This window comes from Rhinolophus sinicus, chromosome 18 (assembly GCF_057876585.1).
Source record: "Rhinolophus sinicus isolate RSI-liver-muscle chromosome 18, RSI-T2T, whole genome shotgun sequence".
Classification (NCBI taxonomy): domain Eukaryota; kingdom Metazoa; phylum Chordata; class Mammalia; order Chiroptera; family Rhinolophidae; genus Rhinolophus; species Rhinolophus sinicus.
The window spans coordinates 80,531,895-80,676,073 of record NC_142518.1 but is presented as its reverse complement, the minus strand read 5'-3'; the positions used below and the strand labels follow the sequence as shown (position 1 = coordinate 80,676,073).

The window sequence follows — 144,179 nt, the reverse complement described above, 5'->3', positions numbered from 1 at the left end:
TACCAGGTTTTGGCATCAGGGTAATGTTGGCCTCATAAAATGAGTTAGGTAGTATTGTTTCTTCTTCAATTTTTTGGAAGAGTGGGAGCAGGATTGATATTAGATCCTCTTTGAAAGTTTGGTAGAATTCACTAGTGAAGCCATCTGGTCCCGGACTTTTGCTTTTGGGAAGGTTTTGGATGACTGATTCAATATCCTTACTGGTGATCGGTCTGTTTAGATTTTCCAGTTCTTCATGGTTCAGACTTGGAAGGTTATATGTTTCTAAGAACTTGTCCATTTCTTCTAGGTTACTGAATTTGGTGGCATATAGTCCTTCATAGTATTCTTGGATGATCCTTGGTATTTCTGTGGCATCCCTGATAACTTCCCCCTTTTTCATTTCTGATTTTGTTTATTAGTGTCTTCTCTTTTTTTTTATCTTAGTGAGCCTAGCCAGTGGTTTGTCAATTTTGTTAATCTTTTCAAAGAACCAGCTCTTTCTCACATTAATTTTTTCTATTGTATTTTTGTTCTCTATTTCATTTAGTTCTGCTCTGATTTTTATTATTTCCTCTCTTCTGCTGACCTTGGGTTTCATTTGTTCTTCTTTTTCTAGTTCTTTAAGGTGTAACATGAAGTTATTTATTTGGAATTTTTCTTGAGATAGTCCTGTGATGATATAAATTTCCCTCTTAAAACTGCTTTTGCTGCATCCCAAAAATTTTGGTAAGATGTATTTTCATTGTCATTTGTTTCTACGTATCTTTTGATCTCTCCTCTAATTTCTTCTTTGACCCGATCGTTCTTTAAAAGTATGTTGTTTAATCTCCATATATTTGTGGTTTTTCCTGCTATCTTTTTGCAGTTGATATACAATTTCAAAGCCTTGTGATCAGAGAATATGCTTGGTATGATTTCAATCTTGTTAAATTCGCTGAGGTTAGTTTTATGTCCCAATATATGGTCTATCCTTGAGAATGTTTCATGTACACTAGGAAAAAATATGTAGTCTTATTTTAATTTCGGAGGAAGTGCTCTATAAATGTCAATTATGTCCATTTCATCTAATGTGTCATTTAGGGCTGCTATTTTGTTAGTTATTTTCTGTTTGGATGATCTAGGCATAGCTGTCAATGATGTATTTAGGTCCCCGAGTATAATTGTGTTTTGGTCAATTTCTCATTTTAGTTCTGTTAGTAGTTACTTGGTGTATTTCAGGGCTCCCCAATTGGGGGCTTACATATTGATGACTGTTATGTCTTCTTGTTGTATAGTCCCCTTTACCATTGTGAAATATCCCTCTTTGTCTCTTGTTACCTTTTTCACCCTGAAGTCTGTTTCTTCTGATATCAGTATAGCTACACTGGATTTTTCTGGATAGCATTTACTTGGAGTGTCAATTTCCACCCTTTCACTTTGAGTCTCTGCAGGTCCTTGTAGCTGAGATGCATCTCTTGGAGACAGCATGTGGTTGGATTTAGTTTTTTGTTTTGTTTTGTTTTCGGTTATTTTATTTTATTTTTTATTTATTTATTTATTTTTTTTGCAAAGCATATTTTAATGATTTATTGAGATATAATTCTAATACCATAAAATTCATCCATTTAGAGCATATTATTCAATTGTTTTCAATATGATAGAATTGTGCAACCATCATCACAATCTTTTTTTTTCTTTTAATGAGCATTTATTAACTGTCTTTTTATCTAAGTGAAAAGGATTTTTCCTCCTCTATTATCTCCCTCAGGATATAATTTCTTCTTTTTTTTTAATTAATTAATTTATTTTTATTATTAGTTTCAGGTGCACAAGACAAAGCAAAACTTAGACGTTTCTCATTTATATCTCTCACACTGTGTGGATTTAGTTTTTTGATCGAATCTGCTACTCTGTGCCTTTTAATTGCTGAGTTCAGTCCATTTACATTTAGGGTGATTATTGATATGTGAGGATTTCCTGTCATTCTATCTTTAGTTTTCTGGTAAGACTGTGTCTCCATGGTTTCTTTGCCTTTTTGTTGTTGTCTGTTATTTCCATGTGGTGGTATTCTATGATGTTTCCCTCTGTTTCTTCTTTTATTACAGTACATATTTCAGTTCTGGATATTTTTTGAGTGGTTACACTTAAGTTTATGTAAAAAAAGTTTCATATTGAGAGTATTCCCTTTTCTTCAGCACGCTTACTTTCTCCATTCCCATATTCAGGTTCAGGCCTTTAATCTCCCCCTTTTTATGTTTTGGTTGCCACAAATTGTCCCTGTTGATGGTGGTCGAATAGCCTCCTTCAGTATTTCTTGTAGTGTAGGTCATGCATTAGAAAATTCCCTCAGCTTCTGTATGTCTGGAAATGTCTTTATTCCTCCTTCAAATCTAAAGGATATCTTTGCTGGCTATATTATTCTTGGTTCATAATTTCTCTCTTTCAATAGTTTGAATATTTGGTGCCACTCCCTTCTGGCTTGTAGAGTTTTCTGCTGAAAAATCTGATGATAATCTAATGGGCTTTCCTTTGTAGGTTACTGTCTTCTTTTCCCTGGCTGCCTTGAGGATTCTTTCTTGGTCGTTGATTTTTGACAGCTTGAATACAATGTGCCTTGGAGAAGGCCTGTTGGGGTTGAGGTCATTAGGTGTTCTATTTGCTTCTTGGATTCGAGGGTCCAGTTCTTTCCACAGGTTTGGAAAGTTCTCGTTGACTATTTGTTGGAATATACTCTCTGTTCCCTTCTCTCTTTCTTCTCCTTCTGGTATGCCCATTATTCTTATATTACTCTTTCTGACAGAGTCAGAAAGGTCTTGTAGAGTTCTTTCATTTCTTTTAAGTCTCAAGTCTCTTCTTCCACCCATGTGATTTCCAAGTTTCTATCTTCGATGTCACTGATTCTTTCCTCCATCTGGTCCACTGTTCTTCCTAAGCTGGCTATTTCACTCTTAATTTCTTCTATTGAGTTCTTAATCTCCAGAAATTCTATTTGGTTCTTTTTAAAATTTCCATCTCTTTGGTAAAATTCTCATGTTCTTTGATTGGGTTTCTGAGTTCATTAAACTGCCTTTCTGTATTTTCTTGCATCTCGTTGAATTTTTTCAGAACTGCAATCTTGACTTCTCTGTCATTTAAATCACACATTTCCATATCTTTAACTTCATTTATTGGAGACTTTTCACTTTCTTTCTGAGCTGTCTTATTGCCTTGGTTATTCATGGCAATTACTGATTTATTATTTCTCTTCCTAGACATCTGCAGGAGTGGGTTCTGCAACAGGTTGATAGGAAGAGATCTCCCTTTTGTTTTCCAGTATGTGTTTGTAGAATGTTTTATTTTCTCTCCAACTGCAGCCCTTTTCTCTCTCTCACAGTGTAGTGCTATGGTTTTTCTGCACTATGCCTGATTCTCACACAATGGGTGTTTTCCCTGGGAGGCAGGCTTCTCCTCTGTTAACAGTTCACCTGTGTCATAGGGTGCCGCGTCCCTGTGGGGATGCAGAGAGCTTTTGAAGTTGCAAACTCTTCCAGCACCATATTCAGAGTCCGTGTGTTTCAGCAGTTCTGTTCACTCCTGCAGGGATCCGCCCATATAGGTGAGGACAGGGGCGGGCTTAGTTGTGAGAGGTGGCCCAGAGCAATGGCGGCGACCACCACCACAGCCTGTCCTGCTTCCACAGCTCCCTTCCCTTTGCCAGAACTAGTTGGGCTGCGAATCTGTGTCTGCTGACCACAGTTCTCAAAACTGCAAATATTCTGTTCTTGTGATCTGACACTGCTACCGTTCTGCTTCTAGCACCGGGCAGGTCGGGGAAGGGCGAGTTCTGGGACGGTAGGGAGGGGCGGCTAATCTCAGTGCCTAAGGCTTCCATTCTCTGCTCAGCAGTGAGGGCTTAAACTACCGTTTTCAGCCTTCTTCCCTCATTCTTTGCTCTGAGGTGCTCCGAGGTATTCCAATGTTTGGTTCAGCCATGTTATATGCTGTCCCCTCAGTCCTGTGGGCCATAAATGGAGCCCTAGCAGTACCAGTGCTTCTCTCTCCTGTAGCTGCGGTAGTTCCGGGAAGCAGCGAGCTCGGAGCACTGAACTAGGTCTGCGCCCTGCGACCGCTCGGCTCCGTCTCTGCACTTCTTCCTTCCCTCCTTCCCTGCTCACCCAATTTGCCCACCTTTAGGTGAATTCAGCAGTGAGACACTTTGTCTTGCCTGTCTGCTGTGCAGGGAGTCCTTCGTGGGGTTATAGTTGTTCGATTAGTTGTAAATTCCTGGGAAGATTTCCAGAGGCTCACCTCACACCACCATTTTGATGATGTCTCCTCAATAAACTTTAATTAAAAAAAAAATTCTGTACTTCCTCCAGTTCTATGACTTCAGATGGTTGTTGCTTCCTCTCATCTCCTGATTTGTGAATGTAAGAGAGCCCGAATCTCTCCACATTCAGAGTTTGCCATTGTATTGCTTTGCTGCTCATGGTTAAAGAGCAATTTTTCCCTCTTAGAGGATTTATTTTTAGTATCTTATACTTGATAACTATTGACTTTGGTTTCATTTTTCTTTTGAAATGGCTCAGAATGTGTACAGACTCAATGTGTTTTTGACTTCTTGTCTTCCTCGCAGTACTCCTTCTGAGATTTTCTTTTTCTGCTATCGTAACTAGTAGTCCATTTGAAACTTTATGTCTGGGAGCATCCTAAATGTTTTTTTTAACCCCCTCTTCCACCTCCACCCCAACTCCGGTTCAAGCTGTTGTTCCTCAGTCTAGTTGTGTAGGACACATCTCCCTGGCCCATGCTGGTATTATGAGCCGTGTACTCCGGCCGCTCACAGCAGTTCATAGCAGCTCACGGCAGCTCACGGCAGCTCTCGCACCGGCATCCTCGGTGTTAGGAGCGTGGCACTCCAACCACCTGAGCCACCGGGCTGGCCCATCATAAATGTTAAATTCTTTCTTCATACCTTCTTTGCACAAGCTAAAACTGTGAACAGATATATAATCTATACGTATAACTATGTATATAATATTTGTGCATTTATTTACATTTCTGTTCACTGTCACAGATTATGAATAATCTGTTAGTATTGTGAATGATTTAAATATATCCCATTATATATACATATTGCTATGGTTTGAATGTTTGTGTGCCCCAAAATTCATATGTTGAAACCTAACCCTCAATGTGAGGTATTAAAAAGTGGTACCTTTGAATGGTGATTAGGTCATGAGGGTAGAACCCTCATGAATGGGATTAGTGCTCTTATAATAAAAGAGACTCCACAGAGCTCCCTAGCCCCTTCTGCCATGTGTGGGTATAATGAGAATTCTGTGACCTGGAAGAGGTTCCCTCACCTAACCATGCTGGCACTCTGATCTCAGACTTGCAGCCTCCAGAACTGTAAGAAATAAATTTGTTGTTTATAAGTGACCCACGATGTGGTATCTTGTTATAGCAGCCTGAACAGACTAAGACACATACATACAGATATACATGTGAATATGTACGTATACACATACTTACATGTATAGACACACATAAAGTCTCTGTTATACTTTCCATGCAAATGTTTCTACTCTTGCTACAAATATATTTATCCTTAAACAATATATACTATCTCCGCCTCCCTGTCATTGCCCATCTTCTAAAATAAATGGACTACCACTGCTTCCCCTTCTTTTGTCACTCACTTGTTCCTTAGCTGCCTGCCACCTGGACTCTCATCACTGCATGACACAATCTTCTCACCTGAAAGTCATCACCTTATTTGATAACCTTTTCTCAGTCCTCATTGTTCCTCATCCCCTCCCTCTGGAATCCCTTTTGCATTAAACACTTTTATGACCTGGTCCCTGTGACATGAGGAAAGACAGGGGCTCAGGATAAATATCCTGCTTTACCACTCCCACTTGGCAGGCCTGTTTCCTCTCCTGACTTAATGGCTTCACACATCCTAATGTGCGTTTCTAGCTGGATGTTCTCCTCTTTCCTTATACTGAACATGTTAGAAATAAAGCTCCTTATCTTCCACAAAGCCAGCTTCCCCAGCTTCACTTTTCCTGTCAATGACATCGTCACCAAACATGAAACTTGAGTCATCTTTGACTCCTTTCTTTTTTTTTTTTTTTTTTTTTTTTTTTAATTAAATTTGTTGGGGTGACAATTGTTAGTAAAATTACATAGATTTCAGGTGTACAATTCTGTATTACATCATCTATAAATCCCATTGTATGTTCATCACCCAGAGTCAGTTCTTCCATCACCATATATTCGATCCCCCTTACCCTCACCTCCCCCCCAACCCCCTTACCCTCTGGCAACCACTAAACTATTGTCTGTGTCTATGAGTTTCTGTTTCTCATTTGTTTGTCTTGTTCTTTTGTTGTTTTTGGTTTATATACCACATATCAGTGAAATCACATGGTTCTCTGCTTTTTCTGTCTGACTTGTTTCGCTCAGCATTACTCTCTCAAGATCCATCCATGTTGTCACAAATGTTCCTATATCATCTTTTCTCACTGCCGAATAGTATTCCATTGTGTATATGTACCACAACTTCTTTATCCATTCATCTATCGAAGGACATTTTGGTTGTTTCCATGTCTTGGCCACCGTAAACAAAGCTGCAATGAACATTGGAGCACACGTGTCTTTATCTCTAAATGTTTTCAGATTTTTTGGGTAGATACCCAGCAGAGGGATTGCTGGGTCATACGGCAATTCTATTCGTAATTCTTTGAGGAACCTCCACACTGCCTTCCATAACGGCTGCACCAGTCTGCATTCCCACCAACAGTGTATGAGGGTTCCTTTTTCTCCACAACCTCTCCAACATTTGTTACTATTTGTCTTGTTGATGATGGCCATTCTGACTGGGGTGAGGTGATATCTCATGGTGGTTTTGACTTGCATTTCTCTGATGATTAGTGATGTTGAGCATTTTTTCATGTTTATTTGCCATTTGTATGTCCTCTTTGGAGAAATGTCTCTTCAAGTCCTCTGCCCATTTTTCAATTGGGTTGTTTGTTTTTTTGTTGTTGAGTTGCATGAGTTCCTTGTATATTCTGGATACTAGTCCCTTATCGGAGGCACTGTTAGCAAAAATCTTCTCCCATTCAGTTGGTGGCCTCTTTATTTTGTCAATGGTTTCTTTTGCTGTGCAGAAGCTTTTAAGTTTCATATAGTCCCATTCGTTTATTTTAGCTTTTCCTTCCATTGCCTTTGGAGTCAAGTTCATAAAATGCTCTTTGAACCCAAGGTCCATAAGTTTAGTACCTATGTTTTCTTCTATGCAGTTTATTGTGTCAGGTCTTATGCTTAAGTCTTTGATCCATTTTGAATTAACTTTGGTACATGGTGACAAATAGCAGTCCAGTTTCATTCTTTTGCACGTGGCTATCCAATTCTCCCAGCACCATTTATTGAAGAGGCTGTCTTTGCTCCATTGTATGTTTTTAGCTTCTTTGTCAAAAATTATCTGTCCATATTTATGTGGTTTTATTTCTGGGTTCTCAATTCTATTCCATTGGTCTATGTGTCTGTTTTTCTGCCAATACCATGCTGTTTTGATTATTGTGGCCCTGTAGTACAGGCCAAAGTCAGGAAGTGTGATACCTCCATTATAGTTCTTTTTTCTTAAGATTGCTTTGGCTATTCGGGGTCTTTTGTGGTTCCAAACAAATCTGATGATTTTTTGTTCTATTTCTTTAAAATATGCCATTGGGATTTTGATGGGGATTGCATTGAATCTGTATATTGCTTTGGGTAATATGGCCATTTTAACTATGTTGATTCTTCAAATCCATGAGCACGGAATGTCTTTCCATTTCTTTGTGTCTTCTTCAATTTCTTTCAAAAATGTCTTATAGTTTTCAGCATATAGGTCTTTCACATCCTTGGTTAAGTTTATTCCTAGGTATTTTATTCTTTTTGCTGCAATTGCAAAAGGAATTGTTTTTTGTATTTCTTTTTCTGAGATTTCATTGTTAGTATATAGGAAGGCAATGGACTTTTGTGCGTTGATTTTGTAGCCGGCAACTTTACTGTATTCGTTGATTGTTTCTAATAGCTTTTTGGTGGAGTCTTTAGGGTTTTCTATATATAGCATCATGTCATCTGCAAAGAGTGATAATTTAACTTCTTCATTCCCAATTTGGATGCCTTTTATTTCTTTCTCTTGCCTGATTGCTCTGGCAAGGACTTCCAACACTATGTTGAAAAGCAGAGGAGATAGGGGACATCCCTGTCGTGTTCCTGAACGTAGAACAAAGGGCTTCAGTTTTTCTCCATTAATTATGAGATTAGCCGAGGGCTTGTCATATATGGCCTTCATTATGTTAAGGTATTTTCCTTCTATACCCATTTTATTAAGTGTTTTAATCATAAATGGATGTTGTATCTTGTCAAATGCTTTTTCTGCATCAATTGATATAATCATATGATTTTTGTCCTTTATTTTGTTTATGTGATGTATCACATTGATGGATTTGCGGATGTTGAACCATCCTTGTGCCCCGGGGATGAACCCCACTTGGTCGTGATGAATAATCTTTTTAATGCATTGTTGTATTCGATTTGCTAGAATTTTATTTAGGATTTTTGCATCGGTATTCATTAGAGATATTGGTCTGTAGTTTTCTTTTTTTGTGCTGTCCTTACCAGGTTTTGGTATCAGGGTAATGTTGGCCTCATAAAATGAGTTAGGGAGTACTGTCTCTTCTTCAATTTTTTGGAAGAGTTTGTGCAGAATTGGTATTAGATCCTCTTTGAAGGTTTGGTAGAATTCACTAGTGAAGCCATCTGGTCCCGGACTTTTGCTTTTGGGAAGGTTTTGGATGACTGATTCAATTTCGTTACTGGTGATCGGTCTGTTTAGATTTTCCAGTTCTTCATGGTTCAGCCTTGGAAGGCTATATGTTTCTAAAAACTTGTCCATTTCTTCTAGGTTGTTGAATTTGGTGGCATATAGTCCTTCATAGTATTCTTGGATGATCCTTTGTATTTCTGTGGTGTCCGTGATAACTTCCCCGTTTACGTTTCTGATTTTGTTAATCAGTGTCTTCTCTCTTTTTATCTTAGTAAGTCTAGCCAAGGGTTTGTCAATTTTGTTAATCTTTTCAAAGAACCAGCTCTTTGTCACATTAATTTTTTCTATTGTCTTTTTGTTCTCTATTTCATTTATTTCTGCTTTAATTTTTATTATTTCCTTTCTTCTGCTGACCTTGGGTTTTACTTGTTCTTCTTTTTCTAGTTCTTTAAGGTGTAACATGAGGTTATTTATTTGGGAGTTTTCTTGTTTCTTGAGATAGGCCTGTAATGAGATAAATTTCCCTCTTAAAACTGCTTTCGCTGCATCCAGAAATTTTGGTAGGATGTATTTTCATTGTCATTTGTTTCTATGTATCTTTTGATCTCTCCTCTAATTTCTTCTTTGACCCAGTCCTTCTTTAAAAGTATGTTGTTTAATCTCCATGTATTTGTGTTTTTTCCCGCTTTCTTTTTACAGTTGATATCCAATTTCAAAGCCTTGTGATCAGAGAATATGCATGGTATGATTTCAATGTTCTTAAATTTGTTGAGACTGATTTTATGTTCCAATATATGGTCTATCCTTGAGAATGTTCCGTGTACACCAGAAAAGAATGTATAGTCTGATGTTTTAGGATGAAGTGCTCTATAAATGTCAATTATGTCCATTTCATCTAATGTGTCATTTAGGGCTACTATTTCGTTATTTATTTTCTGTTTGGATGATCTATCCATAGCTGTCAATGATGTATTTAAGTCCCCTAATATAATTGTGTTTTGGTCAATTTCTCCCTTTAGTTCTGTTAGTAGTTGCTTGGTGTATTTCGGTGCTCCCTGATTGGGGGCATAAATATTGATGTCTGTTATGTCTTCTTGTTGTACAGTCCCCTTCACCATTATGAAATGTCCATCTTTATCTCTTGTTATCTTTTTCACCTTGAAGTCTGTTTCATCTGATATCATTATGGCTACACCTGATTTTCTCTGGGTACCATTTGCTTGGAGTGTCAATTTCCACCCTTTCACTTTGAGTCTATGCTTGTCCTTGTAGCTGAGATGTGTCTCTTGGAGACAGCATATGGTTGGGTTTAGTTTTTTGATCCAATCTGCTACTCTGTGCCTTTTTATTGGTGAGTTCAGTCCATTTACATTTAGGGAGATTATTGATATGTGAGGATTTCCTGTCATTCTATCTTTAGTTTTCTGGTAAGGCTGTGTCTCCATTGTTTTTTTGCTTTTTTGTTGTTGTCTATTATTTCTGTGTGGTGGTATTCTATGATGTTTCCCTCTGTTTCTTCTTTTATTTCAGTATATATTTCAATTCTGGATTTATTTTGAGTGGTTACCCTTAAATTTATGTAAAAGAAAGTTTGATATTTAGAGTATTCCATTTTTTTCAGCTCGCTTACTTTCTCCATTCCCATATTCCGGTTCAGGCCTTTACTCTCCCCCTTTTTGAGTTTTGGTTGCCACAAATTGTCCCTGTTGATGGTGGTCGAATAGCCTCCTTTAGTATTTCTTGTAGTGCAGGTCGTGTATTAGAAAATTCCCTCAGCTTCTGTATGTCTGGAAAGGTCTTTATTCCTCCTTCATATCTAAAGGATATCTTTGCTGGATATATTATTCTTGGCTCATGATTTCTCTCTTTTAATAGTTTGAATATTTGGTTCCACTCCCTCCTGGCTTGTAGAGTTTCTGCTGAAAAATCTGATGAGAATCTAATGGGCTTTCCTTTGTATGTTACCGTCTTCTTTTCCCTGGCTGCCTTGAGGATTCTTTCTTTGTCGTTGATTTTAGACAGCTTCAATACAATGTGCCTTGGAGAAGGCCTGTTGGGATTGAGGTAACTAGGTGTTCTATTTGCTTCTTGGATTCGAGGGTCCAGTTCTGTCCACAAATTTGGGAAGTTCTCATCGACAATTTGTTTGAATATATTCTCTGTTCCCTTCTCTCTTTCTTCTCCTTCTGGTATGCCCATTATTCTTATATTGCTCTTTCTGATGGAGTCAGAAAGTTCTTGTAGAGTTCTTTCATTTCTTTTAAGTCTCAAGTCTCTTTCTTCTTCTCTCTGTGTCATTTCCAGGTTTCTATCTTCGATGTCACTGATTCTTTCCTCCATCTGGTCAACTCTACTACCTAAGCTGGTTATTTCATTCTTAATTTCTTCTATTGAGTTCTTAATCTCCAGAAATTCTATTTGGTTCTTTTTTAAGATTTCAATCTCTTTCGTAAAATGCTCATGCTGTTCTTTGATTGAGTTTCTGAGTTCCTTTAACTGCCTATCTGTGTTTTCTTGCTTCTCGTTGAGTTTTTTCAGAACTGCAATCTTGAATTCTCTGTCATTTAAGTCACATATTTCTGTATCTTTAAGTGCCTTCTCTGGAGATTTTTCACTTTCTTTCTGAGTTATCTTGTTGCCTTGGTTATCCATGGCGATTACTGGTTTACTATTTCTCTTCCTAGACATCTACAGGAGTGGCTTCTGCAACAGGTTGATAGAAAGCGGTCTTTCTTTTGTTTGCCAGTACTTGTTGGTAGAATGTTTTATTATTTCTCCAACTGCAACTTATTTTCCTTCTCCCACACAGTAGTGCTATGTTTTCTCTGCACTATTCCAACTTCTCACACAATGGGGGGATTCCCTGGGAGATGGGCTTCTCCTCTGTTAATAGTTCGTCTAGGTCACAGGGCGCAGTGTCCCGGTGGGTATGCGGAGAGCTTTTGATGTTCCAAAGCTCTTCCAGCTCCTGATTCAGAGCCCGTAGGTTTCAGCAGTTCTGTTTACTCCTGCAGGGATCCGCCCAGATAGGTGGGGTCAGAGGCGGGGTGAGTTGTGAGAGGTGGCCCAGAGCAATGGCGGCAACCACCACCACAGCCGGTCCTGCTTCCACAGCTCTCTCCCCTTTGCTGGAACTAGTTGGGCTGTGAAATTGTGTTTGCAGTCCACAGTTCTCAAAACAGCAAATTTTCTGTTGTTTTGATCTGACACTGCTACTGTTTCGCTTTTAGCACCGGGCAGGTGGGGGCGGGGCGAGCTCTGGGAGGGGAGGGAGGGGGCGGCTAGTCTCAGTGCCTAAGGCTCTGTTCTCTGCTCGGCAGTGCGGGCTTAAACCACCGTTTTCAGCCTTTTTCCCTCAGTCTTTTCTCCGAGGTCTCTGCCGTGAGCGTTGGGTTCAGCCGTGTTATATGCTGTCCCCTCAGCCCTGTGGGCCACAAGCGGAGCCCTAGCAGTCCGATCTCCCGCAGCTGCGGTAGTTCCGGGAAGCAGCAAGCTCGGCGCACTGAGCTAGGTCTGCGTCCTCCGCCCGCGCGTCTCCGTCTCCGCGCACTTCTCCTCCCTTTCCTCCTCCCTCCACTCGCGCGAATCTCCCACCTGTAGGTGATTTCAGTCGGTAGTGGACCTCTTCGTGTTGCCTGTGTGCTGTGCAGGGAGTCCTTTGTGGAGTTTTTGTTGTTCGATTCGTTGTAAATTCCAGGGGAGCTTTACAGAGGCTCACCTCACGCCGCCATTTTTCCGGAAGTACTCGACTGTTCCTGACTCCTTTCTTGACTTCACACCCAAACTCTATCAATCACCTAGAATTGTTGAGTCTTTAAAAAAATTTTTTTTCCAGTTTTATTGAGATGTAATTGACATACATCTCCATATAAGTTTAAGGTATACCGCATAATGACTTCACATACATATATTGTGAAATGATTACCACAATAAGTTTGGTTAATATCCATCTCCTTGTATAGTTACAAAATTTTTTTCAGTATTTTTCAAGATATAAAACATTATTAATACATTTGAAATCTGCTCTGTACCTTTCCTCAATCCTACTCTTTACTCCCTTAGAGATAATCAATATCTAAATTCTGTATATAGCTTCCCATGCAATGTTTTATACTTTTACTACATATGCATTTATCCATAAATAATATGTAGCATTGTTTTGTGTATTTTAAATTTTTACATAAATGGTATATTTTACATCTCATCCTATAACTTGCTCTTGTGATTCAACAAAATGATTTTGATTGTTGCCCATATTAATACATGTATATTTGGTTCATTCCTTTGAACTGCCATATACTATTCCATTGTATAATATACTACAATTTAACCATTCTCCAATAGACTTGTAGGTTATTTCCAGTTTTTCACCATCATGAATGGTACTGGAATGAACATTTTTGTACATGCTTCCTTGTGCACCTATGTAAGAGTTTGTCTGGAGTTTGAATAGGCAGGCCCATCTTCACCTTTCCCATAAACTAGCAAATTGTTCTTAAAAGTTGTGGGACAGTCCCACACAAGCAATTTATGAAAATTCCCCTTTTTCTTTTCCTCATGATTATTTGGTATTATCAAACTTTCTTCTAAAAGCATTAACATTATGTTTTCATAGTAAAGTATTTAATTAGCCTGAGACTTATTTTTGTGCATGGTGTGTGGTAGCAATCCAATATTATCAATCTCTTTCAATTTGGACAACCTATTTTCTAGCAAGACTTAATAAACAGTTCATCCCTTCTCCTCTGATTTTTAAAGTAATCTATCATATACTAGGTTTCCATAAAAGGGTGAGTCTGTTCTGGCTTCTCTGTTCCATTCCATTGAAGCTCTTATCCATCCCTGTGCTACAGTGTCTTCATTTCTATATCTTTATAATATGTTTTCATATTTGGTAAGGAAAATCCTCTCATATTGTTCTTCTTCAAAATGTGTTGGTTATTGGCACTTTTCTTTTCCATATGAATTGGAGGATCAACTTACCAAATTTTATGAAAAAGAAAAAAAACCATGTAGGGATTTTTATTGGGATTGTATTTAATTTATAGATCAATTGGGGGAGACTCAATCTCTTTGTGATATGAAGTCTTCCTATTGAACATGGTATACCTCTCTCTTTAGTAATGTCATCTTATAATTTTCACCAGAAAGGCTTTACATATCTTTTCTTAAATTTACTTAACAAAAAGCTAGTTATTTAATAGCTTTAGTCCTATTGTGACTATGATCTTTTTTTGATTAGTCATTCTTATTTTATAGAAACTTTTGAATTTTTACTGCTGGTCTTGTATTAGCAATCTTGCTGAATTCTCTGGTGGGTTCCAATAATTTATAGATTGTCTTGGGTTTTCTAAACAGACAGTCATGTCATCTGCAAGTAACATCAGCTTTGTTTCTTCCTTTTCGATTCTTACCCTCTTTTTGTTTCTTCTTATTGCATTGGCTAGACAGTCCACTACAATGTTGAATACTAGCAGACACAATTTTAATATTAATGAAAATGTTTCTAAAGTACTATTAACATTAAGGATGATATTTGCTTTAAGTTTTTTGGTAAATACTCTTTATCAACTTAAGGATGTTCCCTTCTATTCCAAGGTTGCCATAATTTTATTGTGAAGGAGTGATGAATTTTATAAAATACCTTTTTCCCTGGATATGAGGCTGGACAATTAAGTCCACGAACTCATCCTAGAAAAAGTGCTACATACCTCATTGCTGAATATCACGATGGTCATCGTCGAAGCTATGCATTCGAAGCTATCCCTTGGGAAGCTATGCATTGATGTCAGCACCTAGTGCACCCTTCGAAGCAATTTTGGAACTCTTTTTCTGGAATGGCCAACAGACCTGTTGTATTACCCTTGATGTCCTGATGTCATCAAAATGTCTTCCTTTCAATATTACCTTTATCCTCGGGTAAAGAAAGAAGTCACTGGGGGCCAGATCAGGTGAGTAGGGAGGATGTTCCAATACAGTTGTTTACTGGCTAAAAACTCCCTCACATACAGTGTCATGCGAGCTGATGCATTGTCGTGATGCAAGAGCCATGAATTGGTGAAAAGTTCAGGTTGTCTAACTTTTTAACGTAGCCTTTTCAGCACTTCCAAATAGTAAACTTGGTTAACTGATTGTCCAGTTGGTACAAATTCATAATGAATAATCCCTCTGATATCAAAAAGGATTAGCAACATTGTCTTGACTCTGGATTTGGACTGACAGAACTTTTTTGGTCATGGAGAATTGGCTGACTTCCTTGTGCACTCTGGAGTATGTGTGTGTGTGTGTGTGTGTGTGTGTGTGTGTGTAAGTGTGTGTGTGTGTGTGTGTGTATTCAATTATAGTTGACATTCAATATTACTCAGCTTCACCTTCAGGTGTACAGCTCAGTGGTCAGGCATCTACACAGTGGTCAGGCCATGAAGTATTCTCCCTAATAAGGCAAGTGCCCATCTGATACCCTACAAAATCTTGACATTATTGATTATATTCCCCAAATTCTTTCATATCCCTGTGGCAATATTGTGGCTACTGCCATGTTTCCATGATAATAAGACCTCGCCAGACAATCAGCTCTAATGTATTTTTGGAGCAAAAATTAGTATAAGACCTGGCATTATATTATATTAATTAAATTATATTACATTACATTACATTACATTACATTACATTATATTATATTATATTATATTATATTATATTATATTATATTATATTATATTATATTATATTATAAAGACCCAGTCTCATATTATAGTAAAATAAGACCCGGTTTTATATTAATTTTTGCTCCAAAAGATGTATTACAGCTGATTGTCCGGCTAGGTTTTATTTTCGGGGAAACATGGTAATTCGTACTTTCTAATCCCTTTACCTTCTCCCCCATCCTAACCCCCTTCCCATCTATCAACCATCAGTTTTTTCTCTATATCTCTTAGACTATTTGTTTAGTGTCCTCATTTATTCTGTTCTTTAGATTCCACACATAAGTGAGATCATATGGTATTTGTCTTTCTCCCTCCGACTTATTTCATTTAGCATAATATTCTCTAGGTCCATTCATGTTGTTGCAAATGGTAAGATTTCATTTTTCTTTATGGCCGAGTAATACTCCATTGTATAAATGTACCACAGTTTCTTAATCCAGTTGTCTACCGATGGGCATTTTATTTGTTTCCATGTCTTGGCTATTGTGAATAGTGCAGCAATAAACATAGGGGTGCATATATTTTTTTGAATTAGTATTTTGGATTTCTTTGGATAGATACCCAAGAGTGGAATTGCTGGGTCATAAAGTAGTTCCATTTTCAATTTTTTGAGGTACCTCCATACTGTTTTCCATAGTGGCTGCACCATATGCAATCCCACCAACAGTGCACGAGGGTTCCCTTTTCTCCACATCCTCGCCAGCACTTGTTGTTTGTTGATTTATTGATGATAGCCATTCTGACCATAGTGAGGTCGTATCCCATTGTGGTTTTTATTTGCATTTCTCTAATGATTAGTGAGGTTGAGCTTGAGCTTTTTCTCATGTCGGTTGGCTGTCTGTATGTCCTCTTTAGAAAAATGTCTCTTCATGTCCTCTGCCCATTTTTCAATTGGGTTGTTTGTTTTTTTGGTGATGAGTTGTATGAGGTTTTTATTTATTTATTTATTTATATAAATTTTGGATATTAACCCCTTATCAGATGTATCACCGACAAATATGTTCTCCCATTCAGTAGGATGTCTTTTTGTTTTATTGATGGTTTCCTTTGCTGTGAAAAAACTTTTCAGTTTAATGTAATCCCACGTTTAATTTTTCTTTTGCTTCCTTTGCCCAAGGGGATATATTAGTAAAAATATTACTAAGGATAATGTCTGCAAATTTACTTTCTATATTTTATTGTAGAAGTTTTATGGTTTTGGATCTTACATTTAAGTCTTTAATGCATGGTAAATTTATTCTCATATATAGCATAAGGAAGTGGTCCAGTTTCATTGTTTTGCAAGTCTTTCCAGTTTTCCTAGCACCACTTATTGAATGGATTGTCTTTACCCCAATGTAGATGCTTGCTTCCATTGTTATATATTAAATGGCCATACACACATGGATTTATTTCTGGGCTCTCTATTCTGTTCCATTGATGTGTGTCTGTTTTTATGCCAGTACCATGCTGTTTTGATTACTATAGCCTTGTACTATGATTTGATGTCAGGTAAAGGGATACCTTCCAATTTGTTCTTATTTCACAACACTGCCAAGGCTATTCAAGGTATTTTATGATTCCTTATAAATTTAGGATTATATGTTCCAGTTCCGTGAAAAATGTCATTGGTAATTTGATAGGGAGTGTTGACTCTATATATTGCATTAGGTAGTATAAGCATTTTATCTGTATTAATTCTTCCTAAATATGAGCATGCTATGTGTTTCCATTTACTTGTATCTTCTTTAATTTGTCTCTTATAATTGTCTTATAAGTCTTATAATTATCTTATAATTGTCTTATAAGTGTCTTATAATTATCTGAGTAGAGATCTTTTACCACTTTAGTTAATTTTTTTAAAATTCTATTTAAAATTTATTAGGGTGACAATTGTTAGTAAAATTAGATAGATTTCAGGTGTACAATTCTGTATACCATCATCTATATATCCCATTGTGTGTTCACCACCCAGAGTCAGTTCTCCTTCCATCACCATATATTTGATCCCCCTTACCCTCATCTCCCACCCCACACCGCCCTTACACTCTGGTAACCACTAAACTATTGTCTGTGCCTATGAGTTTCTGTTTCTCATTTGTTTGTCTTGTTATTTTTGGTTTATATACCACATATTGGTGAAATCACATGGTTCTCTGCTTTTTCTGTCTGACTTATTTCGCTCAGCATTACACTCTCAAGATCCATCCATGTTGTCACAAATGTTCCTATATCATCTTTTCTTACTGCCGAACAGTATTCCATTGTGTATATATACCACAACTTATTTATTCATTCATCTATCGAAGGATATTTTGGTAGTTTCCATGTCTTGGCCACCGTAAACAAAGCTGCAATGAACATTGGAGCACACGTGTCTTTATCTATAGATGTTTACAGATTTTTTGGGGTAGATACCCAGGAGAGGGATTGCTGGGTCATATGGCAAATTCTATTCGTAATTTTTTGAGGAACCTCCACACTGCCTTCCATAACGGCTGCACCAGTCTGCATTCCCACCAACAGTGTATGAGGGTTCCTTTTTCTCCACAGCCTCTCCAACACTGGTTACGATTTGTCTTGTTCACGATAGCCATTCTGACTGGGGTGAGGTGATATCTCACTGTGGTTTTGATTTGCATTTCTCTGATGATTAGTGATGTTGAGCATTTTTTCATATGTCTATTTGCCGTTTGTTTGTCCTCTTTGGAGAAATGTCTCTTCAAGTCCTCTGCCCATTTTTCAATTCTTTTGTTAGTTTTTTAGTTGTTGAGTTGCATGAGTTCCTTGTACATTCTGGATATTAGCCCCTTATCAGAGGCACTATTTGCAAAAACCTTCTCCCGTTAAGTTGGTGGCCTCTTTATTTTGTCGATGGTTTCTTTTGCTGTGCAGAAGCTTTTAAGTTTCATATAGTCCCATTCGTTTATTTTAGCTTTTACTTCCATTGCCTTTGGAGTCAAATTCATAAAATGCTCTTTGAACGCAAGGTCCATAAGTTTACTACCGATGTTTTCTTCTATGCAGTTTATAGTGTCAGGTCTTATGCTTAAGTCTTTGATCCATTTTGAATTAACTTTGGTACATGCTGACAAATAGCAGTCCAGTTTCATTCTTTTGCACATGGCTAGCCAATTGTCCCAGCACCATTTATTGAAGAGGCTCTTTCCTCCATTGTACGTTTTTAGCTTCTTTGTCAAAAATCATCTGTTCATATTTATGTGGTTTTATTTCTGGGTTCTCAATTCTATTCCATTGGTCTATGTGTCTATTTTTCTGCCAATACCATGCTGTTTTGATTATTGTGGCCCTGTAGTACAAGCCAAAGTCAGGAAGTGTGACACCTCCATTATTGTTCTTTTTTCTTAAGATTGCTTTGGCTATTCGGGGTCTTTTGTGGTTCCAAACAAATCTGATGATTTTTTGTTCTATTTCCTTAAAATATGCCATTGGGATTTGGATGGGGATTGCATTGAATCTGTATATTGCTTTTGGTAATATGGCCATTTTAACTATGTTGTTTCTTCCAATCCATGAGCATGGAATATCTTTCCCTTTCTTTGTGTCTTCTTCAATTTGTTTCAAAAATGTCTTATAGTTTTCAGCATATAGGTCTTTCACATCCTTGGTTAAGTTTATTCTTAGCTATTTTATTCTTTTCGCTGCAATTGCAAAAGGAATCTTTTTGTATTTCTTTTTCTGAGATTTCGTTGTTAGTATATAGGAAAGCAATGGACTTCTGTACGTTGATTTTGTAGCCAGCAACTTTACTGTATTCGTTGATTGTATCTAATAGCTTTTTGGTGGAGTCTTTAGGGTTTTCTATATATAGCATCATGTCATCTGCAAAGAGTGACAATTTAACTTCTTCATTCCCAATTTGGATGCCTTTTATTTCTTTCTCTTGCCTGATTGCTCTGGCAAGGACTTCCAACACTATGTTGAAAAGCAGAGGAGATAGGGGACATCCCTGTCGTGTTCCTGAACGTAGAGCAAAGGGCTTCAGTTTTTCTCCATTAATTATGAGATTAGCAGAGGGATTGTCATATATGGCCTTTATTATGTTAAGGTTTTTTCCTTCTATACCTATTTTATTAAGTGTTTTAATCATAAATGGATGTTGTATCTTGTCAAATGCTTTTTCTGCATCAATTGATATAATCATATGATTTTTGTCCTTTATTTTGTTTATGTGATGTATCACATTGATGGATTTGCAGATGTTGAACCATCCTTGTGCCCTGGGGATGAACCCCACTTGTTCGTGATGAATAATCTTTTTAATGCATTGTTGTATTCGATTTGCTAGAATTTGATTTAGGATTTTTGCATCGGTATTCATTAGAGATATTGGTCTGCAGTTTTCTTTTTTTGTGCTGTCCTTACCAAGTTTTGGTATCAGGGTAATGTTGGCCTCATAAAATGAGTTAGGGAGTACTGTCTCTTCTTGAATTTTTTGGAAGAGTTTGAGCAGGATTGGTATTAGATCCTCTTTGAAGGTTTGGTAGAATTCACTAGTGAAGCCACCTGGTCCTGGACTTTTGCTTTTGGGAAGGTTTTGGATGACTGATTCAATTTCGTTACTGGTGATCGGTCTGTTTAGATTTTCCATTTCTCCATGGATCAGCCTTGGAAGGCTATATGTTTCTAAAAACTTGTCCATTTCTTCTAGGTTATTGAATTTGGTGGCATATAGTCCTTCATAGTATTCTTGGATGATCCTTTGTATTTCTGTGGTATCCGTGATAACTTCCCTTTTTGGTTTCTGATTTTGTTAATTAGTGTCTTCTCTCTTTTTATCTTAGTGAGTCTAGCCAAGGGTTTCTCAATTTTGTTAATCTTTCCAAAGAACCAGCTCTTTGTCACATTAATTTTTTCTATTGTCTTTTTGTTGTCTATTTCATTTAGTTCTGCTCTGATTTTTGTTATTTCCTTTCTTCTGCTGACCTTTGGTTTCACTTGTTCTTCTTTTTCTAGTTCTTTAAGGTGTAACATTAGGTTATTTATTTGGGATTTTTCTGGTTTCTTGAGATAGGCCTGTAATTATATAAATTTCCCTCTTAAAACTGCTTTTGCTGCATCCCCAAAATTTTGGTAGGATGTATTTTCATTGTCATTTGTTTCTATGTATCTTGTGATCTCTCCTCTAACTTCTTCTTTGACCCAGTCGTTCTTTAAAATTATGTTGTTTAATCTCCATGTATTTGTGTTTTGTCCCGCTTTCTTTTTGCAGTTGATATCCAATTTCAAAGCCTTGTGATCAGAGAATATGCTTGGTATGATTTCAATCTTCTTCAATTTGCTGATACTGATTTTATGTCCCAATATATGGTCTATCCTTGAGAACTTTTCGTGTACACTAGAAAAGAATGTATAGTCTGTTTTAGGATGAAGTGCTCTATAAATGTCAATTATGTCCATTTCATCTAATGTGTCATTTAGGGCTGCTATTTCATTATATATTTTCTGTTTGGATGATCTATCCATAGCTGTCAATGATGTATTTAAGTCCCCTAGTATAATTGTGTTTTGGTCAATTTCTCCCTTTAGTTCTGTTAGTAGTTGCTTGGTATATTTCGGTGCTCCCTGATTGGGGGCGTAAATATTGATGACTGTTATGTCTTCTTGTTGTACAGTCCCCTTCACCATTATGAAATGTCCATCTTTGTCTCTTGTTATCTTTTTCACCTTGAAGTCTGTTTCATCTAATATCATTATGGCTACACCTGATTTTCTCTGGGTACCATTTGCTTGAAGTGTCATTTTCCACCCTTTCACTTTGAGTCTATGCTTGTCCTTGTAGCTGAGATGTGTCTCTTGGAGACAGCATATGGTTGGGTTTAGTTTTTTGATCCAATCTGCTACTCTGTGCCGTCTTATTGGTGAGTTCAGTCCATTTACATTTAGGGTGATTATTGATATGTGAGGATTTCCTGTCATTCTATCTTTAGTTTTCTGGTAAGGCTGTGTCTCCATTGTTTCTTTGCCTTTTTGTTGTTGTCTATTATTTCTGTGTGGTGGTATTCTATGATGTTTCCCTCTGTTTCTTCTTTTATTTCAGTATATATTTCAGTTCTGGATTTTTTTTGAGTGGTTACCCTTAAGTTTATGTAAAAGAAAGTTTGATATTTAGAGTATTCCATTTTCTTCAACACGCTTACTTTCTCCATTCCTATATTCCGGTTCAGGCCTTTACTCTCCCCCTTTTTGAGTTGTGGTTGCCACAAATTGTCCCTGTTGATGGTGGTCGAATAGCCTCCTTTTGTATTTCTTGTAGTGCAGGTCGTGTATTAGAAAATTCCCTCAGCTTCTGTATGTCTGGAAAGGTCTTTATTTCTCCTTCATATCTAAAGAATATCTTTGCTGGATATATTATTATTGGCTCATGATTTCTCTCTTTCAATAGTTTGAATATTTGGTTCCACTCCCTTCTGGCTTGTCGAGTTTTGTGCTGAAAAATCTGATGATAATCTAATGGGCTTTCCTTTATAGGTTACTGTCTTCTTTTCCCTGGCTACCTTGAGGATTCTTTCTTTGTTGTTGATTTTAGACAGCTTCAATACAATGTGCCTTGGAGAAGGCCTGTTAGGGTTGAGGTAAATAGGTGTTCTATTTGCTTCTTGGATTCGAGGGTCCAGTTCTGTCCACAAGTTTGGGAAGTTCTCATTGAGAATTTGTTCGAATATATTCTCTGTTCCCTTCTCTCTTTCTTCTCCTTCTGGTATGCCCATTATTCTTATATTGCTCTTTCTGATGGAGTCAGAAAGTCCTTGTCGAGTTCTTTCATTTCTTTGAAGTCTCAAGTCTCTTTCTTCTTCCATCTGTGTAATTTCCAGGTTTCTATCTTCGATGTCACTGATACTTTCCTCCATCTGGTCAACTCTACTACCTAAGCTGGTTATTTCATTCTTAATTTCTTCTATTGAGTTCTTAATCTCCAGAAATTGTATTTGGTTCTTTTTAAAATTTCCATATCTTTCGTAAAATGCTCATGCTGTTCTTTGATTGTGTTTCTGAGTTCATTTAATTACCTATCTGTGTGTTCTTCATCTCGTTGAGTTTTTTCAGAACTGCAATCTTGAATTCTCTGTCATTTAAGTCACATATTTCTGTATCTTTAAGTGCCTTTTCTGGAGATTTTTCACTTTCCTTCTGAGCTATCTTGTTGCCTTGGTTATTCATGGCAATTACTGGTTTACTATTTCTCTTCCTAGACATCTACAGGAGTGGCTTCTGCAACAGGTTGATAGGAAGTGGTCTTTCTTTTTTTTCCAGCACTTGTTGGTAGATGTTTTATTTTTTCTCCAAGTGCAGCTTATTTTTCTTCTCCCACACGGTAGTGCTATGTTTTCTCTGCAGTATTCCAGGTTTTCACACGATGGGGGGATTCCCTGGGAGACGGGCGTCTCCTGTGTTAATAGTTCGTCTAGGTCACAAGGCACAGTGTCCCGGTGGGTATGTGGAGAGCTTTTGATGTTACAAAGCTCTTCCAGCTCCAGATTCAGAGCCCTTATGTTTCAGCAGTTCTGTTTACTCCTGCAGGGATCTGCCTAGGTAGGTGGGGCCAGGGGCGGGGTGAGTTGTGAGAGTTGCCCCAGAGCAATTGCGGCAACCACCACCAGTTGGTCCTGCTTCCATAGTTCCCTCCCCTTTGCCGGAACTAGTTGGGCTGTGAATCTGTGTCTGCGGTCCACAGTTCTCAGAACAGCAAATATTCTGCTGTTTTGATCTGACACTGCTACTGTTCTGTTTCTAGCACCCGGCAGGTGGGGGCGGGGCAAGCTCTGGGAGGGTAGGGAGGGGGCGGCTAGTCTCAGTGCCTAAGGCTTCTGTTCTCTGCTCGGCAGTGAGGGCTTAAACCATCGTTTTCAGCCTTCTTCCCTCAGTCTTTTCTCTGAGGTCTCTGCCGTGAGCGTTCGGTTCAGCTATGTTATATGCTGCCCTCTCAGCCCTGTGGGCCACAAGTGGAGCCCTAGCAGTCCGAGTTCTTCCCTCTCCCGCAGCTGCGGTAGTTCCGGGAAGCAGCGAGCTCGGAACACTGAGCTAGGTCTGTGTCCTGCGCCCTTGAGGCTCTGTCTCTGCAGTTCTCCCTTTCCTCCTTCCCCCGCTCGTATGAATCTCCCACCTGTAGGTGATTTCGGTAGTGGGCCTCTTCGTCTTGCCTGTCTGCTGTGCAGGGAGTCCTTTGTGTAGTTTTTGTTGTTTGATTCATTGTAAATTCCAGGCATGTTTACAGAGGCTCACCTCCCGCCGCCATTTTTCCTCCCGTTCCACTTTGGTTAAATTTATTCCTATGTTTTTTGTTTTTTTTTAAGGCATTGTAAATGGGATTGTTTTCTTTTTTTTAATTAAAGTTTATTTGGATGACAATTAGTAAAGTTACATAGGAATTGTTTTCTTAATTTCTCCTTTTGATAGTTTGTTTATAGGATATAAAAATGCAACTGATTTCTGAATATTAATTTTGTGTCCTACTTCTTTACTAATTTATCAGTTCTAATAGTTTTTTTTTTTATGTTGTCTTTGGGGTTCTCTCTATATAGTATCATGTCATCTGCATAAAATGACAATTTTACTTCCTCCTTTCCAATTCGGATGCCTTTTATTTCTTTTTCTTGTCTGATTGTTGTAGCTAGAACTTCCAGAACTAGGTTGAATAAAAGTGATCAAAGTGGGCAACGTTGTCTTGTTCCTGATCTTAAGGGGAATGGTTTTAGCTTTTCCCCATTATGATATTAGCTGTGGGTTTATTCTATATGGTCTTTATTATTTTGAGATATGATCCCTCTATTCCCACTGTGCTAAGCGTTTTGTTTTTAATCATAAATGGCTGCTAGATTTTGTCAAATGCTTTTTCCTCATCTATTGCTTTGACCATATGATTTTTATTTTTCATTTTGTTAATATGGTGTGTCACATTGATTTGCAGATAATGAACCAACCTTGCATACCAGGAGTGAATCCCACTTGATCATGGTGTATGATCTTTTTAATGTGTTGCTGAATTCAGTTTGCTAATATTTTGTTGAGGATTTTTGTATCTATGTTTATTAGAGATATTGCTCTATAGTTTTCTTTCTTTGTAGTGTCTTTGTCTGATTTTGGGATCAGGGTGATAGTGGCCTCATAAAAATTATTTGAGAGCCTTACGTCCTGGATTTTTTGGAATAGTTTGAGAATAGTTCATCATTCTTTTTTGAATGTTTGGTAAAATTCACCTGTAAACCAAGGGCTTTTGTTTGTTGGGAGCTTGTTGATTAATGATTCCATTTCAGTGGTAGTAATCAGTCTATTCAGATTTCCCATTTCTTCTTGATTCAGCCTTGAAAGATGGTATGCTTTTAGAAAAGTATCCATTTCTTCCAGATTGTCTAATATGTTGGTGTATAGTTGCTCATAATATTTTTTTCAACTTTTTGTATTTCTGTGGTATCTGTTTTCACTTCTCTTTTATTTCTGATTTTATTAATTTGGGTTCTCTCTCTCTTTTTCTTGAGGAGTCTGGCTAAAGGTTTGTCGATTTTATCTATCTTCTCGGAAAACTAGCTGTTGGATTCATTGATCTTTTGTATTTGTGTGTGTGTGTGTGTGTGTGTGTGTGTGTGTATGTGTGATTCTGTTTTGATTATTTCCACTCTGACCTGCTGTAGCCCATAGATTTTGTGTCATTGTGTTTTCATTTTCGTTTGTCTCAAGATATCTTTTGATTTCTTCCTTGATCTCATTGCTGACCCATTCATTATTTAGAAACAAGTTATTCAGCCTCCATCTATTTGTGTGTTTTCCAGGTGTTTTTTTTTTCTCCATGTAATTGATTTCTAATTTCATAGCACTGAGGTCAGAGAAGACACTTGATATGATTTCAACCTTCTTGAATTTATTGAGAATTGTTTTGTGGCCTAGCACATGGTCTATCTTGGATAATGTTCCATGTGCACTTGAGAATATATATTCTGCTGCTTTGGGGTGAAATGCTCGAAAAATATCAATTAAATCCATCTGGTCTAATGTGTTATTTAAGGCCACTGTTTCCATATTGATATTCTTTCTGGAGGATCTGTCCATTAGTGTCAGTGCTGTGTTGAAGTTCCCTACTACGATAGTGTTACTATTGACTTCTGTCTTTATGTTGGTCAGTATCTGTTATATATTTAGGTGCTCCTATGTTGGGTGCATAGATGTTCACTATGGTTCTGTCCTCTTGTTGAATTGATCCCTTATTACGTGGTGCTCTTCTTTGTCTTATTATAGTCTTCATTTTAAAATCTATTTTGTCCAATATAAGTACTGCCACCCCAGCTTTTTTCTCATTTCCATTTGTGTGAAATATCTTATTCCTTCCCTTTACTTTTAGTCTCTGTGTGTCTTTTGATCTGAGGTGGGTCTCTTGAAAACAGCATATGCATGGGTCTTGTGTTCTTATCCACTCAGCTACCCTATGTCTTTTGATTGGAGCATTTAATCCATTTATATTTAAAGTGATTATTGATAGGTACATAGTTATTGCCATTTTAGTATTCGTATTCCTGGTCTTCATTAGTTAGTTTCCACCTTTCTTCTACTGAAAGGCCTTTTAACATTTTCTGCAGTACTGGCTGGTGGTAATGAATTCCTTTAGCTTATTCTTTTCTGGGAAGCTCTTTATCTCTCCTTCAATTTTAAATGATAGCCTTGCTGTGTAGAAGACTCAATATCCTTTAATAAACTCTTCTTTTCTGCTGAATTTTCCAGTCAGCTTCTATTGCTTGCAACTAAGAACACGGATTGATAGTATGTATCAAGAGCCTTAAAAATGTGCATATTCTTGAGCCCCCATCCTCAGACATTTCCCGAATAATGCACACACAATTCTGTGCACAAAGATATTCATCCAAGTGTTATTTAGAAAACTGAAAAATTGGAAACAATCTAAACCTCTAACACTCAGAGAATGGTTGAGTAAATTATGGCACACCTATAAACTGGGATAATGTAAAATCATTAAACAGAATCATTAAAGGAATATTTAAGGATATGGTAAAATGTTATAATATTAAAGTCATGAAATCTAAAAATGTACATATGAGGTATGATCTATATTGTTATAAAAAAAGGCAGGAAGAAAAGCTGGAAGAAAACATGCCAAAATGGGTCTGCTCTGCATCATTAATTTTTTTCTGGCATTTTTCCACTTTCTAATCTGTTACACAATGAATAAGAATTATTCTTGTAATGATAAAAACAAGCCTCTTCTCTCTTCCTGTCAGACAACCTATACACCACCAGGCAGGCACATTTTCACTGTGCAGACTGGGTGATTTCTGTGGGGTGGGCATTCCAGAGGCAAGGGATTTCAGAGGCTACAGGGGCAGAACAGCCAGAGAGCTCACAGCTTCTTTCAATACTATTCATAACAGAGCTCCTGGAGAAATACCCCCAAGCGCCTTGGAGTAATAGCTCCCTTTTGTTGATTCTGAATGTTTGGTTTTCACTTGCTTAGGAGCCCCTCAACTTCCTTCTGGTCTCCCTTTTGAGAGTTCCCTCCTGTGTGAGGTGGCAAAGTCTCCCCAGACAGATCTAAACATTACAATCAGGTTAACATCTTCAGCATAAGGATTAAAAGGCCTGTTTCTCTAACAAGATAAGTGAGCCTTGGGAAGAGTGGGTGTGATGGATGGAGGAGGAGTCATGTGTAAGGCAACAAGGTTCATCTTCCTGGAGTGTCCATTTTACTAGATGATGGGTAATTTTAAATGGTGTTTTCACATTACAGCAAATTTGGACATATGGAGTAAAAAGCAAAAGTTGCATAGATTTATAAAATAAAATCCAAGGCTTCAATGAAATTTTATGCTTATAGCATTCATACGTCTCTGCTTTGGGACATTTCTATGGAAAAACATGGGACATACAGAAGGGCATACCTTTGCTTCTCTGTGAGGTAGGCATTTGATTTCTTCCTGTATCAGAACAATTAGGTTCCTCACAGAATATCTGGGTCTAACTACACAAGGAGCCCCCAGGGGGTTCACTGAGAGTAAGCCACATTTTTTTTTAACAACTCAAGATTTATTCAACATGACTAAATAAATGGGAAGTAATGATTTCCTTTTTCCACTGAAAGCTTGTAAAAGGAGTTTTTCTCCTTTGCCTACTTGGTTTATGTCTTGGAGAATTTGTGCAAGACTGGATAACATGTTGTCTCTGTTCAGCTTTACGAGATAAGTGCCTGAAATCAAGTGTCATCTGAGACACCTTTCTTATCAAGGCTTTCCAGATACATTCTGTGATTGCAGTGAGACCAAAGTTCCAGCTTGTAGGTTCCTCTTCTAGAATCTCTTAAACAAAGCTTTGTCCTTTTGTAATATTTTCTTACAAATCCTAACAGTGACCTCTGGTCACTGAAGTGATTACAGGGCATTTCTGACTGAACTGTGAAATATTCCGAGATTCTAGAAAGAGAGGTGGGTCATGTAAAAACTCTAACGGAATACAGAGATGCATTTATTCATCCATTATTTCAAGGATATTTATTAAGACTCTACCATGTACTAAGCACTGTTCTTGATGCTGGGGATTCAATGATGACCCAAACCTGACACCATCCTGGCTCTCAAGGAGCTCTTATCCAGTGCAAGGGATAGGTCTTAATGAAATAAGCCACAAATGCATTAATAATTATAATCAGAATAACAAACAGGCTTTGACAGCCTCCTCAACTCTGCTCTGGTGTATGGACAAGAGTATCTGTAATGTTGGATTATCATTTCTACATTCTCCCTACAATAGAATTATACATCTGCACCCTTTGCCATGCAACTTTGCAGTACATCCCACCTGGTAGAGTAGGTAGAGTATATTTCCTCATTCCACTGGCTTTGGGCTTGGTCGTGTGACCTGTTTTGATGAATGATTCCATTTGACCAATATTCATGACCCTAAATGATAGTGTATCAGTTCTGAACACAGGCTTTAAGAGGCGTTTTATATTTTTGCTTCGTTCTTGTACTCTTGCCCATCCACTAGAAGATGAGTGTGCTACAGGTAGCTGCTCCTCTTTGGCGTGGGGCCTGGATCAAGATGCAGACCTGAATCCAAGCCTAAGAAGCCAGGCTAGCTGTGCCTAGTAGACCCATAGCCAGCCCACAGAACCACAAGCAAGAGAGAAAGATTTGTTGTTGTAGGTTACCTGAGATATGGGGGGTTTTTGCTGCAGCAAAAGCTGACAGTCCATCAATTTATGAATATTTACTGAGTACCTATTATATGCCAGGCACTGGGCTCTGGGCTGGGATTAAGTGATTAGCAAAATCAGACACTGTTCTCATGAAAATCACAGACTACTGCTTACTTTTGTTTGGCTGGCATATTTTTTTCTCATTCTTTTTATTTTCTCCTTAAAGTGGTGCCAGCACGATGTACTAAGAACATGCTTGAGATCTCAGTGTTGTTTGGTCTAGTCTTGAGTTTCCACCTCCCACCAACCCCCTAACATTTCTTAGCCTCTTTGGGGCTCCTAGAACAGAGATATTACTATCACATTTTAATTTCGAACGGCATGGAAAATCTGTCTCCCTTGGGGAAAGAAGTTTCCTTGCCAGTGTCAGGGGTTGAAAAAGATTGGAAACTACCCATATTTCAAAATTCTGTGTTGTTATGAAAAAGTTTCCTATAATTTAGTGCCTTTAAGATGTTGCATAGATGCAAGCAGAGTATGCCTTAAGGCTGTCTTCTATCTGAACGCAAGCACGCAAGGTAGAGGCCTCTCCACCTTTGTTCTCTGAGAAGGAGAGATTCTTCACTCCCAACGCTTTGAGAGAACTGATAGGGGCATTGCTCAAATGTTACAAACTCGTTCAACTGTCACAGCAAAGGGTACCAAAGTGTTACCTATATATCATTTTATTGAATCTTCCCAACATTCTTAAGGTGTCAGTCTTCATTAAAAACATTACTGAGCACCTACTAGGTGCCAGACATTATTCCAGATGTCTGGGAATCTATTATTAAACAAACTAGACAAAGACCTCTGCCCTTGTGGGCAGTAGGGGAAGACAGAAAATAAACTATTACAGTGTTAAATAAATTAGCTAAATAATATTTTAGAATATCATGATTACTTTATAAAAAGAAAAAAAAAGTATGACTAAGTACTATTATTTCCTTTGGAAATAGGGTATTAGTATCAGGCCTGGGTTCAAATTTCAACCCTGCTGCTTACTAACTAGATGATCTTGGGCAAGTTACTGACATTCTCTGAGCCTCAGTTCAAACCTCTCTTGAAATATTGTCTCGAGGACTGAGATAAGACAGGTAAAATGCTTACCACAGTGCCTGACCCATGGTAAGTACTCACTGCCTCTTCTGTGAAGTCATATATGGTCCCTGTGGTCACAGAGATCTAAGGGGCATGGTACAGGTTTGCAAACACATCTTTTAAGCTTTTAAATTTAGAAATAATTTTAAAAATTACAGAAAAGTTGTAAGAATAAGAATGGTAGAAACTGTTTCCATGTCTTGGCCACTGTAAACAAAGCTGCAATGAACATGGATGGATCTTGAGTGTATGATGCTAAGCGAAATAAGTCAGACAGAAAAAGCAGAGAACCATGTGATTTCACTGATATGTGGTATATAAACCAAAAACAACAAAAGAACAAGACAAACAAATGAGAAACAGAAACTCAGAGACACAGACAATAGTTTAGTGGTTGCCAGAGGGTAAGGGGGGTGGGGGGTGGGGGGTGGGAGATGAGGGTAAGGGGGATCGAATATATGGTGATGGAAGGAGAACTGACTCTGGGTGATGAACACACAATGGGATTTATAGATGATGTAATACAGAATTGTACACCTGAAATCTATGTAATTTTACTAACAATTGTCACCCCAATAAATTTAATAAAATTTAAAAAAAAGAATGGTAGAGACTACCTATTATTATTCTTATAGCTCATTTGTGCACATTTTCTCTCAGTATACATTTTCTGAACCATTTGAAAATTACTTCTAAATACTTCAGTGTATATTTTATAAGAATAGAGGTATTCTTTTACATGACCATAGTACAATTATTTACTTCAGTAAATTTAATAGACACAATTTTATGTAATCTACCACTGTATTCTAATTTTGTTAGTTGACCCAATGATGCCCTTCATAGCATTACCTCCCTTCCCGTACAAGATCCAGTCTAGGATCAGGACTGTATTTAATTGTCATGTCTCTTAACCTGCAAACATTTCCAGAGACTTTGTCTTTTTTGACATTGACATTTAAAAAAAATACAGTTCTCACCATCCTTTTTTCTTTTTTTGTTCAACAGAACGTTTCTTAGTTGGGGTTTGTTTGATGTTTTCTCATGATTAGATTCAGGTGATGCATTCTTAGTGATGCTGGGTCCTTTTCAGGGTCTCACATCTAGAGACACACATTGTCCATCTGCACCTCACTGGTTATCTTAATTCTGATCACTTGGTCAAGGTGTTGTCTAATTTCTTTACCATAGAGATATTTAAGACCATGCAAATATCCTACTCCTAATCAAAAGCCAATGATTCTTGTCTGACATTTAACAGGATAGTTGCAAAATTCTGATTTTCCAACTCAAGCACTTCCTTCACCTTCATCAGTTGCCCTCTACGGTAAACAAGATCCTTCCCTTCTTCTCCATTTGATCGACTGATTGATTGATCTGTTTATTATTGGTATGGACTCATGGCTTTCTAGTTTTTCAGTGTCTCATAATTCATTACTGTACTTTGGTTCTCAATTTGTCAGATTTGGCCTACAGCCTTTTCATGCTGGTTCCTGTCCTTGTGACATACCCCTGTCATTTATTTTCAGCACTTCCTTAATTTCTGGCATAACAATACATTCTAGGCTCATCTTGTGTCTACCTGGCCCAGCCCTGAAAGGAGCTCCTTACAATAAGAGCTTTTGATTTCAGCTTGCAGCTCTTTCTATCACACTACAGCTGGGGCAGCCTGCAAATGCCAAGGCTATGTTTGTGGGATTTTTATGGAAAGGTGCATCTCTGAGGTACAGGATAATTTCTGGGGAGTAATGGGAAACAAAGTTGATTAGAAAGTTGTCCAGAGAGCTGGAATTTTTTTGGTGTGGAATTTAAGTAAATGCAAATCAATGAAATTTCCTGATCAAAACTCTTGATTTGAAATCCTAGTAAAAAGAATAGAAAAGGAGTGAGCTTGAAGATTAAGTAAAGACTTTATTTCTTAGCTGGGGATAGATAGTCTGGACAAGGCAAGTATATGCTTGATTTCCTTAGAGGGAATAAAAAGAAAATCATGTAAAACACCTCTCGTAATTGCTTCGTGTAATATAGGAACACAATAGTTAAGACAGAGGAAACCAACAGAAATCCCAATTTCATTTTTGTCTCCACGTGTAACATCAATTTCTTTCGCCACCTTTTTTTTTTTGGTCAGGACTGGCTGCAAAGAATACAAGTAACTACTGTACAAGTAACTACTTTGAGCCTCATCTCCTTTCTCTGACTACCATCTAGTGGAGGTGAACTGAAATTATACAATGGCCTAAAAACAGATTGCTGAAGGGAAAATAAAAACCAACACGGTGAATTAGATGGTGAGATCACCAGTTAGAGCTGGAAGGATGTAAAATATCCTTATGTCCAATCCCTTATTTTGCATATAGGGAAACTTAGGCCCAGGGAGGGGAGAAATTACTTGCCCCAAATCAGAAAACTAATGGCAGAGCCAGAACTCACACTGCTCTCTGATATGCCCCATCATTTTAGAGAAATCCTTGAAAACTTTTCTATTACAAAAAACGTTTGTGCCTAGAGAGGGGTCCAAGATGGTGGATTAGGTAAATGCTATACCTACAGCATCCCAGGATCACACCAAAATTACAAATAAATTATAGAACAAACGAGGTGTCCTCGATTGAACAGTGAGGTGTCCTTCTAGTGTTCAACCACCTTCTGTAGGTTTGAGGTCAGGCCATTTCATGTTTTTGCCCCTCCTACCAGTCTCAATGTAGCCTCTCCTTTATATCCTTAGTTATAGGGGTTCTGTTTAGCTAGTCTTCAGGTTCCCACAGTGTTCTCAGGGCATTTCTGCAAAGTGGTCATGGGCCTGGAACTGGTGCAAGAACCAAAACTGCATTAACTTTGTAAAAACCACCACCCACAACCCAAAGCTCACTGGAACCCTGCCCCGCCTACCTAGAGCTGCATTGCCAGTGGCACTGTCAGCTCCTGGACAGCTGGTCCCACCCCACAAGCCACCGAGGACTTTTACAGCAGTAGCCTGGGGAAGTTTTGGTGGTGGGCAGTCAGCCACAACTTGTACTGCAGACTCTCCTGGGAAGCTCTGGGGGATCTGTGAGTCTGAGGCGAACAATGGCTGTCTGCAGTGTTCTCAAGACATTTTGTGAAGTGGTCACAGGCCAGGCACTGGCACAAGAACTGAACCTGTATTAACGTTGTAAAAACCACCAGTGAGGTCTCGTGACTCCCTGGGACCCAGCCCCGCACAGCTAGTGCTGCATCACTGAAGGCACTCTCAACAATGGGTTAACCAGCCTACACACTCAAGGAGGCTCTTTTAATGACTGAGCCTTACAAGCAGCCGGCAGGTGGCCACAGGCATAGAGGCCCTGAGCCTTTCGGTAAGCTGCCCCAGGCCCATTACTGGAGGCAGCTGGCCTTGGTTCACAGCGAGACCACCCCCACACACCTCCAGGTCTAGCATAGGCAGCAGCCAACCACATATAGCTTTGTAGCTCCTATCACGTAGTCCCGGGCCAGTCGCAGACAAGGCTGGAACTGGCCTGCACAGGAGCCTCTCCTGAGAGACAAGAAAGAACAAACCCAGTGGCCAGCTTCAGACTACAACAGAGGACCACCTGATTAGCCTCACAAGCAGCACACCCAAAGGGTGATCTCAACAGGTACAAGAGCCCACTTGAGTGAATGCCCCTCTGAGGGGTCAGACCCCACATACCGTGTTACCCCGAAAATAAGACCTAGCTGGACAATCAGCTCTAATGCGTCTTTTGGAGCAAAAGTTAATATAAATATTATGTAAGACCAGGTTATATTATAGTAAAATAAGACCGGGTCTTATATTAATTTTTGCTCCAAAAGACGCATTAGAGCTGATTGTCTGGCTGGGTCTTATTTTTAGGGAAACACGGTAGCAGCTGTGGGCATAGCCAATCCTCACAGTTAGTTAGCCTGGGAGTCAATCCCACCCACTGATGCACCAAAAGCAACCAAGGCTCAACAACAACAGGAGAACACACACAATACACTCAAGGGACAATCCTAGAACACACACACAGGAGATCAGGGAGACTGCACACTTGGACTACAAGGGACACATACCACATAAGGCCACCCAGCAAAAACTAAAAGACACAGCAGATCTACTTAACACATAGAAGTAAACACATAAAGGCAGCCAGAATGAGGAAACAAAGCAACATGTCCCAAATAAAAGAATAGGTGATACCTCCAGAAATAGAACTAAATGAAATGGAGAAAACCAACCTACCAGAGACTGAATTTAAAACACCGGCCATAAGAATGCTTAAGGAACTTAGTGAGAACTTCAACAAAGAGATAGTAAGAACTATTTTGACTTTGGGGAAGAGCCAGAAGTCACATGATGCCAGATTCGGTGAATAAGGAGGATGAGGACACATCGTCATGTTTTTATTTGACAGAAAAGTGCCGTATACCAGAGGTGATATGTGACACGGAGCGTTGTCATGATGGAGGATGATTTACGGCACACTTTAAAACACACTTTCTCTCAACTGTAGCTCACACCCGAATGACCGCGCTGAACAAGTTGAAACTTGTCACACACTGTTACTAAGGTTTGACGCGCCATTTCCCGTATTGAAACGCCCTGCCTTTCTGTTGGATGGCACTTGGCAGAAGCATTCACTGTAGTTTTTTATCACAACAGAAAGGCTCTGTATCACACATTGCTTCTGATATATAATTGAAAACTATACATCATTTTTTCTCCTTGAACATATAGTTCCATTCTTCTCTAAGATTTTCATCCTAATGTAATTATTTTTATTCTGGAAAGTGTTTATATTGAGCATCCTGTCATACTTTCTTGCAACAAACATGCAGATGCACGTCAACTTGTATTTTTCATTTCCTGTGACCACAATGCTCTAAATGTTAATACCTTTCTTCTGAATCGAGTTAGTTGTATCACTACACACACGGTCAACAAAAACTAACAATTTTAATTAATAATTAAACACGAGGAATAAATTTTGTATTGGAAATAGAACTCTAAATGAGGTGGATGGAGCAATCTTCAATTAGTTGATATTCCTGTGAATGATTACTTCTTACTGCCAAAAGGAGACAAGGTATAGCCTCAGTTTTACTTATATTTTCTTTTTCTTTATACATATACACGTTGAGGGACCTTATTCACAAATTTAACTAGATGAAAATTTTGTTATAAGCAGTGCCACTCGATTCTTTCAACCCTTTCTAAGTACATAAAAAAATAGCCCTGATCTATTATCAAAGTTACTTTTTAACAGTTAGCTGACAATTAGGTACTCCTTCAACTTTATTGAAAGCAAAGAATTGGAAATCACTTGACCAAGAAGATATGCTACCTTGTTATTACTCATTTTCTCAGCTCCAACACCAGTATTATGAATTGTCCCTCTGTCTCTATTTTTTTTTTTTGTTCCCTGGGGCCATGTCCCATAGTAAGTTTTGGGATGGATGAGAAGTATGATTTTCTTTTATCGGTCTAGTAGATATATGTGATCATGAAAGGGGATGCAGATTTTAGGAAATCTGAGAACATATGGAAGTAGAGGATATGGAAATTGATTCCTTTAAAATTATGTGCCTATATCAGGGGTGCCAAAAACATGTATACACACGACTCGTATTCATCTTTTGTTATTGGTATATATGACAATTTTAACATTTTTCCTTTCTTAAAATGTGTATACTGTACATTTTTTTTGCCTTGGAGAGTTTTCATGTACCCTCAGGGGTATGTGTATTTATCTTTAACTACAGCTGCGCCAGCCCACGGGACCTCAAATTCTAGTGCTTATCATAATTGCTTGGCGAGTTTGTAAATACGCAAATTCTGGGGCTGGCTCTCTGTGATTCTGATTGAGGTCTGGCGCAGGGCCCAGGACTCTTGTGTTATACGCACACCTCCTCCCCTCCCCCCACATGATGCCAGTTGCCTGCACTTGACACTCAAGGAATCCTGGGCTAGAGTGTAAGATGCAGACAGTGCCTGTGGGTTATTGGCACACGCACGTACCCAAACACCTGTGGCATTTTTATCTTTGCTCAGGTTCTAGGGCAGGCCCCTGAATGAGGCTAAAGTAGCTGCCTAGTGGTTTGTGTGTGGCTACAGACATTTCTCATATGCCCAGAGTAGCCCACAGGCCAAAGGAAGGTTGTCTTTCAAGAGTGGTTGTAGGCAAGGCATGCTCTGCCAGCTTATAATACCTGTGAGGGCCAATCATTAAATTAGCAAGCCATTTGTTATACAGTCATAATTAAACTTTAAAATACAAGATAAGTTATAATAAAGACAACAGTAATGCTCAAAACTTATCACTTTCTAATTTTCCTTTTTACTATTATTTATGATCTTGAGATTACTTACATATGTTATGGTAGAAATATTATATAAAAGTGTGCTACTACATGTCTCTTCTCAAGCTGACATTAGGTGATGTCACATGGGTAGCTTGAAATTGGCTATTATGAGAGTATTTACAAGATGGAAATGGCAAATGCTAGAAATTGGGGCTTTTAGAGAGCTGACTGTTTAACATTTACCAGCACACCCACCTCTGGTTGTTGGCTTTGGGCAAATCCATGGCCCTACTTGTCTGCCTTTTCCCAAAGGAGTTAGCTGCTTGAACTTCCATTCGTAGCTCAGGGATTTTAAAAACAATCTTCTAGAAAGTTGCTAAAAATACATTCCTGCCTCCTTCCCCCAGAGATTCTGATTCAGTGTGACCCAGGAGTCTGCATGTTTAACAAGCTCCCAGGTGCTTCTGAGGAAGGTAGACCAACCAGACAGACCACAGTTTGAGAAGTGCTGCCCTATCAGATTGGACGAAGAGGACAAAGGAGAAACAAAAGGAGAAACAAGATGTCCTGTTCTTGACATTAATGCATGACAGTGGAATGCTTTCATATAATTGTTTATATTTATAAGCTTAAAATAAATCATTTCCCTAGTGGAGATGCTTTACAGCTTAGCTGAGTGAAACCAGCCTCTGTTGGTTTATTCCTTTGATTTAGTGAATGCCCAGATCAAAGCAAAGTTCGAGCCAATGAAGCCACACATAATTTTCAACGTCTCTTCTATTACTCTAAGCTTTTCCACATTTTTCTGTGCACTGCAGCGGACTCAATTCAGATTGAATATTTGTTGAGTACCTCATACTTGCAAGGCCCTGTCGTCACCTTTCATATACACCCTATGGGTCAATCCATAATAATCAACAATGAAGTGAATTATCTTCTGCCTCTGTATCTATTTTAACTTGATTCCCAGGGGTTTGAAGGCTTTCCACCACCTTCCACTCCTGCCACCTGTGTCTATCCCAGCTGTTGCTGCCTCTGCAGTCTGTCTGCACTCCCCTTTCCTGATGCTTCAGGGTGTGCTCTTCCCATATAGAGCTTCATTAAAATCAAGTGTGCCTTTCTTTTTTGCCTCATCCCAAATCCACCTTTTAGAAGACTCTCCTGATTATGGACTGTGACTTACCAAAGCGAAATTCAATTTCAGTTTTCATTGGTCATTAATTTAAGTTTTACTCATATCCAACATTCTTAGAAAATAGTTCTGATTTGCACTGCTTTACTTAACACTTTGTTTCGCAAATAACTTAGGTTTCATGGTTCACTAAAATATGTGTAATTTGTGTGGGGAATCAGCAGATTCATACAGTTCATTCCTGCTCTTTGGTTCCCACTCTGTTTGGTCTGGTCCCAGGAGAAGCCATGTCCTGCCATCTGCCATCTGCTGCAATATTTCTCCCCACTCCTCCCAACTAGGGATGGTGAAAGTCTGAGGTCTTTGTTCTCCCAGCATTTATCCAGATAATGAATAGCATACACTGTAACATTTTAGATGTCAAGTACTAGAGGAGACAATATTTACTGATGCAGCTGATGAATGTATTTGGGTGAAAAAAAGCATTAGGGAAAATGCTTCTCAATATACTGATTTGGGGCATGGTCAGTTGTAATTAGGGGTAGAACTCAGTCACTGAGTGTGCCACTCTGATGCCACAGGTCAGAATTATAATGTCAGCAAGAACATAAAGCCTGACCATTCCTGGCAGTTGGGTGAGACAGGTAATGGGCCTGGCCTTACTGGGGTTCCTAGTTGCCACGGGCCTAACAGAGCCAGCCCTAGGAGCAGTTGAAGTTACTGCAATGCAGTTTAGGGATGCTCTGACTTGGCACTACTAGTGCCTGCCCTGGTAGTCTTAGTTATTGTTGGGGTTGGGCTGTGAACTATCAGTTTATTATCATCAAGCCGGTCTAACATTCCACATACCAGAGGTAAGTAACCTCAGTATGACCTCTAACAGTGACACAGCTAGGTATATCCCAGGCAAAAAAGTAGGTCTGTGGAGTTTATTTTGGGGGTCTTCCCATAACCCGTTTTCCTTTCTTCTCGGTTTCCAACATTTTTCCAGTACTCTAGTATTCTTTATACTCAACTATTAGTATATGCCAAATAATAAGGAAAATTAACTAATACCAGTTTAACTATTCCTTCCTAAGGTGAAAAACTTTCAAGACCCAAACAAATGAAGCTATGGAAGTATTAAAAAAGGCAGAGGAATGAATATACCTGGGTGTGGTGGCTGGCCTTATAGACATGTGGGGAACAGCGAGCCAACTCTGTTACTCCCCTTTCTCCTGCCAGACAATTCTATTGCCAGGAATCCCATCTCCGGAAGTGAGCTCCCAAGGTTGACTTCAACAGACTTCACATGGTTGTGACTTTGCAGGGGACATAAACTGTGAGTGCCTTGCACATCACAGGTCCTCTATAATATCTGTTGAGTGAATAAGTGAACATGAAACTAAGTAAATCCTTAGCTACAATGCCTCTGAAGGAATGCTGACAGGCACATGGTCCATGAGAATTAGAATGAATCTTAATCTAAATACCTCATTTTATTAGGTTTTCAGAGAATTACTTAACTTACCTTTAAGAGTTCATGCTTTAAACTTTCTTTTTAAGGATCTATCATTTTAAGTCAATAATTAGAAATTCTGACAAAGACACTTACCTTGGTATCTTCCATTGTTATTCATAGCAATAAAATACAGGTACAACCTGAAAGTTCAATGGATAGCTTAAATTGTGTCCATATGATGAAACAATTTATGCACCATGAAAAGCCATGGAAACTGCCACTATGTAGTGTATTATTCAAATTCTTGTATAATTATATAAGCTCTTATTATATATATGTTATATATATATATATAATATACATATGCATATATTATATATGTTATATATATATAATATATGCATATGTATATATATAAAATCAAATACACTAAAGTATTAATACTGGTTATCTCTGAATTATGTTATTATGGGTAATTATTTATTTATAATTTTTGGTCTATATCAAATTTTCTACAAGTATAAAGACAAAGAAATAAAATTTAAATATAAATGGGTTTCTTATGAATTTGTGTCAGCTTATAGATCAGCTATGCCAGCAAGTAAATCCACTCTACCATATAACCTTTGCTACTAGTCCCAGCCAGCAATCAGCATATATAACCCAACTCTCCTCCCATGAATGCTGTTCTGAGGGTAATATTCTACATGTAAATAATCCTTAAGTCACGTTGTCTCTACAGCTTTTTACCAAATTCTCCTACGATTTAGGTTTCCTACAAAACTGGAAGTTGAGTAAATGTGTAACAGATCCTCATGTTCTTTATGCCGTGACATTACTCTGAAGAGGCTTTATTAACAAATTCTAATACTGGAAAGAGCTTTTCATTAATGAAGGGTGTTCTGATTGTGACCGTTGAAGCAAAGGGCCATACCTTATTATCTTTCTCTTCTGTACAGTACCTAGTACAGTAGGAACTCTGAAAATATGCGATAAAATAATTGAAATCTTAATTGTAACTCCTTCATGAATTTCTAAGATCCAAAGCATATTATATATGGCTCAAGGCAACCTAGGTGATTATCTGAAAGTCATTTCCTTTGAAATTTTTTCTATGCTGTTTTAGCCTGTCAGCTGCTTCAAACTTGGTTTTCAGACTTTTCAAACTGGTGAGCTCTTTAGAAGTTCATCACAAATACATGTATTTTATCAATAAATTAGCGTTAATTTTCTTGTAAAATTCCAAAAGTTTCTGCAGAAATCAGCAAGATGATCCTAAAATTCATATGGAAATGTACATTACCCACAATGGCTAAAACAACCGTAAAAAGGAAGAACAAAGATGGAAGACTCATAGCTCCCAAGTTCAAGTTAATACACAGGTGCAGGAATCAAGACAGTTTGGTTCTGGCATATGGATAGGCATATAGATCAATGGAATAGAAATGAGAGTCCAGAAATACACCCTTAAATTATGGTCAAGTGATTTTCAACAAGAATGCCAAGTCAATTCAATGGGGAAAGAATAATCTTTTCAAGAAATGGTCCTGGAACAACTGGATATCCACATGCAAAAGAATAAAGTTAGACCCCTTTCTTATACTATATGTAAAAAATAACTCAAAATGGATCATAGACATAAAAGCAAAGAGCTAAAACTGTAAGACTTTTAGAAGAAATTTTAGGAGCAAATCTCTGTGATCTTGGATTAAGGCCATGGTCTGTTAGATATGACACCAATAAACAAAAACAAAAGAAAAAGATAGATATATCAAAATTTAAAAGATTTTGTGCTTCAAAAGACACATCAAGAAAGTGAACAATTTACAGAATTGCAGAAAATGTTTGCAAATCATATATCTGATAAGGGATTTGTATCCAGAATATTATAAAGTACTCTTGCAACACAATAACAAAAGTAACCCAATTAAAAAATGGGCAAAAGATTTGAATAGACATCTCTCCAAAGAAGACATACAAATGGCGAGCAAGTACATGAAAAGATGGTCAACATCATTAGTCATCATGAGATGCAAATGAAAACCACAATGACAATGGACTTCACACCCACTAGAATGGCTATAATTAAAAAAAAAAGATAATAACGTGTTGATGAGGATGTGGAGAAACTGGAACCGTCATACACTGCTGCTGGAAAGGCAAAAGGGCACAGCTGCTAGAAAACAGCTCAGCAGTTCCTCAAAACATTAAAAAGTTACCATTTGACCCAGAAATTCTATTCCTAGGTATATACCAACGAAAAATGAAGACATGTCCACACAAAAAAAAGTGTAGCAATATTGAGAGTACTGCTATTCATAATAGTCAAAGACAGGAAACAATACAAATGTCCATTAACTGATGAATAGATAAACAAAATGTACAATGGGGTATTATTTAGAAATGAAATGGAATGAAGTACTGACACATGCTACAACATGGATGAAACCTGAAAATATTAAGCTGAGTAAAAGAAGTCAGGAACAAAAGGGTACATATTGTGTGGTTTTATTTATATGAAATGTCCAGAATTAGCAAATTCAGAAATACAGAAAGTAGATTAGTGGGGCTGGGACTGGGTGAAAGGAAGTGGGACGTGATTGCTAATGGGTACAGGATCTCTTCTTGGGGTGATAAAAATGTTCTAAACTTGATGGTGATGGTTTCACACCTAAAATCATTGAATTGTATACTTTTAATTGGGTGGATTCTATTGTATGTGAATTATACATCAATAAAGATGTTTAAAAGGTTTTATACAGTACGTGTGAAGGAGGATTTTAGCCATTTATTTTAGTATCTGTGTATGTCTGAACATTATATATATTATCTCATAAGCTCTGAAATTCTATGCAGTTTGCTTCATCTCTGATCTTGTCTGGTTTAGATGTTATTTCATGCATGATCTTAAACATAGGGCCTGAAAAAACATAGCCACAAGCTGAATAATTAATTTTAGTATTTCCAATTTCCCTGTTTCCTGTTAATAGTTTTATCACTTTTTAGATTTTTTAAAAAATGACTGTTGGGAGCAGTGTTACAGACTGAATTGTGTTGCCCCCAAATTCCTATGTGGAAGCCATAACCCCTAGTAGCTCAGAATGTGACTGTATTTGGAGATGGGGGCTTTAAAGAGGTGATTAAGTAAAAATGAGGCCTTAAGGTGGCACTTAATCCAATCCGACTGGTGTCCTTATAAGAGCTGATTAGGATACACAGAGACACCGGGGTCCATGTGCAGAGAGGGACGACACTGTGAAGAGGCAGCAAGAGAGTGGCCATCTGTGAGCCAAGAAGAAAGGCCTCAGAAGAAACCAAACCTGCTAGCATCTTGATCTTGGAACTCCAGCCTCCAGAGCTGTTACAAAATAACTTTGTGTCGTTTAAGCTAACTTGTTTAAGGCTGCCATTTTGCTATGGCAGCCTTAACAAACTAATGCATGCAGACTCATCGCAACCAAGTTCCAGGGCTGTATGGCTAGCCTCTATAAAGATCCACAGCATGAACCCCAATGGCCAATATATTCAACTTTTAAAGGGTCCATTAATATGGCTACACCACCATATCTTTTTATCAGGAGAGGGAATTGAGTTATTTACAACTAAATTAGAAATGACTTTTGAGAGAATGAACTTCATATATTCTAATAAATTACTAATTCCTTAAAATGTCACATTTTGAGTATTCCTAAATAAATTTGTTTTTTGATAATTCAGAATACTTTTTATATATAAGCAAGGAGGAATCAATACCTGCTTGCATGGTGAATTAGAGAACTGGGTTTCTACTTAACCTGACATTCTACACATTTTTTTTCCAGAGGTAAGAAAATCAGAGAAGTCAAGCCCTTTATCATGTAAACATGGAGTCGGTATAGAACCACCATTCTTGTCTATTTCTCCTATTAAAACTCCCTCAAGGTCTTTAAATAGACTAAGCACTTGATGTCTGCTGAATGAGTGAAACCTTAGTGCAGATTCTGTAAAACTGCTTCAGGATAATGCTAAGCATCTGAAAGCAAGGCAGAAAACTGTCTACAGAAGAATGCCATTGCTTACTTACTAAATATGGCTATGTGCATCATCAAATCCCAGTAGATTTTATTAGAAGGACAGATAATTTAAATGAATTTAATATTAAAAAGGTAATGTGGGTAGTGAAATATGGTGCTGACCTAAGTAACTGTAGAAAGTGGTGTTTTGACTGCAAACTATGACACCAATAACAAAGAACTGTACATAAACACTCTAGTATTGTTGATAAAGTTGTTTCTCATGGAGGTATGGGTTAGCAATTCTGAAACTGCTGAATATGTTATGCTGGAGTTGAACAAATCCGTAAATGGATAGTAAATAGTGGGAGCCAGGTTTCTTACTGTTGGAGGCGGTTACTGATAAACAAGAGGAAGCTAGAATGATCCATGTGTTAAGGGATTAAAGTCAGTGACATTAGTGAGAACTCAAATTTCATATAGATACTTACACAAAATATTTATAAGTGTGCATACATACAGCGCTAGTATACACACATGGATTTCCTTGCTGTCAGCTGAGAGCACCAAAGAGAAATAATACCTCAGAAGCAACAAGCACACCTGCCACCCAGATCTTGGTTTCTAATACCATTCTCCAATAAAAGGAACCAAGGCTCCCTGGATAAATGACTCATTCTAGGGCTGGGGAAGGAAATACTCAAGATGAGTCTGAAGCATGTTAGAGTAACAGAAAAAAGTAAGGAAATGCTCAAAAAAGGAATAAAAAGATGAAGGCATGTCAAAAGGACACAGAAGAACTCCCAATAGCTAAGGCTGAACAAGTTGAACAACAAAAGTTTTGGATTTATAAGTCAAAGTATAAAATAAACACCCGTAAGTCCATACTGACATAAATGGTTGAATTAGTAAATTTAGGAGGGAGATCTGTCTCCTGCACAGACCAATCCCAAATAAGTTATATAGATACTTGCCCCTCAAGGGGGTGGGCCTTAACTCTTTTGTCCCCACCCCTTGAGTTTGGGGCTATGCTTAGTGATACCCTTTCAAAGAACAGCTTTATGAAAAAGGAAAAAAAATAGTAACTTTATAGTGGAGAAACCTGATAAACATTACCTTAGCCAGGTGGTAAGTTATGTTGATAATATGTATCCTTGATGTGATGTAATGAAAAGAGCAATTCCTGTGGTCTTCCTCGCCCAAAAGTCCATAATCCGAGTCGAATCATGAGAAAAACATCAGACAAACCCAAATTGAGGGACACTGAACAAACTGCTTGACCAGTACTCCTCAAAACTATCAAGATAATCAAAATGCATGGAAAGTTTGAGAAACTGTCATAGCTAAGAGGAAGGAGCCCAAGGAGACCTGACGAGCACATGTAATGTCATTATCCTGGATGGGACCTCAGAACGAAAAGATATTAGGTAAAAACTAGTGAAATCTGAATAAAGTGTTGTGTTTAGTTAATAGTAATGCACTAGTGTTGGTTCCTTGATGTGAAAAATGTACCACAGTAAGATGTTAATATTAGGGGGAAGTAGTGCTGGTGATACGTGAACTCTTTGCCAACTTTTGTGAAAATCTAAAACCTTAAAATAAAGAGTTTATTTAAAGTAAGAGCATAATGTGTTTAAGTGTAATTTGGTATCCTGGATTGGATCTTGGAACAGAAAAAGGACACTAGTGGAAAAATTGCTGCATGTGAATAAACGCTGGAGTTTACTTAATAGTAATATATCAGTGTTGCTTTCTTAGTTTTGATGAATATACCATGGTAATGTATTAACATTAGTAGAAACTGGCTAAGGAGAATGTGGTAAACTCTGTAGTTTCTTTGCAACTTTCTGTAAGTTTAATTATTCCACAGTGAAAATTTTATTAAAAAATATAACGCAGGGTAGCTGGATGTACAAGCAAAATCTATTTGCTTGGACCACCCTAGATAACCTACATGATGGCATTTGATTTGTTTGGGATTCTGCAGTGGATCTCCCCTCATCTTACCCTCCACCCCCCACCCCCGCTGGCCCTACTGTAGAGATCTCAATGTATTTCATGTGCAGGGCTCTACATCAGGAAAGTGGCTGTGGTTAAAAGGGGGAACATGGTTCCCCAGGAGACTAGATGACTCAAATCTAGAGAACAAAACAAAATGGGTCAAGCCTCAGAACTGAAGTGAACAGGACCGCAGTTGGGGGGAAGAGGTCTGTTAAACAAGAGTTAGCTCAAAACAGAAGACAGTTAAGATTTTTGGGGGAAATAAGAATGATTTTAGGCTGGGAGAAGGCAAGACACCAGGGAAAATGTTGACAGAGTGGGTGCTCCATTTTCTCTGTCTTACCTATGGCTTACTCAGAAACTTTTACCCATATTGCCCTTGTTACTTGTAATATTCACATGAACAAAGATTGGCCCGAGAATCAAGAGGCTGCCATGAGTTACTAGGAAGGGTAGAACAGATAGGGGTTTGGGAAAGAAGAGGCATTTCTAGGGTCACAGGCCTGACAGTTCAAGCCTCTTCCTTGTTTCTGTGGAAATCTTTTCCACCAGACTGTGAGCTCATCTGACACAGGGATGCTGCCTTAGTTTTCTCTCGTCCCAGCAGTGCTCTGTATATAGCTGGCGTTCAATAAACATCTGCTTAATAAGTAAGGCAGGAAGCTAAGAACCAGTGAAGCTGGGAATGATTTTTCTTTGGAAAACTTATGGGAAAACATTAAATCACAAAAGTGTTTTTACCTTGGATCCCCACAATAATTAAGGTACTTAAAAATATTCTGGTAGTTTGATTTTCCTATCAGTGAGGGAGATCTGGCCTCTGACTCTCAAAATTATACAACTGAAATTGGAATTTGGGGGATGGATTATTAGGTTGGTGCAAAAGTAATTGCAGTTTTTGCAATCATTAACCTTTTAGCCTCAATTACTTTTGCACCAACCTAATATTAATGTTAAACATATATTCCAAAGACTAAAAAGCCACTGCCCAGGTGTATAATTTGACCAGAGAAAAATGGCATGCTAAATTATGCCGAGTCATTCATATTTTAATTCCAACTGAGGTAACTAAGACAAGGCAAAAAGGTTCAATATGACTCTTTTTTTTTTCTTAATTTTATTTTATAAGAGCTTTTAATGAAATGCTGTTTTAAACTTGTTCATCTAGCACATCTCAGCCTGCCACACCAAGTCCATGATGAAATTTTCACCAAAGGAGAAACTGGAAAATAAGGTAATATGGTTACTTTTTTCAAAAGCTCATTTTATTTACTTTAATAAATTGTTCATTGCTCTAAAATGATAAGATGGGCTTCACTTTTTTCAGGGTGGGGGGTGTCTAGGAGGGCACTCAGGGATTTGGAACAGGCAGTGAAAAATGTATGTTTGTTGAGTACACCTACTGGCTAGATACCAAACTTTACATATACATCATTTCTCAGTAAATTTTTACAATTTCATTTAGGTATTCTCATATGACAAATAAGAAAATGGAAATTAATATAAGGTAAATAGGTTGCCCAAGGAACGTGCTAATGGAGGGAACCAAATCCAAGTTTATTCCATTCTAGAATCTGTGCTCTTTCCTATAATACCACACCACTTATTATAGTGAGTTTTGATACTCAATTTAAGGAGAAATATTGTGCAGCTTTTCTTTGTATACATCTTGATGCTACCCTTTCAAACTCATTTTCTGACTTGTAACTTGGCAGTGTATTTATATAGCAAGAGCAAACATTTTAAAAACTAAACTTAGAAGTATTATTCTCGTAAGCTTGCATCCCAATTATTTTTTGCCTTTTTGTTCAAGAAACCACATAAAACTTATCAGGAAATATCCATATGGCAACACCCTGGTTATTTGCAGCTGAAATGAGGGCACCACAGCAGACTACAAGGCCCCAGGCCGAAGTCAGTGAAAGCTGAGCTCTCTCAAAGAGCTGAAGACATCAAGTTGTTTGAAACACTAGACCAATCACACTGCCATCCAGACCTTGAGACTAAAGAAACGAACTGGTTAGAAAGCTAATAGCATAACAACTCTATTTGTCAGGTAGAGAATGGAAGAATGAGCAGAGAGATGGGGATGGGAAGAGAAGCAGAAGAAGAGAGTACAACACTGGCAAGAGAAGAAAACAGCACAGGGGTAAAACCAACACAAACAAAATACAATTAACTAAAAAAATCCAGAATACTCCAAGGTCATGCTGATTATCATGGATATGGTCATGGCTCCCCATATTCTCACTTACATACTGAAAACAAATGCAGTAAAGAACATATAAGCATATTGATGACCTCTTAGCAGTGTTCATTTTAGAACTAAAAAAAAAATTTTCCCTAAAGGTATGTAGCTAATGCATTATAATATAGAGGTCTCAAATTTGGTCTTCTGCTTGCTGAAAATCAAATTATAAAACAAGACTTTGTTTTTCTTACATTCCTCAAATTACTGAAGCCATCTGAAAATAAAGTTACATGTTTAACAAGTGTTGATGACCAACTTTTAATAATACATATTTAATTTTCAGAAACATATGCTAACCATCAACAACATGATAAGGGTTCCAATGCCCCAGATGTTATTTCATTGGTACATTGTATCAATATGTACAAAGGCTTTCAAATTCAACCACACAAAACAAAACAGCTTAGTTTTTAAAACTACAATGCTTTAAAAAAATGTAAACAGTTCATTTTTACATTATTGTAAAAAAGACTCACTCCTTAATACGGCTTAATTTTTTTTAAGTGAGCAAAGCCTGGTGCTCATGGTTAAAGAATGAAAAGAATTCTTAACATTGAAACATTGTGCTCCAGTGTGGCAAAACAAAACAAAAAACAAAACAAAATGAAACTCTATATATACACATACAAAGAAAAGAATCTTAAGTCCACAATTTAGACCACACACAAAAAAATCTTGTCCCCAAATTGAGAAATTTATAAAAACCATTTACATGGTTGTTGACCTATTGAAAACCTATATAACATTTTAAAAACAATAACTCAGTCAAAAGATACCACTTTTCTTAAAAATGAAATTTTGTGCAAAAGAAATTGTTTAAGCTAGAAACAAGACTCCTTCCCCAATAAGAGGCCAAAAGAGCCACTGAAATAATTTAACTTTGTTAAGATTTAGTGCATGTAACCAAAAGGCACACACACGTGATTAATATATTAATATTTTCATGCAGAAACCTGTGCATGTTCACAATTATATAAGAAAAACACAAACATAAGAAAATGTAAAGCCTAATGTTTGGCAATGTTATTCTCACCACATTCCTTTCTAGTCTTATCAGTCCAGGGTTTACTAGATCATTAACACTGCCTCTCAAAAAATATATTATATTTGAACAACTTCTAATAAAAATTAAAAAAAGGACATTAGCCTGAAACACTAATATTTTTTTCAGTTCTGATACATACAGAAACTTACTGATATATTTTAAATGGCATTTCAAATTAAGATATATTTTTTCTTTTGTTAATAAACACTTTGATTGCTCCAGTGAAGTCAGCAGAGAGAAGAACTTCTGTGTTATCTGTCTTCATAATACCTTAAAAGCATAAAAAAATACTTTTAGTTGATTTAAAAAAGAATATGAAGCCTGCTGCCACAATCATCATATGCCCGTGACCTTTGGGGCAGAAGATCCTCTCTCCGCCTTTTCCGTCTCTCTTTTCTGGCTCACTCCTGCAATCCTTTCATCCTCCTGTACCTCTCCTCCTCTCTGAGGCTCACTTCCACTAACCTTGTCTTAGGCTGGTCTTTCCTTGGCTTGGGGAGATTCCAGTCCCTTGGGGCCTGGAAGCCTGGATTTACTACCAGGCAGCCTTGGCCTCTAAGTTGTCTAATGCTTCATTTTGTGCCAAGAGGCTAGCATGTTCTTCAGCCCCAGGACTGGAGTGCTGGTAGAATGGGATCAGATGGGCAAGTCTATTGTTATCAGGTTCTCTAACGAGGTTGATGGTTAGGGTTTATTGTACAGCAGACATACTAAAGCTGCCATGAAATGAAGTACACATGATGGATCTATGAATGCTGCCAGCACTTGTCCCCTTTACAGTCCATATGAAGAGCTATGTAGCTGTGATGAATGGCAAAAACATTTACATTTGCCATTAAAAGCATTTAACAAACAAAATTGAGTGTTAAGTAACTCTATTACGCATAGGCAAAGGTTGTAGATTTAAGGACTGATTAGTAAGGAAGAAAATAATCCAAACTTTAACTGGAAAATTGTGCAAAGGATGAGTCAGACCAAAGGGTTTCACTTAGATTTGCTAGAAACATATCCTAAGCCTTTGAACATTCCTTACTACCCTTCAGACATATCTCAAAGTCGTGCTATATGCAGCAGAAGCAGCAGCAAAGGATTTGGGGATATGAGAAAGGCTGGAGAAGAAAATAAATCATCATATACATATAAATACTTTACAACATACAATAATAACGAAGATGATAATGATAACGTCTACTACATGCCAGGCATATTGCCAGGCGCTTTACATATGTTGTCTTTAATTCTTATCACAATGTTGTAAACTGGGTATTATCACCATTTTACACATGTGGAAAATTAAAGCTTACATTGTCAAATATGTCAAGAATAAAGAGAGAGAGCGCAATCGGATATATTTTACAATCTCATACCCTGGGTTTAAGAGTTTATTCTCAGATTATACCTAGACAGGCACAAAACAGCAAACACAAATCTGAGTATGATCCTTTAAAAGCTATACCTCTTTCAAAAGGACTCAGTGAATTAACTGAACCTTCTTAATAAGGTACAGTTTTGACAAGTTTAAAGAAAAGTACTCTTAATTTTTCCTCAAATTGTTTAAAAGCTAGAATTTTCTATAGAATGTATAGAGGAAATGTATAGACTGTAAAAAGGTATCACTGGGGTAAAAGAAAAGGAAAAAACCCAAATGACTTAAGTTAGATGAGTTAGAATTTGATTCTGAGGGCAAAAAAAGGAAAAAAAAAGGAAGTATTTCCAAACAGGCATTTAGTAAAGGTTTAATAATTCTAAGTCGGTTTATTTTTAAATCTTCTAACTGAAAGAAGTGCTAGACTGAAGTTCATCTTTGCTATCCAAATTTTTCTTCACAGATAGAAGTAGTATATTTAGTGCAGTGTACAGTGCCAATAATACCACAAGGGAAATTATCTGAGGTTAAATGAAATAAAAACTCTTGAGAACTTTTGAGCACTCAAATACTTTTAGAAGCACCTTTTATACACTGTATCTACTGTTGTGGCTTTGTAAGTCTCTAAAAGGCCTGGCTGTAGTGTCTAAAGTGAGAAAACACATTTAATGAACTATTCTGCGATTTATTTTAATACAAACTTGTTTTAACAACTGGATCAAATTTGCATGGCTTTACAATACTCTTAAGGACTAACAGGGACCATTTTTATATAATTAGCACTCAATACTACTTGGTTTCTTTTCACTTCCTAACCTAAGTATTTTACATAACTGGGGTTACTACTCATTCTCAAAGCATATGCTGCAAATGGCAAGAAATTACAGGCTTGTGAATAGCTGCCTATAAGAAACTATAAATTTGTGGCAAGTAGAAAAGAACACTGCTTTCATTTTGGTTTAATCTTTTTATTCAGTAAATGTTTATTAAACACCTACTGTATGTAGGCAAGCACCATCTAGACATTGGCACAACAAAGAAGACATCCAAAGTCTCTGTCCTCAAAGAAATTAGAGTCTAAAAGAGACATACAATAAATTTTATATTTTCATGCCTTGTTTATGTTTCTCCAAGGAGAGCAGCTGCCCATAGAAAGAAACCATGAACTTTCAATTTTTTCATTTTTAACTCTCAGGTGAATTTAAAAGAAGTAAAACTTGCAAGAACTATGTTACTGAAATGTTCAGAAACGGGTATCTGACAACCACTATACTGTCAACAAAAAATATTTTTCATACTCATGAAAACCTCCTAATACCCAATATTAGGTCAATAAGGCTACTAAATGCAGACTAGAAAAAATGTAGGACAAATAAAATATGAGTACCTACCAGAGGGCATGGTATCCAAAATTTCAGCATCTTCACCTTCTGGTTTTTCAGACTGCACATCCGAAGACAACATCAAACTTGGGTTTGGAGCAAAGATGGCCGATGTAACAACTGCATTATGTGCTGGGGGAAAATTTTACTTTAGAATAACCAAGAAATTTAATTCTAAACATCAAGACAAAGAGTGTAATATGCAAAAAATACAATAGTGTATATTACATGCAAATATATTTTTAAAAACTAGCAAATAAGTAACTAAGAAGTATTTAAAATCCCGAAATATTTTCTTTAAAAAATGCCACACACAAATTCTGAGATTTCATGACTTCTCAAATTTTAGACAAGTATAAGTTCTTCCTTGGTATAGAAAAATCCAACAAAGCCAAACACAAAGCAAAAAAAGTTATAATTGCCAAACTCTCTTTCAAATAATGCCTATACAAGTTTACTTCTAGTACATATCCACTTTAGCTTTATTCACTAATAAAAGACACACAAAAGTAGGCATTTACTTACCTTTAATACCTTCCCAAAAGTCATTACGATCTCTCCTGACTGAAGTAAACTTGCTTAGATCATGGTAAGTACTCCAGATATAAACATACTTATCTTCAGAGCCGCTAACGAGGTAACTAAAATCATGGCTAAATTTGGGGAAGAAAAAAAAAACTCATTTTTATTTTTTCTTTAGATTCCACTCTATCAGAACTTCCTACTTTAAAATACCTAAGAAAATACCCAGGAGAGCTTGTTGAAATATAGACTCCTAGTCTTACTCCAGAGGTTCTGACCATCTAGTTTTCACATGGGGGTCAGAGGCATTAGTATTTTTATCAAAGCCCTAGGTTACTGTGCTGCTAGTTAACCCACACAGGGAGGAACACCTCCTTAGGAAATGAAAGAGAGAAGCAGATAATTTTACCAATTAAATTACTGGGTAATTATAGTAGTTCCCTATTATTCATGGGGGATACCTTCCAAGACCCCCAGTGGATGCCTGAAACTGCAGATAGTGCTGAACCCTATATGTACTATGCTTTTTCCTATACACAGTCATGTGCCACGTAACTGTCTAAGATTGTGTAAGTATATTCTATGATGTTCCCACAATGAGAAAATCACCCAGCAACACATTTCTCAGAATGTATCAGACATGAGGCCTAGATGAATGGAAAATGGGAGAAAAGAAGGAATGTTCTGACCTCTTTGGGGAATTTCTCATTGCCGTTTACCTGAAACTTGCTTTGATCTGGCTGCTGCTGTTGACATAACCCTTATACTTCATGGACAGGGACAAATCTCTAAGATCATATAGTCTGATTCTGGAGTCATTTGAGGTTACCAGTATCTAAAAATAAATCAAGGGAAAAGTAAAAAGTATAATCTTTTAATATAAGCTATAATAAAAAAAGGGTGTATACACATACAGAATATACCTCAAAACTAGAAAAAGCAGTATTCCATAGGAAAGGGAAAATAATCTTAGCCAAGATATTAAGAGCTAACTTTCAGAAGTCTACAGAGTGCAGAGAATGATTATTTTCAATACTTAGTACCTTATTTTCTCCAGGTAAAGGCTCAATGCCAGTAATTTTTCTTCCAACTTTGTTGCGCCCTCTGGTAGATCGGACATGTATTTGTGTGTGGTATTTCAAATGCTAAAAAGAAATCACAAATTTAAAAGATCAGAATAAGAAGGAACCTCAGAGATTATGTGATCCAACTTGCAGCCAGACATGGTATTATTTACCCCAATTTACAGATAGGGCAGTTAACGTGCAGAGAGGATACACCAACTTACCCCAAACCACAAAAATGTTTTATTATGTATTCAACTATGTAATTTACACAAGATAGTCATTTACCTCTGTATCATAGAAAATACATCTGCCATCATATGTCCCAATCACTGCATATTTTCCATTCTGACAAAAATTTGCAGCTGTGATCAATTTTGTTTGACCATCTACTTCATTCCACAAAGCCACTTTTTTGTCAGGTATGTTCCAAAGGCGGAGCTTTCCATCCAATGATCCACTTAGAAAATACCTGTCATCCTAAAAATGTGACAAAAGAGAAAGCTTTCATTTTACCACATCAAGAGAAAACTTATTAGCAAATCAATATGTCTATTAGAAATGTTTAAAATATGTAGATCTCATTTAAAAAGTATTAAAGTATTCTTCATGTAGGTATTTTATTCACTAAAAATAACAAGTAGAAACTTCAGTATTCAATCTGAAGGAGTGACATACTGATTGCCTTAGCATATCCATAAACTGCTTTTCCCGAAGTATATGGATGTCAATAGATAATGTGTTAGAGTGTATATTGCGTAGAAGGGTTCTGTTATCAAATAAGTTTGAGAAATTCTGGGTTATGGAAAATTAAACAAGATTCTCAGTTAACATGCATTCTGTATCGTCAAAAAGGGGATAAAGTAGGTAGTGTTTTCCAGCTTATTTAACCATGGACTTCTTTTGCAGAGAGTTGGTAGGGGGTCAAGGTAGGAACATCTAGCATGGCTAGTACCTTCAAGGAACATACTTTGAGAAAAACCATCCTGTAATGATGCACTTGTCCTAGACTTCCCTAGGACACATGTAGGGATAAGACAGTAATGCCCACCCCAATAAACTTTAATTAAAAAAAAAGTCATGCCAGTTAGCCCACAGAACCAGTCAATTTTTGGAACTCTAACACCATGTCAGCAGAGAATCGCTTCACTAATCAAATTCTCAATCTCAAAGCAGAGTTCTCAACGGAGGGGGGGGGCAATTTGGCCCCACAGGGGACATGTAGCAATGTCTGAAGACTTTTATGATGGTCACAACTTGGGGGTGGGTGACATCTAGTGGGTAGAGGCCAGGAATGCTGCTAAACATCCTACAGTGCCCAGGACAGCCTTCTCTCCCTGGATGACAAAGAACTATACAGCTCAAAATTTCAATAGTGTCAAGGTTGAATAACTCTGCTCTAAACTAAACAAGGCCTACCACTAAGCTGGTCTAACTTCTGGTAACATAAGCATCAAATATAAAATAATAGGGATGCCAAAACAAGAAACAGTCTCTTCCCTGCTCAAGATTATTCTTCTTACCCACCTCTGAAGCCCATCAAGGATAACCTGGGCATTTTTACGGCTATGCAATAGTAGGCTTGACTCAATGTCTACCAGTAGAAAAGCTTAAAAAGTAAAAACACTTCATCTTGGTCTTACAATTCAGAATTTTATTTATGTACATACATACACATGTGTGTACTCATGTATGTGTGTGCATGCCTCTCCATTTTGCTATTTATTTTACAACTTTGGCATCTTCCTTCCAGATAACATTTAATAGAGTCTTATTTCCTAAGAAAATGTCAACATCACCCGATTCTTCCCTAGAGCCTCTGAAAAAACTCTTCAGGTCTGTAGAATTTTTAGAAACAGGGCTTTTCAGTTTCCAAAATAAAAGTATAGAAAAACTATTGACTAAACAGAAGCCTTAATAATACCTAATACCTCTCTGGTGGATAACTATTACCACCTAATACCTCTCTCTTTCCACTCTGATACATTATAGTTAAAATAGAGGTAGAAGGAAGGATTTTTCTCATAGTTGCTGACAGGAATAAATCCATCCTTTTACTGCAATCTTGGGTGACAGGTAGAGGTGTTATTCAGAAAGAAGCATCTAAAGGCCTGATGGTTACAAGTGATGAGGTATTAATATAAATTAAACATTTTTTTAATTTTAAAAAAGTTTTTGACCAAGTCTTCTAAGAGTTCAGAATTATTACTGCCTATGCTATAAGCTTGCCCAGGGAGGGAAATCATATTGAGGGGAACAAAAAGTCATTCTTCTCTCTTAATCTGGGGAAAAAGGAAAAAAATGTGATTATAATTAAAACATTTCATTAAAAAGACAACAGAGATGAGGACATAATTTGAAATGCAATCATAACATCAATGCAGGGGTGAGAAAATAATCCCACATCAACTAGGGTCAACTCAAGCCCTCGTTATTTCAGCCTAGCTAGTGGAGTAGAACTAACATGTGACTTCCCTATAAAGAACTAAAACAAATTTAGCCTTACGCATTTGGTGGCTCTATCCTATAAGGACATAAGATAGGCCTGCGATTCCATGACAGCAGACTTTTCTCCTTTGGTTGAAATCATATGACATACTTTCTTTCCAGAGGGAAGATATTAACGAATTTTCTACATTGAAAATTAATAAGAAGGGATCTCAAGATTAACAATGTTGCCAGATATTAAATAGGAATTCAGCATTATCCTGTAACAAATGTTGGACTTTGCCTCTTTCAACAACTTCCTCTTTGTCTCTTCCCCTTCCCAAACCTCCTCCCACAACTATTCCTGCCTATATGCTTCCCTTTCTCATTTATCCACCTGCTGCTGTCTTCTCTTCTCTCACCATTTCCAATATCTCACTTCTTTAATAGGATACTTCCTTCATTTATACCCTGCATGTCCTTTTAAAAATTTGGGATTACTTTTCACTGTCATATTTAGAATATAACATTTCCACTTCTTCTAATGCAGATTAGCAGAATATTTCCTTTTTCATTTTTAAAGTAAAATGAAACACTAAATTATACTGTTCTTAACTATGTGGCTGTTATAATTCTTTTCCTGTAGTCTAATTACCCTCCAGGGAAACCTGGTTCCCTCACCTTCCTTATAGTACAACAAAAAATGTATAAACAATTACTTACTCTTGGATGGAAAGCTATGGCAGTAACAAAATCTATATGCTGAAAACAGCAAAGGCATTCTCTTCTGGAAATATGCCATAACCTGACTGTTTTATCCATCGAAGAAGAAAGCAGAAAGTAGTTCTATGGAAAAATTGCCATTGATTATTTTATCATCATGTGGAAAAAAATTATTATACAATAAAAGTGAACTTTTGGTTTTATGTACCTCAATAGTTTTGCTATTAGTATTATTATATGCAGCATTAGGAAGAACAAAAGATTATCCAATTCACTCGGAAGATCCCATTTTTTCCAAAACAGTTAAACAGCATATTTCTTTGATTCTACAACTTTTTCACATTACCTATTCTGGAATTAGGATGCATCTTATGATCTATGTCAAAAGAAATCTGCCAGACAGACAACAACAGAGACTAAGGTGTACTTCAGTGGTTATAGCCTGCATATATTGGAACTTAGCTATGAATATAAGGCATCTTTTAATTTGATTGTTACTTCAGTTTAGTTATTTTCACATTGACAACACTGGCGAATTTTAACTCACATGGACTCCTTAATTGTCACTTAAAAATGCCTTCAAAAAGATTACCCTATAATGCAGCATGGAAATGAAAAGTTATTGTGCACCTGTCATACTGTAGGCAAGAAAATTAGAGATTAGAAATTGTCAAATCTCTCAGAATAGATCAGAGAATTTTCAAAGCTAGATGATCATAGTGAAACGGATTTGGCCATCACCCAGGAACTTAACATCCATCTGTCAAAAGCTTCTAACTGGAAGAAGATCTTTAATTTCTAAACACAATCTATTTAAGGGAAGAACTACGAGTTATACTGAAGTAGAAAACCCAAATGAGACCCTAGTATTCTTTGGTATGCATAAAGGTGCTAAACAAATTGAAGCAATGATTACATTGATTTAGGACTTACAATGTGCTAAACATTACTCTTAGCACTATACAGCAACCATATGAGGTAGGTATATTATTATCCCCTTTTACAAATGAGAACACTGAGGCGGAGAGGTTAATAATTTGTCTGTGACTACACAGCTTGTCAGTGGCAGAGTGGGTAGTTTGGCTCTAAGGTTCAGGCTCTAACCACTACACATTCTGCAGAGTGCTTACGTAGAACATGTTACAGAAACAATAAGATGCTCTGTCATTTACTCAAAGCAATAAAAGAATGTTATATCTTTAAATGTAAAAGACGACGAAGCATAAAAAATGATTTGGATATATAACTGTATGGTGCATATATGCTCTATGGGCTAGTTTAGAAAGTGTACATTTTATGTGGTCTACCTGGTTTTAAATAGATGGTGCACCTCACAAATAAAAAACCAGAATTTTGAAAGATTTACAATAACTTGTGAAACATCTTATAACAGTTATTTTTATTTTCAAGATCTACTCAGTTCCAGAAAAGTTTTAAAGAGCATACGCAGTTTACTTTATATTTCCTGTTGATTAAAAACAAACTATGTAAAAACTACCGTGTTTCCCTGAACATAAGCCCTAGCATGATTGTTCAGGATGACATCCCCTGAACATAAGCCCTAATGAGTCCTTTGGAGCAAAAATTAATATAAGACCTGGTCTTATTTTCGGGAAAACACAGTAAATCTATGGTCTGCTATTCATTAAAACTAACTTCATTCAGTTCTTGCAACAGTCCATTGCTTTTAAGCATATGAAAGAAATAAAAAGACATCCCTAAAAATAAAGATGCTGAAGACATGTTAAGACTTGTCCTAATATGCCAAGAGATTTCTGTTGAATAAATACTTATAAGTGAAATGAAACAGTTTTCTTAAACTGAACATGATCTTGGGAGTCAAGGAAATTATACTAAAATCTAAGTTCTAACCATAACTAGTTTTGTGATCTTGGACGAGTCAGAGTCCCAGTCTTCTAATCTACAAAATGAAGTATCGTCTACCTCAGAAGGTTAATGTTGGAAGAATTAACAAGGTAATTCTTGGTACCTGCTACAAAATAAGTTTTCAACAAACAGAAAACCCACTATAAACATCAATTGTGCTAGGTACTAAAGAGAAACGACAGTAAAATGAGATCTGGTCCCTACTCTTAGAGTAGGGACTTAGAATCCTGTTGCAAACAAGACCTAGAATTGTACATACTTGTAGGTAAACAGTTAAGTAAAAAAGAAAGTTTAAGAAAAAAGCATACAAATAGATGAAGGCCTTTAGAACAAAAACAGGTTTCCTGAAGAAGACATTGTGCCTTAAGTGTGACGCCTGCCCTACAGATTGCAAACTTTCCTGCCCCCACAATACTGTGAGCCAATTTCTTAAAATAAACCTCCTGAGTATGTATATCCTCTTGATTCTGTTGCTCTGGAGAACGCTGACTGATACAGTGGTCAATGGAAATCTAATTTCTTCCAGTTAGTGTGACATTTCAGAAAAAATATTGGTTTGCTTTAAGAAAGTAAAATGAGTGCAAGGTTCCCAATTATGTTTTGTACTTCTTGTTCCAGATGAATATAATTATCAGATTAAGGACACTTTAGATTTCCATCTTCTGACAACTCAGTCACATTTCACACAGGATGGGGAAGGAATACAAAGACAATACGAGGGATCCGTTTAAAACTAGCCTACCATGTGAGGCCCAAGCTTCTTCCAGGAGGTTAGAGAAAGACATTATGACAGATGGATTATGAAAAGCATTCAGAACATCTAAACAAGTATGACAGGAGCAGCAATTCATAAATGAAGTGATTCAAAGCTGGAGGTCAGAGAAAACCTGACTTGCCAACATACCAGCAATATTTTTGTGGTACATGAGGTTCTCCTGACATAGTAAAAATATATGGACATCACCGGTATCCCTGAGTCTTTTGTTAACTCAGGTGACTTCTCAGTTTAAAACTTTAAATATTACTTTTCCCCCAAATTCTTAACATCTTTTATATTATTATTACTGACCAATTTTAATACAAAGAGTGTAAGGCATCATGCAAAAATTCCAAAAACTGCTTCCTGCTTCAAAGACCTTAAATCAAATTTAAAATAGCTCTTTAAGTTTTCAGAAAACTGAAAATACTTGGTCAGTGGCAAAACACCCTCTCTACTTCTGAAATAATTTTGCTTTAAGGGAAAAAAATTTTAAAAATGAAGATTTATCATTGATTAGTAAAATATAATTGTTAAATCTAAATTAATAATGTAGCAGATCAGACCCAAAGCAGTCTTGATAAGATAAATCAAATTTCACCTTTGTAGTTGAAGTCATATCCATTTTGCTGAGTGAGGATACTTTGCAAAATTACTTTACAAAGAGGCAAAAGGTACAGTATACAGACAGATCCAGATAGAAGCTGATAAGCAATATAAAGTAAACATTACCTTATTAGCCTAACCTGAAATTTCTCTTTTTTTAACTTTAATTTGTGGATAACTCCCACAAAGTATATATGGGTATTCAAACACTAGACAGTGTGACAATCATACAAATAAAAGACTTATTTTTATCCTAAAGTCATAGTTACATAGAATTAATTCACAATTCAAATATGAATTTCTTACTTTAGACCATGAAAGATCAAGGAGATCAGCAGTATGTCCCTTATATTTACAAAATGGCCGTTGTCGAAATGGTGCGTTTTTATCATCGGGGTCTTCATCAGCTCCACTGCATACCTATTTAGACAAAGACAAACATTAGCAAAATAAAAACTTCATACTCTTCCCAACTCATCTGTTCTCTCATCGTGTACTGATGCTTGATTGAAATCTTGATGTACCAAAAGCAAACTCCCCTTTATGCTGAATCTACTAATCACCTCTTCACCTCCTTGACCTAAAAAATAACAACCTAGGATCTTCCCTGAAGACCTTGTACTACCAGTCTTTTCCTGCCAGAGCCCCCACCCTGTCTTTTTCGAGCACGTGTTCCTTCAGGAGAGGTAGGAGCCAGCACCAGGGGATGATCATGACCAGTCTAAGCTAATCAAAACGAGCTCACTCCCTTTCCCAGTGATGAGCAGTTTAGGCATGGGCACGTGTTACAATTTTCATGAATTAGTCAGGAGGTAAAGATTTTTTGAGGTGGGAGGGAATAGAGGGAGGCTTGAGAAAGATTTCCTCATTCTTAAACAGGGGAATACTAAAAGGGACCTTCCTCTTTCCTACCTCTGAACACTGCTGTCTGCATGTGACACCTAAGAGTGCAGCAACTATTGTAGGACCATGAAAGGAACCAACCCAAGAGAACAACAGATAAAGAATAATAAAGCAGGAAGATGGTAGGATTCTTTGTCCCTGATGACACTACTGAGTTGCTCAATTAGCCAGCCTTGGAACCACCTCACCTCCAGACTTGCTTCCTTATTGTTTAAGCCATTTTCAGTTAGATTTCTGTTATTTGAAGTCAAAAGCATCCTGACAAAGATAGGTAGAAAAAGCACCGCCATTCTTGTGTGCCGTGCACTTAGTTTACAACATGCTTTTGTATTCACTATCTGAATAGATCCTAACAACTGTGAGTTAGGTATTAACATTATGAAGATGAAGGAATTAAGAAAAAAAAATGAGGCTCAAAGAGATTAAAATAACATATTAAAGGTCACACAGCCACCTGTAAACAGCAGAACCAAAGTGGAAATACAAATCATCTAACTTCAAGTTCAGAGATTGTTCCTTGAATATTTCAGAGGATGTAGCATGAGCACAAATACAGAGTGCTGGCTAAGTCTTGTTCATTTAGGGAACGATGGGTAGGATGATGAGGATGGAGAAAAAGTAAAGGGAGATGTAGTAGGGGATTAGGGTGGAAAGGTACTTTGAGACCAGATCATAAAGAGCCACAAATTTGTGGCTTAAAAGTTCAGATATTCTAATACAATGGAGAGCCCACAGAAGTTTCTGAAAAGAAAAAATAACATGATCTAACTGGTGCTTTAGAAAGAGAATGCTGAGTAATAGTGTAAAAGACGATTTGGAGAGAGAAAGTGGAAGCAGAAAGAGCAATCAGTTAAGTTTAAGTAAGAATATGAAGGCTTGAACTAGGACAGTGGCCATGGCGATAGATTAAAAACTACCAGTATTATTTTTCTAGAACTTTACAGTTTATAAAACATCTTCACATCTACTGTAGAGATAGACTAGCAACACAAATGCCAAGCACTACTGATCCTAGATGACTAGAGCTACTTCCCCTAATTTTGCTGCCATCTTAGTGAGCACTGCTGGAAGACATAAAACTAAATAGGCTTGTCCCATTACATCAAATTCAGCTTTTCCTTTAATAATCATTTACATTTCATTAAATCCTCAGCATATTTCCTCCAGAAGTAATTCCAGATCTTTATTTCCTCCTTAAATATCCATTTTCTTCTCCCTATACGCTACCTTTTTTTCAAAATACTTAATGTCTTTCTGATTATAAAATAATACATGCTCAGCATAAACAACTCAGAAAACAAAGAAAGCAGAAAAATTAAAATTAAAACCACCTATAATCTGCTAACATTTTGACTACCTTCAATCTTTGTTTTTAAAAACAATTGAAATCATACTATACACGTGATTCAGTATTTTCCTTTTTATTACATCATGTGTTTTCTGTATTTCACTCTGAAAACATTTACTAACTGCATATGGACATACCATAATTTAATCATTCTCCAATATGCTGGTCACTTAGACATTTCCATTTTTTCCCTAAATAAATAGCAATTCAATGAACATCCTGGAACATGAAACTTTATCCCCATTTGACTATTTTTTATCCTAATATAAGGGGTATTACTACTCAAAAGTTTCAAGCCTGAAACTTTTATAGTATCTCTTGCTGTTTGTTTTAATAAAAGCAGATAAGTTTACTTAATTTTTTTTTTTAGAAATACAGGAGTATACAGAATCAAATAAAAATCACCCCAAATCCTACCATCTAGAGATAACTAACTGTATGCAATAATTTGGTGTATTCCCTTTAAGTTTTTATCTATAAATATTTATAGATATTTTTAGCCAAAATTTGGATAATATTGTGTGTAATTTCTCAATTCTGCTTTTTTTCACTTTACATTTTATTTTGGATATTTTTAACATCATTAAATAGTGTCTGAAAACAATTTAAGGACGAAATAACATTCTACTGTACAGATTATACCCTAGTTTTTATTTCCTAGTTGTTAAAAAATTAGCTTGTTCAAGTTTTAGCTATTGTGAGAACACTAAAATGAAAATCCTTTTACTTACATCTTTGGGTGTATCTGATTATTTCTTTATAATAGATTTTTAAAGGTAGAATTACTAAATACAATATTATATATTTCATCTAATTTACATATGTCTCTAAATAGGTATCTACATCTAGAGAGACATTTATATCTCTATATATAGTTACATACACAAATATAAATATAAATAAAACTTTATTATGGACATTTCAAACATACACAGAAGTAGACAGACTAATATAATAGTATAATGACCCCCATGCATCCACCACCTACTTTAATGATCATCAACATTTTACTCATCTTGTTTTATCAATCTTCCTCCCACTTTCACATATTTGCTCACTTTTGCTGGAGCATGTAAAGCAAGATCTGAACCCCACTGATTTTATCAGTAAATATATATGTATCTCCAACTAATATACTTTTTTAAATATACTACCTCTTTTAAATATACTACACCATGCCATTATCACACCTAAAAATACTATTTGTATCATCTAATATCTAATCCATATTCTAATATCCTGATGACCTAAAAATGTCATTTTAAAGTTGGACTGCTATGAAAACTTGTAAGCCTTCTTATATTATTAGCACTTACCAGATACTGTACTAGTTACTTGAGATACCAAAATAAATGACATTTCTTACCTTATAATCTATTCTCAGTATTTGAAAGCTATAATGTGCCTTTTAACAGACGTCATTAACAAATTACGCCATTCTGTTAAAAAACCCTCCATTAGCTTCCATCATTCTCAGAACAGCCAAAGTCTTTGCAATGGCCTACACGTTATGACTGCCCTGTCAACATCTCTGCGACTTCATTTTCTATTACACCCCGTTGCTCACTGACTCCAGCTACCCAGGCTGTTTCTTGAATACAAAGAACTCCTGCCTTATAGCAGTTTCACTTGTTGTTCACTCTACCTAGAATACTCTTTTCTTCCAGATAGCCAGATGATCACTCCCTCACCTCCTTCAGATTTTGCTCAAATGACAACCTCTTGGTGAAGCTTCGCTTGTCCACATTATTTACTCCCTGTGTCTCCACTTAATATGCTTTATTTTATCCATGAAATTTATCACTTTCTAACATATTACAAAATTTACTTATTTTGTTTCTCTGTCTCCAACCACTAGAATTTAAACTTCGTATCAACAGATATTTGTGTCTCTTTTGCTCACTACTATATCCCTAATTCCTAGAGCAATCATTAATACACAGTAGGCACTCAACAAATATTTGTGGACTAAATGAAGACATGGTGCCAGACCTTCAGATGCCAACTAGCAAAGCATAATGGTTAAGAGCATAAGCTCTAGAGACAGATCAGAGCTGGGTTCTAATATGAACTGAATGAAATTGGTGAGTTACTTAACATCTCTAAGCCTTCTCTTCTTCTTTGGTAAAACAGAGTTCTTAATAGTATCTCACAACAGTATCAGGACTATTGTGAGGTTAAATGAGATAAGACGTAAAATGCAGTTAGCAAAGTACATGGCACATAGTAAGGGCACATAAAATCTTACTATACTATAAATTGATATAGTATAGTAAGTGCTTTTACCGTGTTTCCCCGAAAATAAGACCTAGCCGGACAATCAGCTCTAATACAACTTTTGGAGCAAAAAATAATGTAAGACATGGTATATATTATGTGATGTGATATGATATGATGTGATATGATATATGATCTGATATGATATTATACCCGGTTGTATATTATAGTAAAATAAGACCGGATCTTACATTAATTTTTGCTCCAAAAGACGCATTACAGCTGATTGTCTGGCTCGGTCTTATTTTCGGGGAAACACGGTAACAGAAATATAGACAAAGTGCCATGACAACAATGAGGAAGGATATGAGTAAGAATGCATTAAACAAACTAAGGAATGCTTCAGTGAGGAGACTGAGTTTGAAAATAAATTTGTCAGGCAAAAGGAGTAGCATATGTAAATAGAATCCACAAAGGGTCTGACACTTTTGTTGGGACAATAATGAACAACTGAGTGGCTCAGAATATAAGGTTTGCAAGAGGGAAGGGTGGGAAATAACAATGAGAGCTGGGGTCAGGCTGATCTCTGAAAGGTTGAGTCAAGCTAAGGAATTTGGACTTGACTCAATAGGAAAAAAAAGAGAGCCACAAGGAGTGCTTAAATAGGAGGGTAACATGATCAGATGTGTTTCATACGAAAGTAATTCTACTGGCAGTGTGGATGAAAGACTGGAATCTGGGAAAAGAACTCTAATGGTCCAGGTAAGAGATCAAGCCTGGATTATAGCAGTGGAAATGAAAGGAATGGCCAGATTCCAAAGACATTTCTGAGATCAAGTGGGCAGGATGTGGTAAATGAGCAGACATTGAAGGGAGAGTAAAAAGTGATCACAGTTTCTTACTCAGGAGATGGTATGGGTGTTAAACAAGGAACTGACATCGAGTACTGTCAAAGGAGTGGTTTTCTCAGGAAAAGAATACATGCTTAATTCCGTTTTGGACATATATTAATTATGGTTGATCTCTGCCTTCTCCCATGCAGAGGTCCTTGGCATGCACTTTATATTTTCAGTGACTCACACATTGTAGACATTTAATAATTGTTGACTAAACCAAATCTTAACCAATGCATATTTTTAACAAAATGCTGCATATGTAGCATTTCACAAAAATTACCTCTTACTCTTTAGTTAACTGTCTTCATCCAAGCTTTTGATTCTAATGATCTTCAAGAGGATCAGGATGTCACCCCAAAACATGCCCTTTTGCATAAGGATTATTTTGAGCTGAAATCAACATTGGAGAAACAGACACAAGAAAGTCTCTACCCTTCCCCTTTCTACCTGAAAGCAGAGCATAAAATTCCTTTTGTGAAGGTGTCTTCCCCTCACAACTCCTTTATCAGGAAGGAGAGACTGAATCTTATCTCTGGAGATAGCATGAGTCTGCACAAACAGGGCTTTACTAAATAACCTTTATCTTCCATTAGCTTTCTCCAATATATTTACTGCCCCAAAATTTACCACCCCTAAAAGTCTAAACCCCCTTTTTCTTTGTGTTGTCACATCTCCACAAACTTATTGCTCTTTGTTAAAATGATATATAAGCCCCTACGTCTGATTGTTTCTTTGGATCTTCCCTATTTTGGGGTAAAGGCCTCCATACGCATATGTAATACACCCTTTCTCCTGTTACTGTCCTTTGTCAGGCTATTCTGTAGATCCCAGCTGTAGAACCTAAGAGTGTAGAGGAAATATTTTTCCTCCCCTACAATCTACTCTCAAAAATTCTAAGCAGCAGTTAAATGAGATCACACCTATATCGATGTTCCACTAAACAAGCATACCAAACACAGATTTACCCAAGAAAAGCATTCATTTTAAGAAACCGATACTTACGACTTCTAGTGTCAAGAAGAAATTTGGTAAGTCCCTAGCATAATGGAGCAAAATCAACCATGCCCCTCTTCCTTTCTGCCTTACATTTACTGAGCGCCTTTTGGAAATCAATAGAAACAGAGAGTGTAATTCTAGGCTTGACATGACCAATGAGTAGGTAAGTGATCTGCTGTGCATCACTCTGTATGCCTAACTATACAACATGTACTTTCAGATATTCTATTTTACACGGATGCTAAGAAGACAAGAGTGAGAATGTAGTTGAAATGTGCTATATTACCAGTATCATGCGAAAAAAGAACATGCACATCAGGAACACAAACTCCATTGTGCTTACTGCGCCTCACTGCAGTTAGCACTAGGTTCAAAGGTAATGCCAGATACTGAACTCCAAAGGCATATGAAATAGTGGCCCCTTTTTTAACTGTCCCCAAATAGAATGACAGAGTAACAGAACCCCAGATATAAATGAAACAACAGATATAAATGATATTCAAGACTCCAGAAAAAAATCTCAGTACTTCAGGGGGTCACTGCATTTTGTGTCAAAGAACTACTCTCATATTTCCCCGAAAATAAGACCTAGCTGGACCATCAGTTCTAATGCGTCTTTTTTTTTTTTTTTAATTAGTTTCAGGTGCACAAGACAAAGCAAAACTTAGACATTTATCATTTATATCCCTCACACTGTGTGAACCCCCCTCCCCCCATCCACTATCCCTCTGTACGTTCCCAAAACCTCTCACCTAATGCGTCTTTTGGAGCAAAAATTAATATAAGACCCGGTATTATATACGTATGTATATACATTATATATATACACACATATATAATATAATATAATATAATATAATATAATATAATATAATATAATATAATTAATATAATATAATATAATATAACATAATAACTATTATACTCCTGGTCTTATATTATAGTAAAATAAGACCGGGTCTTATATTAATTTTTGCTCCATGAGACACATTAGAGCTGATGGTCCAGCTAGGTCTCATTTTCGGGGAAACACGGTATGCTCCTCATTTAAAAGGTCTTGTATTTGGGGTGACCAGTTGGCTTAGTTGGTTAGAGCATGGTGCTAGTAACAGCAAGGTTGCTGGTTCGATCCCCACATGGGCCACTGTGAGTTATGCCATCCTTTAAAAAGGGAGGGAGGGAGGGAGGGAGGGAGGGAGGGAGGGAGGGAGGGAGGGAGGGAGGAAAGAAGGAAGGGTCTTGCATTTAAACAAGATTGGGAGTTACTTAGGGTTTTTGGGGGGCATGAATGGAAGTAGTTAAGAACCTGTAGGCAGGACTGCTGAAATCAGCATAATGAAAGATGGTGCAAATAGTCCCTGTTTTTAATAGTAACCAAAGCCTGGAAAATTTATGGTGAATTAAACTAATAAAAGCAAACCCTTTTCCCTAAAGCAAAGTGGTTAACATTTTCTATGCTACATTAGTGGGTGAAGGCTTTCTGGAGGAAGTGGGCTCTGAAGAATGGGCAAGCTTGGAATAAAGAGAAGGGAAATTGCAAGCATCCAGATAAGGGAAACGGGAATAATGCCATAGGAACTCAACACTGACTCAGGCCTGGGTTAGGTTCCAAGGATACTAAGATCTGTGAAGTACAGTTCTTTGCCTTAAACCAGCCTGAGACTAGCCAGTGAGACAAACTGCCAAGGAGGATGTGGTAAGTAATATCAATGTCAATATGACGTACTCTCAGAAAAAAAAGGAAGAACAACTTTGCCTGCTTGATTCAGGGAATATTATAAGAGATAAGATATTTAAAGAAGGAGAGGGCTTTGCCCTGTGAGGACAGGGGACAGGAAGGGAGTTCAAGGCAAAGCAAACGGCATGGACAGACATGAAAGTGAGTGTTTAGAGCACACACCCATATCCAGCATGGCAGGTAGGGTGTGCAGGTACTAGGGAATTAGAACTGAGTTAAAGCAGTGAGATGAGGCAATATCGGGAAGGACCTTGTTCCGTAGGTGACAAGGAGCCATCAGAAGATTGAAAAACACAGAACAGCCAGTCAGATATGTATTTTATTAAAAAAATAAAATAAAATAACTGGTGGCAGTATAGAAAATGAACTGGGTAAAGACCAGAGACAAAAAAAGCAGCAAACGTTCAAATGAGTGTTAAGGGCATAGATGATGTGAGCAACAATGGGGGAAGAGGGAACAGATTCCATGGGCATTTGTAGGTGGAGGTAGAGTAGATGGGAATTTGCAACTAATTTGATATGTGGATAAGGAAGGAAAAGCAATAGAGTGTTTCTGACTGAGTTAAAAAAGGAACTTATAGATGTTGATGCCATTAAAGAAGGTTCAAAAGAGAGGAGAAGCAGCATGTGGGTAGATAATAAAAATATTTCCATGAATGACCATTAACATCTATCCAGACACCTGGGACTTATCTTAGGCTAGTCACTTCCCACCCAGCTGGTCAGTCACCAAGTCCTATAGATCCCACTTCTTTGATGTATCTCAAATTCAGCTCATCTTTATGGTTCTTAGACCCACTGCTATCAGAGTCTATCATGATCGGGCCGGCCCGGTGGCTCAGGCGGTTAGAGCTCCGTGCTCCTAACTCCAAAGGCTGCCGGTTCGATTCCCACATGGGCCAGTGGGCTCTCAACCACAAGGTTGCCAGTTCAACTCCCCGAGTCCTGAAAGGGATGGTGGGCTCCGCCCCCTTCAACTAAGATTGAACATGGCACTTTGAACTGAGCTGCCTCCCGGATGGCTCAGTTGGTTGGAGCGTGTCCTCTCAACCATAAGGTTGCCGGTTCGACTCCCACAAGGCATGGTGGGCTGCCGCCCTCTGCAACTAGCAATGGCAACTGGACCTGGAGCTGAGCTGTGCCCTCCATAACTAAGACTGAAAGGACAACAACTTCAAGCTGAACGGCACCCTCCACAACTAAGACTGAAAGGACAACAACTTGACTTGGAAAAAAAGGCCTGGAAGTACACACTGTTCCCCAATAAAATCCTGTTCCCCTTCCCCAATAAAATCTTTATATATATATAAAGAATCTATCATGATCGAAGTACCCATTTCTCTTCTGGGTTAACAGCCTCTTAAGTGGTTTTCCTGTCCCTAGCCTGGCACCCCTATTCAATCTATCCTTTACAGTGCTATCAGGATGTTCTTTCTAAAACAAAACCCTGAACATTTTAATTGAGCTCCTGATAAAAACCCCCCTTTAAAGCCCTCTCTCCCTCAGTAGCTTGCAGGATAAAGTTCAAAATCTTGGTTTAACACAAACAAAAGGCCATGTAAAATTCCAGTGCTGCTTACCTCTCCCACATTTCTCACTTACCCTTTGGTCCACCCACATGGAATTTCTTGTAGCACCTTTAACATGCTGTGCTGTTTCAGTCTTCATGCCTTTGCACTGGCTACAGGGTCTGAGATGGCCTTTCCTGCCTTCTCTCGTGAACTCCTAGCTCAAACATCAAAGCCTCCAGGAAGGTTTTCCTGACACCCTGATTCACGACGTTAACTCCTATACTTGCGGAGTCCCTTCTGTAGAATATTATCATCTACTACTGTAATTGTGAATATATCTATTTCACTAGTCAGCCAGGTCCCTAAGGCCACAAAATATGTTTCATTTAACTTTGCAGAGTCTAGTGCCGTGTCTGGCCCATATAACAGGCACTCAAAAAACATTTACTCAGGGAGTTGTTTTCAGATCTTCAGATTAATTGATGTGCTTGAAGAACATGTAGGTGGAGAGATCCCATATATATTGTTATGTGAAAAGGGCAGCATGCACAGTAAGATCTCATTCTTGTTTAAAAAACATAAAGCTACTGAAAGGCTAGGAGAATTATGGAACTAAAGCCAGTTTAGGATGGGAGGCAGTGGGTAAATCCACTGAGAATGGCCAAGGAAAGAACCCTGAGAAACAGCAACATTAAAGAGGGTGGAGGAAGAAGAGACAACATGGATAGAGGAAGAGAACGAGGAAAAACAGATCCATGAAAAGCTGAGAGGAGTATGTTCAGAGTAGGTAAAAATTCATGTCAATTACTATAGAGCCAGTGAAATCCCAGGTGGATATTGTAGCTTCTCTTTACATTAACCTTGCCTAGATCAGTACACTAGAAGCACAGGGGACAGCTTAGAACAACATTTTATGTTGTACTTTTTAGGTTTAAAATTGGTTATAATATTCAACCTTCTAGCTCTGAGACCAAATGAAAATCATTAAGATATTTAAAACTACCTAAAACTGTGATAAAGCATTTATTAAACCAAGAAAATGGGGACACCCAGATGGCTCAGTTGGTTAGAGCACTAGCTCTGAACAATAGGGTTGCTGGTTCAGTTCCCACATGGGCCAGTGAGCTGCACCCTTCACAACTAGATTGAAGACAACAAGCTGCCACTGAGCTGCTGGAGGGGCGGCTGGATGGCTCAGTTGACTAGAGTGCGACAACAAGGTTGCCGGTTCAATTCCCCCATGGGATGGTGGGCTGCGTCCCCTGCAACTAAAGATTGAAAACGGCAAATGGTCTTGGAGCTGAGCTGCGCCCTCCACAGCTAGACTGAAGGACAATGACTTGGAGCTGATGGGCCCTGGAGAAACACACTGTTCCCCAATATTCCCCCATAAAATTAAAACAAACAAACAAAACCAAGGCAATGGAAAAATGAAAATATTTCAGCATCTTTTTTTCTTTCTTTAATTTCCTATAACTCAGGTATCCATTATTATTTTTTAAAAATATCTAACATGGATTTGAGGGGAGGGGATTTTGTTTTATTTAAGTTTTCATTAGTAGTTTTGTAGCTTGAGTAGTATTATTCACTGTCTAACAACCTTTAAAAATCACACTTTTTCATTTACCAATTCTAATAGAAGCTCTTGTTTCTAACACATCTAATTTTAATTAAGTGCTTTCATGCAACTGTAATTTCTGATAAACAATAAGGTACGCCATGGTAAACAAATCAAATCACGGTATTTAACAATAGTAACCATAAAAGAATGAACATACCCCTGTATCTGTATCAGATTTTGATGAATTTAGACTTTCCTGAGAAGGTGATGGGGACACACGTCCTAAAAACAACATAACAACTGTAAAAAGGCATGTACCTACATGTACACACACACACACAAAAATCAGAAATAAAGACACAGTAACACCTAATTAATAGTCATGAATGTAACAATCTGGAAAAATCCATGGGAAGCATTAACTCTTTAGGCACCAAAATATTTGTTTTTATCATTTTTATATAAGAACTTTATAAAATGGCTTAAGCATTTCCCCAGTTAAATAAAATATTGTTAAATTCTCATTATTCACAGTGAATACATTCTTGTCAATCATAACAAGTAGCAAGATGAACAATAAAGGGGCAGAAAGGGTCTAGGCTGAAGTAAGTCTCAAGGGCCACTGAAAGTAGTCTTTTTGCTCCAGGCGGGGCAATAAAAAGAAATGCATAATAAACATAGTTTACTCTATATTCCTGCCCAAAGCCACTTCTATGTATGTCCTTTCTCCCATCCCTTAACTTCTTGTTTTCCAGCCTTGGATGACTGGGGATGGGGGTAGGGTGGGGAGAGCGGGATTTGTGGAGAAAATTTATTGTAGTTAAGTAATTACAAGAAAAGAATCCCATAAACTTGAAACTCCTATTTACATCAATTCTACATGTTTTCCTGATAATTTACTATGACACAGAAATATTTCACATAGTTGTAATCACTGTGTACATATACCATCTTCTGAGGTTTCTCTTTTCCATTTAACCTTTTTTCGTATACCCTTTGATGTACTGACAAATCACATTTACTTTCCATGGCTATGTTTCTGTAATCATTCTTTACTTATTGGATGTATATATTATTCTCATGCTTTTTCTAGATGAATCAGATATTTATTTTAACCTAGGATAGAACTGAAGATTGCCAGGGGAAACCAAATAACTTCGTTCTCAATAGCTGATGAAATTAACTCTGCACTACACCTGAAAGAGGATAAAGTCAAAAGCTTTGTGGTAGCTTTTTTCACTGGGTTTAGATGTTGACCTCTGTCTTACTTAGGTTTGTGGCTATGACGGGAAATTAGTTGTTGTAAATGTTGCCTAATTAGAGGGCATTATTATACCTAAAATGTAAAAATGCCAGATGTCTCTAGATTTTTAAAGCCCACAAATAAATGAAAAAAATACCTTCAGTATTGTATTTCATTCGCATATTGTTGAAATAGTCAAAAGCATTTTTTAAAGCCCATATTCTCACTACATTGTCTTGTCCAGCTGAGGCAAGTAATCGACCACAGTGAGAAAATTTCATTGTCCAAACAGCTCCCTATGAAAACAAATGAAGGTTCAAAGTTATTATTTTAAATATTAAGACACTAAGCCAAAATAAAAAATTATGCCAAATTATGCATACTAAGATAATGCTCCCATTACTAACATCATTTAAACCAACAGTCCAATTGTGATACACTACCACAAAGAGGCACTTTTAGGAGAAAGGAGAGATACGATAACACAGTTTACCATACTCTAAACTAACAATTTCAATTCCAAACCTTGTGCACATATTACTCGAAATGGGAGTTGTGAGGTAGCTTGAAATCTTCATTGTAAAAGCATGAATACTAGATTGGGATTTCAGTTTCCTAGCTGAACATCAGGGGGAGTAGGATAGGAGGAGGCAGAGCCCTCAGCTTAGCACCAACAACTCCTGACCAGGACTGACAGAAGAGTACGATCCACCTTATCAGTAACCCTCATAGTATTAGATATTTAGAAATGTTGGAATGGTGTGGATTCCTCCAGTTTTTCTCCCCAGAAAGGTTTTGCAGTATATGGCTAGAATTCCCAGACATATACTGAAAACAGAGTGTGTGTGTGTGTGTGTGTGTGTGTGTGTGTGGTGGGGAAGGGGTTAAAGAATGTGAACTCAAACTGGAAAGGCCAAATCCTATTTCAACAAATCCTATTATAACTACTATTACAACACACATCTATGCAGATCACGAAGATTACCCAAGTTAGAGGCAACAGCTCATTTACTGGAATAATATTCATCTCTATAAAATTCAAGTATATTAAGACATTTGTCATTTGGAGCCTACTACAATGAGATTTTACTTACAACTGGAAAGAATGAAAGACAGTCAATACAGTACAAGGAAATTCATCAGATTCCTAAAGGAAGTTACTCTAATCAACTCAAACATTTTATGTGTAGATTATAAATACCAAAGTTTAAATGCCAATCTGGCTGCCATCTTATGTTTGTGGTTGCTTCCTTCCAGTTAGGCCAACTTTTAGATTTAAAATCTAAATAGATAAATAGATTCCCTGATTAAGGACACACAGCATCATACATCCAGTTCTGAGTTTATTACTTCATTCCCTATATTCCTAGCATTTTCAGGAGCAATATAATTTGTATACTTTATACCTACTTTGGTACATTTTAAGTCTGATAGAGAAGTTGTACCTTTACCTACCTCTGTCCTTGTTTTAGGTCACTTTACAAAATATATTGAGCTTCTGACATTTTCACCCCAATTTTATTGGGGAATATTGGGGAACAGTGTGTTTCTCCAGGGCCCATGAGCTCCAACTCATTGTCCTTCAATCTAGTTGTGGAGGGTGCAGCTCACTGGCCCATGTGGGAATCGAACTGGCAACCATGTCATTCAGAGTTCATGCTCTAACCAACTGAACCATCCGGCTGCCCCGAGCTTCTGACATACTTGTGTAAATTATTTAAAATATACTGGGGAACATTTCAATCATTTTTTAAAGTGATAGATCACCCTCTAATATAACTGTTTTAAAGTTTGGTACCTTTACATTGCTTTCTTAATGATACAGACTTAGAATTTACTTAATTCAATAACTTGAACAATAATTCAGATAGACTGCATTACTAATTCATTAAATCGTATTAATATCAATTCACTCTTCTTAAGTAAGGCTAGAAAAAAATACATACATAAGAAGAGATCTGCTTTATAGAAGTATTTCTCTCAATGAAAACAGAATCGATACTGAAAAATAAAAACCTCGCTTACCATATGTTCACCACTCAGATCTTGCACCACTTTGATCTGATCAAAATCATAAGGTCCTTTGAAACCATGCGCTGCTTTGAATTTAACAGGTCTTGTGTATGGCATCCCTTCATCATCACTGGACGAAGGATCATCTTGATCAGTATGAAACACTAAATAGAAAACCACCAAAAATCATCACTAACTAATATAGATATAGCTATCATATTTTCATATCCACTGCTAACCAAGAAAAATTCATTCAATGGAGAAACAAAATCTGTCTATTACTAAAGAGTATATTGATTCCAAATCCAGCTCTGTCCTTTATTATCTGTATGACCATAGGTGAGGTGCCCAACCTGTCTGTGCCTGAGTATTCTCATCTATAAAATGGGGAGAATAATGGTGCTTACCTCATTGGTTTTATGAGGACTAAATGACTTAATATAGCTGAAAGCGTTTAGAACAGTGTCTGGCACAGAATAAGTGCTATATAACTGTTTATTATAAAAATAAATGAATTACAACAAGGGCATAGGAAGTTAAGACGTGCACAAATTTAGAAAATTTACCTATTTTTCAAAATATTCATAAAAACTAAGTAGCTTTGCATAACTAATTTATAGCTGATTACTGAACACTCTTCTAGGTTCCCACAGTCACAAAGTATGTACAAATTCATGTTAAGATGCATAAATTCATTTTCCTTACCAAATTAAGTGACAGTGAAAGTTACATGATTTATTGAAATGCTAAGATATCAGCTATAAAGCTTTATTTCTTTCGATAGAATGCTTCTTAGAAACTGCAGGCTAAATTTAAATGATAACAAATGAAATATTCAGTTGAAATGTTCTGTCACTTACCTTCGTCTCTCACACTTTTAACTTTATTTACTGCACGTTCACCATATTCCTCAGCCAAATGCTTTGCTCTTTTTACTGATTTTCCTAGGAACTTCTTTAGTTGAGTCCTTACCGAAAACACAAAAACATCACAATTATTTATTAACTCAACTAACTGTAAAAGTTCAAGAATTCACTGATAACCTTATTAGCTGTGACTGGTAAAGCTATTATTTTGAAATAGCTCTTTTTTTTTTTTTTTTTTTAACATAAACAGTAGGTCTCTGAGATCTCAAATCCACTGTATGGAATAAGTATATTCAAGTCAACATGGCAACAAAGCAAATATAGGCACTTCCCCCAATGCACAATATCGTATGCTCTAAGAGCATTGGTAATCTATTGGCAAGGCTGGGATGAGAGGGGAGTGTTTAGAGCGAGATACCTTAGCCATCTCCCCGGATCATCTGATATAGAGAGTATGGGGAGGCCATCAATATGCAGTGAGAACTGCTTTGAGAAGACTGCTTTAGATGGCCATCCTTAAAAACTCATTTTAGGTTAAGTCATAAAAATTGCGGTGTGAGGTGAGCCTCTTGAAATATCCCCTGGAATTTACAACAATTTGAAAGCTGTAACTCCACAAACGACTCTGCGCAACATGCAGGCAAGACTAAGAGGTACACTACTGAAATCATCTAAAGGTGGGCAAATTGTGCTAGCAGGGGAGGAGGAAAGGGAGAAGTACGGACACGGGGCTGCGTGGGCGCAGGACGCAGACCTAGCTCAGTGCTCTGAGCTATCTGCATCCCAGAACTACGGTACCTGTGGGAGAGGGAAGAACTTGGACTGCTAGGGCTCTGCTTATGGCCCATAGGCCTGAGGGGACAGCATATAACACAGCTAAACCCAACGATCACGGCAGAGAAATCAGAGAAAAGACTGAGGGAAGAAGGCTGAAAACGGTGGTTTAAGCCCTCACTGCCAAGCAGAGAATGGAAGCCTTAGGCACTGAGACTAGCCACCCGCTCCCAACACTCCCAGAGCTCGCCCCGCCACCACCTGCCCAGTCCTAGAAACAGAACAGCAGCAGTGTCAGATCAAAAGAATAGAATATTTGCAGTTCTCAGAACTATGGTCCGCAAACACAGATTCGCAGCCCAACTAGTTCCGGCAAAGGTGAGGGAGCTGTGGAAGCAGGACCGGCTGTGGTTATGGTCACTGCCATTGCTCTGGGCCAATTCTCACAACTCACCCTGTCCGTGGCCCCACCTATCTGGGCGGATCCCTGCAGGAGTAAAGAGAACGGCTGGAACACACAGGCTCTGAATGTGGTGCAGGAAGAGCTTTGGAACTTCAAAATCTCTCCACATCCCCAGAGGGACACGATGCCCTATGACCCAGGCGAACTGTTAACAGAGGAGAAGCGCGCCTTCCAGGGAACGCCCCCCCCCAAATTGTGTGAGAAGCTGGAATAGGGCAGAGAAAACAAACACTACAGGGTGAGAGAGAATGAAAGGGTGCAGTTGGACAGAAAATAAAGCATTCTACCAACACCTACTGGAAAACAAAAAAAGACCTCTTTCTATCAACCTGTTGTAGAACCCACACCCGTAGATGTCTAGGAAGAGAATAAAGCATTAATTGCCATGAATAACCAAGGTAACATGACAGCTCAGAAAGAAAATGAAGTCTCCAGAAAATGAACTGAAAGACATGCAAATATACGCCTTAAATGACAGAAAATTCAAGAATGTAGTTCTTATAAGCTCAACAAAATGCAAGAAAACACAGACAGGCAGTTTAATAAACTCAGAAACACAATCAAAGAACAAAATGAACATTTTACCAAAGAGATTGAAATTTTTAAAAAGAACCAAATAGAATTTCTGGAGATTAAGAACTCAATACAGGAAATGAAGAATGAAATAGCCAGCTTAGGTAGTGACTTAACCAGATGAAGAAAACAATCAGTGACATTAAAGAGAGAAATCTGGAAATGACACAGATGGAAGAAGAAAGAGACTTGAGACTTAAAAGAAATGAAAGAACTCTACAAGAACTTTCTTACTGCATCAGAAAGAGCAATATAAGAATAATGGGCATACCAGGAGAAGAAAGACAGAAGGGAACAGAGAGTATATCCAAATAAATAGTAAAGGAGAATTTCCCAAATTTGCGGAAAGAACTGGAGCTTCGAATCCAAGATGCAAATACAACACCTAATTACCTCAACCCCAAAAGTCTTCTCGAAGGCACATTACACTGAAGCTGTCAAAAATTAACCACAAAGAAAGAATCCTCAAGGCAGCCAGGGAAAAGAAGACGGTAACCTACAAAGGAAAGCCCATTTGTTTATCATCAGGTTTTTCAGCAGAAACTTTACAAGCCAGGAGGGAATGGAAACAAATATTCAAACTATTGAAAGAGAGAAATTATGAGCCAAGAATAATATATCCAGCAAAGATATGCTTTAGATATGAAGGAGGAATAAAGACCGTTCCTGACATACGGAAGCTGAAGGAATTCTCTAACACAAGACCTGCACTATAAGAAATACTGAAGGAGGCTATTGGATCAGCATAAACAGGAATAATTTATGACAACTAAAACATGATAGGGGAGACAGTAAAGGCATGAACCGGAATATGGGAATGGAGAAAGTAAGCGTGCTGAAGAAAAGGGAATACTCTCAATATTAAACTTTCTTTTACATAAACTTCACGGTAACCACTCAAAAAAATTCCAGAACTGAAATATACAACGTAATAAAAGAAAAAGATGGAAAAATCATAGAATACCACCACACAGAAATAACAGTCAACAACAAAAAGGCAAAGAACCAATGGAGACACAGTGTTACCAGAAAACCAAAGATAGAATTATAGGAAATCCTCAGATATCAATAATCACCCTAAATGTAAACGGACTGAACTCACCAATAAAAAGGCAAAGAGTAGCTGAATGGATTAAAAAACTAAACCCAATGATATGCTGCCACCAAGAGCCACATCTCAGCTACAAGGACAAAAATAAACTCAAAGTGAAAGGGTGGAAATTGACACTCCAAGCAAATGGTATCCAGAGAAAATCAGGTGTAACTATACTGATACCAGATGAAACAGACTTCAGGGTGGAAAAGGTAACAAGAGAGAAAGATGGACATTTCATAATGATAAAGGGGACTATACAACAAGAAGACACAACAGTCATCAATATTTATGTCTCCAATCAGGGAGCGCAGAAATATACCAAGTAACTACTAACAGAACTAAAGGGAGAAATTGACCAAAACACAATTAGAGTAGGGGACCTAAATACATCATTGGACAGCTATGGATACCTCATCCAAACAGAAAATAAATAATGAAATATCATACCTAAATGATATATTAGATCAAATGGACATAATTGACACTTACAGAGCACTTCATCTAGGATATCAGACTACATATTTTGTTTCTACTGTACATGGAACAGTCTCAAGGATAGACCATACATTGGGATATAAAACTAGCCTCAGAAAATTTAAGAACGAAATCATACCAAGCGTATTCTCTGATCACAAGGCTTTGAAATTGGATATCAACTGCAAAAAGAAGGCAGGAAAACCACAAATACATGGAGATTAAACCACATGCTTTTAAATAACAACTGGGTCAAGAAGAAATAAGAGAAGAGATCAAAAGATACCTAGAAACAAATCAGAATGAAAATACATGCTACCAGAGTTTTGGGGATGCAGCGAAAGCAGTTTTAATAGGGAAATTTATATCACTATAGGCCTATCTCAAGAAACAAGAAAAATCCCAAATAAATAACCTCATGTTATACCTTAAAGAACTAGAAAAAGAAGAACAAATGAAACCCAAGGTCAGCAGAAGCCAATAATAAACATAGAGCAGAACTAAATGAAATACAGAAAAAGACAATAAAATAAATTCATGCTACAAAGAGCTTACTCTTTGAAAAGATGAATACAAATGAAAAACCCTTGGCTAGACTCACTGTGATAAAAAGAGAGAAGACACTAATAAACAAAATCAGAAATGAAAGAGGGGCAGTTCTCACGGACGCCACAGAAATACAAAAGATCATCCAAGAAAACTATGAAGGACTATATGCCACCAAATTGAGTAACATGGAAGAAATGGGTCAGTTCTTAGAAACATATAGCCTTCCTAGGCTGAATCACAAAGAATACGAAAATCTAAATAGACTGATCAAAAATAGGGAAATTGTACCAGTCATCTGAAACCTTCACAAAAGCAAAAGTCCAGGACCAGATGGCTTCCCTAGTGAATTCTACCAAACCTTCAAAGAGGATCTGATACTTCTCCTACTCAAAGTCTTCCAAAAAACTTAAGACGGGACAGTACTCCCTAACTCATTTGATGAGGCCAACCCTAACTCATTTGATGAGGCCAACATTACCCTGATACCAAAACCTGGTAAGGACAACACAAATAAAGAAAACTACAGAACAATATCTCAGATGAATACAGATGCAAAAATCCTAGACAAAATTCTAGCAAATCAAATGCAAAAAAACATTAAAAAGATTATTCAGGGGCCGGCCGGTGGCTCAGGCTGTTAGAGCTCCATGCTCCTAACTCCGAAGGCTGCCGGTTCGATTCCCACATGGGCCAGTGGGCTCTCAACCACAAGGTTGCCAGTTCAATTCCTCGACTCCGCAAGGGATGGTAGGCTCTGCCCCCTGCAACTAAGATTGAACGCGGCACCTTGAGCTAAGCTGCCTCCTGGATGGCTCAGTTGTTGGTTGGAGCGCGGGCTCTCAACCACAAGGTTGCCAGTTCAATTCCTCGACTCCCACAAGAGATGGTGGGCAGCGCCCCCTGTAACTAAAATTGAACACGGCACCTTGAACTGAGCTACCACTGAGCTCCCGGATGGCTCAGTTGGTTGGAGCATGTCCTCTGAACCACAAGGTTGCCGGTTCGACTCCCGCAAGGGAGGGTGGGCTGTGCCCCCTGCAACTAGCAACAGCAACTGGACCTGGAGCTGAGCTGCACCCTCCACAACTAAGACTGAAAGGACAACAACTTGACTTAAAAAAATAAATAAACAAATAATTAAAAAAAAAAAAAAGATTATTCATCACGACCAAGTGGGATTCATCCCGGGGCACAAGGATGGTTCAACATCCGCAAATCCATCAATGTGATACATCACATAAACAAAATAAAGGACAAAAATCATATCATTATATCAATTGATGCAGAAAAACCATTTGACAAGATGTAACATCCATTTATGATTAAAACGCTTAATAAAATGAGTATAGAAGGAAAATACCTTAACATCATAAAGGCCATATATGACAAGCCCTCAGCTAATCTCATAATTAATGGTGAAAAACTGAAGCCCTCTGCTCTACGTTCAGGAACACGACAGGGCTGTCCCCTATCACCTCTGCTTTTCAACATAGTGTTGGAAGTCCTCACCAGAGCAATCAGGCAAGAGAAAGAAATAAAAGGCATCCAAATTGGGAATGAAGATGTTAAATTATCACTCTTGCCAATGACATGATGCTATATATAGAAAACCCTAAAGACTCCACCAAAAAGCTATTAGAAACAATCAACAAATACAGTAAAGTTGCCGGCTACTAAATCAACGAACAAGTCTATTGCATTCCTATATACTAACAATGAAATCTCAGAAGAATAAAAAAGAACAATTACTTTTGCAATTGCAACAAAAGGAATAAAATACCTAGGAATAAACTTAACCAAGGATGTGAAAGACCTATATGCTGAAAACTGTAAGACATTTTTAAAAGAAATTGGAGACACAAAGAAATGCAAAGATATTCCATGCTCATGGAATGGAAGAATCAACATAGTTAAAATGGCCTTATTACCTAAAGCAATATACAGATTTAATGCAATTCCCATCAAAATCCCAATCCCATTTTTTTAAAGAAATAGAACAAAAAATCATCAGAGTTGTTTGGAACCACAAAAGACCCCGAGTAGCCAAAGCAATCCTAAGAAAAAAGAACAATGCTGGAGGTATCTCATTCCCTGACTTTAGCTTCTACTACAGGGCTACAATAATCAAAACAGCATGGTATTGGCAGAAAAACAGACACATAGACCAATGGAATACAATTGGGAACCAGAAACAAAACCACATAAATATGGACAGATTATTTTTGACAAAGAAGCTAAAAACATACAATGGAGGAATGACAGCCTCTTCAATAAATAGTGCTGGGAGAATTGGACAGCCTCGAGCAAAAGAATGAAACTGGACTGCTATTTGTCACCATGTACCAAAATTAATTCAAAATGGATCAAAGACTTAAGCATAAGACCTGACACAATAAACTGCATAGAAGAAAACATCGGTAGTAAACTTATGGACCTTGGGTTCAAAGAGCATTTTATGAATTTGACTCTAAAGGCAAGGGAAGTAAAAGCTAAAATAAATGAATGGGACTAGATCAAACTTAAAAGTTTCTGCAGAGCGAAAGAAACCATCGACAAAATAAAGAGGCAACCAACTGAATGGGAGATTTTGCAAACAGTGCCTCTGATAAGGGGATAATATCCAAAATAGACAAGGAACTCATGCAACTCAACAACAAAAGAACAAAGAACCCAATGGAAAAATGGGCAGAAGACCTGAAGAGACATTTCTCCAAAAAGGACATACAAATGGCAAATAGACATATGAAAAAATGCTCAACATCACTAATCATCAGAGAAATGCATATCAAAACCACAATGAGATATCACCTCACCCCATTCAGAATGGCTGTCATCAACAAGTCAAACAGTAACAAGTGTTGGAGAGGCAGTAGAGAAACGGGAGCCCTCCATACACTGTTGGTGGGAATGCAGACTGGTGCAGCCGCTATGGAAGGCAGTGTGGAGGTTCCTCAAAAATTACGAATACAATTACCATATGACCCAGCAATCCCTCTCCTGGGTATCTACCCAAAAAATCTGAAAACATTTATACATAAAGACACGTGTGCTCCAATGTTCATTGCAGCTTTGTTTACGGTGGCCCAGACATGGAAACAACCAAAATGTCCTTTGATAGATGAATGGATAAAGAAGTTGTGGTATATATACACAATGGAATACTGTTCGGCGGTAAGAAAAGATGATATAGGAACATTTGTGACAACATGGATGGATCTTGAGAGTGTAATGCTGAGCGAAATAAGTCAGACAGAAAAAGCAGAGAACCATGTGATTTCACTGATATGTGGTATATAAACCAAAAACAACAAAAGAACAAGACAAACAAATGAGAAACAGAAACTCATAGACACAGACAATAGTTTAGTGGTTACCAGAGGGTAAGGGGGATGGGGGGTGGGGGGGTGGGAGATGAAGGTAAGGGGGATCAAATATATGGTGATGGAAGGAGAACTGACTCTGGGTGGTGAACACACAATGTGATTTATAGAGCATGTAATAGAGAATTGTACACCTGAAATTTATGTAACTTTACTAACAATTGTCACCCCAATGTTCTTCTAGTAACACTTCTGGTATGTACTGTCAGACAAACAATACAGGCGTGATGAATAATTTATTAATTATCTACTATATGTCAGATGCTATAAAAATGACCAACACAACCTCCGGGAACTCATAATCCATTGGCTGGGAGCAGGGCGTGGTGGTGTGGATGGATATATAAGCTGGATAGAACACAGATTTAAAATACTATGGTAGTTCTCTTTTTAAATAAAAGCTTGAAATAAAGAAAAGGGATATAGTGTAACTCACGTTTTCTGTTTTAACCTTCCACCATCAGTATCTGTTGGTTGAGACTGTAACTTCTCTTCATCATCGGACTGTGCCGCGTCATTACTACAAGGGAAAGAGTAATTTTGAAAAATCCCTTTTCCTTACACTTCTCAAAAATCTCTACATATACTTATTACAGAATTACAAGGCTTTCTGCTGGGCAAAACATGCTGCACAGAAACGACAAATTGCATTGTAAATATCTTCCTCCTCACTGATCAGGCACATCATGTATTATACGTTAAAAAACTTTGCTTACACAGAAATTATTCCTTTGATCTACATATATCCCATAGCAAAATCAATCAACTCACTCTAAAGCTATTTCCTGACCCTGCAAATTACATGTAAAATTTCTGATCCTTAAAGCAAGGCTTCAGAAGACCAGATGTTTACAACATGGGTGTTTAGCCTTAATGTTTTAATACTGTTTCTAGTGTAATATAAATCATTTTCAAAGAGAAACGAAATACTACAAGATTGAAGATATATACTATTTTCCCCTAGTAATTGTATAGTCTTAAGAGAGAACAAAGTTTAAGAATACAAAAACTACTGTAATTCCAAATTTAAAAAAAGAAGGGTGAATGTAACCCAATTAGGGACTGTCATAGTTCATAAACAGAGAAATCTTCAACCATTCTGAACGGAATACAACAAATGATAAATAGTAACGTTAGGCCATACCTTACATATTCTTTAGTCCTTCTCATGATGTGTAGAGTGAGAGGATTAATACCTGTTGGCAGTTTCTCCTCCGCAAGACTCAAAGGTATTTCTTCTCCAGTATCTAGGTTCTTAATCATTACACTGGCTAAAATTTCCTGAGGCAAAAAGTAACACCAAGCGGACCTATAATTTAATTATTTTTCTGAATCTACAAAATCCCCAAAACTTTAAGCTGAGGACTTTCTATACACATTCAGTCCTGTGTACAATAATTTTTAACATTTTTAGTGAGATATAACTCACAAACCGCAAAATGTACTCATTTATAGCATATGTGTAATAGTTCAGTGGTTTTGCGTATGTTCAGAATTGTGCAACCATCACCATTATCTAAGTTTAGGATATTTCCACTACCCCAAAAAGAAACCCCATACCCAATAGCTGTCATACCTTATTCTTCTCTGCTCCCAGCCCCTGGCAACTTTTTGTCTCCATGGATTTGCTTATTCTGGACATTTCAAATACATTAAATCATACAGCATGTGGTCTTTTGTTATTGGCCTCTTTCATTTAGCACCATGTTTTCAAGGTTTATCCATACTGGAATATGTATCAGAACTCAATTGCTTTTAACTGTCAAAAACAGTCTACATGGATGCATATACCACATTTGATTTGCCCATTCAACAGTGATGGACGTTTGTGTTGTTTCCACATCTTGGCTATTATGAATACTTGTGTACATTTTTTGTGCAATCATTATGTTTTCATATCCCTTTCGTGTATAAACAGTAGTGGAATTGCTGTGTCATGGTAACTCAATGTTTAATATTTTGAAAAATTGCTAAACTGTTTTCCAAAGTACAATTTTTTTTAACGTTTTGTTTAAAAGAATCAAAAACTAAGATTTTGCTTTAGAACTCCATTTTGACTAAATTGGCTGATAGATGTATACTAAATTTTAATGGTAAGAAACACTGAGTCAGTATGCATTGTACATCATCTAACAAGTATAAAAACATACACATATCTACAATGCCAAGTTCTTTTTTAGGCCATTTTTTATAAAATATAGACCTTGCTTCAATATGTTTATTCCACCATATAAGTGTGCAAAAGGGCAAGGTTAAGTCTGAGTTGCAAACTCCAGCATATTAAAAAAATAGAAAACTAAGGCAATCTTCATTTTCATTTCTTTCTTCTATGCTATGATTTTTTTGGCTAACAACAATAAACAAATTTTAATCATGGTGAAATATACATAATATAAAGTTTACCATTTTAACCATTTTTAATTGTGTAATTCGGTGGCATTAAGTATATTCACACTGCTGTGCATGTACATTCATCTCCAGAACTTTTTCACCTTCCCATTATGGTTTCTATATTTTACGTTTTTAAGAACAAAAAAATATATAATTATACCTCATCAGTAAGCTCTCTCCCAGAGTTGGATCTAGGTCTCTGAGGGCCCATCACTTCACCTGCTATTGTCTGCCCATCAGGTGCTTTTCCATTTTCCTGAAATTATAATTTTATAAACAGAAAGTAGACTGAGTCAATTTCTATAAATATTCAATTATTTATTACCATACACAGTTCTAAAAAATTCTGTTAATTCAGATAATGGAGCCTACTTATAATTTAAATGGAACACTCCATTTCAGCCCTTTATTATTACCAGCATGCTGAAAAACATTAGGTACCAAAACTATTGCTGCCCATGAAACAATGTCTTAGTCGTCTTGGAAGCAAATAAATGTTCTATTGGAATCTGACCCAAAAGCAGTTCTGTACTAGTAGAATGCCAGCACAAAGACTGCCATTAAAGGGCTATGCATATGGATATTGCAAAAGCAGGGGTGCTCAAACTTTTTCTGTACAGAGCCAGGTAGTAAATATTTCAGGCTTTTTGCTTCATGTATAGTGTCTGTAGCATATTCTTTTTAAAACAACCCTTAAAAAAATGTAAAGACCATTCTTAGCTTGGGAGCCCTACAAAACCAGGCCACTGCCAACCTCTGCTCTAGGGATATGACAAGACTTATCATAGTCTTGTCACCTCTCCCAATTTGCTAACCTTCCCCAATCACAGCTACCCCATAAGTAATCAGAGTCCCAGAATTCGGTTGTGCTAAAAAAATTCATGATATCAAGTCCTTTTCTATTGTCTCATTTGTGGATGAGTTTTTTTCTGATAAGGAGAAGGGAATTATAAAAAATAAAAATTTTGTCCACCATAGGTCAGGTAAATTAAGACTGGAGTTGGTGTTTACTAATAATATTACAAATAGCACCATTTGTCATTTTTCCACTACATGGCCAGGCACTTGCCATATTTGAGCTCATTTCAACCTTGCAAGAAACCTTCCAGGAATGTTTTCCCCTCATTTTATCAATGTGGCATCTGAGACTCAGATGTTAAAGAACTTCTTGGAGTCACCCAGCTACTTAGTAGCAGAGCTGGACAAGGGATGTAAGAAGGTCAGGTTTTGGGGATAAGGAGATATTTGGCTTGGAGGAAAAAAAAGAAAGTTCAATAATCAAACAAACCAGCCAGTTGCAGAACGGTGATAAAGCCTATATCAAATATAACACAAATTCACCGACCTGTGCTGTAACGATTTTATCTCCACTGGTAGCACTTGCCAAATCAAGAGAAGGTTGAGAATCCTTGACTGTACTGTCTGAAGCCATGTGTGTAGTTAGGAGAGTATCAGATGTAACGTTTTCTTTGGGAACTGCAATAATAATAATAATAATAACAACGGTAATTATTATTTATATAGGACTTTATACATAGCTTGAAAAGTGCTTAACCTTTATTTGTCTGATTCCTATAACAACCCTAAGATGAAAATGGTTTTATTACTCTTGTTTTACATATGGGGAAACCAGGATTCACACAAGTTATTTAAATTCCTAAAGGCTATACAACTCAAACATTTATAGATCTAGGACCTGAATTCAAATCTTAAGTCTCCAAATCCCATGTTCTTTTCACCACACTACACTGGCTCTCCAATGGTAACAGATTTGAAAGTTTGAAGTCTGTTAAAATGTTCAATTGCAGTAAAGTAACTAATCACCAATGTAAACATTTTCACTTCTTACTACTAAAATAACTTTTATAACTCGGTCATCAACGTGGTTGTATCTAGCATAAACTGAAACAAATTCAGAAATTTAAACAGTTTCAACTCAAAAATCTCCCCAACAAAATATTTATTTCTCAATTAATACTTGCCATCTAAATCAGGTGTTTTAAGAGCCTCGAATTCCAATTCACTTTTCTTTTTTCTTGGTGGTGGAGCAGGTCGAGATGGAGGTGGTGGTCTAGGAGGTGGGAAATTAGTTGGAGGGGGTGGACGTGCTGGAACAGGCTTCTTTGTACTAGCCACTATATCAGGTTCTGGAGTAAGCTGTCTTGGGGGTTTGGCAGGAGCCAATTCTTCCATGGCAGTAAAATCTTTAGCAGATGAGGAGTTTGAGGACACAGGTTCTAGAACGTCACTTCCTTTGACTTCCACTGCTTCCTTGTTCAATACTTCTGTTTCAGTTTCAGGCACAAAAAGCTGCTCAGGTGAACTTATTTCAGTTAACTTAGTGGTTACATCTACTGGCTTCTCACAGGTGTCATCAGAAGGAAAAGATTTTTTTGACTCTAATTCAGTTTCTTCAAATGCATTCTGATTTTCTGCCCTTTTGGAACCTTCCTGTAGTACTTGATCTATGGCTAACAGTCCAGATATATTGCTAAGATCTGTTCCAGCCACAAGAGGACTAGCAGTAGCCTGATCAGAGTGTCCTTTTCCTCCAGAATCCAAAGAGTTACCTTCAATCCGTAGTACTTTCTGAGTCTCCTCAATAATACTTTCAATAATCTGATGAAAGGTTAAAAAGCATTTTTTTAAAAAATGAAGCTATTTATAAGAACATAGGAAATGTTCTTAATACTTTACATATTTTAATCTTTACAACAACCTTAAGAGATAGCACTCTTACTATCACCATTTTACAAATGAGGGAGCTAAGGCACAGAGGGATCAAGTGATTTGCCCAAAGGCACAAAGCTAGTAAGTGATGAAGCTGCTATAAACCCAGGCAGTTTGGTTCCAGAATCTGCACTCTTAGCCATGATAATAGGGAATCTGTGTTAGTACATGTAATCACAAATGTTCAATCAACTCTGTATAATAAAGTTCAAACCTAAATTTACCATTCGGACTCTTCATGTCATTGTTCATTTACATACTTATACCAAGTTAGTTGCAGTAACAGCCTGTTGATTTGAGTCTAGTTAACAAGACCATGAGAATCAAAACCACCTACCACAAGAAGTCAAATTGTTAAGTTCAAGCCTATGACAGGAAAAGGTAGCAGATGCAAGGAGATTAACTTTCTTAAACAGAATATACCTAATAACCCACTATTCAGAGGGATGGCAGGACCATGAAGAGTTCAAACACCCAGCTCACCTTGCTTCCCCCCCATTCATTTCTTTTCTATAGCTAAAAAATACAGATATGCTTTCTCTGTATTCTACCAACATTTAAAAGAAAATGTATTTTCTACCCAGTCCTGTCATTAACACATTAAATCTCCCAGCCTGCTTATCTTTCTGCCAGGCCGAACTACGGGTGACTTCTGCTTCTCAATTCCTTGGCTCCTGAAAGTTAACACAATGTGTCACAGAACTGCCCTAATCTGGCTTGCCACAAATTCATGCTAACTTGAACTGGAGGTTATTGCTGATCAATAATATTCATCCTTGATTTCCCAGTTAATTTTTCTCAACCTTCAAATTTTTAATCCTAGACGTACGTCACTTTTACCAGAGGAATATTAACTGGAGCCCACCTAATTTACCAATTAGGTGGTTATTGAATGTCTAAGTGATAGCAGAAGCCAGATTACAGTGGGTTTAAGAATGAATAAGAGTCTTTTTTCAGCTTTTGGCTTGGAGGAGGCCAAGGTGCAACTTTCTTGAGTTGCCCTGAATCAGGGTTCATCCGATACCAGCTGCCTCTACCAGGCCACCGAAGTTCAACCCCAACGAGATCAAAGTCATATACCTGAGGTGTACTGGAGGGGAAGTCGGTGCCACTTCTGCCCTGGCCCCCAAGATTGGTGCCCTGGGTCTGTCTCCAAAAAAGGTTGGTGATGACATCACCAAAGCAATGGGTGACTGACTGGAAGGGTCTGAGGGTTACAGTGAAACTGACCATTCAGCACACACAGGCCCAGATTGAGGTGGTACCTTTTGCCTCTACCCTGATCATCAAAGCCCTCAGAGAACCGCCAAGAGACGGGAAGAAGCAAAAAACATTAAGCACAATGGAAATATCACTTTTGATGAGATTGTCAACATTGTCCGCCAGATGCGGCACTGGTCTTTAGCTAGAGAACTCTCTGGAACCATTAAAGAGATCTTGGGGACTGCCCAGTCTGTGGGCTGCAATGTTGATGGCCACCACCCTCATGATATCGTAGATGACATCAACGGTGGTGCAGTGGAATGCCCAGCAAGTTAAGACTACAAAAGAAAATATTTCAATTAAAGATCATTTGACAACCAATGGAAAAAAAAAAGAGGTGAAGACAGAGAGAGAGCCGGCAGTCTATGATTTTCAAAAATTTGGTTATAAATACAAGAGGCTACAACAAAGTGACCCAGCATTTTTACAAGCTGAGGGAAAGGAGCCAAAGGAAAGGAAGGTAACAGAGTTCTGGAGAAGAAAGGAAAGAGGGTCTATTGTGTACTAGACCCAGTATATACATTCTCTATTTAATCATCATACAGACCTTATGAGATGGTTGGATTATCTCCTTTCTACAAAAGCAGGTATCTGAGGTAAAGGCATTAAGAATTTTGCCTAAGGTCCCACAGCTAATAAAGTACAAAGTCAAAACAGAAATCTAGGATTTTATCAAATATCCTCTGTTCTTTATATCATGCTACTTTGGACAGGAAAAAAGAAACAACGAATTTCTCAACAATAACATGAAAAAGAGGTAAAAGGTGAAAACAAGTCGGCAGGTAAGGGAAGTACGAGATGATGAAAAGGAGTGAATTCAGGCTTCTTGGCCACTAATGTCTACATGCAGTAAGAAATGAGGTCATCTGCTGATTTGGGTGGGATACAAGTGGGCACAGTGAGCATGAGGTGAACATAAAGGCTTGAAATAATTACTATACATAATGAAAAGGTCCATGCCACCAGACGGGTCAAAATGAGGATGAAAATCACAAGTCTTTCCTAACCCCTTATCTGAGAACAATCTCTCCTGTCTCTGAACTTCTAGCATTCTTACTGTTCACTATAGTATGAGCTATACTATAAATACGAGGTAGTATATGGGCTAGCTCTGTATAAATATTTTCTCCACACCAGATAATTATTTCCTAGGCAGCAAGACCCATATTTCCTAACTCCTGAGATGCCCATAAAACACCTACTTACAGTGCCTAGCCTTGTAGTCTCCCTGGATTTTAAGAGGTAGCATACAGGGAAATAGCAGAACAGTGAGAATCAAGACCAACATGTAAACAATCACGCTAAAGCAACTGTTTGCTTCACATCATCTTCCTGCCCCCCAAAACTCACTGCTTTCCCAGTGACTATAAAATAAATAACAGATGTTTTAGTATGATATAAGGCATTCCAATAATCTGACCTTAACTTTGATCTCTAGACTCATCCTCAACATTCTGCACATTCGTCATCTCTATGCCTTTCCTCTCCCATCTCTGCCTGCCTAAATTTATCCGCTCATCAAGTACCAGCTCAGATGCTACTTTTCCTCCATGAAGTCTTCCTCATTCCTACCCCCAAGTAGGAAGTAAAGTCTCCCTTCATGTTCTTGTAATAGTTTCTAAATTTACTTCAACCTTATTACATTACATTCAGTTTTGTTACCCAGTTTCCTCTTCTACTCTCTGCCCCATGGTGTTTATTTACTATTTTCTCAGCTTCTAAACTCGCCTTTAAAAAACCACCATTTTTCTGCTACTAACTGTAGATAGTTACCCATTTGTAATTTATCCTAAGAAAAAACTTAAAAATGGAAAGAAAAGCTCTAATGGAAAAAGTAGAAACATTTCAAGTTTTCAACAATAAAAATAGCTAGGTACGTGTGTAATACAATTGCTTGATGGAAACGGATATTATATCAAATGAAAACAGAGTATTGAAATAGTGTAGAAATATGATGAAAATGTAAAAATGGTAAGAGGAAAAGGGAGAATACAAAATTTTATCTACACTATAATTAGGGAAAAAATATGCAAATAGGTGAGAAACAGAAGGGAATACTGAAAAATCAAGAGAGCTATTTGTTACAGTGCATTAACTGCAGGCAATTTTTAATTTTAAAAAATGGTACCAGTCTTGTTATCTTATTTATACTGATACACAATACCATCATTTCTCCCAAAAAGAAAACTTTTCCTTTTAAAGGAAAAAGTATGATCAATATTAAAATATGTATTCCATTACATTTCTAAATTCCATAAGGGCAGGGCAATGGATCTCCATTGGGGGCGATTTTGCTCGGCATCCTTCCCCAGAAATGTCTGGAAACATTTTTGGTTGTCACGACGGGGTGGGGGGAATCTACTGGCATCTAGTGGGTAGAAGACAGGGATGCTGTTCAACATCCTGCAGTGCACAGAACAGTCTCCTCTTCCTTCACAACAAAGAATTACCCAGCCCCAAATGTCAATAGTATCACTATTGATACTATTGAGAAACTCTGGGGTAGAGAATGTGTCATCTTGTTGGTCTCTGGAAATCTACTAAGTAGAACTATGCCTGCGGTGTAGAAAACACTCAAAACATAGATGAATGAGCACACACCACCCTTTCTCCTTGGGTTTTATCCTGATACTGTGAACTACTCCATTGTCAAAATTTGTATCTTGTGCTCAGTCTCTTCTAGTAAACCAAACTCTTCATAGCATCAATTCTTTAAAAGGTATCAAAGGCACTATGAGAGTAATGACTTCTTATAACCTGCAACTCCTAAAGACTTCAGAATTTGCTGCACTGCGCTGTTCAATACCTTTAACTGTTGGTAGCAACCTCAAGCGTAGTTAAAACTTACTTTAATAAAAACACAAACACAAAAAATAAAAACACTTTACAAAACATTTTTTAAAATACTGTTTCAAACTACAGGAGATAGGGGGTAGAGGGGAGGCGGAATATGGTAAACGGGTTCAAATATATGACAGAAGGAGACTAAACTTTGAGTGATGAGCACACAAGGCAATATACAGATGATGTATTATAGGATTGCACACTTGAAACTTACATAATTTTATTAACCAATGTCACCCCAATAAATTTAATAAAAAAATACTGCTTCAAAGAATAAATTACCAATTACAAAATGACTTCTAAAAACCCTGATGCATTTTCAATCACAAATTCAACAGATTCAAGGAAATTTATGAAGTATCCACCACATACACAGTATTATACGGAAGGAATACACAAAACTTTCCACTTTGAATATACCATGTAAATGACAAATGCTACACAAATATTGATATTTTATCTTACCAACCTTTTTAGACACATCTTGTTTCAGTTCTTGTACAGGGGACTCATTTCCAACTTCGTGTGCGGTGTCCTCTGTTTCCTATTTTAAAAAGAAAACAATCAGAGATCAAATGATTGTTCTGTTTAAAATGCGGACAAATTAGAAAATATAGGAATAGTAAATTAAAGGCCCATAAAGGACTTAAATGTTTGTATGCTGATAGATTCCCAGAGATTTTATGCTAACTGGGACAATGTGATTTGCATAAGAAGATTATCAATCAGCAATTTTTAATTTTTCTACTGCAACAGGATATTTTCATTTAAAAGTGCCCAATTTTTTAAATTAAAAACCTGTATAGGAATATAAGAACTACTAAGTACCTTTATAGCTTAAAAAGATTGAGACAGTCATCAAAATGGTGGTGTGAGGTTAGCCTCTGTAAAGCTCCCCTGGAATTTAAAACTAATTGAACAACAATAACTCCACAAGATATTCCCTGCACAGCAGATAGGCAAAACGAAGAGGCCCACTACCGAATTCACCTAAAGGTGGGTGAATCTCGTGAGCAGGGGAGGAGGGAAGGGAGAAGTGCGGAGATGGAGCCACGCAGTTGCAGGACGCAGACCTAGCTCAGTGCTCCGAGCTCGGTGCATCCCGGAACTACCGCAGCTCCGGGAGAAGGAAGAACTCGGACTGCTAGGGCTCCACTTATGGCCCACAGGGCTGAGGGGACACCATATAACACGGCTTAACCCAACGCTCATGGAGAAAAGGCTGAGAGAAGAAGGCTGAATATGGTGGATGAAGCCCTCACTGCCGAGCAGAGAATGGAAGCCTTAGGCACTGAGACTAGCCACCCCCTCCCAACACTCCCAGAGCTCGCCCCGCCCCCACCTACCCAGTACTAGAAGCGGAACAGAGCAGTGTCAGATCAAACGAACAGAATATTTTCTGTTCTAAGAACTGTAGACCGCTGACACAGATTTGCAGCCCAACTAGTTCCGGCAAAGGGGAGGGAGCTGTGGAAGCAGGACCAGCTGTGCTGATGGTCGCCGCCATTGCTCTGGGCCACCTCTCACAACTCACCCTGCCCCTGGCCCCAACTATCTGGATGGATCCCTGCAGGAGTAAACAGAACTGCTGAAAAATACAGGCTCTGAATCTGGTGCAGGAAGAGGTTTGGAATTTCAAAACCTCTCCACATACCCACATGGACACTGCGCCCCGTGACCCAGGTGAACTATTAAAAGAGGAGAAGCCCGTCTGTTGAATCCCATTGTGTGAAAAGCTGGAATAGTGCAGAGAAAACATAGCACTACTGTGTGAGAGAGAGAAAAAAGCCTGCAGTCGGAAAGAAAATAAAACATTCTATCAACAAGTACGGGAAAACAAAAGAAAGACCTCTTCCTATCAACCTGTTGCAGAAGCCACTGCTGTAGGTGTCCAGGAAGAGAAATAATAAATCACTAATTGCCATGAATAACCAAGAGAACAAGACAACTCAGAAAGAAAGGGAAAAGTCTCCAGAAAAGGAACTTAAAGATACAGAAACATGTGACTTAAAAGACAGAGAATTCAAGATTGCAGTTCTTATAAGCTCAACAAAATGCAAGAAAACACAGACAGGCAGTTAAATGAACTCAGAAACACAATCAAAGAACATCATGAGCATTTTAAGAAAGAGATTGAAACTTTTAAAAAGAACCAAATAGAATTTCTGGAGATTAAGTACTCAATAGAAGAAATTAAGAATGAAATAACCAGCTTAGGTAGTAGAGTTCACCAGATGGAGGAAAGAATCAGTGACATCGAAGATAGAAACCTGGAAATTACACAGATGGAAGAAGAAAGAGACTTGAGACTTCAAAGAAATGAAAGACTCTACAAGAACTTTCTGACTCCATCAGAAAGAGCAATATAAGAATAATGGGCATACCAGAAGGAGAAGAAAGAGAGAAGGAAACAGAGAACACATTCAAACAAATTGTTGATGAGAACTTCCCAAACTTTTGGACAGAACTGCACCCTTGAATCCAAGAAGCAAATAGAACACCTAATTACCTCAATCCCAACAGGCCTTCTCCAAGGCACATTGTATTGAAGCTGTCTAAAATGAATGACAAAGAAGGAATCCTCAAGGCAGCCAGGGAAAAGAAGACGGTAACTTACAAAGGAAAGCCCATTAGATTATCATCAGATTTTTCAGCAGAAACTCTACAAGCCAGGAGGGAGTGGAACCAAATATTCAAACTTTTGAAAGAGAGAAATTATGAGCCAAGAATAACATATCCAGCAAAGATATCCTTTAGATAAGAAGCAGGAATAAAGACCTTTCCAGACATATGGAAGCTGAGGGAATTTTCTAATACACGACCTGCACTACAAGAAATACTAAAGGAGGCTATTCGACCACCATCAACACGGACAATTTGTGGCAACCAAAACATAAAAAAGGGGAGAGTAAAGGCCTGAACTGGAATATGGGAATGGAGAAAGTAAGCGTGCTGAACAAAATGGAATACTCTAAATATCAAACTTTCTTTTACATAAACTTAAGAGTAATCACTCAAAAAAAAATCAGAACTGAAATATATACATACTGTAATAAAAGAAGAAACGGAGGGAAACATCATAGAATACCACCACAAAGAAATAATACAGAACAACAAAAAGGCAAAGAAACAATGGAGACACAGCCTTACCAGAAAAATAAAGATAGAATGACAGGATATCCTCACATATCAATAATCACCCTAAATGTAAACGGACTGAACTCACCAATAAAAAGGAAGAGAGTAGCATTTGGATAAAAAAAATAAACCCAACCATATGCTGTCTCCAAGAGACACATCTCAGCTACAAGGACAAGAACAGACTCAAAGTGAAAGGGTGGAAATTGACATTCCAAACAAATGATACCCAGAGAAAATCAGGTGTAGCCATAATGATATCAGATGAAACAGACTTCAGGGTGAAAAAGGTAACAAGAGACAAAGATGGACATTTCATAATGGAAAAGGGGACTATACAACAAGAAGACATAACAGTCATCAATATTTATCCCCCAAACATGGAGCACGGAAATATACCAAGCAACTACTAACAGAACTAAAGGGAGAAATTGACCAAAGCACAATTATACGAGGGGACTTAGACACATCATTGACAGCTATGGATAGATCATCCAAGCAGAAAATAAATAATGATATAGCAGCCATAAATGACATTTGATGAAATGGACATAACTGACATTTATAAAGCACTTCATCCTAAAACATCAGACTATACATTCTTTTCTAGTGTACATGGAACATTCTCAAGGATAGACCATATATTGGGACATACAATCAGCCTCAGCAAATTTAAGAAGACTGAAATCATACCAAGCATATTCTGTGATCACAAGGCTTTGAAAGTGGTATCAACTGCAAAAAGAAACCAGGACAAAGCACAAATACATAGAGATTAAACAACACACTTTTAAAGAACGACTGGGTCAAAGAAATTAGAGGAGAGATCAAACGATACCTAGAAACAAATGACAATGAAAATACAACCTAACAAAATGTTTGGGATGCAGCGAAAGCAGTTTTAAGAGGGAAATTTATAGCATTACAGGCCTATCTCAAGAAACAAGAAAAATCCCAAATAAATCACCTCATATTACTCCTTAATGAACTAGAAAAAGAAGAACAAGTGAAACCCAAGGTCAGTAGAAGAAAGGAAATAACAAAAATCAGACCAGAACTAAATGAAATAGAGAACAAAAAGACCATAGAAAAAATTAATGTGATAAAGAGCTGGTCCTTTGAAAAGATTAACAAAATTGACAAACCCTTGGCTAGACTCAGTATGATCAAAAGAAAGAAGACACTAATTAACAAAATTAGAAATGAAAAAGGGGAAGTTATCACGGACACCACAGAAATACAAAGGATCATCCAAGAATACTATGAAGGACTATATGCCACCAAATTCAATAACCTAGAAGAAATGGACAAGTTCTTAGAAACATATAGCTTTCCAAGGCTGAACCATGAAGAACTGGAAAATCTAAACAGACCGATCACCAGTAACGAAATTGAATCAGTCATCCAAAACCTTCCCAAAAGCAAAAGTCCGGGACCAGATGGCTTCAGTAGTGAATTCTACCAAACTCTCATAGAGGATCTAATACCATTCCTGCTCACACTCTTCCAAAAAATTGAAGAAGCGACAGTACTCCCTAAATCACTTTATGAGGCCAAAATTACCCTGAGGCCAAAGCCTGGTAATGACAACACAAAAAAAGAAAATTACAGACCAATATCTCTGATGAATACAGATGCAAAAATCCTAAACAAAATTCTAGCAAATCGAATACAACAATGTATTCAAAAGATTATACATCACGACCAAGTCAGGTTCATCCCCGGGGCACAAGGATGGTTCAACATCCGCAAATCCATCAATGTGATACGTCACATAAACAAAACAAAGGACAAAAATCATACGATTATATCAATTGGTGCAGAAAAAGCATTTGAAAAGGTATAACATCCATTTATGATTAAAACACTTAATAAAATAGGTATAGAAGGAAAATACCTTAAAATAATAAAGGCCATATATGACAAGCCCTCAGCTAATCTCATAATTAACGGTGAGAAACAGAAGCACTTTGCTCTACGTTCAGGAACACGACAGGGCTGTCCCCTATCACCTCTGCTTTTCAACATAGTGTTGGAAGTCCTCGCCAGAGCAATCAGGGAAGAGAAAGAAATAAAAGGCATCCAAATTGGGAATGAAGAAGTTAAATTATCACTCTTTGCAGATGACATGATGCTATATATAGAAAACCCTAAAGACTCCACCAAAAAGCTATAAGAAACAATCAACGTATACAGTAAAGTTGCTGGCTACAAAATCAACGTACAAAAATTCATTGCATTCCTATATACTAACAATGAAAACTCAGAAAAATAAATAGAAAAAAAAATTCCTTTTGCAATTGCAGCAAAAAGAATAAAATACCTAGGAATAAACTTAACCAAGGATGTGAAAGACCTATATGCTGAAAACTATAAGACATTTTTGAAAGAAATTGAAGAAGACACAAAGAAATGGAAAGACATTCCGTGCTCATGGATTGGAGCAATCAACATAGTTAAAATGGCCATGTTACCCAAAGCAATACACAGATTCAATGCAATCCCCATCAAAATCTCAATGGCATATTTTAAAGAAATAGAACAAGAAATCATGAGATTTGTTTGGAATCACAAAAGACCCCAAACAACCAAAGCAATCTTAAGAAAAAAGAACAATACTGGAGGTATCATACTCCCTGACTTTAGTTTGTTCTACAGGGGTACAATAATCAAAACAGCATGGTATTGGCAGAAAAACAGATACGTAGACCAATGGAATAGAATTGAGAACCCATAAATAAAACCACATAAATATGGACAGATAATTTTTGACAAAGAAGGTACAAACATACAATGGAGGAAAGACAGCCTCTTCAATAAATGGTGCTGGGAGAATCGGATAGCCACGTGCAAAAGAATGAAACTGGACTGCTATCGGTCACCATGTACCAAAATTAATTCAAAATGGATCAAAGACTTAAGCATAAGACCTGGCACAATAAACTGCATAGAAGAACCAACATAGGTACTAAACTTATGGACCTTGGGTTCAAAGAGCATTTTATTAATTTGACTCCAAAGGCAATGGAAGTAAAAGCTAAAATAAACGAATGGCACTATATGAAACTTAAAAGCTTCTGCACAGCAAAAGAAACCATCGACAAAATAAAGAGGCAACCAACTGAATGGGAGAAAATTTTTGCAAACAGTGCCTCTGATAAGGGGATAATATCCAAAATAGACAAGGAACTCATGCAACTCAACAACAAAAGAACAAAGAACCCAATGGAAAAATGGGCAGAAGACCTGAAGAGACATTTCTCCAAAAAGGACATACAAATGGCAAATAGACATATGAAAAAATGCTCAACGTCACTAATCATCAGAGAAATGCAAATAAAAACTACAATGAGATATCACGTCAACCCAGTCAGAATGGCTATCATCAACAAGACAAATAGTAACAAGTGTTGGAGAGGCTGGAGAAAAAGGATCCCTCATACACTGTTGGTGGGAATGCAGACCTTTGAAGCCGTTATGGAAGGCAGTGTGGAGGTTCCTCAAAACATTACGAATAGAATTACCATATGACCCAGTAATCCCTCTCCTGGGTATCTACCCAAAAAATCTGAAAACATTTATACATAAAGACACGTGTGCTCCAATGTTCATTGCAGCTTTGTTTACTGTGGCCCAGACATGGAAACAACCAAAATGTTCTTCGATAGATGAATGGATAAAGATGTTGTGGTATATTTACACAGTGGAATACTATTCGGCGGTAAGAAAAGATGATATAGGAACATTTGTGACAACATGGATGGATCTTGAGAGTATGATGCTAAGTTAAATAAGTCAGACAGAAAAAGTAGAGAACCATATGATTTCACTGATATGTGGTATATGAACCAAAAACAACAAAAGAACAAGACAAACAAATGAGAAACAAAAACTCATAGACACAGACAATAGTTTAGTGATTACCAGAGTGTAACGGGGGTGGGGGGTGGGAGATGACGGTAAGGGGGATCAAATATATGGTGATGGAAGGAGAACTGACTCTGGGTGGTGAACACAGAATGGGATTTATAGATGATGTAATACAGAATTGTACACCTGAAATTTATGTAACTTTACTAACAATTGTCACCCCAATAAATAAATAAAAAAAGATTGAAAATTTAAAGTAAAGGGTTGAAATAGAACTTTTATTTTCCCCAAAGTATTGTTCCACAGATACGCTTAATACAAAAATATGTAATGCAGAAAATCGCATTAAGATAATTGTTTGCTTATAAACTCTACATGTTTTACATAAAAGGAATCAAGACTTAACCAGAAATTAAATGAAGTTCCCCAAACAGTAACAGATGAACAAAATTAAACCCACCAAAAATACATATATATCTACGTATACATTTATATACACATACGTACATATATATATATATTTGGGAAGTTAGAGAAGATAGAAATGGATACTGCATTTCTGCTGGAAAAAAAATTGTGTAAAATAAGATAATCATACACTTGTAAATCTTAATACCATATCCTTCTCTATCTTAAGTTGTCTTTACATTTATAGAAGTACAGCAATTTTAATGCTACTACTGGTACTGAGGGAAAAATAATTCTTGGTGCACACCACAGATCTTGTTAATAGAATGCCACTATAGCCACTTTTTGTCAGATAAGCAACCTAAGGCACAGAAGGTTGTATGTAAGTATTAAGGTAGCAATTCTACCAAGTATCAGGATATGATCATGATGGGCTTCATTGTATAATTGCTCCAGAGATGATTAAATGCTAAAGGTCTCATGTGCTGGTGAAATTTCTGTAGGACTTCCAATATCATTAAGCTGAAGTTGTTTCATTGAATTCCTTCCAGCATTTGGGGAATACTACCAATCTTATATAGATTCTACTATAGAGAAGCTGTTCCATGGAATTTTAAGTGTTACATAAAATCCAAACTCCACCACAGCCCATGAGGGCCTAACGTGATATGGCCCCGCCTACATCTTTGACATCTCATCTCCTACATTTCTCACCTCCCTCTCCCACCAAAACCCCACAATTACACTTTGGCCAACAGGATGGTTCCTTGCCATCTTTACAGTCATAGCTCAAGTGTTATTACATCAGAATAGCCCTCCCTGACCACCCTGAAATAAACTCATCCCCTAGACTTTCTATCACATTATCCTGTTTTACTTCATTGCACTCATTACCATCTGAAACGACCTTATTTACATGCTTTTTGGGGGCTCTTCCCTGCCTTACTAGAATGTCAGTTCCATGAAAGCAGGGACCTTGTTTGGTACACCACTACGTACTCAGTACATAAAACAGTGACTGGCAAAAGTAATCATTGGCTGAATGAATGCTGAATAATGCATGCTCTGGTTTTCCTTCACTAAAGACACATATCATAAGTTTATATATCGTTTAATCGAATCCTGGTTTTAAACTAAAACATACTTCTAATAAAAACCAATTTTGAGTTGCGGGAAGAGTGAATTGGAGGAAGGTGGTCAAAAGGTACAAGCTTCCAGTTGGAAGATATGTAAGTACTAGGGATGTAATATACAAAACAATGACTATAGCTAGCACTGCTGCTTGATATATGGGAAAGTTGTTAAGAGAGTACATTTTAAGTTCTCATCACAAGGAAAAATTTTTTCCACTTTTTTCCTTCTTTTCTTTTTATTGTATCTAAATGAGAAGATAGATGTTAGCTGAACCTATTGTGGTAATCATTTCACAATACATGTAAATTAAACCATCTTGCTATACACCTTAAACTTATACAGTGATGTGTGTCAGTTATTTCTCAATTAAACTGGAAGAAAAACAAATAAGAAAATAATCTTGACAAGATGAGGGACAGAAAATACCTGAAAGCTGACGGCCTTAAGAACATGCATATTAGAGAAACTCCTTCAACTGTCCTATAAATTAAGTATATGTATCCAATTATCCTCCAATAACTGTTCATTAGTAGGAAAATCAGAAGCATCGTACAACCTAATTCTGTGGATATTTTCCCTAAGCAAAAATATACACTAATCATTCCTGTACCTCAATTTAATTTGGTTGAATGAAGTACTTACAAAGATCACAGATTAACATTCTTACACTGATCAAAACTGCCAAACAGTGATTAGACTTCTATTTTATCTGGCTTTAAGAAAACGCTCTTGGACTTTGACTTTTTGAAAGCTATCAACTCCTGTAATTTAAACTGCTATTAAACCACACGTTTAAAGGAGTGATATGGCACCGATCAGAGGATCTGATCTGTACAGAAGTTAATCAAAAATTTCTTAGTAAAACCTGATTTAGTATATCTATATGTGCATATATATATATATATATATATATATATATATATATATATATATGTGTGTGTGTGTGTACACACACACACACACACACACACACACATATATTCACATATAATTCTCTCTGAGTGATGCAGGTTCAGGTCCTTCCCCTAGCACCTCGATCAGGCTTTGGGGAAAAAGCAATGCAAACCATGCATGTGCCTACAGACAGCCAACACTGACTTAGTTAGACTTGAGACAGTCCTCATTTATTACCCCTTCTGGATCTGGACTGTCTGATAAATAAAGAAGCACAGTACCTACTAAACTCCAGCTTCCCACCATCAAGCCATTTCCCTACCCTCTGCCTATCTCAACCTCAGAAATATGCTTCCTTTAAAAAGTATGTTAGATCATTCAAATTCTAGCAATTCACAACACCTTCGTCACCACCTTGGATATCAGAGAGCTGTTTGTATCCTCCTCACAGTATTCAATTTTAATATTTGACCTTTTTAAATTTTAATAAGCACATCCAACAAAAGACTGTTTCACAAATCATTTGCACAAACATGATCTACACTCAAATCTTCATTATCTACTAAAAAACCTTAAGCTAAAAATGTTAGTTATTAAAAAATTCATGTCACTTCTAGTTTATAGTAGTAAGGAAGGGGAAGCTATTAACAGTGATAAAATGAAATGGAAAAAAGATGTTTTATAGATGTGACCTCCACTGTTTTTGGCTAAGAGAAAAAAACAACTCTTAAATAGTTGTCATACTCATCCATCCATTCCTATCAACACTGTCCCTTTGTCAGTTTTATGTCTTAACATTCTAACAACTTCTTAACAACTCTCTGCACCTAGTCTCTTTACTCCAATTGTTCTCCAACCCTTCCTCCACTTATCTTTTGCTAATTCCCCAGAAAAAAAAAACCTTGGAGAGCACAGCTGTAAGACATATAAGAATGGACTTTTTAAATGTTTTTCTCCAAAAATTTAAAGCCGGGAGTTTTTAACCTGACGTTCAAGGCTCATCAAAATTTGGCCCCAATTTCCATGAAATGTATACATTGGTCACACTGGTCTCTCAATGCTCCCAGCAAATTCTACGCCTTTGCATATTAATTAGCTACGTAATACTACTGCCTAACATACAATGCTTTCCCAATTTTTCTCTATGTACCCTATGCAAATCTCTCCCAATTTTCAAAGCCCAGCAATTTCTAACTCTTCCCTGAAACTTTCCTCTGCTATTCCAGGTACCAGTACTCTCATGGTAACTCTCTCTCTTCCTTCCTCTTCCAAACTCCTTGTAGCTCTTAAGGTCTATTTCATTCTACAAACATCAATACCACACATCTCATCTCTTCATATACATGTCTCTACTGTAAGATAATAAAATCATCAAAAATTGGGACCATATCAAACTTTTATTTGGGTTACTTAAGATATCAGTAGTTATGTTGTTATATATAATATGCATTCAATATTCTGAGTACCTCCATACCACAGAAGACTAGCTTGTAGTAAAAAAGAACAAACCATTGATACATACAATAACTTGCATGGATGTCAATCTCCTTCAGTCAATTTCAAAAGGTCACACACTGTATGATTCTATTTATAGGAAACTATTACATGACAAAGTTACAGAGATGGAAAACAGATTAGTGGCTGTCTAGGGTTAGGGATGATGGGGGGAAAGTGTCAGGTTTGACTTTATAAAGGGATAGCACAAGGCAGAGCTTTGTGGTGATGAAACAGATCTGCATCTTGGCTGTGGTGGTGGTTACACAAATATGCACATGTAATAAATTGACATAGAACTATACACTCATAATGTACCAATGTCAAATTCCTGGTTCCAATATTATACTATAAATAAGATATAACCCCTGAGGAAATGGGTGAAGGAAACATAGGACTTCTCTGTACTATCTTTGCAGCTTCCTGTGACTATAATTATTTCAAAATAAAACATAAGAAAGAACAATATCCAACTTCATATTTATTTTCTAAATAAGTACATTTTCTATCTAATTTTATTCAACTTAAGGAAAATCTATAATTACTGAAATAAAGTAGATTCCCAAAACCTATTTGTTAGAACCTAAAAACATCTTAGAGCTAAGTGGCATAAACAGCAATTGTCTCTGGATATGGGGGTTGGGAACTAGATGAGGGATGAGATGGAAGTTACATTTTCAACTATGTACTTTTGCAATGAGCAAACTTTAACTATGTCTATATTCTACTTTGAAAATTGTTTTATTAAATAGACTATCAAATGGTTTATATAAAATACAAGGAATAAAGAATTATGATGAGAAACGTCATCAAAATGGCGGCATGAGGTGAGCCTCTGTAAAGCTCCCGTGGAATTCACAATGAATTGAACAACAAAAACTCCACAAAGGACGCCCTGCACAGCAGACAAGCAAGACGAAGAGGCCCACTACTGAATTTACCTACAGGTGGGCGAATTGCGCGAGCGGGAGAGGAGGAAAGGGAGATGCGGAGACCGAGCCGCGCGGACGCAGGACACAGACCTAGCTCAGTGCTCCGAGCTCGCTGCTTCCCGAAACTACCGCAGCTGCGGGAGAGGGAAGAACTCGGACTACTAGGGCTCGGCTTATGGCCCACAGGGCTGAGGGGGCAGCATATAACACAGCTGAACCCTATGCTCACGGTAGAGACCTCAGAGAAAAGACTGAGGGAAAAAGGCTGAAAACAGTGGTTTAAGGCCTCACTGCCGAGGAGAGAATGGAAGGCTTAGGCACCGAGACTACCCGGCCCCTCCCTACCCTCCCAGAGCTCGCCCCGCCCCCACATGCCCAGAACTACAAACAGAACAGTAGCACTGTCAGATCAAACGAATACAATATTTACTGTTCTGAGAACTGTGGACCTCAAACACAAATTCGCAGCCCAACTAGTTCGCGCAAAGGGGAGGGAGCTGTGGAAGCAGAACCTGCTGTGGAGGTGGTCGCCGCCATTCCTCTGGGCCACCTCTCACAACTCACCCTGCCCCTGACCCCACCTATCTGGGCAGATCCCTGAGGGAGTAAACAGAACTGTTGAAACATACGGGCTCTGAATCTGGAGCAGGAAGAGCTTTGGAACATCAAAAGCTCTCCGCATACCCACCGGGACACTGCGCCCTGTGACCTAGATGAACTCTTAACAGAGGAGAAGCCCGTCTCCCAGGGAATCCCCCCATTGTGTGAGAAGCTGGAATAGTGCAGAGAAAACATAGCACTACCGTGTGGGAGAAGAAAAATAAACTGCAGTCGGAGAAGAAATAAAACATTCTACCAAGAAGTACTGGAAAACAAAAGAAAGACCTCTTCCTATCAACCTGTTGCAGAAGCCACTCCTGTAGATGTCTAGGAAGAGAAATAGTAAACCAGTAATTGCCATGAATAACCAAGGTAACAAGAGCTCATAAAGAAAGTGAAAAATCTCCAGAAAAGGCACTTAAAGATACAGAAATATGTGACTTAAATGACAGAGAATTCGAGATTGCAGTTCTGAAAAAACTCAACGAGATGCAAGAAAACACAGATAGGCAGTTAAATGAACTCAAAAACACAATCAAAGAACAGCATGAGCATTTTAAGAAAGAGATTGAAATTTTAAAAGAACCAAATAGGATTTCTGGAGATAAAGAACTCAATAGAAGAAATTAAGAACGAAATAACCAGCTTAGGTAGTAGAGTTCACCAGATGGAGGAAAGAATCAGTGGCATCGAAGATAGAAACCTGGAAATTAAACAGAAGGAAGAAGAAAGACACTTGAGACTTAAAATAAATGAAAGAACTCTAAAATAACTTTCTGACTCCATCAGAAAGAGCAATATAAGAATAATGGGCATACCAGGAGAAGAAAGAGAGAAGGGAACAGAGAATATATTCAAACAAATTGTCGATGAGAACTTCCCAAACTTGTGGACAGAACTGGACCCTCGAATCCAAGAAGCAAACAGAACACCTAACTACCTCAATCCCAACAGGCCTTCTCCAAGGCACATGGTATTCAAGCTGTCTAAAATCAAGGACAAAGAAAGAATCCTCAAGGCAGCCAGAGAAAAACAGACGGTAACTTACAAAGGAAAGCCCATTAGATTATCATCAGATTTTTCAGCACAAAACTCGACAAGCCAGGAGGGAGTGGAACCAATATTCAAACTATTGGAAGAGAGAAAGCATGAGCCAAGAATAATATATAGAGCAAAGATATCCTTTAGATATGAAGGAGGAATAAAGACCTTTCCAGACATACAGATGCTGAGGGAATTTTCTAATACACGACCTGCACTACAAGAAATACTAAAGGAGCCTATTCGACCACCATCAACAGGGACAATTTGTGGCAACCAAAACATAAAAAGGGGGAGAGTAAAGGCCTGAACCGGAATATGGAAATGGAGAAAGTAAGCGTGCTGAAGAAAATGGAATACTCTAAATATCAAATATTCTTTTACATAAACTTAAGAGTAACCACTCAAAAAAAAACAGAACTGAAATATATACTGTAATAAAAGAAGAAACAGAGGGAAACATCATAGAATACCACAACACAGAAAAAATAGACAACAACAAAAAGACAGAGAAACAATGGAGACACAGCCTTACCAGAAAAATAAAGATAGAATGACAGGAAATACTCACATATCAATAATCACCATAAATGTAAATGGACTGAACTCACCAATAAAAAGGCACAGAGTAGCAGATTGGATCAAAAAACTAAACCCAACCATATGCTGTCTCCAAGAAACACATCTCAGCTACAAGGACAAGCATAGACTCAAAGTGAAAGGGTGGAAATTGACATTCCAAGCAAATGGTACCCAGAGAAAATCAGGTGTAGCCATAATGATATCAGATGAAACAGACTTCAAGGTGAAAAAGATAACAAGAGACAAAGATGGACATTTCATAATGGTGAAGGGGACCATACAACAAGAAAACATAACAGTCATCAATATTTATGCCCCCAATCAGGGAGCACCGAAATACACCAAGCAAGTACTAACAGAACTAAAGGGAGAAATTGACCAAAACACAATTATACTAGGGGACTTAAATACATCATTGACAGCTATAGATAGATCATCCAAACAGAAAATAAATAATGAAATAGCAGCCCTAAATGACACGTTAGATGAAATGGACATAAGTGACATTTATAGAGCACTTCATCCTAGAACATCAGACTACACATTTTTTTCCAGTGTACATGGAACATTCTCAAGGATAGACCACATATTGGGACATAAAATCAGCCTTAGCAAATTTAAGAAGACTGATATCATACCAAGCATATTCTCTGATCACAAGGATTTCAAATCGGATATCAACTGCAAAAGGAAAGCAGGAAAAAAGCACAAATACATGGAGATTAAACAGCATACTTTTAAAGAACGACTGGGTCAAAGAAGAAATTAGAGGAGAGATCAAAAGATACATAGAAACAAATGACAATGAAAAGACATCCTACCAAAATTTTTGGGATGCAGCGAAAGCAGTTTTAAGAGGGAAATTTATAGCATTACAGGCTTATCTCAAGAAACAAGAAAAATGCCAAATAAATAACCTCATGTTACACCTCAAAGAACTAGAAAAAAAAGAACAAGTGAAACCCAATGTCAGCAGAAGAAAAGAAATAACAAAAATCAGAGCAGAAGTAAATGAAATAGAGAACAAAAAGACAATAGAAAAAATTCATCTGACAAAGAGTTGGTTCTTCGAAAAGATTAACAAAATTGACAAACCCTTGGCTAGACTCACTATGATAAAAAGAGAGAAGACACTAATTAGCAAAATCAGAAACAAAGAAGGGGAAGTTATCACAGACACCACAGAAATACAAAGGATCATCCAAGAATACTATGAAGGACTACATGCCAGCAAATTCAATAACCTAGAAGAAATGGACAAGTTCTTAGAAACATATAGCCTTCCAAGGCTGAACCATGAAGAACTGGAAAATCTAAACAGACAGATCACCAGTAACGAAATTGAATCAGTCATCCAAAACCTTCCCAAAAGCAAAAGTCTGGGACCAGATGGCTTCACTAGTGAATTCTACCAAACCTTCAAAGAGGATCTAATAACAATCCTGCTCAAACTCTTCCAAAAATTTCAAGAAGAGACAGTACTCCATAACTCATTTGATAAGGCCAACATTACCCTGATGCCAAAACCTGGTAAGGACAGAACAAAAAAGGAAAACTACAGACCAATATCTCTGATGAAAACAGATGCAAAAATCTTAAATAAAATTCTAGCAAAACGAATACAACAATGCACTAAAAAGATTATTCATCACGACCAAGTGGGGTTCATCCCTGGGGCACAAGGATGGTTCAATATCCGCAATCCATTTGTGTATGTGATACATTACATAAACAAAATAAAGGACAAAACTCATAGGATTATATCAATTGATGGAGAAAAAGCATTTGACAAGATACAACATCCATTCATGATTAAAACACTTAATAAAATATGTATAGAAGGAAAATACCTTAACACAATAAAGGCCGGATATGACAAGCCCTCTGCTAATCTCATAATTAATGGTGAAAACTGAAGCCCTTTGCTTTACGTTCAGGAACATGACAGGGATGTCCCCTATTACCTCTGCTTTTCAATATAGTGTTGGAAGTCCTTGCCAGAGCAATCAGGCAAGAGATAGATATAAAAAGCATCCAAATTGGGAATGAAGTAGTTAAATTATCACTCTTTGCAGATGACATGATGCTATACATAGAAAACCCTAAAGACTCCACCAAAAAGCTATTAGAAACAATCAACGAATACAGTAAAGTTGCTGGCTACAAAATCAACGTACAAAAGTCCATTGCTTTCCTATATAGTAACAATGAAATCTCAGAAAAAGAAATACAAAAAACAATTCCTTTTGCAATTGCAGCAAAAAGAATAAAATACCTAGGAATAAACTTAACCCAGGATGTGAAAGACCTATATGCTGAAAACTATAAGACATTTTTGAAAGAAATTGTGGAAGACACAAAGAAATGGAAAGACATTCCTTGCTCATGTATTGGAAGAAGCAACATAGTTAAAATGGCCATATTATCCAAAGCAATATACAGATTTAATGCAATCCCCATCAAAATCCCAATGGCATTTTTTAAAGAAATAGAAGAAAAAATCGTCAGATTTGTTTGGAAACAGAAAAGACGCCGAATAGCCAAAGAAATCTTAAGAAAAAAGAATAATGGAGGTATCACACTTCCTGACTTTACCTTGTAGTACAGGGATACAACAGTCAAAATAGCATGGTAAAATAAACCACATAAATGTGGACAGATAATTTTTGACAAAGAAGCTAAAAACATGCAATGGAGGAAAGACAGCCTCTTCAATAAATGGTTCTGGGAGAATTGGATAGCCACGTGGAAAAGAATGAAACTGGACTGCTATCTGTCACCATGTACCAAAATTAATTCAAAATGGATCAAAGACTTAAGCATAAGACCTGGCACAATAAACTGCACAGAAGAAAACATAGGTACTAAACTTATGGACCTTGGGTTCAAAGAGCATTTTATGAATTTGACTCCAAAGGCAATGGAAGTAAAAGCTAAAATAAACGCATGGGACTATGTGAAACTTAAAAGCTTCTGCACAGCAAAAGTAACCATCGACAAAACAAAGAGGCAACCAACTGAATGGGAGAAGATTTTTGCAAACAGTGCCTCCGATAAGGGGCTTATATCCAAAATATACAAGGAACTCATGAAAATCAACACCAAAAAAACAAACAACCCAACTGAAAAATGGGCAGAGGACCTGAAGAGACATTTCTCCAAAGAGGACATACAAATGGCAAATAGACATATGAAAAAATGCTCAACATCACTAATCATCAGAGAAATGCAAAGAAAAACCACAATGAGATATCACCTCACCCAGTCAGAATGGCTGTCATCAACAAGACAAATAGTAACAAGAGTTGGAGAGGCTGTGGAGAAAAAGGAACCCTCATACACTGTTGGTGGGAATGCAGACTGGTGCAGCCGTTATGGAAGGCAGTGTGGAGGTTCCTCAAAAAATTACGAATAGAATTACCATATGACCCAGCCATCCCTCTCCTGGGTATCTACCCCAAAAATCTGAAAACATTTATACATAAAGACACGTGTGCTCCAATGGTCATTGCAGCTTTGTTTACGGTGGCCAAGACATGGAAACAACCAAAATGTCCTTCGATAGTTGAATGGATAAAGAAGTTGTGGTATGCATAGACAATGGAATACTGTTCGGCGGTAAGAAAAGATGATTTAGGAACATTTGTGACAACATGGATGGATCTTGAGAGTAGGATGCTAAGCGAAATAAGTCAGACAGAAAAAGCAGACAACCATATGATTTCACTGATATGTGTTATATAAACTAAAAACAATAAAAGAAGAAGACAAACAAATGAGAAACAAAAACTCATAGACACAGACAATAGTTTAGTGGTTACCAGAGGGTAAGGGGGTGGGGGGTGGGAGATGAGGGTAAAGGGGGATCAAATATATGGTGATGGAAGGAGAACTGGCTCTGGGTGGTGAACACACAGTGGGATTTATAGATGATGTAATACAGAATTGTACACCTTAAATCTATGTAATTTTACTAACAATTGTCACCCCAATAAATTAAAAAAAAAGAATTATGATGTAACCTTAAGCACTCAATTTAAGAAAAAGAAAATAGTTACCACTAGCTTTCAAGTCTCTTATATATCCCTTTCCATTTCTATTACATTCTTTCCCCCTTAGAGATGACTTGTATCCTAAAGTTTATGTTTATCATTCGTTTGCTATTTTTTACAGTTTTACTATGCTTATAACTGTAAACAATATAGTCTTTAATTTTGCCAGCTTTTGAACTGAATATAAATGGAATTTACTGCATGCATTTTTTCCATGAATTGTCTTTTACCCCCCTACTCAACCTTATGGTACTGAAACTCATCCATGCTATTGTGTATAACTAATTCATTTATATCCACTGCTGTAGACTATTCCTTATGAATGTACCAAAATTTATCAAAGAGATCAATATCCAGTGTGTATAAAAAGATGGTAGGACACTGGAAGTGGAAAAATAGAGCATGTTTGAGTTTATACATACATATGTACAGACGCACACCACACAAAAACATTTACAAACATACAAAATACACATAAAGTACATACCCAATTTGATTTAAAGCATCAAATGTCAGAGAATATCTATTTGGTGATATTCCTATTTTTGAAATGGTTCTCAGGAGCATAATGTCTCAATAAAAAAACTCCTTTGCTTGGATATAAGGCTGGGATTGATTTTTATATATAGTGACGATACCAATACATGTGCCCATAAGAAGTATACAAGTGTTTTGGTTACTCCACATTTTTGTCATGCAGGTTTTCTTTTTCAATTAAAACACACACACACACACACACACAGTATTTTATATTGTTCTTTTATTCTAAAAATTATAAGTCAAATAAAAATTACTGGAAATCTAAAAAATACTTATAGTCCCTTCCTTAGAGCACAATAAGTATTTCTAGAGTATCTAATTACACCTAGTAAGAGACAATGTGAGAATATTTAGCAAAAAATAAGTAATAGAAAGCAAAAGAAAAAGAATTACATAAAAAAGAAAAAATTAAAAGTGTTTATAATTTATAGAAACATAACTTGCAGAAAGCACAACTTACCTCTAATGTTGAAATTCCAACCTTTTCTGGAGACCTGTTAAGAAATAAAAGCAAGGTGGTGTTGAATACTGGAGGTGAGAAGGGAAATAATTCTACATACTTATTAAAGACAAGCCCACCTTTTTAAAAACATGTATGTATTCTGTAATTGAAAAAAGTTCCTTTACATAGAGAAAATGTAGAAAATATAAAAAAGTAGAGAAGAAAATTAAAGTGACCCATAATCTGACTACGTAGCGATTTGAGTATGTATCTTTTGTCTTTCTACATATCTATATCTTTATGACACATAATACTATAATAAGCAACTTTGTAAAGAAAATTTTGTGTTCCTCCATGATGAATTTCTTTAAACTTCTCTAGAAGTGGAACTGCAGTTCAAAAGTATACACAATTATATTGTGGTTATGTCGGAGAATGTCCTTGTTTGTAGGAAATGCATATTCAAGTATTTGAAGGGGGTTGGGCAATATACTCCTAATGGGTCAGGAAACTTTCAAGAAGTTTATGATTGTTTCTAAATAAAGTTATTTACTTAATTTAAAAAAAAAGTATACACAATTTTCAGCATTTTGAGACAATTTCAAATTGCCCTCCAGAACAGCTGTACCAATTTATACTCCCACTGCTCTGAGTGCGTGTTTCTTAATACCCCTGCCAAAAATGAGTGTTATTTTTAAACTTTTACAAATGTAATAGGCAAAAGTATATCTCTTTGTTGTCTGAACTTATACTTCTTTGATTTACAGTGTGGATGAAAAGTTTTGTGTGCATCAGACCTTTACATTGCTTTTGAAGAGAGATGCCCGGTTTTGTTCATAGCTCATTTTTCTACTGGAACAGAACTCTACTCTTCATCACAGACCATTCTAGATACAATAATTCCAAAAAGTAACTTTTCATCAATTATTTTCACATATCCCTGCCACATTTTTTTTTCAAATAGGAACAGTTTAATATCTACTACAAAGCATAAAGGAGAGTCACACCCTTAAAGTCGCTTATTATATTTTAGGGTTAGGCAGTAAGAAACACTTTTAAATGATTATTATTAATACGCCATTCCTAATTTCCTTTTGTAAAATACAATGATCACAGATGACACAACTTTGTATTGAACGGCACCTTCAAGATTATCTAATCACACAGCCTCTTTTTACAGCTAAAGAAACTGAGGTGCTGAGAGATTAAGTGATTTTTCCCTGAAGTCATATATTTAGGGACAGAACCAAGAAAAGCATCGAGTCCTACCTACTACCATGCTCTTCACATGCCAAACTGAGTAATCCATATTTGGTAGAGGAATCCTTGAGCTCTAATCAAAACTTGTGATAAAAAATTACTTTTGCCATTTAACAGAAAATCAACTCCTTTATTCAACAAACATTTAAGGAATACCTACTATGTACCAGGAACTAGAGATAAGAAGATGAATAAGACACAATTCTAATTTAGGGGGTTTTTAAGGCTTGTTTAAAACGCAAAAAAGGCAGCTGTATAAAATAGTGCCCGCCACTTAATTGCAGTGCCTGGACAATATAATTTCATGGTAAGAAAGGACAATTTCCATAAATGAAAAACTTTATATCCCCAATTATTTGGCTTCTCTGGCAAACCTATACTGCTATGTAACAAAATCCTGTTTATCCAGCGGTGACTAGGACCAAGGGTATACTGATTTAAAAAAAAAAAATTCCACACAAAGGCTGTCTAAAATAATACAAGTGCAATCAAAACAACAATAAAAACAAACCTTGAAGGGGCTCAAATTTCCATGGGGCACATATTCTAAATGCCAATCAGGTAAAAAAAATATCACCTGCCATAGAGGCATAGCGGTAAAAGGAAATAAGATTTAAAAAACGTTAAGCCCCACATGAGGTAGAAAACGGAAGAAAAAAAAAATTCTGCCTTCCCCATGACCGTCACTGTAAGAAATCTGACCAGGTATTTTAGATGTCTACCCAAACAAACAAACAAACAAACAAACAAAACAAAAAACAGAATAGGGAACCACGTTTATTTTTTGTATGTGACTGGTTTCATAAAGCGCACTTTCTGTTGATTCACAGGATCTAAGTGATGGACTAATTGTTGACACACATAGGAAATATTACAGATTGGTTCTGGTGGGGCTTTACACATAGCTGTGTACAAAGTATAAAGAGTAACTTATTACTTCCTTTTGAGAGACAAGAGGACACAGTGAAAAGGCCATGGGTTTTCAAGTAGATGAACTTTGGTTGAATGTTGTTTCTACCATTTACCTTATGTGTGATCATGATCAGATTACTTTCTCCAGGCCTCAATCTCCTCCTCTGTAAAAGGAGGAGTGCACAGGCCTGCTACAAGGATTCAGTGAGACAGCACATGGAGCACACATAATAAATAGGTAGTTGTTTCTTCAGCAGCTTTGAATTGTTCCACTGAAACTCACAAATGATGAACTTCACTATGTTTCTCCAAGGCACTTTGGCAGTGTCAGCAGTGGGGCGCCCAAGACCAATTTCTGGAACACAGAAAAGATACCCTAAAGCCTATCGAGCTCCAGCCCACTTAACAAGGAACATGAAAAATGCCAAATTCTATTGAGCTGGTGATTAACATGGGATCCTGCTTGCATTTTTGGTGATGTCATTAAACAAAAAAACTAATAACAAAAGATACTCCTGTTTGAAACACTTTAAATGTTAGAGTTGTAAAGGTCTTGGTAGGTAGTAAAACATTTCAGACTACCATAGCTTCTTCCAGTCTAAATAAGCCTACAATTGTCTTTAACAGGGGAGTCTGTGAGAACCGATTCTTTCGTCACATATTTTTGATCCATTTATAGAACATCAACATCTAGTAAAAAGCAAAAGCATTTCTCTAATTTGCAAAGTTGGCTAAAATGATTTGTTATCATGTGTCAAGATGAGAAAAAAAACAATGCATTTCACAGTAGGGAACAGTAAATCGTTATTTAGTATTCCCACAGGAAGCACTCCTAGTAACGGTCATGGCCATCAAGCAGGTGTCAAAAACTGCTAAGACTTGACTTGTTTTAACTTCTTTAGTTGTCACAACTTTCCTATGAGATAGTGATGCTACCTTCCCTATTTTACACAACACAACTGAGGCCTGGGTCAGATGAGGTCATGTAAGTTGTACTGCTAGAATTTGACCCCAGGCAGGCTGACTCTAGGGCCCATTCTCTCAACTTCGTTGCAATATTGCCTCTTTTCAGGGTAAGGTCTTAAAAGATGACGGATATTAAAATATTCCAAGTAGTGCTATGAATGAGCACAAAAGTAAAGGCAATTAACGGTGCTTCTTGGATTGAACCAAACTGAGTAAGTCAAAGGCTCTGAATCCTGAACTCAGAGGCTCTGAATACAATTAACACCTAATTGACTTGGCAGTGCTAGGCAATAAAATAATGAAATGTTCCATAAATAAAATTTCCGGAGAGATGAAACTTCTCTTTGAGTGTCAAACTTCTGAAAGTAGTATTTTATTTTTTTTTGAATTTCAAATTTCAAAAGCAGCCTGTAAATAAGTACATCATAGGCTAAAACCTTGTTGTTTCAGTAATCTCTTCCTTGAAAATACCTTCTTAAAGGCTATACAATTGTCCCTTTCTCACTGTCTCAGAAAATTATCAAGTTCAAATACTACACTATATTTTAATACTCTAATGCCCTCCAGGAACCCTGAGGTGCAGGGGATGTATTTGCCTTCACACTAGAGGACCCTAGACTATATGCTAGGAATGCCTGTTTCGCAGGTTTGTATCTCCTTCCTCTATTTAAGTGGTCACTTCTTAAAAATGGCCATGTGACTGCCTTTAAAAGCTTTCCTCCCCCCCACTTCTAATTTTTGCTTCTGATCTGCATTGAGATGGGAAATCAGGTTTTTAAAAATGGAACTGTGTACTAAAGGAAGAATCCAGAGATTCTGAGTAAGGGTATCCCCATGAGAATTTTTGTACATGACTTTATTTTGGACTTTGGGGCACTTTTGTTTTATTGTTCAGAGGATGTTTTAAGTAATTATTTCTTATTTACAGCTGTATCAAAGAATTGTCAGTACCAAAGAAGTAGCCGCCAGATAAGTGAGGTGTCACTAATTTTCAGTGTCCCTAGCCAACCACTCAACTATTCTGTTAATCAGACTCTAACTTCAAAGTAGAGATAACATTATACTATTTCAGAGTGATTATCATCCTAAAGAAAACAGCTACAGACACACACGGCATAAGGAAGTTTCTGCCAATGAGGACCTGCATATAGGATAGAAGTCCTGTAAGATTGTAACTGGAGCTGAAAATGTCCTATTGTAAAGTCCTACTCAGCACAGCACATCACTCCCCATTTGTGGTGATGCTGCTTGCTGTAAGCAAACCCGCAGCACTGCCAGGCCTATAAAAGTATAGTATGTACAATTATGTACAGTACATAATACTCGATAATAAAATAACTGTTACTGGTTTATTTATTATTTAGTATACTTTTTATCGTTGTTTTAGTGTACTCTTTCTACTTATGAAAAAAAGTTTGCTGTAAAACAGTATGCTGTGTTATGCTCGCAGCAGCCTCTTACACCCAGTATTTACTGCATCTCTTGGTTGCATCATGTTCTCGTGTTTGATATAATCTCATGTTGTTTTGTACAGTGACGTGCTATATAGGCTTGAACCACATAGCCTAGGTGTGCAGTAGGCTATTCCATCTAGTTGTGTGTAGGTGCATTCTATGATATTCCCACAATGACAAAATCGCTTAAAAATACATGTCTCAGAACACATCCCTGTCCTTAAGTGGCACAGGACTATGTTCATATTCGAGTTTGGGAACAGGAGAAATAGGGAACTGGAGGTCAAGAAAACTAAGTCCTACTCTTGGCTTTCCAACCAACTAGCTGCGAAACCTGTAAGCAAGGGTTTTAGAGTTCCTGTAATTTTAGGAAATTTTAAGACTCTTGATCAGTTTGGGAGTGAAGATATTTATACCATGATTAATGATCTAAATTTTACACTGTCTGATTTTCTTAAATTCAAGAAAACATATATTATAGAGAATATGGACATAATCTAACACACACACACACACACACACACACACACACACACACACGGAAATACCTCCAGTAATACCTCAACACATCTACTTAACTAGAAAAATATTCTTTCAAAATTTTATGTAGATACTAAACTGAGCATATTAGATTCCTCCTTTTTACAGGCTGAGTAATTTTTTCATGAAAAAGTCCAAATGCCTACATAACATAACTTTTATTACACCCCACACAAGTGAGGAATCTTGAAGGAAACTCTGAAGTAACAGGTAGACATATTTAAGTATAGGTGGTATTCATGACTTTAAATAAAACCTAACAAACCAAAATGAGAACTTCAAAAGTCCATTTTTCATTTCAAAACAATTTATCATAGGGTATTTTTTTAAAACAAATATTTTTGATGCATTTAAATATCTGATAAATAAAACGCTTAATTTAAACAATAAATGTGTTTATTACAAAGTTGAAGATATTTTTAACTTTAAAGGCCTAAACTTCTTTGATTACATAATAACATAAAAAACTTCCAACATATTAATACTAAACTTTTGATTTTCCAGCAGTTTTGGAAATTGAAGACAATGTCTATCAATGGTACTATTAAATTTAAACATGAAAAAGAAGCAATTTCTGAAACAGCTTCAAAATAAAATCTGCTTTAAACAAGTATTATTTTTTTAAAAAACCCAAATGGTTTACAGATCAAATACTAAGATTATTTTTATTGTGGCTTCCACATAGATTTTGAACATAAAAGCAATTTTCAGATTAGTATTTCAGCAACTTTCAATACAAATAGACTGTTTTAATTCATTATACCCTGTTTTCTATAAGAAAGTTATTTTCATCCACTCACTATGTTGAGTTTATACTAACAAAGATCATGTTTGAATATAAAATAATGTGTGACAGATGCTTTCTCCAGTCCTTATCTATTTAGCATTTTAAATTACAGGAGTTTTCCTTTTGCAGCTAGGGTATTTATGTTCGTTCAATACCAAGGCATTTTAATGTCTGCCTAAACTTTGACCTGATCCAGTGATAACCTTCAGATACCTGAGGCAAAATTTCATCAGAATAATAAGGTCATTACTCCCAAAGGTAAGTGCTCAGTCACTGGGATTTGAATCTAACGACAATAACTGCAACTTACCCAAAAGTTGTCCACCAAGTTTCTATAGGAAGCAAAATGTCAAATCCTTTATACACTTTGACATAATGCTTCAATCAATACAATTTCAGTGAAAGGTACAAGTATGCAAGCAACACAACACTTTATTAGCTCTCTTAGCTCAACTTTGGAACTTGCTAAACCCGACTCTCTAATTTTGTAATGTTGAGAACAGTATTCATTTACTTTATGGAAACAAAATCAATCCAACAGAAAATGCATAGGAATAGGCTATTTTTAAGAGATTTGGATGCAACCTAACAACTTTTCTGTGAAAGGTGTTTGAAGTGAGTATACTACCTGTTGATGTTACTAGTGTTCAAGATTCGGTAATTATTTTCAAAATCCTAAAAGGATTTAAAATAAAATGTCAGCAGGGAAAAATGATTTTTTTTCAGTGTTTGAAGGAAGCTTAAGAATCATTTAGAACAACTATCTCATTTCACATGTGAAGAAAATGAGGCCAAGAAAGATCACATTAATCCATTAACATTTACCTACGGCTTATCATGTATCAGCACAGTGCTAGGTAGGCGCTGGGTGTAAAGTAGTGAACACAGCAGACATGATCCCTGACCTCCAAAAGCTCATGCTAAGACTAAAGGCCTAATTAGAATTAGGACCCAAGTCCCTTTGTTGATTCCAACAACCCAAGCATCCTGTAGATTTACCCTAGTAATTATAATATCCCTTCATCGGTTTACATGGGTAGGTAGCCAGTCAAGTGAAACTGGCCATTTATTAAAGCCTTGATTATCTAGAAGTACCACCACAAATTTCCCAGGAAGGCTTGGGAGTCCCAGACACTGACTGGGCAACTTGACTTGACATCCATCTGGAAGTACCGTGTTTCCCTGAAAATAAGACCTAGCTGTACCATCAGCTCTAATGTGTCTTTTGGAGCAAAAATTAATATAAGACCCGGTCTTATTTTAATATAGGACCGGGTCTTATATAACGTAACACCAGGTCTTATATAAGACCAGATCTTATATTAATTTTTGCTCCAAAAGACGCATTAGAACTAATGGTCCAGCTAGGTCTTATTTTCAGGAAAACATGCTAGAAGGGCTGTAAGTTTAGCTACACAGTAAAAGAACACGAGCTGGAATCAGGAGATCTGAGTATTTTAGTCCTTAATCTTCCAATAACAATTATATGACCACAAAAAATATTATGGGGTATTTTCCCAACTTTTAATTAAGGCTATTTCAAACATATACAAAATTAGAATATTATGAACCCACATGTACAACATATTGACCATGTTTGATAATGGTCAATTTCAATACCCCTCCCTTCACTCCCCTGCCAGATCATTTTGAAGCAAATCTCTGAAATTATTTCATTTTTATCCAAAAAATTTCAGTATGTATCTAAAAAAGATTTCTCTTTAAGACATAACCACAGTACTATTATCAAATTTAACAGTTCCTTATTATACACAGTCAACATTTCCCAGATTGTCTCAATTTTCTTTTTTTTACAATTGGTTCATTTCAATCAATATCCAAATAAGGTCCATACAGGTTGACATGTCTCTTTAAATCAGTAGGTTCCTCTTGATCTTTTATTTCTTGCAGTGCATGTGTGAAGGAACTAGGTTGTTCATCCCGAAGATTTTTAGGCCAGTGAAACTATCCTGTATGACACTATAATGACGGATACATGTCATTATATCTTTGTCCAAATCTATAGGATGTACAACACCAAGAGTGAACCCTACAGGCTTTGTGTGACTATGATGTGCCAATGTAGGTTCATCAAGTGTAACAAATGTACCCTCTGGTGGGGATGTTGATAGTGGGGGAGGCAGTATATGGGAAATTTCTGTACCTGCCTCTCAATTTTGCTGTGAACCTAAAAACTGCTCTAAAAAAAATCTTAAACAGACAAAAGAAACTAGATTGTTCATCCTGTAAAATTCCTCATGATCTGAATTTTGTTGATTGCATCTCCATGGTGACATGTTTTAAGAAGTATTTTAAATGAAAACTCACAAGATTAGAGGGATGGAATGGACACATATACAAGAAAAACTGCAAAAACCTCCCGGAACAGTATCAGAAAGACTGGTCTCAAAATGTGCTGTGATTTTTTAAAAAATACTAGAGACAAAGCTTTTCTTTATTTTAATTTATTTTCAGAACAAGAAAAAGAAAGTGTAGGTCTGCTCATATGTGGGTAAATAGTATAATGTAAAAGACTGCCTCAATTCTTTTCCTTTCAATTAAGATTACTGACAGTCAAACCAGACAGGGAAAAACAAAGTGTAAGAATAAGGAAATTGAATCCCAAAGCATTCAAGGAGATAAAAATACCTAGCTAATCTAAATGAGTTCAGTTCTCCTGTCCCACACAAATTATATCCCAGCATACTCTGAGAATTTAGAGCTCAATCCCTATCAAAAACCTTTGAAGAATAAGGGAGGATGGAAGAGCATTAAGTAAAATACTCTAATAGTCAACACAAGGAAATCAGGTAGATGCTACAAACTATAAACAGATTTGCTTGCTATCAACCCAAGCAAAGTTCTTAAGTACATTATTAAATGGTTTAAGGGCCCTAGCCATATGGGGAAAGATACTCATTAAGAGTCAGTAAGCGTTCACAGAAAACAAATCATGCAAGATTAACCTAATTTACTTTTTCTATAGGGTTACTGGCCTAAAATACAAAGAGACTACTGTACACACAAAAAAAAATCTGGATTTAAGCACTAAATTTTATAATTCTCTCATAATGAGAGAATTATAGACAAGAGATGTAGACTAGAATATACTTAGGTGGGTATGTAATAGGTGTAACATTATCCAAGGTGTGCTGATTAACAAATCAATGGAAAACCATTAAGGAAATATCAAATATTTCCTCTTGTGCTCTATCCTATTTGATGTTCTTTAGAATGTCTTGAATGAGAACACCGATGGAATAGCTATCGAATTTGCAGGTGACACAAAAGATGGAATAGGGAACACAAAAAGTTGCAATAGGGACAAGGCTGGCAGGATCCAAAATATTTCAACAGGTTAGAACAATGGGCCAAACCCTAACAGAATGCACTGAAGTAGGATAAGTGTAGAATGCATGATTGGGGAGATATGACTTAACAGCAAATCGTGTGCAAACATTTAGGTATTTTTGTTGCTTGCTCAGAATAATAAAGCCTGTGATATGGCTGCTCAGAGAGCTAGTGTGATCTTGGGCTGAATTAACAGAACTATTAAGTCCAGGGCAAAGGGAGTGGTACATTCTATTCTACTTCTCACTGATAAGAGCACTCTTAAGAATACTGTGTACCATTGGGATACCACATTTAAAAGGAACACTGATAAAATAGAACATACCCGAAAGAGAGAAACCAGTTTGGTGAATGTTCTAGAAGCTCAGTAGACTATATAACAAACTAAGGATGGTGAACATGGAGAAGAAAAGTTAGAAATGAATGCCTCAACCTTTGAATTTTTGATTTTTTCGGAAAGTATAGGCAGTGAAATTTTGCATATAGGCTAATTTTCTTACTGAAGTCTATGTTTTAACTTTTAAACTGTTATTCTGTACTTAATATGTACAAAAGAGTACATGTAGCGTATACATGTAACTATAAAGCATAATAAATAAAGTGAACCTTGGCTCATCATGTCACCTGAGAATAAGAATAGCATCAAAAGCAGTGCAGCTACTGTGTGCTGTATTCCACCTGCTACCTTTCTTTTAGAGGGAACCACTAGCCGAGATTTAACTTCCTGTTCCCTTACCTTCTCATTTTTAAAATGCAATGTATCCCTAAATAATATACTGTTAAGTTTTGCTATTTCTGAGCTTTGTTTTCACTGATGTACTTCCAAATAAAAAAGTGTTGGACTCTACAATCAACATTGCACTCAAAAATCTTGGTATTTCTGTCAGACAAAAGGCTACCCGTGGCACTGCACACTCTAGCTGTATCTAAGTCTCATAACTGTGCCCATAACCACCAGTCTCCTTCTGCTTCTCCCCCACCTAGTGTTGCCAGATCTAGCAACTACAAATACAGGCTTGCCCAGTTAAATTCCAATTTCAGATAAATAAATAAATTTTCAGCACGTGTATCTGCAATTGGAATTGAACTGGGAGTCCTGTATTTTATCTGGCAACTCTACTCCAGCCTCAAGTTAATTAGGTGGACAATTCATCCTATGATCTGTTAGTGTGTGATAAAGGGACAAAGTTGGAAAAGTTGCATGACCAATGTTATAGTACAAATATTCATCTAAGTATTCAATAACATTCACTGACTGGGAAAAAATTTTGTACATGTGTGAATTCAGTCAAAGATTTTCCAGATAGTGTATTAAGTGCATATGCCCAAATGCAAATACTGGTATATATGCTATTATGTCATTTCTCAAAAACACTCAGTGAAGAGTAGAAAGGTGTATTAACAGCTTCATTATTTTGGCTTATCTTGTCCCCCACAAAAAAAAAAAAAAGAGAAAAAAAAAAAGAAAGCAGGATGGCTACTTTAACAAACTGACAAAATCTCTAGGTACATAAACTGACTTATAACCACTATAACCACTATTTAGGAAGATATTTATATCACTTTAAAAATTACCCTCAGTTAACATGTTCAAAATGAGATTAACCTATATAGGTCAAATAAACATCAACAGCCAACTTTCTAGATAAATACCAATTAAAATTATGTTGTCATTAAAAAGGGATTCAGCTACTATATATACAAAGTCATTTTAGGACACTCTTCACTTTACGAAAAGGATATTAGAAATACTTCAGATACATTACTTATTTATCAGTCAAAAATCTTATAAGCTTGTAATATGAAATAGAATTTGCTTCTTAATTATCTCAATACATAATCTCAACATCGTCCCACAACCTTAACTGAAGCACTAATAGCTCCTAGATTTGAATGTCAATCAATACAAGTGTGTACTAAGAACCCATATAGATTAGATTCCCTAAATAGAAGCAAGTTGCATTGTCTTGCCTGGCTTATTGCAAAACCCATGATTTGAAATCAGGTATTGACATGGCAGTAAGAGTCTAACTTGGCTTTTCAGAACTTCAGCAAGTGATTTCTCTCCAGGCAATCATTAGATCACCTTTTCCAATTTTAAACTCAAATCTTTATCACTCATGTTTTAGGTCATCAGGACTTTGAAATCATGGTGTTAAGTGTTTTAGTCAACTTTTAAAAAGAACACTGAATTTCTGTGGTTTCAAAGAGCTAAATCCTATCTCTAGTTTCTCACCCCTTAGGTATATAGACAGATCCTTCTGCCTTGTGGGCTTGGTGTTTCTTTACCTCTTACCTCTGGGTTATCTGAAAAACATACAAGCAAACACACTTGTAAGCCTTCTGAAAATAGGGAGGAAGGAGTATGCAGACTAAACCTTTGACACCTGCTTCATAGCTAACTAAACAACCAGGAACTCAAAACCCACCTCCTAAAGTACGCAAATAAAACGAGTGATCTCACACTTAACATTCCCATCTCCAGATTTCTCATTATACTGGGTGCAAAGAGTATACAAAAAGAACTGGGCTACACAGAGGAAAATGGACTGACAAAGTCTTTTGCTGTCAGTAAGAAGACTCCCCCCCGTTTTAGGCTCTACTGAAATAAGGTGGTTGGTTCTGAAGAAACTGCCTGTCAGGTTGCAAAATTCCTAATAGTCTTCTAAAGAGGAAAAAAGGAGCAATGGCATGAAAGGAGGGAATACAGAGTGAGTCAGCTAGAATAAAGCTGGTGGCTGGGGGAAACATTTTTCTCATAGGAAGGTGACTACAAAGGGCTTAACAGAGAATTACCCTCTAGCCTAATTTTGTTTTTATCCCCCTCTTCTTTTTGCCTTTGCCATCAGGAAATATTATATAAAAGTAACATGAGCTTAAGCAGCATAAACTGAATCAGGCAGTGTAAAGAACAGCTTGCCTGTACCAAGAAGGTACTGAGATTCCGAGGTCCTTGAGGTGAACAGGATATGAGCATAGATAAGGCCTTAGTAGTCATTAAAGAAAGCAGGTAATTAAAGGGTTTTGCTTTCTGAAGCCCAGCAAACTGAAATAGGAAGATCTGATGGCAAACTAAAACCAACACAAAAGTGCTAAATCTAAATTAGGAATCAGAAGGGATGTGGTGCTCAGAAAACACTGACATGAAGATTGGCGTGGGCTGCTGTGTGCCGCCAGCGAGAGCTGCTGTGAGTGGCCAACCCACCACCGGGGACCAACTGCCTCAGCCAGGGGCGGAGCACAAGGCTCACAATACCAGCATGGGCCAGGGAGCTGTGTCCTACACAACTAGACTGAGAAACAATGGCTTGAACTGGAGTGGAGTGGTGGGAGGAAGAAGGGGGGGGAAGTAAATGCCAATAACTTCTAAGGTCACACCATATAAAAATTAGAGCTCTAAAGAACCTGTCACAACCCCCATTCTTAAAAAATTTAAATAAATCAATTTCATTATCAGTGAACTGATTAGTCTTCAGATTTTGAGATTCTTTGCTTTTCTCCTTCAGGGTTCACTGCTCCTTACTAAAGATGGGCAGAAGAAGAAAAATCAAACCAAATGACTAATTTTGTTTTTTAAATAAAAAACAAATTACTGTTATTTGATAAAAGGGTTGATGGAAAAGGTAGTTGTAAGCCAATGATTGAACTGGGGTTTTGGTATATCTGGTAGCTTTTAATTATTCATGTTTTCCCTCAATATCATGAATAATAGAAAACTGAACATATTTCAGTAAGGTTTAATATTAAGCACTTTGTTTTATAAATTTCATTTATACGCTTTATGTATTTGAATTTCTACTTCTGTAATCTTTAATATGTCTGTAATGAAATATGTATTAAAGACTTGATATTCTAGAAAAATCTCAAATTACCTAGAATGCTTACCTACATAAAATATTCTGTAGGCCCACTTTATTATTTATTATAAAAAAGATTACTCAATTTTATTTACAACTTAAACAGCAATTACTGATAATGTGATTTTTCTAATTACCTACCTAGTATGAAGGCATTTTCCCCATTAATTTGACAGCCAATAGAATTTTGATTAGGTGGAAAATATTAATAACTACCATATGCATTCATTGTCATGGCTAGAAAACACCTTTGAGGAGAAGGAAAAAAACGAAAGGAACATTGTGTTTCCAATTAGTGGCTCACAGCCAAAATATGAATCAGTTTTACCAAAAAGAAAAAAAAAACCCAGGAAAAACCAAACAGTGTGGCCTAACTGAATAACCGACAACAATCTACAAAACAATTGTAGAAAAAAAAAATTGAAATCAAGACTTTTTCATGAGGAACAGAAGCCCAAATCGACAGTGGCTCACATCTTGAGGGGTTTTCCCTTAGGAACAAAGAACATACCCTTTGAAATGCAGTTAGTAGTGCCTGGAATTCAAACTCTTCCAGTAGCAAGGTCATTTTCTGACCTAGCTACCGTACCATAATCAATTCCATCATAGTTTTAAGAAGAGAATAAAAAAATACTGCTTTTATTATTTCAAACAGTAAATTATACATTCCTAAATGGCAGAAGAGTTAACCTCATCATTCTAGTAGTTGACATTTAAAATATAACATCACCAATGTTTATAGCTTAGAAAAGTATAGGGAAGACTCTGATGTTTTACATCTTCACTCAAAATCATCATTTAATTATCACAAATTAGTGAAGTTCCACTTTTGTTGGCTGTCTGTTATCCACCCTGAGCTAAGTTTTCTTGTTTGTAAAATTAGGATAATAATTGTCCTACCTATCTCACAGAAACTGTCCTTCTATCTCATAGAACTGCAGAATAATCAGAAGAGATAAGGTGAATAAAAGTTCTTTGAAAACTAATGCCCGGTATTAGTTGAAAGTATGGCATTATATAATTCGTTTATGTAATAACATGTAGGACTATAATATTTCTTTTTTATTGTGAATACTTGTATCCCTGGGGGAAAAGCTGATAACAAGGAATTGATACGACTGCAGGATAACTGGCAACATCTCCCAAGGCTTCACTGTTAACATTTAATATTTACTGAGTACAGGATGTCCCCAAGTTGCAAAGGTTCCATAAATATAAATCTAAACTACTATCCTTGCCTCAGCCCATTGCCATTTCCTCCCTCTTCACTCTTATAGGAAGTGTGTGTATGTGTGTGTGTGTGTGTGTGTGTGTGTGTAGTTGAGGGGTGGGATTTGAGAAAAACAGGAAGCTCCAAAGTAGAAGAAATTGTGCCGAGAAGTGAAACACCATAGAGTATACCTGCCTACAAACCATCCCTATCACCACTTAACTCTTTCATCACTTGTATACATCAACTGTGGACATCTCTCTATCCTGGGAAATAAAGTAAAGGTCAAAAGTCAACAGCCAAGAGCAGTGACTGGGACAAAATCAGGATAGTAAAGTTCACTTAAAGGAAAAAAGACTGATCTCAGTCGTCATTAACCTCTAAAGTCAATCCAATAAAGATATCAATTACAAAATACTGGCAAACCTACTTTCACTCAAAAAGGTACTAGTTTTATCAAGCTACCTATTCATTCTGCTCACCTGTCTTTCACTGACCCAATAACCTAAACCCCACCTGTGATGCTAACCAAGCCCACTTACTAATCCATTCACTACATTCAATGTAAAGAATCTTTCCCTTTGTCATGCAGGGTGTCATGCAGGGTCTCTAGTCCTGCTCCCCACAGAAGAACGCAGGATATGGCGAGGCCAAAAAGGAACACCCACGGAGCCATAGGTAGCGTAGTCACACCACTATAGTCTCACTGGCAGCTGGGTTGGAGACACAGGAGGCAGGAGGCACACTATCCGCAACCTGCAGTCCACTTCTCTGCCAACCAACCCCACTTGCTAACTGCAATCCGTCGTGCTAACTGCAATCCGCTCTTGCTAGCTCAGCCACCATCTTCTTGCTAGCCCCCATTTTCTGCTTGCGTAGCCACGGCAGTTATATTAGTGGCCAATGGCTCACTGGTTACAGCTGACGGCCAACTAGCCACAGCTGATGGACATCCAATCACAGTTGATGGCCATTTACTACCTGAGCCAGCACCTTTCCACGTGAGGGTGAGAGCCTGGAAACTGCACTCCTGCCTCTGTTCCCACACCTTTACTCCTTCCCAAAGACCCTCCCATTATATTTCATCCATCACTGTCCCTTATCAGTTGAAAAGGATAATAATTAATGCTAGAAAATCTTTGTATTAATAACATTGGGTAAGCTAGGAAGGAGAAAGCAGGGGGTGAATGGGGTGGAAATGAGGCTGGGCAAAATGGTCAGACCACCAGCCATGTCAATTTCACATGGTGTGGGGACAGAACCCCAAAAAGCAGTTTCCAGGCTCTCAGCCTCACATAGACAGGTGCTGGCTCAGGTAGTAAATGGCCATCAACTGTGATTGCATGGCCATCAGCTGTGGCTAGTTGGCCGTCAGCTGTAACCAGTGAGCCAATGGCCACTAATACAACTGCCATGGCTATGCTAGCAGAGAAAAGAATGGGGGCTAGCAAGAAGATGGCGGCTGGGCTGGCAAGCGTGGAAGGCGGTTTGCGGACAGTGTGGATCCAGCCTCCAGTGAGAGTATAGTGCCGCCAGAGAGAATATAGTGGTATGACTCCTCCATCTATGGCTCCGTGGGTGTTCCTTTTTGGCCTCACTATATCCTGCGTTATGTGGGGAGCGGGACCAGAGACCCCGCCGGGTCCCCTGCACGACAAATGGCGCAGCGAGCAGGGTCCCCCGCACGACAAATGGCGCAGCGAGCAGGGTCTCCCACACGACACATGGGTAAACGTACTTTAAAATAGAGCTTTTAAAAACAGATACAAATTGTTAATACTACTGCTACCGTGTGTCATGTGGGTACCGTGCTGGAACAACAGCGACTCACAGTCAAGGAGCTTACATGTTCGCGATGGCGGCCAGTCAAGACACAAAAGCAAACATCCGCCACTTCCAATACATGGTGGTAAGTTCCCAAACAGTCAAGTGGTCCATTAAATTAGGGATGGAAGGCAATTCCCCATAGTCCATAGCCATTTGCCAGGGCTGTCCTGGGGGTGAGGGACGACCTTGACCTCACTCTCAGCTCCCACAGAGGACTCAGCAAGCGTTTCTTCCTGGGACTATAAGTACTGCATCTGGGCCACCTCAGCAAGCACTTCCCCGCCCACAGGGCCGCAATGACCTTAGCTTTCTCCGGCCTCTGCTGGTTGGGGAACTGTAGGCGTCTTTCCACCCCTCCACGGGGGTCCAGCTCTCCAGCAGCTGCTCCTCCTAGTCTTCCTGAGACTGAGTGTTCATAAGCATAAACTGCTCCACTGCCCTTTGGAGAGCTTTGGCCAGCACCGTACCCTGCACCCTGTGCCATGTGTCATGCGGGGTGTCACGCGGGGTCTCTGATCCCACTGTCCACAGAAGAACGCAGGACATTGTGAGACCAAAAAGGAACACCCACGGAGCCACAGATAGGGGAGTCGTACCACTATATTCTCGCTGGGGGAATCTGCCTCTCTGCAATTCGCAATCCACAATCCGCCCTTGCTAGTCCCCATGTGCTGCTAGTGTAGCCACAGCAGTTATATTAGTGGCCAATGGCTCACTGGTTACAGCTGACAGCCAAGGAGCCACAGCTGATGGCCATCCAATCACAGTTGATGGCCATTTGCTACCCGAGTTTGCACCTTTCCACGTGAGGGTGACAGCCTGGAAACTGCACTCCTGGCTCTATCCCCACACCATGTTTCCCCGAAAATAAGACCTAGCCAGACAATCAGCTCTAATGCGACTTTTGGAGCAAAAATTAATATAAGACCCGGTCTTATTTTACTATAAGACCCGGTCTTATGTAATATAATATGGATATAATATAATACCCGGTGTTATATTAATTTTTGCTCCAAAAGACTCATTGAGCAGATTGTTCGGCTAGGTCTTATTTTCAGGGAAACACAGTAATAACCAGAAAGATGAATTGCTCAGTCTCCCAATTTAAACAAAGACTTTCAGGAACAAAGTTAAAAGAGGACTATGGATATTAATTAAGTCCATCCATGGCAAGTCTTTCCAATTCAAGAGTAGTGCCAGAAAGAACACTCCCACCTCTTCTCTTGAGCCTATTTAATAATAACCAGGATGCCTGCTTCTGAGAAAGTGGGTTTGAATAAAACTCTACATTCTCTTTATTGGTTCTCTAGAAAGCTTGACCTGTGGTTCATAAGAATGCCCATGGTTCAATGAGTTTGTACTAAGAGAGTCTATTACAATTAGTAGTAGTGGTCAAGTAGGTCTCACACACGTATGGCGTGCTCTGTACAGGCTGCCAACCAGGAAATATTGTTAAAGTTCCAAAACTTTTATGTTTCACCCTTGGCCTTTCTTTAAAAAAAAAAAAGTTATTCTTCTCGCCCCTTCTTTTCAAAAATTTTAAGGATTAGGGCCCCATGGAAAAAGTAAAACTTTTTCTACTTTTAAGTCTATTTGTGCAATTAAAATTAAGTTCTGCTTGGGGGATTATCCGAATTTAACCACAGTTTTGAATAGGATACACTAGTCTTAAAATGATACCCTTCAAATCACGATTTCAATAAAAATTTAAGCCAGGAAGATTTAATTTAATCATTTCACAAATTTACCAGCTTACTACATAATCTTCTAATTCAGAACGATAAACACTTTTTGAAAAGTACACACAATACCTTAAGAATAAAATTCTACTTTGATTTTTAAAAAGACATTACTTATATTGTTATGTATGAAAATGGCTACCAATATCCACTAAATCATTAAGATTAACCACCTCCATCAGTTAACCAAGAGATTCATTATGCATATTTAGAAGTTATTACTGTACTATACAATATTAAGCATGAGCACCAAAATCAAATACTAATACGAACAGTAACATGTAAATTAACAGAAATCTTACCATTTGCAACAACATGGATGGACCTAGAGAACATTATGTTAAGTGAAATAAGTCAGACAGAGAAAGACAAATACCATATGATCTCACTTATATGCGGAATCTAAATAAAAGAATAAGTGAATGAACTAATCAGAGAGACAGTTTTGGAAACATGGAGGACAAACTGAGGGTTGCTAGAGGGGCGTGGGGGTGGGGATAAGGGGAAGGTGAGAGGTTTAGAAAATAGTCGGTAACCACAAGATGGTCATGGGGGTTTGAAAATTAATTTGGGGAACGTACAGAGGGATAGTGGATGGGGGGAGGGGGGTTCACACAGTGTGAGGGATATAAATGATAAACGTCTAAGTGTCATGCCGGACGGCCTGCGGGGTCTCTGCTTCCACTCCCCATACAAGAACGCAGGATATGGTGAGGCCAAAAAGGAACACACAAGGAGCCATAGATAGGGGAGTCATACTTAGTATATTCTCGCCGGCGGCACTATACTCTCACTGGAGGCTGGATCCACACTGTCCGCAACCAGCCATCCTAACTGCAATCCGCGCTTGCCAGCCCAGCCACCATCTTCTTGCTAGCCCCCATTTTCTTCTCTTCTCTCTTCCTCTCCTCCTAGCACAGCCACAGCAGTTATATTGTGGCCAATGGCTCACTGGTTACAGCTGACGGCCAACTAGCCACAGCTGATGGCCATGCAATCACAATTGGCCATTTACTACCTGAGCCAACACCTTTCTATGTGAGGCCGAGAGCCTGGAAACTACTCTCTGGGGCTCCGCCCCCACACTCCACCCCTACAGGCTCTCGCCTCACAATCTACGCGACAAGCGTCTTCCGCGAGGGGACCTGTGCGAGGAGCCTGGGGGTGAATGCAATATCCTGGACACAGCCAGGCTCTCTGGGCACAGCCAGGGTTTCTCAGGGCACCACCAGTACTCCTGGGCACTGCCAGACTTCCTGGACTTCTTAGGGTACCACCTGTCTTCCCGGACACAGCCAGGGTTTCTCAGGGCACCACCAGTACTCCTGGGCACTGCCAGACTTCCTGGACTTCTTAGGGTACCACCTGTCTTCCCGGACACAGCCAGGGTTTCTCAGGGCACCACCAGTACTCCTGGGCACTGCCAGACTTCCTGGACTTCTTAGGGTACCACCTGTCTTCCCGGACACAGCCAGGGTTTCTCAGGGAACCACCAGTACTCCTGGGCACAGCCAGACTTCCTGGACTTCTTAGGGTACCACCTGTCTTCCCGGACACAGCCAGGGTTTCTCAGGGCACCACCAGTACTCCTGGGCACAGCCAGACTTCCTGGACTTCTTAGGGTACCACCTGTCTTCCCGGGCACAGCTAGGATTTCTCAGGGCACTGCCACTCTCTGTGGGCACAGCCACACTTCCTGGACTCAGCCAGGGCTTTCAGGGCACTGCCACAGCCACACTTCCTGGACACAGCCAGGGCTCTCAGGGCACTGCCACTCTCTGTGGGCACAGCCACACTTCCTGGACACAGCCAGGGCTCTCAGGGCACTGCCACTCTCTCTGGGATACAGCCCGACTTCCTGGGCACAGCCAGGGTATCTTCAGGGCTCAGCCAGACTTCCTGGACTCAGCCAGGGCTCTCAGGGCACTGCCACTCTCTCTGGGAACAGCCCGACTTCCTGGGCACAGCCAGGGTATCTTCAGGGCTCAGCCAGACTTCCTGGACTCAGCCAGGGCTCTCAGGGCACTGCCACTCTCTCTGTGCCTCTCAGGGTACCCTGCTGGAACAACAGCGACTCACAATCAAGGTGCTTACATATTCTCAATGGCAGCCAGTCAAGACACAAAAGCAAATATCCCCCAGTTCCACTAACAACAGTTCCCAAACAAACAGTCAAGCGGTCCATTAAATTAGGGATGGAAGGCAATTCCCCATAGTCCATAGTCATTCACCAGGGCTGTCCTGGGGGTGAGGGACGACCTTGACCTCACCCTCATCTCCCACGGAGGACTCAGCAAGCGTTACCTCCTGGGACTATAAGTCCTGCATCCGGGCTGCCTGAGCAGGAACTTCCCCGGCCCACAGGGCCGCAACGACCTTCGCTTTCTCCGGCCTGTGCTGGTTGGGGAACCGTCCACATCTTTCCACCTCTCCACAGGGCTCCATCTCTCCAGCAGCTGCATGGCTTTTCCTGTGCTGGTGGGAGAACCGTCCACGTCCTCCCACCCCTCCACGGCGGTCCAGCTCTCCGGCAGCTGCTCCTCCTGGTCTTCCTCAGACTGGGTGTTCATACGCACAAACTGCTCCACCGTCCTTTGGAGAGCTTTGGCCGGCACCATACCCTGCTCGCTGCGCCATTTGTCATGCCGGACGGCCTGCGGGGTCTCTGCTTCCACTCCCCATACAAGAACGCAGGATATGGTGAGGCCAAAAAGGAACACACAAGGAGCCATAGATAGGGGAGTCATACTTAGTATATTCTCGCCGGCGGCACTATACTCTCACTGGAGGCTGGATCCACACTGTCCGCAACCAGCCATCCTAACTGCAATCCGCGCTTGCCAGCCCAGCCACCATCTTCTTGCTAGCCCCCATTTTCTTCTCTTCTCTCTTCCTCTCCTCCTAGCACAGCCACAGCAGTTATATTGTGGCCAATGGCTCACTGGTTACAGCTGACGGCCAACTAGCCACAGCTGATGGCCATGCAATCACAATTGGCCATTTACTACCTGAGCCAACACCTTTCTATGTGAGGCCGAGAGCCTGGAAACTACTCTCTGGGGCTCCGCCCCCACACTAAGTTTTGTTTTGTCTTGTGCACTTGAAACTAATAATAAAAAAACAGTTTATATAGCCTACTTCTTCCATATTTTTATTTTCATCAAGACATGTAAACATGTATAATTTAAAACTATTTTAATAATATGAATTCTGGAGTTTTTAAGAACTAAAAAGATATATTGTCAAGTAAATAGAAAGACTTATAATAAAGACCCATACAACTACTGTCTTAACTTTTTTTCCTGTTTATTCAAAGGCTGCAAAAGAAAGATAATAACCTTTCCTATTAAATTTCTAAACAGTTTTCTCAAATTAGAATGAATTAATCTGAAGGCCAAACATTCTTTCTACAACCTACAGAAATCATTTTTGTTGGAAACCAGATTATTTATTTGGTAGTTGCTGATGAATCAAGGTGCTTTTAAGTCATTTCAGCTAGTTTGTGATGATAGTCTAAAATCACACCTGCAAATATATTTCTTAAATGGTCACTTGTGATCTTGAAATTTATTCTCACTGATATAACAAAGGGGTGGCCATTGAATGCCACAGATGCAATGCATTCAATCTTCAAGACAATGACTAACAATGCAACTCAGAAAATCAGTATGAGGAAATTGTTTCCTAAATATGTTCTTGTTCAATTCTGTATGTTTAAAATGTTTGAAGACAAAAAGGTTTTGTGGACTTAAAACCAATTGACCCTGATGGAATGTCAAACTAAACTGCCAGGCAGCTGCAGCTGGTAATAAAATGCTAACATAAGACCTGACGAGTTTTAGCAGAACCTGATTATATGGCAATCCTCCTATCTGAGAGAAGACAAAAGAGCTAGAATAGAAGAATAACTGACAGGCTGGTTGCTATAGTAACCAAAAATAAATTTGTATACTGACTGGGGAAAACCACTGGCATTTCCATCAGGTATGAGGCCCACATTATGTCTTACATGCTTATTCCTCAATTTTGAATCATTAGATGACAGACTAATACAAAGACTACTCAGTTTGCAATAAGGGAATAAATACAGTTCTGCTCTGAAGAGTAAGGAAAACACCCAATTAAAGGTTTAGCTGGTTAGCAGAGTAACATTTGACAGCTAGAGGGGAACACACCTTGTGAAAGTTTGTAGAAATCAGCTTAGCTCTGGGTAGAAAACAAAAATGTAGGTTAATTATCAATTCAGGTTAAATATCAGGAGGACATCATAAAGCACCTACATTTTTTTATTGGCACTTTAAATTTTTTTGGAGGTATTTCTTATGGACTAATCTCTTACAGAAAGGGTTATTTAATATACACTGTGCACACATATATCTAAAACAATACTAAATGGTGTGATTGTCTTATCTCAGCTATCCGTAACCTGGGAAGCAGCTTTCCCACCTGCTCTTTACATGGGCTGCTAAGGCTACCTTCATCGCCTCCACTTCCATCACCTCCAGCCCCATCACCCCGCCTTTCTTCCACCTGCACCACCCCATAAGTAATTAGCATAATTGCAGGCAGAGTAGGAGGAAACAAACAGCCCCATCAAGGGGCTTCCCAGGCAAATTCACCTGACTTTGTCAAAGTTAAAACAATGAACTGAAGAGAACACATGGATTGCTGTGTAATGTACAGGTTATAAAATAAATCTCAAATACCAACAATTAGAAATTGTTTTTTTTTTTGTTCTGTAGGACCATCACTGAATTGTCAACATCCTAAAACAAACAAAGTTTTTAACATTTTAAAAATCAAATTTTATCTACCCTATTTTATGCAGTTTATCCCAACAGAATAAAATTTTCAATTTACAGCAGTTTGTACAGATTCAAGTTGAGCCCCCAAATTGCCATACTACTGAGACTGTCCTACCTCCAGAAGTCACCAATTGACATTTGCAGAGCACTAAATTTAGAAGTTGAACTAACTAATTAATATGTAGGCTCCCCCCTTTAATACGATACACAGGTGTGATAACACAGCATTTACAAATATTAACATATTTCAATCAATTCGCAAAGCCACCAGCAACCAAATATAATCAATGATTATATTAAGGTTAGTGCAAAAGTAATAGCACTTTTTGCAATTACTTTTAACCTTTTAAACCACAGTTACTTTTGCGCCAACCTAATATAATCTATGATTAAATGCCAACCCATGAACAGCCATTTTAAGGAATATTTCCTCAAGTAACCCATATCACACAAATATTTTTATTGAATGTTGTATCAATTTTCAATTCAGAGAGAAATGTTTCTGATGCCTAAGTAAAGTGAAAAGTTGGGTTTATAACAAAGGCAGCTATGCGACTTCTTGTTTTTGAGACCAACCAACTCTTCAAGACAGTTTGATTTCAGTTCTCATGATTTATAAATCAAGATTTCATCAGCTTGTTGGCTCAGTTGGTTAGAGTGCAGTGCTCATAATACCAGTGTCGCAGGTTCAATTCCCACATGGGCCGGGAAGCTGCACTCTCCACAACTAGATTGAAAACAACGACTTGACTTAGATCTGATGGATCCTGGAAAAACACACTGTTCCCCAATATTCCCCAACAAAAAAAGAAAAAAGATTTCTCCATTACTCCAATCTAGAATGATAGACTGCAGTTGACACTAACTAGACTCTTAAAATAAAATAAAATAAACCACTGTTCTTAGATCAGCTATTCTGCAACCACCTTTCATCCTGACTTGGGAGAAAATTAGTGGGCAAAAGTTAGGATCCTCAACAGTTAATGTCCTGACAGCAAGCCACTGTAAAAACAGAACAATGGTGTGGGGGCAGAGCCCCAGAAAGAAGTTTCCAGGCTCTCGGCCTCACATAGACAGGTGCTGGCTCAGGTAGTAAATGGCCATCAACTGTGATGGGATGGCCATCAGCTGTGGCTAGTTGGCCGTCAGCTGTAACCAGTGAGCCATTGGCCACTAATGTAACTGCTGTGGCTACGCTAGCAGAGGAGAGAGGAGAGAAGAATGGGGGCTAGCAAGAAGATGGCGGCTGGGCTGGCAAGTGTGGATGGCAGTTTGCGGACAGTGTGGATCCAGCCTCCAGTGAGAGTATAGTGCCGCCAGAGAGAATATAGTGGTATGACTCCCCTACCTATGGCTCCGTGGGTGTTCCTTTTTGGCCTCACCATATCCTGCGTTCTTGTATGGGGAGCGGGAGCAGAGACCCCGCAGGCCTCCCTGCATGACAAATGGTATATAGAAGTAGACCATCTTGAGAGCCCCACTAACAGGGTAAGTGCCAGAAACCTAGAATAGGGATACCTAGCAATACTTTCCCTCCCTCCACAGACAAGGCAGCATGGTCTAAATGAGCAATCAGGAGACTGGGGTTCTAGTTCCCAGTCTGCCACTAACCAGCAATGTGTCACTTCCCCTCTCTAAGCCTAGGTTTCTTTCAGTTAAATGGGAGGTCTGGGCTAAATGATCTCCTGTCCCTTCCTACTCGAAAAATGTTACCATTCTATCCTTCCTTCCAACACCTCAAAAATATTTTGTTAACCATGAAAAAAACTTTTTAAATAAAGAATGCTCAAAAAGTTACATTTATTTTTATAACATGTTCTCAGTGCCTGTGGGGACAGAGCCAGGAGTGCAGTTTCCAGGCACTCGGCCTCAAGTGGAAAGGTGCTGGCTCAGGTAGTAAATGGCCATCAACTGTGATTGGATGGCCATCAGCTGTGGCTAGTTGGCCGTCAGCTGTAACCAGTGAGCCATTGGCCACTAATATAACTGCTGTGGCTACACTAGCAGAAAAATTGGGGCTACCAAGAAGATGGTGACTGAGCTAGCAAGAGCAGATTGCAGTTAGCAAGTGAGGTTGGTTGACAGAGAAGCAGACGGCAGGTTGCGGATAGTGTGCCTCCTGCCTCCTGTGTCTCCAACCCAGCCGCCAGCGAGACTATAGTGCTATGGCTCCCCTATCTATGGCTCCGTGGGTGTTCCTTTTTGGCCTAGCCACATCCTGCGTTCTTATGTGGGGAGCGGGAGCTGAGACCCCACAGGCCGCCTTGCACGACAGTGCCAGAGTTTAGTATGTGTATGCATAATCAACAAATTAGCAGGAGCATTCACCTCATGTATAATTTACCCAGTAAATATTTAATTTGACATCTACGGGTATTGAAAAATGTACCTAATACCATCGTTTGTTAAAATTAAAAAAAAAATCACGGAAAGATTTGCCAAGAACAAAAGCTTATCAATAAAAGCACACTAGTAAACCTCAATATAATGACAGACTATTAGAGTTGGAAGGGTTCTCAGAATGTAATCTCTTCAATTTAAAGATGAGGAAATGAAATGATTCATAGTCCAGGGCTTTTTTCTACTATACCACACTTCCTCCTCCCTTTCCTGCTTTATCAAAAGACAGCATGGTAGCAGAAAGAATGCTAGAATGTAAAATTGATCTGGATTCTAGTCCTAACTCTGTTATTAATTTGCTGTGCCACCTTGGACAAGTCACTTTCCCTCTCTGGGCAATACACATTCCTGAAAGAGGAAGTGGGAATTTCTAGCGAAGAGAACTGAAAAGTCTGGGCTGCTGGTTTTAAATAGATGCATCAGTTCAATTCAGCAAGTTGTTCCTAAAGCATTTTACACCAGAATCTCTTGCAGGATATCTTCTATGCACACGTACACACACACACACACACACACACACACACACACACACACACACAGTGGGGCTGCTATAATATATTAGAAAAAAAATAGTTAAGTAGAAATCTGAAGAACTGGTTTCAAATCCCAGCTCTGTCACTTACATGCATTGTCTCCTAGGCCAATTCATTAACCTCTTAGAGTCTAACGTTCCTCATATGTAAAAACAGATAATAATGAAACCTGACCTAAAATATCAATCAAAATAAAGCAATATAAATGTGGTGTACATTGCAAAAAAAATATTTGGGCAGGTTAGAGTTAAAATTAGAACACTGGGTCCTAAGAGCCGTTTTTTTACTTCTCACCTAGTATCAAAGGATCAAAGAACTTGAGAAGCTATATTGTCCTATGAGGGAAGAACTGACTATCAATTCTATCAAAATGACTCATTTGGTTTAGATAAGTTAAAAAGCCCCAAGTTCTGCATACTTCCTCCCAAAGTAAGCACTGTGTGAAATTCAAATTGCTAATTCCAAGAAAGGAAGGAAAAGGGAATGAAAATTTGCATTCTTTCTCTGTGCCAGGTGCTGGACTAGGCAATTTACACACGTCCTGATGTAGCTGTCCTTCAAAATGAAATTTGTTTTATTCATTGGAAAGGAACACTATTCACATAGTTCTAAATTGATTATAATCATATATGTCGATTGTTATTCCCTCCTCCACCTACAGATACAAAAGTACTAAAGGATTAGGTCTCTCATTTAACCTGAACTGACAGTTCATTACTTTGAGGGGGAAACCACAAAAACAAAATTTAATTTCAAGGGACTCCAACGTATTCGGAAATCCAAATGTATTTTCTATTCTCTACCATCTAGCTATGAACTTGTTTCAGACATTGAATTTGAAGGAGACTCAGGGCCATCTCAAGATTGGCCATTGCCACCCCAAAATCCCATAAAGGTTGGTGGAAACACACATCAGCGATCTAACAATGTACATATCTCTCTGATTTTGTTTCTATAACATTTTTGGTATATACATATTGTTTTAGAAAGACTTCTAGACTGCATGGCTATCTTTATTTGTATCAAAGGAGATATTTCTTCCAAAGGGTAAGCTTGAAAATTGACGGCAGTTGATTCATGGAACTGTACTAGTGGCTTACATTAACACACAAATTTTACCAAGTTCTTACACTATTTAAATATATACTTCACTGCCTCTAGTTCCACACAAGTCTGTAGATGAGTTCGGCGAAATCGCTATAAACATTATTCCAACTTTGAAAAGTGGAAGAGTGGGTAAGTAGAAGTCCTAGTCAAGCGAAGCATTCCAACTACTGTACTTCCTACTCAGAATCTCCCATATTAATCACCACTAAAACATCTTGCAGAATTAGATAAAGAGCACAAAGCTGTGGCTCTCCTTCCAACCACCCGATTACTCAGCACTTGTTTGTATCTGTGTAGTCGGTTTGTGTACATTTTTGTCCGGCTACCCTTTTAAGACCGCATTCTCCCTAATGGTAAAGGACCTTGTGTTCGATTTCCTTTGCCTCACGGGAAGGTTCTACTTTAATAAAACACTGTTGATCTAAAGTACATCAGCTAGAGGACTTTCCTAAGTAAACACCCAACCCTTTCCGCCGCTGCTTTTCTTTCCATGCAATGAAAAGACGGCGGCAAATCGGGAGTTACAGGTACCTCTAAAACGAATAGGTAAGTTAGCAGCAAACCAAAGAAACGGGGGGAAATGTATTTTCTCCTGTTACTGCTCCTTTAATCTGTGGTCCCCAAGGCCAAAACGGATGTTTGAAAGGTTAGCTCTGAATCCCAAAAACACAAATCGTCGGCTCTCAGGCACGTCAGCTGTCCGACCTCGCAGAAAGCTGGACAAGATGAGAAAGGGGTTCCGAGAGAGCCACTGGGGCTGTTCAGTAGCAAAAGGAATGAGTTTGCCAGAGGTGGGCGATCCCCCAGCCCCCCAACTCACTCTGAAGTGCCCGAGTGGAGACTGAAAGGAGCAACGGTGGCGGACACAATCGGGACCTGGGAGGGGAAGCGGTGGAAGGCACAGGGGAAGCCGAGGGACCGCGACGCCAGGCTTCTGGGCCATAGCTACTTACCCTACAGGGTAGACGCCCCCTAGGTGCACATCTTCAGGGGCATCAAAGAATTCCTCGGTGTCGCTTTCCGACGCCATTTATAGGACACACCCGCGGGTGAGGGGGCCGATGCCGCCTGGGAGGGTGACTCTCGTCTCCTCCTCGTCGTCCTCCACCCCCGCGAGACCAGGGGGAGGTGGGCCCCGCGCGAGGATGAGGAGGGAACAGATGATCTGGAGTGAGGAGCCGGTTAGGGGCACGGGGGTTCCGTCAGCTGCCAGGCTGCAGGAATGACCAGCAAAGCGGCCGCCTAATGAGGCGGCGCAGGGTCTAAGGACTGTTGCTGCCACCTCTCCCGGCGATAGGGGTAGAAGCAGCGGGAGAGAAGAGGCGGTGGCTCTCCTCGGTGGGGGAGGGCGGGCGGGCCGACGAGGCAGCTACAGTTTCTCCCGCAGCAGCAAATTACAGCAGCTGTGAGAGCTAGTTGCCCGCAAAAATACGGACGCACACCTAACCTCGCGAGATTTCGGGGGGGGGGGGGTCTGGTGAAGCGTGGGCGGGGCGAAGAGGAGGTGGGGGCGGCTCCAGAGAGGCAGCACTCGGATTTCTTCGGCCCGAGAAGCGTATCAAACTGCGCAAGCGCGTTGAGGGTGTTCAGTGAAGGCCGGAAGTAGCGGAGAAGGGTGGGGATGAGGCTTCTGAAGGAAGGAGTCTGGAACCTGCTGAGTAGCGGCGCGGTACCCCGGCTCTGAGGGAGCGCGCACGAGTAGGTGGGGGTTCACTGGAGCGTCTTACCTGCCAACTCTGCAGTTCCTAAGAGAGGCATTTTCAGAGGGGTGATTTTGAGTCTTCTGTTTTTCTTAAGAGGAAATGCTGTCGGGAAACGTTGGCATTGGGGTTTGCTTTAAGATCGTCTTAATTTAACCAAGCCCTAAATAGCCCACCGTAGGGTGTAGGAGCTCCGCCACCTTTAGCCTTACAAGATTGACGCACCTTATTTACTACAATATCTCTAATTGAGATCCCTAGATAGGGTCCTGCGGGCCACAGGGTGGGGTCTGTGAGAGATACGTGGGGAGTGTGCCAGTTCCATGATGGATTTATTGCTGGAGCTGAGCCAGTATTAGGCCTCCGGTTACTTTTTCCCTACAAACGTCTGTTGCTGCCCTCACTAAATGTGAGAGAAATTATTACATAATGGGCGAGATGTGCGTCAGTCAAATAGTGAATGTATATTGAGCAGATACCCTTGCAAGGCTAAGTGCTAGTAACTAAATTCTGATCCTCGACTGCCCAATGTCCAGTGATGAAAATAGGTACTTTTTAAAAGACTAAGATATTCTTTTTTAAACAATAGATCATTGACCATAAAAGGAATAGCATTGACTTTATATGATCGTGAAATACATTTATTTTTCCCACTGTCATCATGACAGTAAGGCTCTCTGAGCTCTTTATGTAGCTTTAAGTATTGCTCAAGATGGCAGCAGAAGAAAGTGGATTGGGACCAGGGGCATGGCCCTCAGAAACGCTGGAATAGGGCTCTAAATTCCTCCTTGGAAAGCAACCATGAAAAGATATGGCAGGTGGCTCGCAGGCTTGTGTAAAACCAAATAACTTATACTATGTATATTCTGTAACACCCCAGGAAGTTCAGGGAAAACTGCCTAATTAAATATGGTAATATTTCTTGCAGCAAACCATATCATTATTCATACAGAGTAAATAAATACCAATAAGTAACCTTATTCGGTTTAGGTCAGATACTACTGCCAATAATTTAGATCAATTTGACTGTCAAATAACTTATTAAATACATCTTTTTTTGTTTCCACAGCTTTTTTGGATTTCAGAATTGCAGACAAGGGATTTGTGGATCCTTCTCGATGAGACTCTGGTTACAATTCAGTAATTGTTAGCTTTTATGTGTGTTTTTTTTAATTAGTTCAGGTGTATAAAACAACAATGATTAGACATTTACACCCATCACAGATTGATAGTGTACTATCCCTTCACTATATTCCCTATGCTGCAGTTTGCATCTGTGACTATATAAATTATACTTGACATTCAATATTATGTTAGTTTCAGGTGTACAGCGCAGCAATTTGGCATATATAATCTATGAAGTGATCCCCCCCCAGTAAGTCCAGTATACCCATCTGACACTGTGTAATGGTGACACTATATCTTCTATTTTTGAATTTTGGACCTCTGATGTAATTAAATTTGGTAGTGGTTTGGCTTGGGACGTTTTGAAAGTTTTTTTTTTCCTTTCTTTGCTTCCCTTCCCTCACCCCAAACCTTGATGACTGTTCACTGTGCATTTACTATGCATACAAGTTCCAACTGTTCTGTTTACTTCAGACCAGGGGGCACTCCTGGCCCAGTAACTTGGGAGGGGATTTTTGCATCTGTATGGGATTCACTCCTGACCCTGGGACAGAGCAGCCTCCAGGAAGTGCTTTTTCCTGAAGTTGCCTGGCCAACTTCTCCTTCCTTTGTTCTGCCCCTCCTTGCATGTCTATAAAACCTTTGGTGGTATTAAGAGCAAGAAAGCAGTCTCTGTGACTGGGAGTACACTGTCTTCCCTTAATGCTGGCATTTTGGAATAAAACCTGCTTTTCTTTCTACCAACCTCGCCTCTGGAGTTTTGGCTTTCGTGTGGCGAGCAGCCAGACCTTTTCCAGGCTAACAATCCTACACAGTCTTTACAATATTACTGATTATATTCCCCATGGGGAATATGTATTTCACATTGCTATAACTATTTTGTGACTACAAATTTGTACTTCCTAATCCCTTCACCTTTCTCACCGTCATGCAGGGTCTCATCTCTTGCTCCCCGCACAAGAACGCAGGATATGGTGAAGCCAAAAAGGAACAGCAATGGAGCTATAGATAGGAGTCATACCACTATAGTCTAGCTAGCGGCTGGGTTGGAGACACAGGAAGCAGGAAGCACACGATCCACAACCTGCCATCCACTTCTATGCCAACCAACCTCACTTGCTAACTGCAATCCGCACTTGCCAGCCACCATTTGCTGCTAGCATAGCCACGGCAGTTATCTTAGTGGCCAATGGCTCACTGGTTACAGCTGACGGCCAACTAGCCACAGCTGATGGCCATCCAATCACAGTTGATGGCCATTTACTACCTGAGCCAGCACCTTTCCATGTGAGGCTAAGAGCCTGGAAACTGCACTCCTGGCTCTGACCCTGATGGAGAAACTGACCTAAAATGGTTCCCTGCCATGTGGAACTTACCTAAAATGGTGGCCCTAGCAAAGAGAGAAGTCCCCAGCCTAAGCCCCAGCCCACTTCCGTATAACCCCCTCCAAGACACACCCCAAGCCAATCACCAGACGACAACTACCCCTTCCCCAACTCCAGGAAGTCCCCAACTCATAAAAACCTGCTCAAAACCTTGCTAGGGGCTCAGTATTTTGGGAAAGATCCCACTGAGCCCGCTGGCATAATAAAGCTGGCCTTCCTAATGCTCTGAGTGCCGCTTGGGTTCTTTCCGGTCCCGGTATCTGTAACATTCTTGGTTTCCTGACCGGGAAACCCAACCGCGCTGGCCCCTTGAGCCACCGGTTTGGGTGAGAGCGGGCCCTAGGGTGGCGGGAGAGCTGAGATGGAGCTAGGCGCACCCTGCTGATTTTGGCAGGCCCGGGACGGGTGACCTCCCGCTGGCTCCAGCCCGTGACTCCTTGCTGGACCCCAGTAGAGAGAAAAGATGGACAGCCAATCAGAATATCGGACACAGTAAGACCCCGGGGCCCAGATCCAGTTAGGCCTGCCTAAGGGCAGAAGGGGAGCCTGATCACCTGTGGAGTCCCACTTCGGACTTTAGTTAGGGCTGTTCCGGGGGAGGGTGTCTTTCCTCCCTGAATGAGTGTGTGTGTACTTGGTCCCGAATGGGATTCTGTGTGGATCCATGGTTTGTCAGCTACGGAGCCCAAGTGAGCCCCAACCTGCGTTCTGTGGTAGCGTCGTACAGCATAAGGGTGATTTGCACTCTCAGAGTGAGAGCTGGCCCGGGGCTTATATGGGCACACCTTAGCCAAGACGTTCCCAAGGTTCCTGCAAGGGACGCAGCCAGGCGGGTGCCTGATTGAGACACTTCCCTTGTGTATGCGACACCAAACATCGTGGGAGGGAGTCACGGGAAGCCCACGGTTCTAGACTGCATGTTAAAGAATTTCAGGAAAGGTTTTGGAGGCGACTACGGGGTCAAAATGACCCCCGGACGACTCCGCACTTTATGTGAGCTGGAGTGGCCAAGTTTCGACGTGGATGGCCCACAGAAGTCACTCATGACCTCCCCACGATTCACCGAGTCTACATAGTTGCCACCGGGACCCCAGGATATCCAGACCAGTTCCTTTACGTTGACTCGTGGTTGGAAATAACCTGAACCCTTCCTCTTTGGGTACGGTTCTGCTCCAATAGTAAGGGACAGTCCAGGATCTGCGTTGCATGGAACCCACGAGGCTGCACCCAGAAAGACATGGCTAAGGCCATTTACCGGGGGACCCCGATGAAGGGCCGCCACCACCTCCCTACGCACCACGGCCAACAGCTGGCGCAGCTCCACCACTTCCAGACACTCTGCTTCCAGCTTCGGCCTCCACATAGCCCCAACCCAACCAGCCCAGAGCCGGACTTCATAGGATTAGAGGGAATCAAGTCGGACTGAAGAGGACCGGGCTCGTTTGAACTCGGCCCCCATGAGCCCACGGTTGGCCTAGATGTAGGGGGCCAAACAGTGACTTCTATGGTAGATACAGGAGCAAAATACTCAGTAGTCACCACACCAGTGGCACCGCTCGGGGACCACAGGGTCACCATAATGGATGCCACCGGGGATCAAGCTAAGAGCCGACCGTTCTGCCAGGCTCAGACTTGTAAATTAGGACACACAGTGTCACACGAGTTCCTCTACTTACCAGATAGCCCAATCCCGCTCCTGGGACGCAACCTCCTTACCAAGTTAGGGGCGCAAATCTCCTTCAAACCATCAGGCCAAGCCACCATGTCACTGCAGCCCCCGTCAGAGGGACTTATTCTGTCTATCACCACCCTGAGGGAAGAAGAATGGAGGCTCTATGGGACCAGTGTAGAACAGAACATAGAAGCCTACAGGGCTGATTTCCCAGAGGTTTGGGCTGAAGATAACCCGCCTGGGCTAGCAAAATATAAGGCCCCAGTTTTGGTGGAACTGAGACCTGGAGCTCAACCCCAATAGCTACACCAATACCCCATCTCCAGGGAAGCTCAGGCAGGGATTCAAAAACACCTCGCCCATCTCAGAGCAGCAGGGATACTCGTAGAGTGCCAGTCACCATGGAATACGCCCCTCCTGCCGGTAAGGAAGTCCAATGGAGAATACTGGCCAGTACAAGATTTAAGGGTGGTAAACCAAGCCACAGTCTCCCTACACCCCGTAGTTCCAAATCCATATACTCTCCTCAGTCAGCTGTCCCTGGAGGCCGGATGGTTCACCTGCCTGGACCTGAAAGATGCATTCTTCTGCATTTGGTTGGCACCCCAGAGCCAATCACTGTTCACCTTCAAATGGACTGAACCTGATACCGGCCGGCAGCTCCAGCTGACATGGACTCAGCTCCCACAGGGCTTCAAAAACTCCCCAACCCTCTTCAGGGAAGTGCTAGCCTCAGATTTAGCCACCTTCTCTCGAGAAGAATACCGCTGCACTCTATTGCAATATGTAGATGATCTGTTCCTAGCCTGTGCCACCGAAACCGAGTGCCAAACCATGACACGGGCACTCCTGTCCCACCTAGCTGAGACGGGCAATAGAGTCTCCTGGAAGAAAGCCCAGCTCTGCAGAGAACCAGAACAATACTTGGGCTTTATCATTTCCAAAGGACAGTGGGCCCTCAGCACTGGGCAGAAGAAAGTCATCAATTCCCTCCCCCGGCCCACCAACAGGAGAGCGCTCCGTGAGTTCCTCGGGACCGCCGGCTTCTGTGGGGTCTGGATTCCTGGCTTTTTGGCAATAGCCCGGCCCTTATATGAGGCTCTAGCTGGTCAAGAAAAGGCCCCTATGCTATGGACAGAAGATCAAAAACATGCCTTCAAGCAGCTCAAGAGCTCACTTGGACAGGCCCCAGCCCTCGGGTTACCTGATGCTGAGAGGCCACTCCACTTATTCGTGCAGGAAAAAGACAAAATAGCCTTAGGGCTGCTGGCCCAAACAGTTGGACTGGTTCCGTCCCGTTGCCTACCTCTCAAAGAAACTAGACCCAGTAGTAGCGGGTTGGCTGCCATGCCTGCGGGCCCTAGCAGCCACGGTAATTCTCATCAAAGAGGCGGATAAGCTCACCTTAGGCCAGAGACTCATAATTGAAGTACCCCACTCGGTCACCACCTTAATGAACAGTCAAGGACCCCGATGGCTGTCGAATGCACGGCTGACTCAGAATCAAGGGCTACTCCTGGAAAATCCTCAGATCTCATTAGAAACTGTGTGCACCCTGAACCCAGCCACTTTCCTGCCAACCGAGGAAGGGGATCCAGAACATGACTGTATAGAAGTTATCAACGAGGTCTACGCCACCAGACCCGACCTCCAGGACAGCCCACATCCTAACCCGGACCTTACTCTGTATACTGACGACAGCAGCTTCCTGAGGGATGGAAAGCATCACGTGGGGTATGCGGTAACTACCACAGATGAGGTACTCGAGGCAGGGGCATGTCCATTGGGATGCTCGGCCCAAGGGGCAAAACTATGGGCACTAATAAGAGCCCTTACTCTATCCGAGGGCCGAAAAGTCAACATCTATACCAACTCTCGGTATGCCTTTGGAACCGTCCATATCCATGGGGCTATATACAAAGAAAGAGGCCTTCTGACTGCGGAGGGAAAAACTATTAAAAATAAACAAAAA

General features: G+C 38.4%; 1 protein-coding gene and 1 pseudogene across 2 annotated transcripts; one reads left to right on the top strand and one right to left on the bottom strand.

The window, feature by feature from the left end:
* Positions 1 to 47,075: 47,075 nt before the first annotated feature.
* WDR44 (WD repeat domain 44) lies at positions 47,076 to 137,761 on the bottom strand. 2 transcript variants are annotated; one of them, XM_019719134.3, is made up of 20 exons: positions 137,279 to 137,761; positions 109,596 to 109,629; positions 90,920 to 90,994; positions 85,596 to 86,232; positions 84,959 to 85,089; positions 83,774 to 83,869; positions 82,367 to 82,503; positions 81,659 to 81,742; positions 73,908 to 74,014; positions 73,060 to 73,211; positions 71,192 to 71,330; positions 70,009 to 70,073; positions 58,928 to 59,041; positions 55,372 to 55,494; positions 52,510 to 52,701; positions 52,201 to 52,302; positions 51,877 to 51,992; positions 51,161 to 51,288; positions 50,645 to 50,767; positions 47,076 to 48,157 (listed from the first exon to the last, which is right to left on the bottom strand). In XM_019719134.3, exons 1-20 carry the CDS (start codon positions 137,353 to 137,355, stop codon positions 48,063 to 48,065), a joined length of 2,727 nt encoding a protein of 908 aa, XP_019574693.2. In that variant the 5' UTR covers positions 137,356 to 137,761; the 3' UTR covers positions 47,076 to 48,062. The 2 variants fall into 2 exon arrangements, with proteins under 2 accessions (XP_019574693.2, XP_019574694.2); XM_019719135.3 differs by lacking the exon at positions 55,372 to 55,494 and having other exon boundaries at positions 48,024 to 48,157; positions 137,279 to 137,732.
* LOC109438943 (large ribosomal subunit protein uL11 pseudogene) lies at positions 86,712 to 87,882 on the top strand (annotated as a pseudogene).
* Positions 137,762 to 144,179: the final 6,418 nt, after the last annotated feature.

What these genes read in the sequence shown, in the direction of transcription:
- WDR44 (XM_019719134.3), bottom strand. Translation starts at nt 137,355, where the DNA reads ATGGCGTCGGAAAGCGACACCGAGGAATTCTTTGATGCCCCTGAAGAT. An exon ending in TAAAACACCTGATTTAGATG is followed by an intron (nt 85,090 to 85,595) that starts GCAAGTATTAAT and finishes TTATTATTGCAG; the next exon opens with TTCCCAAAGAAAACGTTACA. An exon ending in GGAGAGAGCTTACTGATGAG is followed by an intron (nt 82,504 to 83,773) that starts GTATAATTATAT and finishes TTTTTGCCTCAG; the next exon opens with GAAATTTTAGCCAGTGTAAT.